Here is a 132,715-nt window from a genome sequence, read left to right on the forward strand (position 1 = left end):
AAGTAACAGAACTGTAAAGTAACAGAATTGACAGAATTATCTGTTGGTATTTTTTTTGTGTTTTTAAAGTGTTGGGATTGTTGTTCTAAATTATTTTTATGGTTTTTTATTTTATTTTGTTTTTTGTAAAAAACTCCAGTTGCTAGCATAAATGCTAAGAGCATGGCACTAATGAAATCATAATTAAAATAACTTTAAATAACCCAATTTGTGATCAGTAATAAATGTTGTTTTCCTTTTGATATTGTGGTAACAGCGCTGACGTTCTTCAAAATAACTCTTGGCCTAAGAACTTTTTATTTTCTCAGAGAGAGCACACAGACTTATCAGTGCTTCAGATCTTATCAGTGAGGGAGAGTGTCATCATTTCCTGTATCTTACACACTGTAGTTGTGGGAGATAATCTCACCAATTTAAAGGCAAAATATGGTACGGTAACAGAGTTGATTTTTACAAGAAAAAAGGTTATTGTTAAACAATTTAATGTTGTAGAATTAAGTAAATTAGTATTTAGGGCTTTTATATATAAAATGAATGAAATATTACAAAAAGTACGATAAAATATTTTGATTACACAATGATACGTGATGAAAAAAATGCACTGATGCAAAAAGAAATCATAATTTTGAGCTATTTAAGACTTTTTACACAAATTATTATATTGACTGTAATATCTTGTAATTTGTACCATTTGAAAAAAGCAAAAAAAAAAAAAAATGACTTCGGACACCAAATGTACCTGCAATCATAGAATCACCCATGTGTGTATAGTTTTGCACTTGTCTTGACATTCATTGTGGACAGCAAAGTGAGAATTTCATTGTCCAGGGAAACTTTCCTCACTGGACACACGTCCAAGTTCTTCATAATCTCTAGGCCTATAGCTCACAGCGCTCTCTGCTGGTGAAAATAATCACAATCATACGAAGGTCAGGCTTTTACAGTGTATTTGCGGATTGCTCTCAAAGTGCTGTAAACCCAACCGGGACAGACGCCAAAAACCGGGACTGTCTGGTCACCATCATCGCGCTAGAGTCTGCAGCGCGAGCTCGATTGTGCGTGAATTGAATCTGAGTTGCTATAGCAACCCGTAGATTCCATCTGCAGCTATAAAAGCCTGAAGTCCTCGGGTTCTGATTGTTGGGTGTTTGAAGGCGAGACTCTCGAGACAGACTTTGATGAGCGCAGAAAGTGATTTCTGAAGGAGTTCGGAGCATTTCTGTGGAGGATATTTTCTTTGAATTGACTTTTTGAGATTATTTCTGAGGAGTATTTTATTTCTTTTATTTGTTTTTGTTTGGTTTGTTTGGTCATCTTTTCCTTTTCTTATGTTGTGAAGGAGAGATTTTTAGGATATTTTTGATGGCTCAGTTCGGCGAAAGACGAGGTGAGTGTTTTAATTTTTCATATTTGTTGTTGGTATGTTATGGTATGATGTTGTATTGTTAGACTATCCTCACATTAATACGTTTGTGCAGTTTAGCAAATTTATCTCGAATACTCCCAGTTAAATAAGCACTTATTGCACTAAATGAATATGAAAAACTGCCTTTTCATTAAAAAGTGTATTATGTGTCACTTTGCATCATTGTTCGCATCTCGGATGTGCATTATTTTTCAATAATAATCTGACCAGAGTCAGTTATTCTGCTCATACCACGGTTACTAAACCTCAAGACATTGTTCAGATGATTTATTTCAAGAAACTCGTTAAAAACCAGAAGAAAGTCAACTAGTGTGAAACAGAGAGTGAAGTGCTGCTGCTCTTTCAGCTGCGGGCCGCTCCAGATCCACTGCTGCTTTAACCCAGATGGCTGCTGGTCAGGAGGCTGGGAGACAGTGTGGAGACCACATTCAGAAAGCACTGTCCACCCCGACCTGGCCGTGGAGTCCAGAGCTGCCTGGCTATATCTCTCCTCTGCCTTCTGAGTCGACTCAAAGGAAGAGGAAGAGGCGGAGCTCGGAGGATGAAGATCCCTGCACCTCAGACGAGAGACCCGCCAAACGCTCTGCTGAAGGTCAGACTTATTCTGAAGACATCGCTGAATTAAGGGATTTGCCATTGAAATGTTCACCACTGATGATGATTACAGTAAATGTTTCTAATTTCTGGTGATCTTGTGGTTGTTGCAGATGCGTATATAAGGGCCCAATGCTGGGTCAAGGTGGATTCGGCTCTGTGTTTGCTGGGACCCGCAGCTCTGATGGATTGCCAGTAAAACATTTTCTGTCCTCCTTAATTCATTCAAACAGCCCTCATTCAGGACAGGACAGTTGTGGCATAAACCGTATTTCATCTGTACAGAGCACGAGGTTATTGTCATCATTAGCAGGTGTAATGTACTGTGGTTCATCTGGCTGCAGGTGGCCATCAAGTACGTGACTAAAGACGAGGGGCACGAGGACATGGAAGTTGTAAGTTCAGTCACATGTAAGGTTTGATACACACATGAACCCACACTCAGCCGTCTAGCGATGACTCAAGGGTCTGGTGTCTCTGCCGCTGCAGGAAGGTCAGGGTCTGCTGCCGCTGGAGGTCGCGTTGATGACCCGGGTCAATTCAGCTCCTGTCTGTCCCAGTGTCCTGAAGCTGCTGGAGTGGTTTGACCATCCCGGCCGCTACGTCCTGATCCTGGAACGGCCGGATCCTTGCCAGGATCTCCACAGATTCTGTGAGGAGAACGGCTGTCTGGATGAGAGCCAGGCCAAGAAGGTGCTGCTGCAGCTCATCGACGCTCTCAAACACTGCGAGAGCCGCGGCGTCTTCCACCGGGACGTCAAGCCACAGAACCTGCTCTTCTGCACCGATACCAGCGAGATCAAGCTGCTGGACTTTGGCTGCGGACACCTCCTGAAGGACTCGGAGTATGAAGAGTTTGCAGGTTGGTTAGGAGAAGATCTCTGTGGAAGTTTGTGTTTTGGACCGGAAGCGTTTGAGCTGATCTCTTGCTCTTCTCGGGTCTCTCAGGCACTCTTTCATACGCCCCTCCGGAGTGGTTTCGTTCCCACAGCTATCGTGCCGGAGCAGCTACTGCTTGGTCGCTGGGTGTGACGCTCTACAAGCTCCTGTGCGGTTCTCTACCTTTCAAAAGCGCACGGAGGCTTCGCAGACTGCGCTTCCCGAGTCACCTGTCTGCAGGCAAGAGATGGCAAACATGCAGCTGTTCACCGTCAGAAATCACGGCCGGAGCGAGCAGAAGTTGATGTTGTGTTGCTCAAGTACTGTGTTGTGTGTAACAGACTGCTGTCAGTTGATTAGATGGTGTCTTAGAGCAGCAGCGGACGAGCGTCCCAGCTTACAGGACATTATACAGCATCCCTGGTTACGCTCCACAGGTGGCCAATCACAGCATACTCATCTCAGTGACTCAGTGTTGACCGGACAGCTGGATTGTCCTGTCAGGATAAATGTAGGTAACTGGCAGTGATTGTGAGCAGGAGTGCAGGACACAGGAGCAGCAGAGACAGCTGGACACCTGCAGTGAGGACGAGTGGACAGCAGGCGGTGTTCATGTGTTGTGTAATGCTGTGCTTCACTCTGGAGTGTGACTGAGGGCTCTGTGTGGATGCTGGAGGAGCTGGACACGCAGCGCCGGCTCAAACCAGAGTCCTGATGCTACAGAGATCCGCTCCAGACTGAGCCTAAACCAGCATGCAGCTGTTCTAATAAGAAGAGGAGGAGAGAGACAAAAACATCACAACCTTAGGAATTATTTAATTAGTTATCATCATTAGTTAACTGAAACCTATAGAAAATATTTCTGTTACTTAAAATAAACTTTAACTGAATCTAAAAATCTAAATCTTAATAAAAAACTATAATAGCATCTCGTCACAGCTTGTTAAATATAAAGATGAAAGAAGAGGATCTAAAGGCTGCAGCTAGACTTTACTTAAAAACCACTAGACATGAACAGAATCAACTACAGTAAATGTGATGACAACAGACATGTAACTGCAATAAACATAGAGCTTAACTACTTTTAAACAAAGGTTGTAAATTAACATCTGGTGCAACCAGGGTGCGATCTGAGAAAAAAGCAGAGGGGGGGATGCTTTTGAAAACTTTTTTCTCCCTCTATAGGTGGAAGGTAAAGGTAAGGCTATAGCCTAAGTAACCTAATGTTAGTGTGAAATCTAACATTAGTCGTTAGTCAGTATGGTTACTACTGCATTTGTAGTTTCCCTTTTGTTAGGTAAATTTATGGGAGGAGAGTATTTCAATGAATCACGCAACACGATTTACTAAGATTTGCTTTCGTCAATTCACTTGTATTTGCGGCATTATTTAAAGTCCCAAAAAAGCATGTTTTAACGCAGACGGTAATTTGCTCTGCTCTTGGTTACATTGTGCTGGTCATTATGGAAATGAGATGTTGCATCTGTGTTCTTTAATGTGCACCTTGTCAATAAATCACCTGCAGAATTTTCCCCTCTCATGATCGGCACTTTTATGGTAAATCTGTAAGCAAAAGCACAGATAGTAAGATCAGATTTCCAGATAATGGATGAAACTTCAGGCTCGCTGTTGTACTTTTATCATAGATTAAACTTGCCTGATTATTAATAGAATAATATTGATTGTTATTACAATATGAAGTTAGTGAAATAAGAAGTATATATGAATGATCAAAAGTTAGGCATGAGCAAAATGCCTGCAGAATGCCAAATGCCAAAACCTTTTATGTGGAATGTCTCAACTTTCAAACTTACACAATTCTACTTAAATTTTGATTCTGTTATTTCACACTATTTGGGTTTATATTTGGTGTTAATTATGAGATGATTATATGTTAGGAAGCTTTGAATGAAGAAGATTTAACAGTAGTCCTATAGTAGGCCTAACTATTGTGGTGCTGGTATGCATAGCTTTTAAGATGAGGCTGTTTTATTTTTAATAATGATGTTTTTTTTTTTCTGATAAAAATATTTATTGTTGTCAGCCATTTAACACTGCACTGTGATTACATACAGGTGAATAAAAACTTAAATAATGATTAAATTAAAAAGTGTTGTACCTAAAAGTTAAATAAAAACTGTACTGTATTTAAATGTAAAAAAAAAAACTTTACTCAAATAAAGATTAATTAAAAAAAAATGTATTGTGTGTTTAACCATAGACTGTATGGTTTTAACACGAATTTAAATTTAATTTAGTGATTCCTCTGGGTATCACTAGAGGGAGCCTAAGTACCACTAGTCATACTCGTACCACACTTTGAGCACCACTGATTTAAACGATTATCTCTTTGATTAAGGCCCTGGTCCAAATGGCAACCTGAACCTTCGCAGTCTTCCTATGAGTCCGCACTTTCGTGATGTAATGTCGCTTTGACTGTCGGGTAGAAGTCAGCTAAGGGCTTGAATGTGCACCAACCACTGATCTATAACAAAGTCCTTTTAAGACAAGTCATGTCACTCGGCGGCCATCTTTGAAACGCCTCTCTGGCATGCAAGTGCAACTCCTATCTCTTTGAATGGTGAAACAGCAAATTCTCCAAAACTGTTCACTAAGCTTACGATTAAACTTCATATTTAAAATCACCAAAGAAATATGATAACAACTGTGTCATAAATGTTGTTACTTTTGCTCAAATAGCATTATAAAAAGCTTATTTTTCAGGCTAGATCAGCCAGGGTGCATGCACAGTCCTAAGAGCAAGTCTCAGAACCCTGGCTGTTTCTAAAGCAATTGGCTCTTTCATTCAAAAGGTGGGGCTTCCTGCGATTGAGCGGCCATATTGAGTGTAGCATTTTTCCCCATTCAAAACTATACAAACGTCACATCTTGGGGATATTGTCTTTGTCTATAGTTGAGAGCTGGATTGCTCAGTCCTCGTACCTTTCGAACATTCACTTCACATTTTGTGTATGGGTAAAATCCTGTTTATTCTGTTACTAAAGCCAGATTTCATGTTTGTGTAGCTGCACAAACCAATGCCACTTTAGCCCGCTAGAAAGGGTGGAGCGATGTATATACAAGTCGGCTCGCAGCGCCATTTCATCATAATGTTCTCCTTCAGCAATGAGGATCATCTCTTTACTGACTCTGCAAGAAGCAGAAGAAAGAAGAGGGAAAGAAACTCAACCTACTTGCTGCTGTCAGAAGAGCCCCGGCAGAGGACGAATCTCCCCTGCGGCCATCTGGCACTTTCTAAAAGAGCAAATTTCCAGCATGCATTGTTGCACGAGTGCGGCAGATGGGCACAGCGAGTGTGTTGCCTGCCTGGGCAGCGCTTGCTGACAGCTCATGTTCTCACTGCGAGAATATGAGTTTGTCCAGTCTCCACTCGCGTATCGCCTTCACTGAAGGCAGTACCTCCAGCTTTGCTCTGCCATTTTCTTTCTCTCCTAAGAGTTTGCACAGTGCTTCTCAGAGGCTCAGAAGACATTGCAAGTGCTGCATCACTTCCTCCCTAAGCGCTCTGGTGCTGCGGCCGCTATTTGCTTCAGTTTACTGGCAGGCCACCTCATTTCAGAGGTATTATTCACACTTCGGTTCAGGACAATGAACACGTTCTCCAACACAAAGTGCAAACACTGCTTGCAAAAGGTGCTATAGAGTCAGGCTTTTACAGCTGCTACTTCCTCGTTCCCAAAAAAGATGGTGGCCTGAGACCAATTCTGGATCTCAGACATCTGAATGTCGCTCGCTTATGCACTGGCCATTCAAGATGTTAACTCTCAAACAGATCATCGCGCACATTTGTCTCGAGGACTGGTTTTTAACAGTGGACCTGAAAGATGCTTACTTTCACATCCACATAGCCCCCCCATCACAGGCCGTTCTTGAGATTTGCGTTCGATGGAGTTGCCTACCAATATACAGTCTGTCAGTCTGTCAGACTGTCTCTGGTACCTCGCACTTTTACGAAGTGCATAGATGTGGCTCTTTCCCCTCTGAGGCAGATGGGAATCTGCATACTCAACTGCCTTAATGACTGGCTGATCCTGGCCAGATCAGAACGGGAATTAGTCACTCACAGAGCGCTGTTACTCAGCCATTTGGAGCGCTTCAGGTTAATCATCAACCTTCTCAAGGGTCATTTGTCACCCAGATAGTGAGTGGTCTTTCTGGGGACGATTTTGGACTCTGCCCAGATGTGGGCTTGGGTCACGCTGGATTGGTCCCTGACTATTCAGTGACTGGCAACGTTCCTTAAATCCGGAAACGTCTCGTCCCCTCAAGGTTTTTCAGAGGCTGCTTGGCCTCATGGCGGCCGCCTCCTCTGCAATTTCATTAGGCCTGCTTCAATTCAATTCAATTCAAGTTTATTTGTATATCACATTTTATTATACAAATCGTTGCAAAGCAACTTTACAGAAAATTAAGTTTCTACAATATTTAGTAGTAGCTTATCAGTGGTGACTGTCAGTTTATGTACGTATGGCAGAAATGTACAGAAAAATCAATAAAAGACGTAATCAAACAGACGATGAATACTATTAACAGCAATTATTATATGATGCAATCAAACTTATAGCAAAATTTACATTTACATTTACCCAAAGCGACTTACAAATGAGAACAATAGAAGCAATCAGACCAACGAGAGAACAACAGTATACAAGTGCCATGACAAGTCTCAGCTAGTCTAGCACAGAACTCATAGCAAGGTTTTTTTTTTGTTTTTTTTCCAAGAATAGGATAGACATGAAAACAAAAGAAAAGGTAAGTGCTAGTATTAGTTGGTCAAGTGCTGGTGAAAAAGATGAGTCTTTAGATGTTTTTTGAAAATAAGTAAAGACTCGGATGTTTGAATTGAGATGGGGAGGTCATTCCACCAGCGGGGGACAGTCCAGGAAAAGGTCTGTGAGAGTGATTTTGAACATCTTTGGGATGGCACCACAAGGCGCCGTTCACTTGCAGAACGCAAGCCTCTGGAGCCCATAAGTTTGAACTAGTGAATTTAGGTATATTGGTGCCGTGCCAGTGGTCGTCTTGTAGGCCAGCATCAGTACCTTGAATTTGATGCGAGCAGCTACTGGTAGCCAGTGTTACCTGATGAGGAGAGGAGTAATGTGAGCTTTTTTTGGCTCATTGAAGACAACCCTCGCTGCTGCATTCTGGATCAGTTGTAGATGCTTGATAGTACATGCAGGAAGGCCCACTAGGAGAGCATTACAATAGTCCAGTCTGAAGAGAACAAGTGCTTGGACAAGAAGTTGGGGGGCTTGCTCTGACAGGAAGGGTCTAATCTTCCTAATGTTGTATAGGGCAAATCTGCAGGACCGGGTTGTTGTAGCAATATGGTCTATGAAGCTTAACTGATGATCCATCACAACTCCTAGGTTTCTGGCTGTCTTGGAAGGAGTTATGGTTGACGAACCCAGCTGTATAGAGAAGTTGTGATGAAACGATGGGTTAGCTAGAACCACCAGTAGTTCTGTCTTAGTAAGGTTGAGCTGAAGGTGATGGTCATTCATCCAGGTTGAAATGTCACTCAGACAGGCTGCAATGCGAGCAGCTACCGTCGGATCATCTGGTTGGAATGAGAAGTAGAGTTGAGTGTCATCAGCATAGCAGTGATAGGAAAAGCCATGCTTCTGAATGACAGATCCTAATGATGTCATGTAGATAGAGAAGAGAAGTGTTCCAAGCACTGAGCCTTGAGGAACCCCAGTAGCAAGAAGTTGTGACTTAGAAACATCACCCCTCCAAGATACCCTGAAGGATCTATCTGAGAGGTAGGACTTGAACCACAGGAGTGCGGTTCCAGAGATGCCCATCTTTCAGAGGGTGGACAGTAGAATCTGGTGATTAACTGTGTCAAAGGCAGCAGACAGATCCAGCAAGATGAGTACTGAGGATCTGAAAGCTGCTCTTGCCAGTCGCAGGGCTTCAGTAGCCGAGAGCAGGACAGTCTCAGTTGAGTGGCCACTTTTGAAGCCAGACTGGTTGCTGTCCAGGAAGTTGTTCTGTACAAGAAACATAGAAAGTTGATTGAACATGACTCGCTCAAGTGTCTTTGCAATGAATGGAAGAAGGGATACCGGTCTGTAACACCCCTCGAAATAGCAGAGAATCCATACTTTAAAACTTTAAAGACTAAAAATAGCGCTGTGAATAGAGGAACCAAGATGCACTAGGTTTTTTAAATCATTATATTGAGTGCGATTGCAGAATTTGTAAAAAGTCCATCTACTCAGCTCCTGCAATCAGACTTGCAATCACTATGTAGAATGCAACTATTATACATTTTAGCCATTCATGCAAATTCCCATGAAGAATTGCAATAAATGATTAAATGAGCAATGAATATTGAACATGCTGCTTAAGCGTACACTCAATGTTGTTTGGACCCCACTGACTTTCATTGTATCAACATAAACGCTTAAAATGTCTCCTTTTGTCTTCCACAGAAGAAAAGAAGCCACAGATTTTGAAATACTGTTTTTCGATGTGAGGTTGAGTAAATGATGACAGAAGACTTTCCATTTAACTTTTATATCCATTAGTGGAGGGGAAACACAGTTACATCGGTATGTGGAGACTATGCTGTAATTTACATGTGATGTGGTTTATGTGTAACCCTCACTCAAACTGCATTTTGATCGGTGTTGATGAAACTTTTTTGATCGAGACACATTTATGGATCTTTTAGAAACTTTTGGACCTGTGGACTCCAAAACACACTTTTTACACTCTCTTCAAATATTTCCACCACAAAATACATTTATTACATGTCATAAATCAGACAAACTTAAAAACTAGTATAACAATTACAGCTGGCTTCATAATGAGATTTAGAGGGGTGAATTAGTTTGTGACATTTTTCCCAATCATCTCAATTACAAAATGTGTCCCAGTTTACCTGAATTCACCCTTAAACTATATGTCAACAATCTTGTAAACATTAGGTTCAGAAACATCATTTACAGTCACTGACCTACAGTTCAAAATACACATCATAAATTGTTCAGTGGGTATCTACTTCTGTCTTTTTGCTTTTCATTGTATTTTTTCTTAAATGTTTCCCTTTGGACACTCTCTTTAAACTAATTTATTTAGTATTTTATTTTGGGCATAATGTGACTGTGTGAGATTCATGAAAGATTGTGTGAGATTCATCCATGGGTATGTGATGTATTTTAATCTCACCCTCATGTATTCTTTGTAAATTAACGTCACCCTTGGGCATGAATCATATAGTTTTGTGATCAAGTTTTTTTCAGTACAATGTGACTAACCAGAATAATCCAGGTTTTTAGTATATTTTTTATTGCTACATGGTGAACAAGTTACCAGTAGGTGCAGTAGATTCTCAGAAAACAAACAAGACCCAGCATTCATGATATGCAAGCTCTTAAGGCTGTGCAATTGGGCAATTAGTGGGAAAGGGTTGTGTTCAAAAAATAGGTTGTGGCATTCAATCACTGAGGTCATCAATGTTGTGAAAATCAGGTGTGAATCAGGTGGCCCCCTATTTAAGGATGAAGCCAGCACTTGTTGAACATGCATTTGAAAGCTGAGGAAAATGGGTCGTTCAAGACATTGTTCAGAAGAACAGCGTACTTTGATTAAAAAGTTGATTGGAGAGGGGAAAAACCTAAAAAGAGGTGCAAAAAATTATAGGCTGTTCAGCTAAAATGATCTCCCAATGCCTTAAAATGGAGAGCAAAACCAGAGAGATGTGGAAGAAAACGGAAGACACCCATCAAAATGGATAGAAGAATAACCAGAATGGCAAAGGCTCAGCCAATGATCAGCTCCAGGTGATCAAAGACAGTCTGGAGTTACCTGTAAGTACTGTGACAGTTAGAAGACGTCTGTGTGAAGCTAATCTATTTTCAAGAATCCTCCACAAAGTCCCTCTGTTATAAAAAAGGCATGTGCAGAAGAGGTTACAATTTGCCAAAGAACACATCAACTGGCCTAAAGAGAAATGGAGGAACATTTTGTGGACTGATGAGAGTAAAATTATTCTTTTTGGGTCCAAGGGCCACAGACAGTTTGTCAGATGACACCCAAAACTCTGAATTCAAGCCACAGTACACAGTGAAGACAGTGAAGCATGGTGGTGCAAGCATCATGATATGGGCATGTTTTCTCCTACTATGGTGTTGGGCCTATTTATCGCATACCAGGGATCATGCTTCAGTTTGCATATGTCAAAATACTTGATGAGGTCATGTTGCCTTATGCTGAAGAGGACATGACCCTTGAAATGGTTGTTTCAACAAGACACAATGTTGAAACAACCATGTTTCAACCAAACACACTAGTAAACGAGCAAAGTCTTGGTTCCAAACCAACAAAATTAATGTTATGGAGTGGCCAGCCCAATCCCCGGACTTTAATCCAATTGAGAACTTGTGGGGTGATATCAAAAATGCTGTTTCTGAAGCAAAACCAAGAAATGTAAATTGAATTGTGGAATGTTGTTAAAGAATCATGGGGTGGAATAACAGCTGAGGTGCCACAAGTTCGTTGACTCCATGCCACACAGATGTGAAGCAGTTTTAAAAAACTGTGGTCATACAACTAAATATTAGTTTAGTGATTCACAGGATTGCTAAATTCTAGAAACAAAAACGTTTGTACAAAATAGTTTTGAGTTTGTACAGTCAATGGCAGACACTGCTATTTTTTTGAACACACCCCTTTTAACTAATTGCCCAATTGCACAGCCTTAATAGCATGCATATCATGAATGCTGGGTCTTGTTTGTTTTCTGAGAATTTTCTGCACCTACTGGTAACTTGTTTACCATGTAGCAATAAAAATATACTAAAAACCTGGATTATTCTGGTTAGTCACATTGTACTGCTATTATTTTGAACAAGACTGTATATATATATATTTAGTCACATTGTACTGCTATTATTTTGAAGTGTGTTTTTTTTTTTTTTTTTTTTTTTGTGTGTATTTTTTTTTGTATGTGTATGTGTATGTGTATGTGTATGTGTATGTGTGTGTGTGTGTGTGTGTGTATGTGTGTATGTGATTCATATAAAAAACACATCTAGAGTAGCATGTTACAAGGTTTTAAAGCCTGAATAAAATAGATAAATTTGGCTTTTCTAATAATCATGTCTCATTAGCGCAGGACAGAAGTAAGAAGCAGAAGTGGGCAGCATGCTCTGCAGTGTGAAATGAAAAAATACAAATCATTTCCTGTCAGTGAAGCAAAGCAGAAAGAATCCGGATGTAAAAATCCCATGTATTCTGCTCTCAGAGAAATATAATCTTTCAGTAAACCTTCAGTACTGGATGACCTCTGAGGTTAAGAGATGGTATATGCCCGTGTAAAAGTCAATGATTTTAACTTATTTTATTCTGTATTTTTACATTTCTGGTGAAAAAAACACACTTCCCACAATCCTTAAGAGAGATGCACCAATCAGAGAAGTCATGGATATCACGTAACCCTCAACGAACGAGTAAAACAAGATTTTTTTATTTATTTTTTTTGTCCTAAAGGAATCAATTTCTTTGTGTATTTTAATACACAATAATACAGAATTTAACACAGAAATAAAATACTTTTTTTCTTCTATCATATTTTATTTGGCAAAACATGTCTAAATGAAAGTGTCTCATTTCATAGACAAACCAAAGCCTCATAAAAGCCACCAAATGCAGGTTTGGGGTTTGACATCAGTATCCAGAAATAAAGTATGCTGATGAAGAACAGGAAGTGAGACAGCAAAGGTTTTGTTTAATGACACTGAACTGAACTCAGTTTAACTCTCATAGGTAACTACCTAAATTCATCGCTGGCATTGCAAACTACTCTTTCTGGTGTGTGTATTGTACTTGGCCCATAATTGCTGCTTGCAGCTGTATATGTAAAAATAACAGTGTCTGTTCCTGTCAGGAAGGTGCTTTAGTAAAGTCAAGACATGCTGTAGCAATTAAAGGCCAGAATAGACAACTTCTGCAAGCATTATGGTCTTGAACCATAAATCACATGGCTGCTGACATCTTGATTGGTAGTCAAAGTAGATGATGAGAAAATTAACAGCTCAGTCACGGATATAAAATAGGATGAGCAGCCGCCCTCTATTAGAAGGTAAAGACTTCTGGCATCAGTTTAAATATATAAAAATACACTGGCTTTTATTGTGAATGATATGTACAAACATCAAATGTACCAAACAGAACATGAGTATAAACATTTTTTTCTGTCTCTCTTTAACAGTGAATACTGTAGACATCGAGTCCTGATGAACCATCAAGCTTTGATTCGCTGATTTTGTATGTTTGTGTGGTAAGGGTGTGCGAGTTTGTAAATTGTGGAGTGTGGTGGTGTGTTTAGTTTTTTAAGATTTTGTTGAGGTTTTTGTGACCTAATACAGGGTTTGTGGACAATCTGTATTTTTCATTTGGGTTGATGTTGTTGTTGTGTGAGTGTGATGGCCAAACAGCTAGTTTGAAACAACTTCTTGCCGTCTAGTGGTACATTTTCAGAACATTTTACATAAATAGTAATATGAAAAAAAAAAAAAAGTACACTATAAAAGTTATCCCCCCTGACATCTTAGGCTAAACATGACACATTTAGCTGTTTGGATCAGGTTATGTACTTGTGTTTGCTTTTCATTAGGTTCTCACTTTCATGTTGGCTTTTTAAAGAAATAGATCAATCAAAATGCATTTAATTACATCATCTACTCAGCCTCATGTCATTGCAACGCTCCTATGAAACACAAAAGATCTAATGCACGTCCAAGCAGCCCTTTTAACAAAACAAAAATGAATGAACAGATTATTCTGTGAGGAACAGAGCGAAATAAGTCAAAATTCACTTTTTTATTTTTTCACGGAACTGTGCAAAAGAAGACATTCTGCTTTTTGCATTTCAATGAATTTAGAAAGTACTATGCATCTGGAATGACACGAGAGTGAGCCAATGCTCATTTAAGGAGGAAAGATCTTTTAAAAATTACAATCAATCAGATTCTTGTAGCGCAGTCAAAATCAAAGTCTGTTTGCCAGATTCTTCAAGATAGAGTTCACGAGTATTAGTAACACGCAGCTAAATGAGCAGAGACGGTGTGGGCTTCTTGCCAGGCCATGCCTCTTTGGCGTACTTCTTCTTGCGGGGTTCGCTGAGAGGGTCGGAGACGTAGGGGCCGGGTAACGGTGTGGGATTGAGCACGAGCGGAGGCGGCGGGGCCTCCTGGGCCAGATCTACGTCCGGGGCCGGGTTGGGCAGGGGTAACGGCAGTCCTCCCAGGATTGTGGCTCCGCCGGGCGCTCCTGTGGATTGAGCTTCATGACTGGCCGGGGGAAGGTCTCTGTAGAGTCCACCTTGTAGAGGGAACATGTGCATGTGTCGGGTCACGGTTTCCTCGATTCCCAGCGCATTGCCTCCGCCCAGTTTCTTTTTCTGTTGGGTAAACAAACAGAAGCATGTAAACATGTAAATCAATCTCTCTTTTTTGCATAAATGACTGAATGACTTGAGATTTAACAAGTTACCTTAATAGGAACCACAGCTGTTGAGACCATGTTTCTGAAACGTCCAACAGAGGGGTCGATGTCCTCTGAAAAAAGTCAACAACACAAACACTGTTAAAAGCCTCAAGTCACAAAAGTAGTGAGGAAGGCTAAAGGCCCAGTCTTTAGTCATATGATTGCTTTGAATGATTTTGTCATTAACACACAGAAATAAAGCTAAAATAAAATATAAAAGTTTATTTTTAAGTTTATCTGGGAATAAATGGAAACATTAAATGTTAAAAATATTAAATGTGAAAAAATTACATCTAAACCGCACCAAGCACGATAACGATGATATAGTTCTAAAAATCGCTCTCAATTTTAAAGAATAGCCCACAACACAGCTATAACGATAAAAGCACAGAGAAACGATATCATTGGAATCATTTTCAGAACGATTTTTTACAGCTGATGAATGATACAAACATTGACAGCCAATCAGAATCCATCCTGCTGTAACGAGCTGATATCACCTGCTGGTGTAGACGCCAATATCGTTATCTTTATAGTTATCGTTTTTGATGCAAATGGGACTTAAATCTTAATATTTAAATGAAATAAATTACAAAAGCACTGAAAATTAAATCAACTGAAAATATTACATCTAATTCAAAATGTTAATATAAACTATAATAGCATTTAAATAAAATGTTAAATAAATGTTAATATAAATAGTTAAAATATAACAATCTCTTCTAAGGTATTAAGAACAGTCTTAATTATTATTATAAGTAGTAATTAAATGATGGGACAGAAAAGCAGCAACTGCAGAACATCTAGTGTAATTGTTACATTTCAAAAGTGACTGATTGAATTAAATGTGATCACTGCATGTTCAAAGTCAAAGCATGGCGTTGTTGCATGTTCCACAAGCTTGTGGTTACAGATTAGTTCACATTATTTAATAACTTGCATTTATGCCAAACGACTGCTTATGATCTGTTGTGGATGAACCAGTGGTTGATTGAGGTGCAGTTAAAGGTCAGGTAAAAAGATTTTTTTATTTTTATTATTATTTTTTTTTAAGGTTAATCACTCTACCTGGGTTAATGATCTCATCCTCTTCACTGAAGGTCACTCTGGAGTTCCTCCTTTTCCTCTTGGGTCTCTGAATATCCAGGTTGCCCTCCTCTATGGTGAGGGTGGAGATGCGCTTGTTATGAGCAGTGTTGAACTCGGTCAGATTCTGCCAAATGAGCCAAAAATAAAAACAAACCAACATTTTAGAGATCTGTTCATTCATTGCAACGGACCTGAAATTAATATTGCAGACCAATTATGCCTGTGTAAATCTCTCTTAAAAACCCTAAAACAAGCGGCATGGATACATGGGACAATATGGGAAGTCTAATGATCAACATTAAGGCAATCAATCAAATTCAAATTTGATTTTGAACAATTATGAAAACAAGATAATCAAGATGATCCTGTAATTGTTGATTGTGCCGCATTCAGTTTCACAGTGATGCTACACACAAAAACAGCAAATAGCTGGGCCTGGTGATTATTAACAAGCACAGTCAGTTGCATCTTACATGAACAAAAACAGCTGGATGTGTACCCTTGGTCTATGCATTAGGGCTTTAAATGACACCTGTGTCTTAAAGGAAAAAGAGAAAATCAGTCACTTCTCTTGACTGAGATTGTGAGGCTAATTCATACAGACCATTTTATTTTACATTAATTTACTCAATTTCTGTAGTAGGTTATTACTTTGATACTAATACTTTCCAAGATACTAAAAAAAGGAAGTATCCTCACAATTATATTCCTTCTTAGAGAAAAATGGCATCTGTGAGGATTTCCAGTCAGGATTTAGACCGTATCATAGTACTGAGACTGCTCTCCTTAGAGTTACAAATGACCTACCAAATGACATACCAATTTGAAAAACTAACGGAATGCATAGTCGATATAAAAAACTGGATGACGAGTAATTTCTCACTGCTAAATTCTGAAAAAACAGAGGTGTTAATTATAGGACCTAAAAGCTCTGCATGTAATAACCTAGAACACTGTCTAAGACTAGATGGTTGCTCTGTCAATTCTTCGTCATCAGTTAGGAAGCTACAGTAGGTGTGCTATTTGATAGCAACCTTTCCTTAGAAAGCCACGTTTCTAGCATTTGTAAAGCTGCATTTTTCCATCTCAAAAATATATCTAAATTACGGCCTATGCTCTCAATGTCAAATGCAGAAATGTTAATCCATGCATTTATGACCTCAATGTTAGATTATTGTAATGCTCTATTGGGTGGTTGTTCTGCACGCTTAGTAAACAAACTCCAGTTAGTCCAAAACGCAGCAGCTAGAGTTCTTACTAGAACCAGGAAGTATGATCATATTAGGCCGGTCCTGTCAACACTGCACTGGCTCCCTATCAAACATTGTATAGATTTTAAAATCTTGCTTATTACTTATAAAGCCCTGAATGGTTTAGCACCTCAGTATTTGAACAAGCTCTTGTTACATTATAGTCCTCCACGTCCGCTCCGTTCTCAAAACTCTGGCAATTTGATAATACCTAGAATATCAAAGTCAACTGCGGGCGGCAGATCCCTTTTCCTATTTAGCGCCCAAACTCTGGAATAACCTACCTAACATTGTTCGGGAGGCAGACACACTCTTGCAGTTTAAATCTAGATTAAAGACCCATCTCTTTAACCTGGCTTACACATAGCACACTAATACACTTCTAGTATCCAAATCCGTTAAAGGATTTTTAGGCTGAATTAATTAGGTAATCCGGAACTGGGAACACTTCCCATAACACCTGATGTACTTGCTACATCATTAGAAGAATGGCATCTACGCTCATATTAGTCTGTTTCTCTCTTATTCCGAGGTCACTGTAGCCACCAGATCCAGTCTGTATCCAGGTCAGAGGGTCACTGCAGTCACCCGGATCCAGTATGTATCCACCATCTGGGCTGGATCAGCACCTAGAAAGGACCTCTACAGCCCTGAAAGACAGCGGAGACCAGGACTAGAGCCCCAGAGACAGATCCCCTGTAAAGACCTTGTCTCAGACGACCACCGGGACAAGACCACAGGAAACAGATGATTCTTCTGCACAATCGGACTTTGCTGCAGCCTGGAATTGAACTGCTGTCTGGTCAGAGGAGAACTGGCCCCCCAACTGATCCTGGTTTCTCCCAAGGTTTTTTCTCCATTCTGTCACCAATAGAGTTTTGGTTCCTTGCCGCTGTCGCCTCTGGCTTGCTTAGTTGGGGACGCTTCATTTACAGCGATATCGTTGACTTGATTGCAAATTATTGCACAGATACTATTTAAACTGAACTGAGCTGCATGATGACATCACTGAATTCAATGATGAACTGCCTTTAACTGTCATTTTGCATTATTGACACTTTTTTCCTAAATGTTGTTCAGTTGCTTTGACGCAATCTTTTTTGTTTAAAGCGCTATATAAATAAAGATGACTTGACTTGACTTTGATAAATACTACTGTTAAATAGACTTGCATGATAAACATGATTTGCTTTTTCCCCAAGTTAAATTTCATTTCAGCTTCAATAATTATTTTTCTTGCTTTTTGCACTATAGTACCATGCATGTGCTTTCTTCTGTAACAAAGACAAATGTCATCTACATAAAAAGACATTAGGACTTGCGTTTACTGACCTTATGAACTATTTTGGAGTCAAGCAAAACATCACCGGTCCCACTCATTGTTTTAATCATACGCTAGATTTAATTATATCGCATGGAATCAATCTTACTGATATAGATATCGTACCTCAAAGTGATGTTACTGACCATTTCCTTGTATCATGCATGCTGCATATTACTTATATTAACAATATGGCTCTGCGTTATCGTCCGGGCAGAACTATTGTTCCAACCACTAAAGACAGATTCAGAAATAACCTGCCTGATTTATCTCAACTGCTCTGTGTACTCAAATACACATGAACTAGACGAAATGACTGGCAACATGAGCACTAACTTCTCTAATACATTAGAAGCTTTTGCCCCTGTCAAATTGAAAAAGGTTATGTAAGAAAAACGTACTGTGCCATGGTACAACAGTAATACCCACTCTCTCAAGAAAGAAACTCGTAGTCTTGAGCACAAATGGAGAAAAACTAACTTGGAAGTTTTTAGAATTGCGTTGAAAACAGTATGTCCAGCTATAGACAGGCTCTAAAAACTGCCAGGGCCGAGCATATCCACAAACTCATAGAAAATAACCAAAACAATCCAAGGTTTTTATTTAGCACAGTGGCTAGATTAACAAACAACCAGATGCCACCCGATCTAAATATTCCCTCACAGTTAAATAGTAATGACTTTATGAATTTCTTCACTGATAAAATAGATAACATCAGAAATACAATAACAAATGTAGATTCTACAGCGTCTAATACTTTAGTTTTATCTATCACACCCAAAGATAAACTGCAGTGCTTTACAACTATAGGACATGAATTTCTTAATTGACTTATCACTGCATCTAAACCAACAACGTTTATTAGATCCTGTACCCACTAAATTACTGAAAGAGTTGTTACCTGTAGCAGAAAAACAGCTTCTCAATATTATTAACTCGTCGTTATCTTTAGGTCACGTCCCAAAACCATTCAAGCTGGTGGTTATTAACCCTCTTATTAAGAAACCACAACTAGATCCTAGTGAACTGAAAAATTACAGACCCATTTCAAATCTTCTAAAATTTTAGAAAAAGTTGTGTCTGCTTAACTGTGCTCCTTCCTGCAAAAAAATGATCTCTATGAAGAATTTCAGGCGGGTTTCAGGCCCCATCGTAGCACAGAAACTGCACTTGTTAAAATTACAAATGACTTGCTTCTTGAGTAAGACCAAGGCTAATAGCGCATCAAGAACCGGGTTGACCGGGTACTCGGTACCACCGGTACTTAAAAAAAACCTGGTACCGTAACGTTTTCATTTTTTTAGTACCGATTTGGTATCGAAGTACCGGGTCTTTTGACAACACTAGTTCGGTACATACCTTGGTTCGGTAAGGTTTCAGTACAGCAGAAGGAAAAAACACATTTTTTTTTCTTTTTTTTTTTTTTTAATTATTTTTGGGTATTTATTTATATTTGTTTTATGGTGGTGATATGATGGTGCTTTTTTTTTTTTTTTTTTTTTTGTAATGCAATGTGTTTATGTGGTTAAAGGTTCAAAAAACACATTATTTTCCATATAATGTACATTATTGTTTCTCCTCTATGCCTTTCTGAAACGCTTCGATTTTTACAAAGCTCATCTCTCTGAAAAAGCGAGGAGTGCTCTGATTGGCCAGCTATCCAGTGCATTGTGATAGGCCAAATGCCTCAAGCGTGTGACAGAAATGTTATGCCCCTTAACATACTGTGATACATACTTGCGTCTCCCAGCAGCACGAGACTCAGTCCAGCTGTTCCGCTCGTGCACATCCCATCATCGCTTCTCTTTTAGCAGTTTAATCAATGTACTGTTAGGAGCAACTGAATAACTCGGGATATTGGTTTATTTCACGTCAGAGGGAGTGTCAGGCACGTTTATAAACCGAATAACTTAAGTAATTTGTGGATTAGTGCGTACTAGGCATGGAACGATAACCGGTTTCAAGGTATACCACGGTTTGGAAAAGTCATGGTTTCAAAACCACTAAAATTTTTCGTTATACCGTTCCTGCAGTATGCACAGTTTTATGTGTTGTCAAAGACAAGGAACCTTTTCCCCCATCGAAAAAGATGAAGTCTTTCATATTACTGATTATAAAGACTTATACTGTCTTTTTACGCATTGAGTTGCGTATCGCGCTGCATAAACATAAAACCATGTCTGCATTTGTGATCTGAGAAATAACAAACGGTACTCTACACTGTTTAAAACTCTCGTTTGACTAATCATTGGCAAATTATTTAAATAAAAAAAAAAACGTACTTACAGGCTGTGAGTCAGAAGCGCCAGACTGTCCTTGCAAAGTTTGAACTGCCCAACTTTATAAAAACAGCCGTTGTGCCACAGACACATTGTAGGCTACTGGTTCAGAAAACAGTCCTCCATAAAATGTGCTGCACACATCTGAATATTTGGTGAAACTGCGGTAAACAAATTCAAACATAAAGAGCTAACAAGTCATGGAAACATATTGTTCTGGTGTCAAAGTGTAACGCTATGAAAAACATTGCAGTTTATATCTCACAACTCTAGCAATTTTAAGTGTACTTAGCAGGTCTATTGTGTTGTTAGGGTATATTGTACTTATTGTCATTATGAATATTTGTACGCTTATTTTCATTTCAGCATTTTAATGAACACTTACATAAATTGTCTTAGTGTCTTTCGATGGAATATTTTATTAAAAGATGATGCGGTGGACTGTTTGAGTAACGCTCTCGTCTGTCACATTTACGTTTTCACCGCTTACACGCACCCAAATACCCTATCGTAAATAGTTAAAAATACATATAAAATTAACACCTGACACTTTTGTAACTGACTAAAAACTGATATTTAAGCTAAACAAACAACAAAGGATCGATGCATGAAGCTGTGACCACAAACATCATTAACTTAAATGAACAAAATACAATAATCAGCAATACACGTTCACACAGTTAACTTTAATTAAATGTTTCAGTGATATAAAATGACCCTGAGTTGTTAGAAGAAGAAAAAATGTATACTGACATAACTGCGAGATGACTTATGTGCTAAAACAGGCTTGAAGTGTTGGCTATGTTGTAATGGAGCAACCGTTGTTATGTTATCTAGTGAAGCATTAGGCGTTAGGATTCGTGTGTTCCTGAAACCAACTAATTTTCTTTATCTTTAGAAAGAGTCAATCAGATCCTGCTGCTGTTGTCTGAATATCCAGTCTGTCTTCATCATGAAATGATGCAAAAACTTGATTTCAAAAACAGTATCAGAGCTATTAAACTTGAGCTTAATCTTAAATCTTGTTGTGTTTTTAAATATGTATTTAATCTCAGAACAATCTCCAAGCAAATCTGATTTTGTGATGTTGTGCTTTAAAATGAAATTATTACCAACCTAATTTAAGTGATAAAGGATTTTGAAAGTCTGACAGTCATTAGCTGTTGAGTGCTACTGTAATGTTAACCCTGGCCGGTTTACATGTTTCAAAAGATTAACGGTAGAAAACATTACATATTTAGAAAAGTCTTAAAACATGTAATCAAATGTAATCGGTTACATTACTTTTTTAAAGAAATTGAAATCGTTACACTACCTTTTAGATTTTAAATAGGGTAACCTGTAATCTATAACCTAAAATAATTTCATCAGGGTCTCAGCTACAGCTAAATGTTAAAACAAACTTAAGGACCTTGTTGGCAGTTTGAGGGGTGTCTGTGAAAGCTGCGTTCGGTTTTCGCTTAAAAATGCGATTTTACTTCAAACTATAAGCATTCTAATTAAGAAACATAACACCTATGTTTTTATTTATTTATTTTATTTCCAATAAAACCGGTTGTTCACATTTAAAAAGTCATAAGAATGTTTATTGTGTTTTGAAAAGAAAGTAAGATATGGTATTTAAATTAAGTCTTTTTATTGATTAACATGGTAGAACCACAATGCATTTATGTTTGTGTGTTTGTGTAAGTGTTTGTTTTTGCGTGCATTTTTGTTTGAGTTTGTATATTTGTGTTTGTTTGTAAGTTAAATTTTTATGTTTGTTTGTACAGTATGTTTGTGTTTGTTGTTTATGTTTGTTTGTACAGTATGTTTGCATTTGTATGTTTGTTGTTTACTTTTTTTTTTTGTAAGTTTAATTTTTTTTATGTTTTTTTTTTACGTTTTTTTTTAATTTATGTTTGTGTTTGTTGTTTATGTTTGTTTGTACAGTATGTTTGTGTTTGTATGTTTGTTGTTCACGTTTCCATGTTTGTTTGTACAGTATGTTTGAATTTCTGTGTATGTTAGTGTGTTTGTGTAAGTGTTTGTGACCTAGTTTTTTTTTTGTGTCTGTGTGTACTTGTTTGAGTTTGTATATTTGTGTTTGTAAGTTTTAGTTTGTATGTTTGTTTGTACATTATGTTTGCTGTTTACGTTTGTATGTTTGTACAGTATGTTTGTGTTTGTTGTTTTATGTTTGTTTGTACAGTATGTTTGTGTTTGTGTGTGTATGTGTCCTAGTTTGTTTGTTTGTATGTTTGTGTACTTGTTTGAGTTTGGGGTGTATATTTGTGTTTGTTTGTAAGTTTCAGTTTGTATGTTTGTTTGTACAGTATGTTTGTGTGTTGTTTACGTTTGTACAGTATGTGTGTGTTTCTGTGTATGTTTTGCATGTATGTTTGTGTTTGTGACCTGTTTGTATGTTTGTGTACTTGTTTGAGCTCGGGTGTATATTTGTGTTTGTTTAAGTTTTAGGCTGTATGTTTGTGTTTGTTTGCTTGCATGTTCATGTCTTCTGTATGTTTACGTTTGTGTGTGTGTTTGTGATTGTATGTTTGTGTACTTGTTTGCATTTGCAGTGTGTGTTTGTGTTGAGGCTTGAAAAATCGAGGTGTGAATAAAAATAAAATCGGACATTGCTTGCCTGAGTTACAGCAACTTCCTGTTTCATGGCGAAACATCAAACTTTGCCAGGCCGCCAGGGACACACCCCTTGACGAAAACTCAAAATCTTCGCAATTTAATGTCACAAAGGTCTTATGATGACCCTCACCAAATTTGAAAATAGTCAGATTAAAACTGTAGGAGGAGTTCGTCAAAGTACGAGGCATGGAAATGGCAAAAACTGCACAAAAATCGTACAGGAAATTCAAAATAATGTACTTCCTGTTGAGTTTTGGATTTTGTACCAACGGACTTTTTTGTAGGTAATGGTGTGTTACACGTGTGTACCAATTTTCATGCATGTACGTGAAACGTAGCTCGAGGCGCACTCCGTTGAAATTTAACAGGTGGCGCTATTGAGCCATTTTGCCGCACCCACTTCTGAAACCTATATCAGATGTAAATTTTCGCCAGTTCTGATGCATGTGCAAAGTTTCGTGAGTTTTGGAACATGTTTAGGACCTCAAAAATGCAATTCATTTCGGAGAAGAAAAAGAAGAAGCGGTAGAATAATAATAAACGGAGCAATGCCAAGAGGGTCCTTGCACCACCGGTGCTCGGGCCCTAATTAACTTAAATTAAACAACATTTTCCTACAGCATAGACTGTCTTGTGAAAAACAATCACCCCCTGACACTCCCCTATTTATTTCACCTTGTTGTTATTGCCTTTTCTCTAAGATCATCCTGAACTGGTGTAAAAACACAACCACCAGATCTACATGATTAACATACATGTTTTTCTTAAAAATATATTTTATTTTTTACCTAACAATACTCCAGATGTTTATCATTAAAAAGGTTCAATAGGTGTCACCCCCTTTTGACCAGTAAATTAACTTTCAGCTAACCTCACACTCACAGGTGTATGTCATAAATAGATGCAATGGAGATCCTTTGATCACTGAACACGATCCGTTTTTGATCTCTGAACTATAGCTGACACACAACACCAAAGTTTACAATGCCAGAAAACCTTTAGATGTTTTACAACCTTTTCAAAAATACAGTACACTGATATGGTCACATCAGTAATCACACAACCCCAGACACCCTGCGCCGTTCTCGTTTCCATGCATTACGAGAGACGAAATATTTAGCCTTTCATGTAATGTTGTAAAAGTTTAGACGTGCTATGTCTGTTTCAACTGATAAGTCTTATGGCAAGAAAATCCTATCTTGATTTTACCACATTCATTCCTGTTTAATATTTGTATGCGTATACAGGTGTTTTAACTGATATAACATGCTAGAAGATTGACAAAATAAAAGACTGATTAAAGAAATTAGACTACTAAATTAAACGTGAATAACTAAATAAAAATTTTTGTGTAATGTTGTAAAAGTTTAGACGTTGTACGTCTGTTTCAACTGATAAGAAGTCTTATGGCAAGAAAATCAAAGAGAAATACTGATTTTATTACGCAGTATACATTTGCTTTCATTCCAGTTAGATATTGTATGCCTATATGTTTTAACTGATACAGCATGCCAGAAGTTAATATTGACAAAACAAAAGACAGATTAAAGGATTTAGGCTACTAACTTAAATGTGAGTAACTAATAAAAATAAAAAAAAAAACAATTTTATGTGGCTTAGAGGCAATTGTTCAGAAGCAAACTTGTATAGGCTATCCTAATTTTAAAGTAAAAATGCTGGTCTAATGTTAAAAACAGGTAGAATATGTTTTCATCAATTAAGAAATTATGTCGATTTATTAAAAACATTTTTTAATTCTTTTAACATACATTTAAATCTATGTTTGCGGCCTCCGTTGTTAGGGGCGGTTAGTGGGTGTGGTTTGAGTGGGACCGGATGTAAGCATTCTGAGCTTTCACAGCAGCGTGTGAGGATGTATCAGTGTATTCAGATGTATTCAGGTCTTTTCTTTTGTTTAACTTTCTGTCAGTAACAAAGTCTAGATTTTTAAAATTGTAGTTAATGGTAGAGTACAACATAGATTTTGACAAGTATCTTGTGCTTGTGTTTTAATGACTGCATCGGATGCATTTTCTTTTAGATCACTGTAAATACATCATTCTTTTTCTGTTGTTCATCTTTTACTGGCGTGACAAAATGCTAACTTTCTGATTTGTAACATTGAAAAACTACCGTTTGCTTAACGCCCGCTTCTGACACTTTTTTTGTTTAAATCGAGGTAAGATAAGTCAACAAATTCTAACTTTTAAAAATTGTATCTGGGAGGATACTTTTTTGTTTTAAAATATGGTAAGTCAAGATTTTTTCTTTTATTTTCTAACTGGTAACAAACTTTAAATAGTTTTAGATTAAATTGTAATGTTACAAGATTTTGACTGCCACATGCGGTTTAACAAACGTATCTGGAAGGACACTTTTTTGTTTTAGATCAGGGTAAGATACAAATACTGCAAACCTCTGTATTTTTCTTTTCTTTTCTAACTGTTAACAAACTCTAAATAGTTTTTAAATTGTAATGTGACAAGATTTTGACTCTCACGTACTGTTTAACGAACGTATCTGATACTTTTTTGTTTGTTTGTTTTAGATAGATAATCAGTAACCTAGTTTTCTTTTTATTTAATTTGTAACAAACTCTGACTAGTTTTTAAATTGTTTTAACAATGCTTAAATGCATACCTTGACCCGTTTTTACTCTTTTCTGGGGGGAAAAAGGTCATTACATTGTTTCTATTTCGTGTATGTTTTAACCCTTTTCTTGAAATGCATTGTGTATGTAAAAACCTTAATAAAAACTTCCCTTATCCCGTTTAATAATCATACCACTTTTTCACATTTTAAAGTTTAAAGCACATAGTTTTGAACAGTTTTCAACGGCCCACACACAAAAAACACTTTCCAAAACAGTCGTAGATTCCTCCAGATTATTCGGATGGATAAACAGATGGTCACAGATGGGGGGGGGCTGTACAGGAACAGGTGTCCAAACAGATGTCCAGTAGGGTGGGAGGGAGGGTGGGGGGTGGAATTTTTGTGACTCTCATCAATCAAAGTAAATAATCATATTTACAGATTTCTTGACTCCACAGCAAACAGAACAATTTTGTCTTTACTGACCAATACTTATGGACGGCACTGTATATTAGTTTGTTCCTTTGAAATTTGAAGCAAAAACAAAATGATTTGTCTTCAGTTTTGTGCAACTATATATAAAAAAATATCTGCATGAAACCGAAACAGCAGACGAGCTGAACAAGACGCAGATTCACTCTCTGCCAGCAGGTGGAGCTTAAAGCATTTCCTTGGTTACCGCTGTAAACAAAGCAGCGCTGCACTTATGAACTTTAATATGCTTCATACAGAGGCAAGATGAAAAGAAAAAAATACCATCTAAACCAGGGGTCGGCAACCTTTTCGGCATGACGTGCCATTTTTTATTTTTCTGGTTAATCAGTGTTCCAACAGCCCCCAGACAATTAACATCTCTCTCTCTCTTTCAAAATGGCCATATTTGAGAAAAAAAAAATATTAGAGTAGTTTGCATCACTGGATAAAGCTGTTGGTCATTTAACATTTCTATAGTAAATGTATCGTTAAAAGTTGAATAATATTAAAGTGCCCCATTACGCCTCTTCGACTATTACCTTTCATGCAGTGCGTCATGTAGCTGTATGCAGGGGCGTCAGTTTCTGTTGAAAAGTGGTGGAGACAAAAAAAAAAAAAAAAAAAAAAACGCCCAATATGGCAACACTGCACAGGATAATCAATTGTAGAAAAATGCAGTAACTTAGCTAGCTAAACATTAACCCTTTCACACGTAAGTTTAAAATATTCTGGCTGACCCCCCAGCGTGAGTTTTTCAAGGCAACCGTTATTTAGAATGTGTCGCTTTATGGTTTCCATGGTGACGCGTCATTGCTTGTCAGGTACACACGCAGCAACAACAGCTGAATGAATGATGATCTGCTTTTATGTCAATTTTCCTTTTTTATTCAAAATATTCACATATTTGTTAGATATGGCATGAAATAACTGATATTCCAATTGTCAAATATATGCAAGTTGAAGTGTTTTGTTGTTTAAACACCTTTATAACGATCGCGTTAGTTGAGCTGTATGCGCGATGGGCGCAGCCATCTTAGTTTGTGCCGCAGACGCAGTTCAAAGAATCGGGTCTGTTGGATTAATAACACGTGAATTCATCCTCGTCTCCCGAAATAAGTCAGTGGCTGGTGAACTGGGAGAAGAATAGACACTTTAAAGTTACTTACACAATGTGTATCTGATATGAATAAAACATACCTAATTATAATTGAAAGTATTATTATTGCCTCTTCCTTTGACATCAGTGTGTATTTTACAAACTCTAAATGTATTTTTTTTTAGTACTTATATGTCTGAAACCTAAAATAAACATTATGTGGTTGAAAACACTGAAAAGTTGTGATATATGACAGCTCTGCTCTCGCCTGTCTCTGGCTCAGCGCCAGCCAACGCGCGAAAGCACATTTGAATTTAGCAGTTGATCACGTCATGCACTGACCGTTAATCACACCGGCGTGATCGACTGCAGTAGCCTAATTTACAGCAACCCAAACTGCACAGTGTCCAAGAGGAAGAAGGGAGGAGACGTTAGAAACTACTTCAGCAAACAGCGCTGTACTGTAAGTGACGATCTTATTATGGAGGCCTACTGTAAAATCCAGCAATAAGAAAGAGGCACTTATCTTAACATGTTTGCAAAACTAGCTATTCTAGCTGGCTAGCTATTAATCAGTCCATCTAATCAACGTTACTTTATGATTTAACAGTAGGCCTGCTGATGACCTATTATCTAATGAACAATAACAGTTTTCCTGCACATGTTGTAGACTGTTGCTTAGCTGTAGTTGATAGTGTAGCCTACTGTAAGGATAAGGTCTCGGGTTAACATTTTTTCATAATTTTGCATTAGAATCAGCAGCAGCCAGTTGCAACTCCAGGAGCTGATGAGATCAAGAATTTGTTCAAGTTACTGATACATGTTTTTGGGTCATTTTAGAATCCGTAATAGTTTATTTTAAGTTACTTTTTTTGGACAATGTACATTGTTTCTTTCTGTATCTAAACTGCACTGCATGTTTTATTTTGTGCAAATAAACCTTTAACATTTCTTGGTTCGCTTGATTTTTTTAGAACATTTTAACCAAATGCTTTCAAAAAGTGGTGGGGACATGTCCCCAGCGTCCCCAGTGTAAATGACACCTATGGCTGCATGTGAACAAACTTTCTGCAAAGTTGTGAAGCCAACAGTGCACGATAGATAAAGTTATTATCTGTCAAAAAAAAAAAAAAAAGTCTACTCCCAATTGCCAAAACAAGTCGTCGGAAATTTGAATCTTATTCTGTTACGGCTCTACGTCACGAAGTATCACATTTGCATAATGTCCACCCACGTTTTAGGTCGCCAACTTGCCTGCCCACAAACACAGTAAAGTTTCTCTGTGGTTAACATAATTTCGAGAAGAGCTGCATCCTACGCTGTGAGTAAATTTGTTTGATCACATCTCATAATTACCACAAACTTGTCAACAGTAGACACTTACCACTGAGAAATGTCCTGCTCCAGTCGTGCTTGTGAATCAATCAACCACTTCAACCGTTTCATCATCAGAATCCGGCTCGAGTTGGTAAAAGCTACAATCCATACAATCTCTTACAAGTCTACAGGGCTGTCATTCGGTCAAGGCAATTAGCATTTCGTCTCCGACACGCGCTGTACACAGTAAACCAATCCAGATCGCTCTACGGCTCTGGAGCAATCACAAAGGACTACGCGATCTGACCAATCACAGCAGTGAGGGCTCACGGAAAGGAGGGGTTTAGAGAGACTGATTCTTTGAACTGCTTCGCACGAGTCGTTTATGAATCATTTAGATACGAGTTAAAATTAAATCTATTTTCTGAGAAAACGAACATGTTTTTTGACATTGCATGCATGTAAACCTGTTTTAGGTGACTCATAAAACAACATAATCAACCTTGAAAATGGCATAAAAGGGGCACTTTAAATGATTTGCAGCTTCATCTTTACCGTTAAACTGACGCTTCACGTTCTGCTTTTGTGAACAGTAAACCCCGCCTTCTTTGATTTGATTGGCCAGCTCAGTCATTTTGACAATGCTGTTAGACCGCAGAGGCTTTGATCTGAAGCGCCTAGTATGTACAGCGTTAGCTCGCGCATCCGTAGACTAGCGCAAGTTAATTCTCACACTTTAATAGTGTTTATAGCTCCTAACAGGCTGTGTGACTATGAGAAGTTATTACCTCATAATGTACGTCAGTATGCAGTTTTCCCTATTGCTCGTGTGCCAGCGATTATCCCTCCGTGTGCCACTGTTGGCACGCGTGCCCTAGGTGGCTGACCCCTGTTCTAAACTTTTCTAAAGACAGTAAGTTCCCCTCAGACATACATTAAAGGGGTCATGTGATGTTGCTAAAAAGAACATTATTTTGTGTATTTGGTGTAATGAAATGTGTTTTTATGTGGTTTAAGGTTAAAAAAAACATTATTTTCCACATACTGTACATTATTGTTTCTCCTCTATGCCCCGCCTTCTGAAACGCATCGATTTTCACAAGGCTCATCTCTCTGAAAAGTGAGGTGCGTTGTGATTGGCCGAATGCCTCAAGCGTGTGACAGAAATGTTATGTTATTAATGTAATGTTATTGTGATGCCTTGTCCGGCCGGAGTGATGAGACAAGCATAAAACCCATTATAAACGTGATATAAACATGATTTCTAGTCGTTTTTTCTTTTGGAAGGCCAAACAAAGTAGTTTCGCTTTCTCAATGAAACAGTGTCACACACCGCGGCCTTGAGTCAGCAGAGACCGGAGGTCTAGAGTGAGCCGCTCTTCTTTATTCACCAAGAGTTTGTAACACACCAAAGAGAAAGGAAAATTTGAAATCGCTTCATATGACCTCTTTAATATAAACTCCTAGCCCTAATTGAATCGCGATTTGTTTAGCATCTCAACCGATGTGAATCGTCACATATTTTAATCGATTTTCAACCAGCTCGCGATTAATCGTTACATCCCTAGCCCCTAGTGCAAACATGTACCTCCAGTTCAGTCTCTTCCTCTGGAAGTCCCAGAAGACCCTTCAGCTCCTCCTCGTCCCCGGTTTTACTGTCCCCGCCGCCGGAGCCCGGCTGACCCTGAGGTTTCTCCCGAATGGTGTAAACACGAGTGGATGCGCCAAACGACATGGTGGAGTCGATGGGAACCTGCTGGGGCTTGTGGGGCTCCAGGCGAATGTGTCCCAGGAACGTACCATGTGCTACAGGAAGTCAACATACACACTGGTTTACCCCTCTGCTCTTATCTGCATGATATGGCACGTTTGTCATTGGTCTGATGTACTCACTGCTGTTGAGGTCGATGAGAAACACTCTTTTCAAATGCCGGTGGTAGACGAGGGCCGCATGCACGCGAGAACACGACTGATGGTCGATGGTGAAGTCACAGATGTCTGGGTTCCTCCCGAACAAATAATACTTCTTTTCATCAATGATCAGTTTCTGCAGAGAGAGCACTTCAGTAGGAAAAAACTACTTTAACAACACACACACAATCACATACAAGGTGGGCGTTGTGAGCCTACAGAAAATGGGATTGCAGAAATAATTTGATTATTTAATAATCTTATCTTTTAGGGTTGCATCCAAGGAAAGGAAAAATAACTTGATCCACTTCTATTTGGCATAAGCCTGAGCCTACTGATGAAAATGCTTGTATTTTGCATTTTCTTCCCCATTTATTTACATCCAGTTTGTCACACATAAATAGTGGAGAAATTATTTGAATAGTCTAAAATTTAAAGCAAAATTACAGCAAGATACTACAGGATTTAATTTTTTTTAAATAAATAAATAAAAAATATATATATATTTTTTTTTACTGTACAATAGTGAAATTATAATTTTTGGGTTTTATAACAATATCTTTCAGACTAGTGTAAAGAAAGCATCCAAAATACACATGTATAGTTATACAAAGTGAAATTTCTCTTTTAAAATGGCAACAGAATGAAACATGCAATAAAATGAAAGAATTTTGAACCTAGCTTGATCCAATGTTCAGATTTCTGTGCTGGAAATGTATGCAATATATATTTTAATTCAGTAATGCCTCATTTGTGCATTTAAATGTCTAAGACCTGACCTCCCCTCTCAGAGCTTAAATCTCCGGGTCTTGTGTCTGTAGCACCGTCTGGACCTGACCATCATGCATGCATCAGTATGAGGAAACACCACTGAGCCGCAGGCGGACAGGTCAGTATCTGTGCATCCCCGGCACAGTTTGGACAAGCGGTCAATCACAGGAATGACTGACCCGTAAAATAAATAAACCCATATTTGTTTTCTTATTTGTGCTTTTTAATCTTGTAGTTGTGGTTACTGACTTTGCATAGAAAAGAGCTGCTTTAAGATTCCTTAAGAACTCTTTGTGGAAAACAATAACAGAAGAGGTGTGGAACAACACGAGAGAGTGCATGGAAGAGTTCACAAAATCTGCAAACCGGTCACATTTTTAGCAGACATTCTTAACACTCAGTGTAATACCTCGACAAGTTTGTCTCCTTTCACCACGTCCAAGTGCAGTCCTGCTGGAGGCTTTCCTGCCCTGGAAAAATAAAACACCCCGAATCATCTACCAACCTGCGTTTACTAAAAACAGGCTCAAAAATAAAGCACATAGCAATATAAACGCATTATACACAAATAATGCAGTTTGTAAAACAAGTTTGAGCTCCAAACTGTGCTAAAGAGCACGAGAGCTAACAGTTCGCTGCAAGACTGATTGATGTTTTTATGCTGGATACAATAAAACCTTATTCATGCGCTAAATCCAGCAGGTATTGGAGAGTTTGTTGTTGTTGTTGTTTACCATGAGGGACAGTCGAAAGGTGGGTTATTTTCTGTAGTATTTGTTGCCATTGTCACACATTCCCCCCTGTTACAAGCACGCCGAGCATCTTGGGTAATCTACTCAAACTGAACCTCTTCCGGCTCATAAATATTAAAAATGTAACGCAACGTTCCTTTAAAACTCGCGATTGATTGGCTTAAAAGCAGACGTGGGTAAGTGGGCGTCACTCAACTGGCGAATTAGCGAATCATTCTGCAGTGAATGACGGACGCGATTGAACGCCCCTTTAGGAAGACTAACCAATAGCAGTATTGCTCAATTCATATTAATGAGCTTAGCCATCGCCATATAAGGAGGACTTGGAACTTCGCCTTCCGGGACTGGAGACGGTTGTATATTATTCAGGATGACAGCATAAGCGAAACCGCAAAAACATTAATTATTAATGCAGCTATTCTATGTTGAAACAAAAATTACACGTATAATAATTGACACTGAATTGAAATGTATCTATTTAAATAAATAAATAAATCCCTAAACATGCAAATCAAAGGCTTGTGTGCAGCGAGTTCCTCTGAGACTTCCTCTCTGAGTCTGAACTCGTAGCTCTAGTGCGCGCACTCAGAAGAGCAGCTCAGTGCGTGAGTGTCTGTTCGCTGTGAGAGATGGGAGACCTCCAGTCTCTGCGAGTCTTCATCAGCTGTCTGGATCAACAGTCTCTACCCCGCATCCTGCAGATCTGCTCTGGGGTTTACTTCCAGGGTAGGGTTATATGATTTATATACTCTCTCTTTCTGCATATTCTGTAGGAGACTTTCTCAATGCATAAAAACACAAAACAAGAAGCAAGATAATACTGTTCTTCACCCAAAGTTTGTATTATTATTGTTATTATTATTGTGTTCCACTATGTCCATACATTTATTTTTCATTGTGTTTTTTTTGTTAATGATTCTCCGTTTTTTGTGTATTTTAAAAATATTATTTTTTTGTAATATGGGGAAAGAGTGTTTTTTTTTTGTGCATGTTGTGTTGAGACTTTGATTTTAGTCCCAGAGATGTACAATGATGTAAAAATAATGAAATTTTGATGTTGAACTCTTATTAGTTCTTTAATGCATCTGCGACCCCGTGTATTAAACAGGCATGCACTTTTTAGAAACATGCATGAATTGCCCAGTATATGATGCTGTTTCTGTTTAGTTTAGATTTGACCAATTTTTACATTTGAAAACAGTGAACAATAAAAATGAACAATGTGCATATAAAACCTTCAGTACAAGTAGATGTGAGAGCGAATGAGCGGTCGAGTTTACACTTTCCCCACGCTGAACACAACAAACCTGCGACCCAACCCAAGTTTAGAACCACTGCTTTAAATAAAGAGAATGTTGTACATTTGATTAAAGTACAATAAAACAAAGGCTGCTAACTATAACAGGAGCTATGCCTCATCACAGAGGAAGATCATACCATATCCAGACTCATTTTCAAATAGTTTTTCTTAAAAGAATATCTTTTAGTGCGGTTTCGGAGCATATATATCCACTGTAGAGGACATGCTTATCAGGCATTTTAGGTAGACATAATAAGTGATTAGGGAAATAAATGATATATCAATATTTCTATGAAACATGAGATTTTATATGAAAATGTTGCTAGGGTATTACTCTCATTATTATACTTATTTTTTCATCACACGTTGCCTAAAGAACACATAAATATGCAAATTAGAGACTAACCAGATACACTGTTTATAATAGCAAAACCCATGCTTACCCTCATATTGTGTAAAGTAAAATAGTATATCAAATCATTCTCTAATATCTTTCATACCATGGTTGAGAATCTGTGTGCAGAGTTTGGTTCAGGTGCAAGTGTCCTGGAGCTGACAAAGTCCTGAAAACCTGATTTCTATTAAACACAGGCACTAGTGTGCATCTTTTTCCAACATTTTTTCCCCCGTTTGTTTCACAGAGGACAAATGATAGAAAAATAAATTGCATGGAAACTAAAAATGTACATGTAGTGAATATACTTTGTTTTTTCTTATACTCAAAACAATGTAACGATGTGATACAAAAACAAAAGGAGGAGGAAATTTACAACTTTTTTTTTTAATTATTGATCTCAGGAGGCTATGGCATGTATGACTTTGCGATCAAAGTCCATCTTATCATTTTACAGGAAATTCTTATAAAAGGAACCCAGGAAGTTATGCAAATAGAGCATGATGATGTGTTATTGTTTTTAGGTTCCATTTATGAGCTTTCAGGGAGTGAAGTGTGTTTATCGACTGGGGATTTGGTGAAGGTCATTGGTTTAGAGCTTCTGTCTGTATCTTGTGAGGAGATTGAAACTGGAGCTTCTTTTGAATTGCCTACTGAATACCCAGGTGAGCCACTACACAACAGCAAGGTGTTTCCAAGTAAAGTAATATAAACTAGAGTTGAGTATCTGGACCTAGTGAAACCTCTTCTTACATTATTGAGTAAATAACAGCCCATATGATTACAAGTAAGCTGGGACAGGATTCACATAGATTTAGCTGTATTTTCCATTTAAAGCATTGATGAAAATAATCTACTGGCAAAATGTGTTATTGACGTGTTCTAATGTCACCAAATGGAATTCCAAATAAATAAAGATTGTTTTCAAACAGGTTTCCCAGCCACTGGACAGATCCTATCCGTCCATCATTATATTGTGCCTGGATGTTCAAACCAAGCAATGCTTTAAATTGGGATCATGCATTTAAAACCAAATTGAAGGGAAAGAAGAAATTATTATTAAAAACAATTACATGTAAATATTTAAATATAAAAACCCCAGGTGAAAAAAGTGCACTTCCATAATGTACTTAAAATGCTTTATTTTCATTTTGTACTTAATATACTGAACAAAATATGATTTAGTTCTTCTTAAGATAAACCTAAGATCATTTAAGTGTTCTCAACTGCTATTTTGGGACACCATAAATATGAACTAAAATGTGCTTTTAACATACAATCTCTGTTTAAAAAATGGATTTAGTTACCACTTGTAGTACACTCAATGTTTTAGTTCATATTCATGGTGTCCCAAAATAACAGTTGGTGATTTTAAGTTTATCTTAAGTATGAAAGAAAATGCATGCATGCAAATAGAGCACTTTAAATCCATAATGGAAGTGCATTTTTTTTCACCCGGGACAGCTTAATCCAAAGCAGTTATCTATCCATAAATAAGACATGATGCTATAGACCTTAACCCTTCAAAGAGGATGTTGTTCAAGGAAATTAATTTGTAAACTGAAAGCTAACTGGGCAAGTTTATTGATTTTAACACACTGTGCATCTCTCTAGGTCACTTCAGTCTCGTCCCTGAGGACCTACCTTACAATACAATAGAGGAAATTGTGGGTTTGTGTCCTGTTGGAGTGGACGCCTGCGGCTCCTTCACCTTCATATGCCAAAACGAGCTGACTATAGACAACTTCACGCTACCCGCAGGAAAACAGCTGACCCTGCTGTCAGTGGAGGTCGCCAGAAATGGAGAAAGACTGGCACGGTGTCAGGTGGTGGGGCAGAACATGGCCTCTGCAGAGATACTCCTTCCTATGGCCCTCAGAGGAGAGTTCTACGAGTGCCAAAGTGACCGTGGCTACTCTCTACAGGAAATCATGGCATCATCCAGACTGAGCAGCCGTCACTTCCGCAATACAGCGGAGAAGAACAGTGGAAGCGTGTTGATTTTTAGCCCAATGTATGAAATTAGTGCCATCATGCATAGTAAGTACAACAGTGTTACCTGGTAAATATTTGTCAAGTCTGTCCCACTGAAAGGTTGTTGGTGCCAAAGCCAAATCCATAATTGTCCAGCACAGATTGTTCTTTTTTTTAGCACAGGAAGTTAGCATCACCCTGGTTCCCTCGACAAAAACCCAACAGGATTTTTCCATTGGCTTTTGGATTATTGCAGAAATTAAGCTGTGCCCAAACTCTGGTGTCCCATTTAGCCATTTATCAGCAACTGCCATTTTAAAGCCAAGTAAAATGTTAAGAATGAAACGTGAAACTGTCTTGCACGACTTGTGTGAACCACAGTCCTCATTTCAGCCGTTTACCAAAAAACCCATTCAGAAACCCACTGACTTCCAAACAATGGAACCAGACGAGCTGCACTTCTAGGCTGCTTAACAAATTGGTGAATTTTAGTTTATTTATTAGGATTCTCATTTATTAGCTATTTGTATTATGTTTTTACTCTGAATTACTGAAGTGTGGACCATAGACTGTATAAAAACATGGACGTAGTGTCCGTGACGTCACCCATAGACTCCTGTAGAGTGGTTTTGAAGCTCAAAGTGTGCAGAGCGGGCCGTCGCCATCTTGGCAGCGCATCACCGTGAGACTCTCCCGGATAATTGAAAATGGGGAAAAGGCGGGAGCTGGTTGCTAAAGCTGAAGCCACGCCCACTTAACGTGACGGCATTGTCAACAGCGGCAATCCACCTGTCACTCAAGCGGCCACGCCCTTAATTATGCAGAACTTTAAGGCTTAATATAATTTAAATGGCTGAGTTATAAAAAAATTCACCCCCCTCACAGTTGTCATGAAGGGCAAAATTAGCAATATAGACCAAAATCATTTTTTGAACCAGGCTGTAAACATGTTTTTTTTCTGCTGTAAAGTTGGGCATTTTAACATGGGGAGTCTATGGGATTGACTCCCTTTTGCAGCCAGCCGATGAATTACAGTTTAAGTCACTTCCATATGGGCTTCACAAGAGAGAGCGGGAGGTTGCCGCTGTTGTGGACGCAGTTTTGTTTTTATGTGAAGCATAAAAATGACAACTAAAAGGAGTCTGAATCTGCTAAAATGTGAAATCGTTTCCAGGTTTTGGCCTACAAAAATACATTATAAAAAAGAGCCAATTGCCAACTGGCTCCACTTCTCTTAGAAACCATCATTGTCCTGAAATGTATCGGGTGTCCATTGGCTGGACCAACTTGCTCTTTGATAAGAAAATATTGCATGCGTTTTGTTTTTTCCCCTGCTGATTTGAAATGATGCAGTCAAACACCGATCAAGATTCTGGTATTTCCCCATGTGAGTAGATAGGAGTTGGTTTTGCATGTCTAAAGAAACTAACCTAAGGTCATGCAAATGACCTTATCATGTCACAGAGTTAACTGACTTTCCTTGAAAGCAACGTAATAATATAATCAGCAAAGAAGTCTGAAGTGGAAATTATTTGATATGAATTGTACTATTACTTCTGATGATTGCATCAAAAGCAGCTTGTGATTTAATCAAATTACTTTTTTGGCAAGTCAGTGAAAGCAAGCTCAAAGAGTGGTTTGCAGATCCCCCAGTCAAGCACCATGTACCAGCAGGGTTTAGCAGTAACTCTAACACACTTGGACCAGCTAATCAAGGTCCTTGGGTTTGCCTGAAAACTACAGGCCAATATGTCGGAGCAGAATTTGAGGTCTCCACGAGTGGCACAGAGCAGAGGTGTCCAATCCTATTCCTAGAGGTCCACTGTCCTTTAAAGTTTAGTTCCAATTGATCTAACAGTTTTAAACCAGCTAACCAGGGTCTTTTGGTTCACCTAAAATCTACAGGCCAGTGTGTTGGAGCAGAATTGCTGTCTTCCATGATTGGGACTGAGTATAGCTGTCATAGAACAGGGGTGTCCAGTCATTCTCCTGGAGGGCCATTATCATGCAAAGTTTAACTCCAATCCTAATTAAACACATCCTAATTCAGGATTACTAGAAACATCCGGGCAGGTGTGTATGGAGCTAAAACTCAACAGGACACTGGCTCTCCAGCAGCAGGACTGAATGCCTAATCATAGAGGCTTGATGCATGGAAATGGTCTTGGAATAAATGTTTGTTTTTTCTTTTCTTTTTTTTTTTTTTACATATAGTGAGGAAGAACGTAGTCAAGTTCCCATCCAGCCTGGAAGTGGATGTCGAGGACGTGACAGATCAGTTCCAGGATTTAGTTTTCATAACACCGCTATCAATGACTGAAGTTGCGACTCAGCCAGTGGAGTCCTTCCCGACTATGGCAGAGATCATTGATGGCCCAGAAGGCAATCAGTTTTTTAACTGCAGCTGGTTCCAAGAACTGCAAAGAGGCAGGCATCTCGTGTTACATAGTCGTGGCACAACAACAATGATATTAGCCTCAACTCCAAAGGGGAGGAAGGGAAAACAGTACTTCATCATCTCCAAGAGCTATGGTGGACGAATGAGAAGAAGGGCCCGGGAATTTGGATCAGTGTACGAGCTATACTTGGCATCTTCTCAGTTTCCAGGATTGAAAGTAAGCGTGACTCATCACTGCGAGGCGGTGGAGGAAGAGGGAATGCCTGCGCTCAGTGTCGGCGACCAGCTGGAGGTTTTGGGAAAGGTGCTGATGAACGGACCCGGGGATAAATCTGGAGCTGCTCAGAAAGTAGAATGTTTGATTTGCAAACGGACTACGGAGGTGGTGGACGACGAGGATGATGAAGACGAGGAAGAGGATAGCGAGGAAATCTCTCTGCCACTGTTTATGGCAGGTAACTTTGTGGAAAACCTTTCAGACAACAAGAAGTATAAATTAACAGATTTAATAAGCAGCACTTTGCCTCTGGATGTTAAAGTGGTGACTCGGGATAAAGCGCTAGAGAAAGATCCCCTGATGGGGTTACCAGCACTTAAGCTTGAGGAGACTTTCACGGAGACCACAGTGTTGACAAGCCTACCGAATCAACCAGACCGGTGCTTTGAGTTGCCAGTACGCTGGTTACAAATGTCTCTCTGCTTCACCTCCGATCATCTGCCGTGGTCCGAGGCCCCAGAACGTCATGTAGAGACAGTCACTGAGGTGACAGAGAAATTCTACTATGAATATCATAAACTTGTGTGCAAAATTGAGGAACCACCTCCTCGTCCACCAAAGAGGAAGCCATCTACTTCAGCAGTGCCTAAGAAGTCCTCCAAGTCTGAATCGAAATCATCAAAATTAAGGAGCGCTGTGACCAAACAGCTCGACAACCTTTCTCTGGGTCAGACAAAGGGAAAACGAGCTCCTGCTCCACCTCCGCCAGAAGATGTAAGCATGAACTTTTTATTTCACCCACTACAACAGAAATGCAGGGTTCAAACATGAATACCAAGGTTTCGTAATGAGTCATTCTTAGATCGGCCATTACGGGATTATCTATTACCACATTTTCCAAAATTCCCCTGTGTGGTTCATGTTAATGAGCGATGGAAAGATCAATTGCTCACATATTTACATGGAACGTTTAAAAGCAAGTTTCATCCAAAAATATTATCATCTTGTTCCAAATCCATACAGCTTGCTTTGTGAAACAAAAGATGTTTAGCAACGTTTCTAACATGCTCTTTGCTATACAGTGAAAACAACTCGGGATGGAAGCGGTCAACCTTCAATAATGACAAAGCACCGTTAAAGTATCATGTAGTCTGTTTAAATCGTCAACTTTTGGGTCAATATGAAACTCTAGTACTTCTTTATAGCTTATTTAAATATAGCCACTATTATGTTGTCCATACACGGATGTCTATGCACAGTCTAGACAGCATAATTGATCTATAAAGATATTTCTCAACAAATAGTCAATGTAATAACAAATGCAATAAAAGGCAATTATTTTTTACTGTTAGTGACAGAAATAACCTTTCCCTCTATGAAATGAATTAATTAGAATAATAAGACACTATAGGACTGTTGCCAATTAAATTAAATCAGTATATCAACAAAAACCTATATGCACACCGGAGCGCTGGCAGAAAGGCTGTGTCTGAAGTGTATTGCAGGTCAGCAGGCATTAACACAGCAATTACAACTGCATAAGTAATGCTACTGTATGTGATCGATATTTTCAAAATAACATTTTGAATACAGAAATACAAAATGATGGAAAATAAGTATAGATAATTCAGGAATGAAACATGACTGTCTTGAAGTCGATGAATCATTCACTCAACTAATTTGTTCAAAATGCAGAGCATTGAAGAATAAAAACCCCACTGGCGTAATTCACAGTGAATTGTTAAAATTTTCACTATGCAGATTTACAGCACTGTGGTCAGTCGAGGTACATGATGACAAATTTTCAATACGTATTAGTGCAAACTTAACGTACAGATTTGGACAGCATCACACAAGTTGCATCGACCACTTTGTCATTGAAGCTTGTTGGTTTCCTTCATTTTCACTGTATGAACAAGAGCATGTCATTCATCATGGCAAATATTATTAGTTCCTTCTGTTTGGTGGAACAAAATACATGTCAAGGGTGAGTAAATGATGATCGAGTTTTTATTTTTGGGTTAACTATTGGTACATGCATAACTCATCACTTATAAAGTCTCCTGCAAGCACCATGTGAGATGGTAACTATGCGTGCCTAAACAGAAACACAAACTATCATCACATGTTCCTCTTTTCTTATTTGTTTAGCTGGCTCAGCAGCTTATGAATTTCATTTATTTTTTTTTTCTCTCGTGCAACTCCATTAGACTCCAGACCAGCCCCCTCCACTCCTGCCTAGGAAAAGCTCATCGATAGCTGAGACTAACCTGACCAGTGTGCACAATACGTATGTGAAAAGCCCCACAGTAGCACACAAATCAGGTTCGTTTCTCTTTGCATTTTAAGATGTTTGTTGCTAGCTAGATATTTGGAATCGCCCATCAAGGAGCTGAAATATTGTATACTAATCTATTCTTTCCTTTTCTTCCTCCAAAACACAGAACAGAGACTCTCTGACTCTGACCATGACTATGAGTCTATCGAAGATGCAATTACAAACCCCCATGAAAGCTTGTTTTATTAGTTCAAGGACACTTGTATTCTGCTGTCTTCATAGCAAGACGTTCCAAAGAAACCTAAGAAATCAAAAAAAGAAGAAAAAAAAAAAAAGCACCAGCTAATATGGAGTCTCCACTGCACCCACACCTCTAATGCTAATCGGAAATACTTTTCACTGTGTCTCAATACTCAAAGACAATGCAAGGTTTAACAAATAGAACATTTATTGTAAATCATGTCCTGCTTTTTCTTTACGGCATGCTGAACTTGAAAGAAAATAGCTTTATATGACTGTGCTTTTATTAAAAATTAGCAAATTTAACTGAAATTTTTTGTTTTTTCATGAACACTATGTAGATAAGGCTTATTAAGGCAGTGTAGATCTGCCAAAAATGTAATTAGTTTTCATTGTCTGTTGATCTGAAGTGGTCCTCGTCAATGGTGGAGAAAATGTGTCCCTCGTTGCTGAGAAAATCCACAATTTGCCTGTAAAAACAAAGAGAGGTGAGAATCAAGCCGGTGTAAAAAAAGAACTGGTGTTTAATGATGAGGTGTAAGTGCAGCAGTTTGTGTTTTTAGAAGGCTTTTCACTGTTATCTTAGTTCAGCATTACACAGAAAGAGTGTTGACAAGCATTTGCATATTGGATTCTGTGAAACATCTGGTGGTTGAAAATGAGACTAACACAATTTCAAATAAATGCAGTTCCTTTTAACTTTCTATTCAAAGAATTTAAAAAAATTTAATTTTAGGCAGCCAAGAATCTTTTTAACATTTATAATAAGAACCATTATTAGTAATTGCTGCTCGAGTATCATCAATTATAATTGGTGAAGACTGGAGTAATGATGCTGAAATTACATTTTAACATTAAAATAGAAAAGTTACTTTAAATGGTAAGAATATTTCACAAGATCACTGTCTGTGTTTGCTGTATTTCTGAATAAATAAATAAAGCTTTGGTGAGCAGAAGAGACTTCTTTCAAAAACAAAAACGTGATTATTCTAAACCTAAACGGTAACGTGGGTTATCAGCTCAGGACGAGTTTAGATGCTGCTTCACTGATTTAATACTGTTTTTGCCAAAAACCTTTACACAGAATGCCTCTTGCGTTTGTCTGGGATGGATGTACTGCAAGACATGCAAGAGAACATGTCTGTGAGCAATGAGAAACCTTACTATAATACATATGACTGGACACCAAGAGCGGATTCACTTTTGTGATAGTTAACATCTCAGTAATTGCTTAGACTGTAGCTTTCTCACGCAGGTGAGACTTTATCATCAGTTTAGCGCTCGTATCTGCTGACAAGATCATCTCACGCTTGTTACTTGTTAATAATTCTAATGGTTAGAATGCAAACTGCACATTGCACTTTTTTTTTTTTTTTGGCACATTGCTAAAATTTATTTACACTGCTGAATTCTTTGTACTGTTGCTTCATCATGACTAAAATAACAGCCGGAAAGATGGCTTAGTAATTTATATAAAATAATTATAATTGCTGCAGTTTTCCTCAGCATTGTTATCTATTGAGATGATTATTTGTGGTCAGGTTTCTTTTTAATAAAAGCGCCTTCCTGATATGCACACGTACATCTTGTTGTGGTTTAAAGGGAACTATATATTTAAAAGGTTTCTCTTACTTTAGACAACTAACTACGTGCTGTCCGTCAAGTGATTATTAAACCCATGTGCTGTTGAAAATCTTTTAACCCATTTACTGTTTCCAGTTACAAATGACCAGCCTTTTAGAAACTGCGTGTAAATCTCTCAGGTTGTATTATCGCTAAATCCTGAATTCAATGTTTTTGGCAACTTGTTCTTTCGATTAGCACTGGTATTGTGTTTCTTTGTAGAACTGGTTAATAGTAGGCCTCGCTGATCTGAGCTCATGCACCTCAGTTTTTGAGTGAAAAAAAAAAATTATGCATTATTTATAGATTTTAGATGCATACATTTAGATCAATGAAGCCTAAGATCAAGCAGTTCTAAAGGGAAATACAAAACATGTGCTAACTGAAAGAAAACAAGAAAACAACTGAATCATAATTTGGTAACAAAATAGCATGAGAAATTAAGAAGCAATTTTTGTATGCCGGTCATTTTTAACTGCAACAAAGTACAAAAAGTTTTTTATTTTTTTGGAAAGTTGTTACACCCTTTGAGCAAATTCTGTAAGTTTTAGTCCACTGCAATAACTAGCATTTTTGGGAAAATGAAAATCCTCTCGGGGTCAAAACGAGTGGAACTCAACATGAGGATTAACAATAAAATAAAAACGTGCATTAAAAGAATGAAACTGTAACTTTCGAATCCATTGCAAATCTATCAAAGGCTAAACTGAAATTACAAGTCAGTTTGAAAACAGTGTAAAAGATAATAATGAAATTAAATACAAAACTATCATAACTTTGTTAAAGAAAGAACTAAAAGCAGAACCATCTTGAAATACCATTTCTACATAAGAACAGGATCAGCTTCATAAATAAGGGGAAAAACACAGAGATACAAATATAATGAGATTTCAGCTCAAAATCTCACATGAAAACCTTACTATGAGAGAAAATAGAGGAAGCCTCTTCAGGGAAATAAAGGACATGTTTTTCTCAAAGCTTACTAGGCTTGAAAGAAGAGAAACTGAAACTGAAAAAAGAGGAAGAGCAACGTCAAATCCTTCTCTGGGTTAAAGGGATAGTTCACCCAAAAATGAAAATTATGTCATTAATGACTCACCCTCATGTCGTTCCAAACCCGTGAGACCTCCGTTCATCTTCGGAACACAGTATAAGATATTTTAGATTTAGTCCGAGAGCTTTCTGTCCCTCCATTGAGAATGTATGTACGGTATACTGTCCACGTCCAGAAAGGTAATAAAAACATCTTCAAAGTAGTCCATGTGACATCAGAGGGTCCGTTAGAATTTTTTGAAGCATCGAAAAATCCATTTTGGTCCAAAAATATCAAAAACTACGACTTTATTCAGCATTGACTTCTCTCCCGGGTCTGTTATGAGCGCGCCGTTCACAGCACATCCGGTTCGCGAACGAATCACTCGATGTAACCGGATGTTCTTGAACCAGTTCACCAAATCGAACTGAATCGTTTGAAACGGTTCGCGTCAACAATAAGCGTTAATCCACAAATGACTTAAGCTGTTAACTTTTTTAACATGGCTGACACTCCCTCTGAGTTCAAATAAACCAATATCCCGGAGTAATTCATTTACTCAAACAGTACACTGACTGAACCGAGCCAGATAACGAACGAAACATTGACTCGTTCTCGAGTCAAGAACCGTTTCTGTCGGACGCGTGCGATTCGAGAAACCGAGGAGCTGATGATACTGCGCATGGGTGATTCAGACTGACACACAGCGCGTCTGAACCGAACTGGTTCTTTTGGTGATTGATTCTGAACCGATTCTGTGCTAATGTTATGAGCGCGGGTAAACCGAAGGCTTGAATCAAGGGCAATCATCGCCATTGAAGTCATTACGTCGAGTGCAAAATAACTGGTGAGAACCGTTTTCGGCAACTGGTTTATTGAATCAAACTGTCCGAAAGAACCGGTTCGCGGAGAAGAACAGAACTTCCCATCACTACCGGTGATCCGAAAACCGATGCAACCGGTTCTTGACTCGAGAACGAGTCAATGTTTCGTTCGTTATCTGGCTCGGTTCAGTCAGTGTACTGTTTGAGTAAATGAATTACTCCGGGATATTGGTTTATTTGAACTCAGAGGGAGTGTCAGCCATGTTAAAAAAGTTAACAGCTTAAGTCATTTGTGGATTAATGCTTATTGTTGACGCGAACCGTTTCAAACGATTCAGTTCGATTTGGTGAACTGGTTCAAGAAGATCCGGTTACATCGAGTGATTCGTTCGCGAACCCGGCTGGATGTGCTGTGAACGGCGCGCTCATAACAGACCCGGGAGAGAAGTCAATGCTGAATAAAGTCGTAGTTTTTGATATTTTTGGACCAAAATGTATTTTCGAGGCTTCAAAAAATTCTAACGGACCCTCTGATGTCACATGGACTACTTTGAATCTGTTTTTTATTACCTTTCTGGACGTGGACAGTATACCGTACATACATTCTCAATGGAGGGACAGAAAGCTCTCGGACTAAATCTAAAATATCTTATACTGTGTTCCGAAGATGAACGGAGGTCTCACGGGTTTGGAACGGCATGAGGGTGAGTCATTAATGACATAATTTTCATTTTTGGGTGAACTATCCCTTTAAGGCCCACCACAAAAGGCCTTTCTGTTAAGAGACGCGTCCCAGGGGAGGTGTGTACCTGATGACTGTGACGCTCATGCTGCTCAGCTTCTGCTTCAGGTCCTGCATGCTGATGCCTTGAGGCTCATGGCAGCTCTTGATCAGACTCAAAACCTGCACAAAGACCAGAACCCACATCAGGAAAACACACGTGTATCTGGAACCTGTCATGCTTTTTTCTTTATTACGTTTTTTTACGCCATGTTAGCATCATGGCTATTTACATGGCAAAACAAGTTCAGTATCATCCATAAGATTTACATTATATAAAACATTTCAACTTAACATAAGATAGAAATCTAAAATACATTTAGGTGGTACATTTTCAAATATTCCATGCAAGCATGTTTCTGAATAAAAGCGTTTTCTAGCAGCATCATAATTATAATTCAACAAAATATGCTTAATAGTTAAAGGCACTTTCCATGAAAGACATAAAGGAGGAACTTCGCCTATTAATAAAAACCCATGGGTGAGTCTTGAGTGCCCCGGTCTACACCTAGACTTGAACATGTCTTGATTTAAAATTATAGAAGCTCTGTGATGCTTTTTACAGGGTGAATAAAATACTTTTTCTTTGATGAATACAATGTTAAAAAGAACAGCATTTAGAAACCAATCAATTTAGGTCTTTAGGATCACTTTTTATTGATTTAACATCCTTGCTGGGGAAAAAAAATAAAATAAATAAATAAAAAATAACCCCAAACTAACAGTGTAAGAAAATTCAGCGCTGCATCACAGGAATAAATTATTTTACAGCATGTTAAAACAGAAAACCGTTAACATCTTTAAAAAAATATAAATATTAGTGATCCTGCACTTCTGAATGGCAGCACACACACACACACACACACACACACACACACACACACACACACACACACACACACACACACATTCAGCTCTTGTACAATGAAGCATTTTTGACTCGCCTGATTCTGGTTGGCACTCAGACCATTGACTAACATCATACTAGCGCCAGAATAGCTTCCTGTGGAGCTCATGCTAGTCTGCGCCGTGGGCATCATGTTCGTTCCTGCACCTCCTCCCATCTATAACAGAAAGAGCTTCGGTTAGCAAACACACTAGTCACAACAGAGAAAAAACATTAATGCACACACACTGAAACAGTGAGAGAGATAATAATATAGTAATTCTGCTGCTTTCCTCTATTGGAGTTTCAATATTATATTACAAAATGACATTTTATTATTTAGGGCCCTATGATTTTGGATGAATAAAATCAAACAGAGCTGTCCAATTAAGTCATGATATGGACTAGTGTCTGCAAACATTACTTTGTAAAAAGTCTACTCTTTAAAAGAAAGTCTGCATGGTCTGTGTGTCACAGTTTAGTCTGCTGCACAAACTCAGACACGCATGATGCTCGTCTGCATCTCACTATACAAGGACATGACCTTCACCTCCAGAGCTGCTCTGAGAGTCACTTCACCAGCGTTCAGGGCTGCTCCGATTGATCAGCTACCGATCACTATCGGCCGATAAAGGCTTTGGGATGATTGATCGGCGGTCTCTATAAAGGGCGATCTCAAGCTGATGACGCATCTGCAGTGAGAGCGAGCTGCACAGTCCACACAGGAATTGTCACTTGTACAATCGAGGCAGTGTCACATCGTCATTAACGTTTATAAATTGCATTTCTTTTTAATTCTTGCCTGTTCAAACCATTCAGCTCTCGTGCACACTCGCAGCACACACATAATGCCAGGTTCACGTTATTATACTCCGTTTGCAGTGTGTATGCGGTGTGTATTTCACCTGCGCTCATGTTAATGGATTAAAGCATTCACACTGCACCCGGCGGTGCGTTCAGGAGCAGTGCGTCTGCAGCAGAGCAGAGATCGTTTCTGCAACGAGTCTACTTTTGCTGCGCTGCAAGCACTGAAATAAAGTAACAGCGCATTGTTTGCAGAAAATATGAACATGGACTGACACGAAAATGTAGTAATTACACTATAAATGCATATAATTAAAGTCTGCTGTGTTTCACAGTCAACATAGGTTATGGCTTTTTGGCTAGGATTAAAGCAAAAGAGCACTTTTAGATAAATCAGTCAAATCAGGAACTGATTTTTGCGGCCTAAAATGACTGAGTTTGCTGCGGCTTTTCTCAAAATTTGCGGTGATATTTGTAGCATTTCTTATTGTTTTGCATTGAAAATATCCCACAGACAACATTCTTATAACACTGTTATGATGTTTCTGACTTTGTAGGGATCCAGACTAACATTTGAGGACACCAGCACTAGTGCCAGTAAGTTCTACAGAAGGTGGTACCAGCATCTGACAGTGAAGCACTCACCCTAATCACACACACGCACATCTCAATCACACACACGCACATCTCGGAGATGTCTATTGGATGTCTGCATTTACATATGCAAAATTTATTTTTAAGAGTGCTTGCTCATCTGCAGTACGTCTCTAAGATGCTTCCTGTCAGATGTCAAATAGACATTTATTAGAATGCATGTAAAACTGCATGCGAGATGTTTATCAGAGTACACAGCAGATGTTTCCCAGATCTTCAGCAGACATCTTACAGATGTACTTGTGCTGTCTGGGTAGTTGAGATGCAGATAAAATTAACTTTTATTACTGTCATTCATAATGTCTAAATATAATTGAATAAATACATATATATACATACACATATATATATACACATACATATACACATATATACATATATATACACACATACACACACATATATATATATATATATATTAGGGAGTGGAAATGGCCTATAAGTACATCTCTGCAGCCATCAACTAGTGGAAATTTAATATTTTTTTTATTTTTAAATAAGTGTTTGTTTTCCTACGTAATGAAACTTTTAGCTTTATACATGGGGGCAACCTATGAAGGATGAATGGTGGTGATTTGTGTATATTGAACAATGTTTTTCCTGGTCTCCACATCAGTGGCGTTTGTTCTGATATCAGCTTTAACAGAATTCTGCACCGAATTTGAATGCTTGTCACAAGATTTCACAGAGATGTTATTGATTCTGTGGCGAATTCGACTGATAAACTCGAGCAGATAAACGCTTTGTGCTGCGTAGCCCAAACGAGTAGCACGGATTCGTTGCGCTTTCAGTTATTTTATCCAGTGTTGCTCTTGTAAATCTGTTTTAGAATGTTTGTGATAATGTCAGAAAAGTAGTTTAAATGTTTTGCCACTTGCTTGAGCAACTTAATATCTCAATCTAGAAGTAAATGCAAAAGTAAGCATTGAATAATGTGTTTCTTATTTATTGCATTTAAACACATCTATGAAAGATTGTATTAGCTAATGCACTGTGTAAAAAATGAATCACAATGCTGAAAAGTAATTTAAGTAACAACCGCACGATTGTCAAACAAAAATGCATGATCAAACATTTAGGAGAGATAAATATATATTTTTTTAAATGTCTAAAAAATGCTTTGCTTGCCCAAAGATGAAAGGACTGTTCCAACGTCACAATTACATTTTTAAAAATAAAGTTGTATGTATTTATTTGACTACCACAGTTTTTGATAATATAACTGCATAAAAAAATAAAAATAAACACAGAATTTCTGGAAAAAATAATAAATAAAAAATATAAATAATAGGGTATTATTATTATTGTTAAATACGCTTTATGAATTTAACCAATTAGACATCCTAGGATTATGTAAACTCAGGGCACAATTTTTTATTGCAATTTTATTAAACATTAAATTGAAGTTTTATGAATTCAATTCAACTTACACATGGCCTTTTATTATCAAGTGAACCAGAAATATTTAAATGGAAAACACAGAATGTGTGTGTGTGTGTGTGTGGGGGGGGGGGGGGGGGGGGGTGTCTATCATGTGTCTTTCGTGCATGGTGGTGCATTTAAAAACAATGCAACGTGAGCTAGCATTAATAGTGCGAAGAATCAAATTTTTGTTTCAGTTTCGAGTTGTGCAGCATTCCGTTCCATTCCTTTAAAGCGGTGCGTTTCGCTTCCCCAAAACTTAACGTTCAAATCAGCCCAATCATGTAATGTGACTAGTGTATACTGCAGTCTACTGTGGGGCATGCTTTACTTTAATAAAGAGTTATTAAAAGTGAATGAGACAGACACGTTCTGTGCGCACCCCGACACGCAGCTAAACACAGAAGAGAGAAGTATACTTGGGCTTTCAGGCGTGTGCATAAACGGACAAACATACACAAAAATATGTCTTGGTGAGGATTTATATAAAGACAGTCAGCTATGTCTTAAGCGAACAAACAACTGGGCAAGAAAATGGATGAGTGTCAGTATATTAGATCCTTTTCATCTTCCTCTTGAAATTGGGAAGATCGCGATTCAGATCGTGATTTGGTGTGAAAAGTTTGTGATATGATATTTTGGGAAGATCACCCACTCCTTATTCTGCTTAAAGGGATAGTTCACCCAAAGATGAAAATTCTGTCATTAATTACTCACCCTCGTGTCGTTCCAAACCCATAAGATCTTCATTCATCTTCAGAACACAAATTAAGATATTTTTGATGAAATCCGAGAGCTTTCTGGGCCTCCACAGACAGCAACACAACTGACACATTCAAGGCCCACAAACGTAGCAAGGAGATCGTTAAAATAATCCATGTGACATCAGGGGTTAAACCGTAATTTTACAAAGCTATGAGAGTCCAGAGAAAACAAAAATAACGACTTTACTCAACAATTTGTCTCCTCCGCGTCACCCTATAGCGCCATTTTGGAGAGTATGACATACGTAACAACGTATGCAATGTTTGTATGCAGATACATTGTTTACATTTAGATCAAAGTGTAAACAACATAAACAGCATATCCGCATACATTGATCACGTATGTGATGCTCTCCAAAATGGCGCTATAGGGTGACGCAGAGGAGACAAATTGTTGAGTAAAGTCGTTATTTTTGTTTTCTCTGCGCACAAAAAGTATTCTCATAGCTTTGTAAAATTACGGTTGAACCCCTGATGTCACATGGTTATTTTAATGATATCCTTGCTACGTCTGTGGGCCTCGATCGTGTATCATTGTGGTCTTCGGAGGCCCAGAAAGCTCTCAGGGTAATTACAACTTGAGTAATTACAACATTTTTGGGTGAACTATTCCTTTAATGTCTCAGGACACAAATCTAAGCAAATGATCATTAAGACTATTTCAGATATTTGAGGCTTTTTATGGGTTCAAATTCTAAGCAGTACATTCTAAGACATAAAGGACCTGCAGGAACCCTGCATTAGCTTAATTCATAACCAGCTCTATCATGCACAAATAAGCATATCATAAATGTCATCTATGAGCTGCAATGTAAGAGAGAGAAAAGCAGAAGTGTAGGGTGAGAAGGATATGTTAATCTCACCATGCTCTGTGGTTTGCTCTGCTGCATGTGAGCGTTCACAACCTCCAGCATGTGTGAGGTGACTTCATTCATGTCCTCCAGCACTCGGACACTGAACGCAACCAAAGACCGGTTATTCTGCAACGAGACCAAACACTCCTGGTTGGTGTTTTATACACGATTCACAAATATATTACTGAACATGTTTAGGGAGCTATGACGGATGGAGACCAATGGGCAAGTAGGGTTACTCTGTTTCAACATAAACACATAAATAGTGCACAAGGGAGTTCCTCCCCAACAGTCTTCCGGCAGAGGAATATAAAAGGTGATACTAATTGCATGAAGTAAAAAAAGATTCTATCATTTCTCAAACTGCAGAATGCACAGGAAATTATATTTTAATTAAATAGTGCAACAACTCCATCCACCCTTCAACTTCAACACATATAAAATATATTATTTTATATATAATTTAATTCAGATTTTCATTAATTGCACAAAAGTTCTCACCTGAAAAGAGCGGAGGTTGCCGGAGACTTTGACGTAGGAGCCTGGAGGAATGACTGAGTTATCCACACCCATGTCCTGGAAAAACAAAAAGACTTATGAATAAATATATGAAGGTTATTAACCTCAGAGTTCCCAAACTTTCTGATCAGTCAATTTACATGACATTGGTTTCTAAATAAAGACATTTAAACTATTTTATCAGGGTTTCTGCAGGTTTGATGATGGTAAATTTAAGAGTTTTTAAGACCAAGTAAGGCTAAGACATGCGCACGCACACACACACGCATGCGCACACACACACACGTGCACGCACGCATCCACAGCTTAAGGTTTGAATAGCTCTGCTTCCAAACACAGGAAAATGTGAATAACTTTTGCTGTACCTTCTGATCACACTGAAAAAACCACACTTTAATTTTCTTCCTCAGAATTTTTCTCTCTTTTTCCAGTGCAAATATCTAAAGATTCTGAAGATACAGTTACTTTAAGCATAAAGACAGAAAATCAGAAGTCTTGTTTTATGAGAAACTTATCAAAACGAAGCGAATTAATGATTTAAACAAGTGTCTGACAATGGGCTTAGAAAAATCCACTTAATTCAAACAGAAAATAAGGTTCAATGCCCCAATGACAAATATCTGTTCTTGTTTGAAGCATAAACTCAATTGTGTTAAAATTTTCAAGAAATTTGCATCTCAAGTAAATGAAAGTACCTTGATTTAAGGATGTTGATATTTGTATTACACAAAACAAAAATACTGAGAAAAATATTAATTTTTGTAATACATGAAATATTTATTGCTACGACTACTTTCTGCTCCAATTAAGATTTTTTAAAGGCTTTTAGTGCAAGGACAAAGTGCGAATTAAAACTTAAGTCCATTTTAGGACCTGCAGAAACCATAAAAGTTGCACTGAAAAGAACAATTTCTAGCTTATCTAGCAAACAAAGCTGAGGATAACAAAACAAATCTATTCACTATAGAAATGCCCATGAAAATGCTCAAACCCATCTAAAGCAGTACCTCTGTGTCGATCCACTGCTTCACGTCCATGGGAGCCGCCGTCATGTCATCCACCTTATACTGGATGTTGATTGTGGATTTATCAGTGTTTCTGATCACACCAACAATAGTAACCTAGACAAATCCAGACGGAAAAGCCATCAAGTCACTTGACAAAGACAAAGATAAAGGGCCTATGTGTAAACACAGAGAAAATGCTTGCATAAGTATATCAGCCATGACCACTTGCACAACTGCTTTCCTGTTTCACCATCATGACCCTTGTGTGTAGGACCCTATGAAATCCGTTTTATTTTTACCAAATTCCGTTTTTTTCCCCGTTTTAATTTTTCTGGATTCTGTTTTTTTCAGTTTTAATTTTTCTCAACTCCTTTCTAATAGTTAAACTAAAATGTATTTAATCAAAAAGCATGTCTAATTAATCAAAATCATGAAACCTATACATTTTCACATCAATTTATTACAAGTTTAAAAATTACATGTTTAGGGTCCTATGAAATGTTTTATTTTTTCTCACTATATTTTGTATTGTTACCAAATTCTGTGTTTAAGCATGTCTAATTATTTGAATGCATTAAAAAAAAAAAAAAAAAAAAAAAAAAAAAAAAAACTTAATTTATTCTTTTTTTTTTTCCGTAAAGTAGCATTATTTTTTTTTTTCCTCAGAAATTCTGTGAAATTTTTCTGGTTATCAAATGAAGGCAAAAAAATATTAATTTCCTTTATCTTTTAATTACTGAAAATTAAGCAAACTTTTATTCCTTAAAAAAATAATGTTTGTTTCATTTTAGTAGTAGTAGGCTGTGTACATTCTACTGAAAAATATTCATAGACACAATGTCTTCAAATTAAACCGGACTTTTATTCTAACGCAATTCATCAACAGAAACGCAGAACATGCAGAATTCATATTTAAATCGACTTTTGCGGCTTAATACTTACATATACTAGTTGATATCGTGATTTGACTTGTGTAATGATCTACTTTTGATTAATTAATTCAAAATTTTACAAATTCCGTGACATTCCGCATTAAACTGTGAATTACGTTTTTATGACTGGATTCTGCATCGCGGAAATCATAGGGCCCTGCTGGCGTTTATGTTTAGAGCACTTAAACAGAGGTATTCATGCAAAGACATTATTATTTCTACTTTTTACAGCTCTCAAGTGATGCAGACAAACTTGTTTAACACAACTTTTCATATTTTGAATTTTAAGTTTTTATATTTTATTACTTTTAATATTTGTAATTATTAGGAATAGATTTAGTCGCCAAAAAAAAGTGTGAAAAACATGCTGCCTTTCATTTCACTTTTATACATGTTTGCAGTGGTCTTCAGATCATCAGTGGTTTTTCTGTAATGTAAGAAAAGAACACATGCACATGGTTGACAGGTTGGGAAGACTCTGTAAACCACTGGGCAGAAAATGCATTGATTTATAGGTGCAGTAGGTAAATTTTACCGTCATCTAGTGGTGATCTTGTGAACTGCACATAGAGAAGCTACAGTGGCTGACTCAGGACAAAAATGTCATTGTCAGTCAGCAGAGAGTGAGGTTTCTTTACAACGGAAAATTAAGGAATTATATTTACTCAATTATTCAATGAAATTAATATTATTGCACAAGATAGCGACTTCCGTGAAAAGGGACCCCTGGTGCATGTAGATAGAAATGGCTCATTCTAAGGTAATAAAAATATAATTCATTATGTAAGGTCTTTATACACCTCTAAAAACATAGTTGTGCATATTATTTTGTATTTCTATCAATAGATCCTCCTAAATATTACACGCTGCACCTTTAAGAGAAAAGCTATTAGGGGATTTCAACTTGATATTTGTAAACCGTGTTATGGAATTTTTTTAATTTTGTTAATTTTGCATTGATTGCATTAATATAATGTAATACAGTACAGGTCAAAAGTTTGGAAACATTACTATTTTTAATGTTTTTAAAAGAAGGTTCTTCTGCTCATCAAGCCTGCATTTATTTGATGAAAAATACAGAAAAAAAAAACAGTATTTATTTGATGAAATATTACAATTTAAAATAATTGTTTTTAAATTTATTATACTTTAAATTATCATTTTATTTCTGTGATGCAAAGCTGAATTTTTTAGGATCATTATCACATGATCCTTTAGAAATCATTCTAATATGATGATTCATTATCAAAGTTGGGAAACAGTTCTGCTGCTTTATATTTTTTCAGAACATGTGATACTTTTTTAGGATACTTTGATGAATAAAAAGTAAAAAAAAAAATAATAAAAAAAAGAAGCTATGTTTTTAAAATATAAATATTTTGTAATAACAATATACACTACTGGTCAGTAATTTGGGGTCAGTAATTTTTTTTTTTCTTTTCTTTTTTAATAAAATCAATACTTTTATTCAGCAAGGATGTGTTAAATTGATAAAAAGTGATAGTAAAGAAAATATATTAGAATATATATTAGATTTATTTTTTTTTTTATTTTGAAATAAATGCAGTTCTTTTTTAACCTTTTATTCATCAAATATATTAGACAGCAGAAAACTGTTTCCAACACTCATAATAAATCAGAATATTAGAATGATTTCTAAATGATCATGTGATAAGACTGGATGTTACATGTGACACTGAAGGCTGGAGTAATGATGCTGCAAAATTCAGCTTTGCATCACAGGAATATTTTAAATATTTTTTTTAAAGTATATTCAAAAGAGAACTATTATTTTAAGTTGTAATAATATTTCACAATATTACTGTTTTTTCTGTATTTTTGATCAAATAAATGCAGGCTTGATGAGCAGAAGAGACTTCTTTCAAAAACATTAAAAACAGTAATGTTTCCAAACTTTTGACCTGTACTGTACATATTACATGGCATACAACTGTTGAATGTATATTTTTAAACATGCAATGATCAAGGTAGTATATATAGTCCATAGGAACATTGAGCTCTTTTATGTAACTTGTGCACGTAACTGCTTTAGGCAGAAAAACGACATTTAAGGGGAAACTGTGTTCCAGGGACGGGCAGTTTTGAGAGTAACCAGATATCTCTGTTCAGTACCATGTATTATGGGGTGACGTGCACTGAGCAACATGATTGGCTCAAAGTTCCTAATCTGTCCTACAATGTATCTTTTTACATAGTATCAAAAGTTGGTCTGTGTTATCTCTTTGCACAAAGACTCAAGCTGTGTATAAACAAGATCATTCTTTGCAGAGAATTAAAGCAAGACAAAGACAAAACTCTGTTTGGTTTTTCATTCTCAGTCTCTACAAATTGCTACTGAATTAGAATTTCCACAACAAATGGATCTAAACCTCATGAAAGAGTGACACTGCAACCGGACAGCCTGGACGAGGATGAACTGGAGGGAGGAGGAGAGCACGTAAGAGCTTTCCCCAGGATTCAAGTGGCTGGGCCGGAAGGGACTGTGATGGTTTATTGGCCATGGAACGAGAAGGACTTGAAAGAGGCTATGACACACTTGCCTCACCTCAAAGACCCTGGAGAAAAGTTTGCAAACGATTTGGACATGTTTTGTCAAGAATTCAGCCCCACTATGCAAGAACTGAAACATTTGCTTATGCTCAAACTGGGGGTAACAGCCTGGCACAAAATAAGACCACATTTCCCCACGGAACATGCTTCAAAGAAGAACGTGGACTGGAATCACGCCGACAGTGAAGCATATCATCAAGCAGTGAAAACACTGTGTCTACGGATCAAGACTGACTTTCCAGTCAGAGTGAACAACACCAAAATCATGCAGAAGGGGCAGAGGACAAAGACCATCTCAGATTGATCCAGATGTGTGCTTTTACTGTGGGGAGAGGGGACATTGGAAAATTAACTGTCCACATTTGATCAATCAAACGGCGGCTGGACCAGAGAAAGCTAAAGCAGACTGACAACAGAGACTTTCACAGCAGAAGCTGAGAAGGAGGGGGGAGTCGGGAGCAAAGTCCACCAAGGCCACTCATCAGAAACAGATAAGAACAACACACACACACACACACACACACAGTCTAACCCAGCTAACAGCAATGAAGAAAATATGCTTGCACATATTTCCGCCAAGCGGCAACCTCCCTCTCTCTCTCGTGAATCCAACAAGGAAGTGACTTAAACTGTAATTCGTCAACTGGCCGCTAGAGGCTGGCTGCAAAAGAGAGTCAATCCCAAAGACTCCCCATGTTAAAATGCCCAACTTTACAGCAGAAAAAAAAATGTGTTTACAGCCTGGTTCAAAAAATGATTTTGGTCTATATAGCTAATTTTACCCTTCATGACAACTGTGAGGGGGGTGAATTGTTTTTATAACTCGTCCATTTAAATTATATTAAGCCTTAAAGTTCTGCATAATTAAGGGCGAGACTGTTCAAGTTTATTTTATTTTACTGTTTGCTTCGCGATGAGAGGAATAAGACATAATTCACCCCAAGAAGATGTGCTGAGGATTTGAGTTTTGGATTTCCTCAGAAAAAAGAATGAAGCACTTTATTCAGCAGATATCATAGAAAACAGAGTAAGTCTTTTATATATAATATATATATATATATAATATATTATATATATATAATATTATATATATATATATATATATATATATATATATATATATATATATATATATACTTTTATTAGGTTTCACATAACGTGTACACATTTTACTAGTTAGACTTTTTCCAAACTATAATTCCTGACTAAATGTATAATCAAGTGAAACTTTATGAAGATTCATTCACATCATCAAAATGTTCTACTGTACTACTAGTATCAGTGACCATCACAATAATGTTAATAATGCAGTTTATCATTTAGTTTATTTGAGAGCACAAACAATATACACTTTGGAAATGCTAGTTACGTGATGTTCATTTATATATTTCAACATTACACAATACCAGTCAATACCAGTTCCCTTTCGATACTTGACTCATACTGCATATGGGGAAAAGCTCCTTTTTTCCTCGATACTGAAGCCTTTTTTCAATAACGCAGTGCAACTGCACTGCCATTGGTTTAATCTGTAAACTTTTTTAAACCAATGACAGTGCTGTGTAGCTGCGTGAGCCTGTGGCGATGCAGCGCGCCAGTGCCTTTCCAAAATGGGGGGGGTGAATGGCTATATAAGCAGGCAAATCGACAGAGGAAATCAGATCTCACTCCTTCAGCGACGACTTCACTTCGCAGGATCCCGACCGAACGCCTTCGCAGGAACGAGCTCTCGTCATCGAAGAGGCACCGCAGCGGATCAGCTGAGACCGCTGACCGCCTGCAGCACCTGTGCTCTCGAAGACAGCCGCTCTTCAGCACCGATTTAGGGGCGCCCGCTTCTGCTTCCGGGTGCTTCTCAGCGATCTCCTGCCGCTATCTGGCGATCACAAGAGCATTTCCAGCGGTTTTCACCGCTCTAAAAGAGCGATTTCTAACACCGTTTTAACGGCGGCGGCCATGCCGCGCCACGTGGCACATGCAGAGCCCCTCTGCATGAGGATGACGGCCATCCTGAGTGAGTCTTCTGCCTGAGTAAAGCCCACGCTGAGGCGTGTGAGAGCATGAGTCTTGCCTCTCTGCGCTCGCAGATCGCTTTCTTTTATGAAAGTGATCCCGCCCCTCGCGCCCCCCTGTCTTCTTCCTCCCGCGAGCCGGCCAGGAAAAGCTGGCGGGGAAGAGGGGCTCAGCGCCCGGATTTGGGTGCGCTCACGCCGGCTCATCACCTGCGTGCCTCACCCTCTCCAATGAGAGAGCCGTCTCCTGTCCTTTTCTCACGCCCAGAGCAGCGTCCCTCGGCTGAAGCGAGTGGCCTAGTCTCTTTCGGGGGATTGCAGGATGAGCCGCTTGATGACTCCATGTCACTCGTGGCTTCTGAAACGGAGGATTGGGCCGGTGATTCTGACCCCACCAACCTGCCGTCACTGGAGCCCATCGACGCCAGAGCTGGGAGTGATGCCGAGCTTCTCCGCATCCTCTCCAAGGCTGTTGAGGAGCTTAATCTGGAGTGGGCTCCCCCTGAAGAGCCGACGCGCAGCAGGCTGGACGAGTGGTACCTGACAGGACACCGCCAGGCCCCCCGCCAGCGCTCTGCCCCGTTCTTCCCTGAGGTTCATGATGAGCTGACCAAGTCGTGGCGCGCCCCCAACTCGGCCCACCTACGCACTTCCTCCTCTGCAGCTCTCAGCTCAGTAGACGGCTCTCAGGAGAAGGGCTATGAGCAATTGCCGCCCCTGGACGAGGCTGTGGCTGCTCACCTCTGCACACCACGAAAGCCACAGCCCAGGCCATCGGACGATCCATGGCCAACCTGGTTGTGCTGGAGCACCACCTCTGGCTCAACCTAAGGAAAATTAAGGAGAGCGACAAAGTGGCCTTTCTCGACGCCCCAGTCTCTCCATTCGGTCTATTCGGGTCAGCTGTAGAAGGTTTTACAGAGCGCTTCACTGCGGCACAGAAGTCGTCCCAGGCCATGCGACACTTCCTGCCCAAGCGCTCCACCTCTGCCTCGAGTCGCCTCAGGACTGCGCCGACTCAGCACCAGAGCAAGCCTGTCCCTTCTACCCCCCAGGCGGCGCCCCCTAAGGAGCAGCACCCAGCTCGCCCTGCTAAGCGCGCTAAACCGCCTAGACGTCAGGGTCCCCGGCAAAGGATTGTGCTGGACCCGACGCCCTCTAAATCCTCCCGATCGTTGGGGAAGAAAGAGGAAGGGGCAAAGTCCCGCCGCGGCTGGACCACCCCAGAAGCTTTCTCACCTGCCTGCTATGCGACCTGGGCCCACCGTTGTTGCGTCCACGCAAAGCGCCGTTATTATGGTGAACAATAAATATTTCACATTTTCAAAAAGAGAGCAGTTTTCCTCTTCCACACTCGTCAGTGTTCAGGCCCCTAGTCAGTGGCCTGCCACCCGACACTATCCAGCCTCTTGTCACGTGGGCCGAGGCCTGGCGGGCCATCCCCAGAGTGTCCAAGTGGGTGTTGGGGATAATAAAACACGGCTACTTCACTGCAGTTCGCCCGAAGACCCCCACGTTTCCACAGGATGATTCCCACTTTGGTAGAGCCGGACGACGCTCAGGTCCTCCACACCGAAGTGATGACGCTGTTAAGGAAGGGAGGCATAGAGATAGTTCCTCCCTCAGAAAGCGGATCGGGGTTCTACAGCCATTATTTCCTTGTCCCCAAGAAAGATGGTGGTCTCAGACCCATCTTAGACCTCAGACTCCTGCACCTCTCCCTCATGAAACGGAAGTTCAGGATGTTGACATTGAAGCAGATCCTCACGCAGATTTGCCCCGAGGACTGGTTCTTCTCGCTGGACCTGAAAGATGCTTACTTCACATCCAGATAGGCCCCCCATCACAGACGATTCTTGAGATTCGCGTTCGAGGGTGTGGCTTACCAATATACAGTCCTTTCCTTTTGGGCTGTCTCTAGCTCCCCGCACTTTCACGAAGTGCATGAACGAGGCACTTTCCCCTCTGAGACAGTTCAGAATGCGGATTCCCATCTATCTTGACGACTGGCTCATTCTAGCCCAGTCGCGAACCGAGCTAGACCACCACAGATCCATGCTCCTGAGCCACTTAGAGTGCCTAGGCCTCAGGGTCAATTTTGCCAAGAGCTCACTGCTCCCCAGCCAACGTATTACGTTCCTGGGAGCGGTTTTCGACTCAGTCCATATGAGAGCCGTCATATCAACAGAGCGCGCTCTGGTACTTCAGCAGCTCGCGGCCTCTGTCAGGAACAAAGCCTGTTTCCCTATGAAGTTCTTTCAGAGGATGCTAGGGCTGATGGCTACCGCCTCCCAGTTTTACAGCTCGGCCTCCTACGAATGCGGCCCCTGCAATACTGGCTGAAACTCCGGGTCCCACCTCATGCTTGGCGGCACGGCCGCTTTCGCATCAGGGTCAACCACGGGCCTGTCTAGCAGCCCTGGAGCCTTGGATGAACCCTGTTTGGTTCAGTCGTGGAGTACCCCTGCAGGCGGTTTCCAGAAGGACGGTGCTCTCAACAGATGCGTCCAACCTGGGTTGGGGTGCTTTGTGCGAGGGCAGACCAGCCTTCAGCTCGTGGTCGCACGAGGAGAGCCATCTCCATATCAACTGCTTCGAGATGCTGGCAGTAGAACGAACCCTTCAATCCTTTCAGGCGATCCTGAAAGGGCACCACGTCCTAGTCCAATCAGACAGCATGACAGTGGGTGTCCTACATAAATCACCAAGGCGGCCTTTCGTCCAGCCGCCTCTGCGCACTGGCAAAGCGCCTCTTGGAATGGGCATTACCCAGGTTGCGATCGCTCAAGGCGATGCATATACCTGGCAAGACGAATCTGGGAGCAGACATGCTTTCGTGGAGCAATGTCCCCTCGGACAAGTGGATGCTCCATCCCCAGACGGTTCTCAAAATCTGGGAGATTTTCGGGAAGGCAGAGGTCGACTTCTTGCGCCTAAAAAAAAAAAAAAAAAAAAAAAAAAAAAAAAAAAAAGAAAAAAAAAAAAGCAAAAAGCAACTCTCATTGCCCAACTTATTTTTCGAAGGACACAGATGTGCTGGCCCACGACTGGCCCAGCCTCCTTCTTTATGCTTTTCCCCCGATCGCTCTGATCCCTCAGGTCATCAGAGGAGTCAGGGAAGACAGGCACAGAGTCCTCCTGGTGTCCCCACTCTGGAGGAGCCAAGTTTGGTCCTCAGAGCTATTCAGGCTTTCCATGAAAGCCCCATGGCCGATCCCCCTGAGGCGGGACCTCCTCTCTCAGGTTGATTCTGAAATGGACATCCAGGTGTTTGTGATCTGGATGTATGGTGCCTGATGTGTGGGTTTTGAATTTATCGGGGAAGCAGGGTCTTCGTTTGCTCAGGCGAGAGCCCCGTCTACAAGACACCTCTATGCCCAGAAATGGTCAGTCTTCGTTGACTGGTGCTCAGCACGAAACGAAGACCCTGTTAAGTGTGACGTATCTCCGATACTGTCATTTCTCCAAGAGCGTCTAGACAAGGGTCTCACCCCTTCCACGCTCAAGGTGTACGTAGCAGCCATCGCAGCATTTCATGCTCCTATCGCTGGCCAATCAGTGGGTCGAAACAGCCTCATTGTGTGTTTCTTGAGAGGTTCTAGGTGGTTGAAGCCCCCACGTCCTCTCACCGTTCCCACTTGGGACCTTCACACGGTCCTTGGAGCACTCAAAGGACCTCCCTTTGAAACGTTGCGGTCAGCTGACCTTCGGCCCCTAACGCTCAAAACCGCTCTGCTACTTGCTCTAGCATCAGTCAAGCGTGTTGGCGATTTGCAGGCCCTCTCGGTGAGCCCTGCATGCCTCGAGTTTGGGCCCAATGACTCGAAGATCATTTTAAAACCCAGGCATGGCTACGCCCCTAAAGTGCTCTCGACGCCGTTCAGAGCACAGGTAATTTCCCCTCTCAGCTCTGCCTCCGTTGTCAGGTGAGCGAGAGCTGGATTTACTCTGCCCAGTGAGGGCTTTGAGGATATACATTGAGCGGTCACAGCCGTTCAGGCAATCTGACCAGCTTTTTGTCTGCTTTGGTGGCCGCACCAAGGGGTCTTCGGTCTCAAAGCAACGCCTCTTGCGTTGGATAGTCGAAGCTATCGCTCTATGTTACTCCTCTATGGGCCTTCAGTGCCCCATAGGAGTAAGAGCCCACTCCACTAGAGGGATGGCCTCTTCATGGACTTGGTCTAGTGGTGTCTCCATCAAGGACATCTGTGAGGCGGCCGGCTGGTCCTCGTTGTCCACTTTTGTCAGATTCTATAACCTGGACATCCCGACCTTGCACGCTCGGGTTCTTTCGGTTTGATATGACGGCCTCTATCAGACTCCGTCATCATACCACCTCCAGGGAGCTAGCTCCCTCTTAGCAGTGTTGCGTCAAGGGTTCGAAGGCTCCGGCCCTCTCACTTATCCCCTGGACCCCAGGGTGTTCAAGATAAGTCTTGTCGTTCCCTACCGTGGCACGGCGTGGTTGAATTCGTTCCCCATACGCAGTATGAGTGAAGTATCTCAGGGAATGTACTCGGTGACGAACGTAACCTCGGTTCCCTGAGATACGGAACGAGTACTGTTATATGCCGTGCCACAAGGCTGCGGCTTCAGTGTCGTCGCTTCAGTCGAATGACCTGATTTCCTCTGGCGATTTGCCTGCTTATATAGCCATTCGCCCCGCCCATTTTGGTGGGCTTTGGCACGCTGCATCGCCGCAGCACTGTCATTGGTTTAAAAAAAGTTTACATATTAAACCAATGGCAGTGCAGTTGCACTGCGTTATTGAAAAAAAGGCTTCAGTATCAAGGAAAAAAGGCGCTTTTCCCCATACGCAGTACTCATTCCGTATCTCAGGGAACCGAGGTTACGTTCGTAACAGAGTACGTTTGCTAAAGCAGTAATATTGTTCAATATTTTTACTATTTAAAATAACTGCTTTCTATTTTAATATATTTTACAATTTTATTTATTCCTGTGATCAAAGCTAAATTTTCAGCATCCAGTCTTGCTGTTCTTTTAATTTATCAAAAAAACCTGAAAAAAATATTCTCAGCTCTTTTCAACATTAATAATAATAATAACAATAAATGTTTGTTTTTTTTAGTAGAAAATCAGAAAATTTGAAGGATTTCTGAAGGATTGTGTGACTGGAGTAATGATGCTAAAAATTTAGCTTTGAAAGTCAGCTTTGATTGTTCCTAATAAACTATTTAACTGCACTCACAAGTGAATCTCAAATTATTTTGTGGGATAATTAAATATATTCTAAATAAACAACGAACATAAAAATATTTACATTTATTTTGTCCTCACATTCTTTCTTGTAACTCTTCCCTCTCGGTCACTCACCTGCCTGAAAGGCTCATTATGCAGCTCATTATGCGGGTCTCTGTCTTCTCAGGTGTGAATCACACAAATATTCATGATAGTTGACGCCTACTCGCATATGCCCTTTTGAAACAAAAAGTGTCTTAGAAATTTTAAATTAATCTATTGTTTTCTGTGAGCGAGTAAACAATATGATTTTCACATAATTTGAAGCAAAAATTCTAGGCTACAAGCTCCAGGTTTGACAGTCTTGTGAAAAAATGTTCTGTATGTGTTTTATGACCTCATTTCAGTGACTTCAAAATTTTTGTTTTTCACTAACCAGGCATAAACATTGTTTTCTTAAAAACACAATCATGTACATACATGCTATTTACATATTATTGTAGCCCAGTTTGTACTGAATACAGTGTTTTCAGACTTTAGCCATGCATATGTTTAGAAGCAACTGAAAAAAGCACAAAAGTCAGGGCATGTCAAAACTTCTCCAGGCCCCCAAAACCCCCTTAAACCTCAGAGGGTTAAAGCTGTACGCACAGGTCTGATTTATGACAACACACTCCTTTCTCTCAGCAGAGGAAGTAGAGACTCATGCAGCGCTCGAGAAAAAATAAAAAGAAAAGTCCCTAAAACACTTTGCCCTTTGTCCAAATTTGACGTGGGGCTGGTTAAACATTGTGAACCAGTTCAAACCACTCCAAAATCGGATTATAGACCATGCAAGCCTCAGTATCCACTGAAAAAAAAAAAAAAAAGATTATGGAGGGAATAACACCAGTTTTTGAATCATCAAAAAAAGCAGCTTGGGTAATTGTGCCCTGTGAGGATTCTCCTGTGCGTACAGCTATTTTCCCTGATAAAAAGATAAAGAAAAATGCGAACAAGACACTGTAAAGTCCTCTTATAACTGTTGCCATCTGGTCGACGCTACAGAGCTCTGAGCACCAGAACAGCCAGACACAGGAACAGTTTCTTCCCTCAGGCAGTCCATCTCTTGTAGAGCTTAGATTCTCTGCCCGAGCCCGAGCCCGGACTCGACCCGACCCCACCCGCGGGCCGGGTCGGGCCGATATTTCCCGCAACCGTCCTCGGGCCGGGTCGGGTCGGGCCCTTGATAAAGCACATCACGTGTCATGCGCAGCGTCTCGTCCACTCGCATTCGCAGTCTCGCACGCGTGACGCATCACACCTGCTGTGCGTGCTGTACTATTCAGTAGCTTAAGTGCCACATGGAGCTTGAAGAATCAAAGAAAAAAAATTAAAACAGGGAGAATTAACTTTGAGCAAGTTTGAGGAAAATCGGAGGTATGGAAACATTTTAAACTAGTCGTGGGGAGTGACAACATATGTGTTGGCTTGTGTCTCGTGCATAAAATGCGGCACGCTGCTTGCCTATGACAGCAAAAAAAAAAAAAAAAAAAAAAACCGGTCTTAGGCCATCTTTTTTCTGTGTTCATCATTGTTCACTGTTTATCTTTTTATTTTTATTTTTTAAGTTTCTTCATTCGGAATTTCAGATCCATTTACGATCCATTCAGTTATATCTGAATTAAACAAACAACGCAGTTTACATGCTTCTTCCTTGTCGTATTATTCATTAAGATCATAAATAAAAAATGCACCGCACAATTATGAACTTGATAAATGCTACAGATATGTTACTATGCACAAACAAATGCCTTTCAACTTACATGTGCAAAATTCAGAATTAAATGAATGTGCTGCAATTTGTACAAAAAGAGTCTGTAGTAGCATACGTGTTTTAGCCATTAAATAAGCACATTTAGTTTCAAGTTTAAGTTTTGTTTTGAAGAAAGATTTTCTTTAAGGTGAATTTCGTTTAGTATAAATTGTATCTTAATTTTAATACATTTTTCATCAACCCAATTGCCTGGATTTAATACATAAAAAGCAATATAGCAGACAATATAATAATGACATGGAGGCGCTGGCGCGCCACGGTCACACATACACATTTAAAACTCACCGAATTTACAAATGCACATCTTGCTTGTTGCTCACACACATATTATGTTGAAATAACAATATGTTGAAGTAACATTATTAATAATAATTAATCTTTAAGAATATTTAATTGAATGCTGAATGTTGTGCTTGTTCAATTTAATAAAATTAAAACTTTAATTATGATAATTAAAATAATTTAATATTTAATATTGAGTGGCCAATTTTTGCTCATTTATTAATAGTATTTATATTATATATATATATATATATATATATATATATATATATATATATATATATATATATATATATATATATATATATATATATATATATATATATATATATAACTGCGCAGCTCCCCCCCTGTAGCCTAAATGATCTAGCACAGCAGCACCTGCGTTAAAAAAAACATGGCGCCGCCCCTGGTTATAACGGTCCACATATTAAAAATGGTCGGGTTTATATCGGGCTCGGGCTCATAATTACAGTGAACGTGTCGGGCCGGGCCGGGCTCGGACACAACGTGCTCGGGCTCGGGTAGGGTCGGGCTTGATTTGTTGGGCCCGATCTAAGCTCTAATCTCTTGAACACTTGATAATAACTGTGAAACACACAACACTATTTATACACACATACACTTATTTATCTATCACACATACTTATTCTACACTTCAAATTTGCACATAATATACCTGTATATACAAAACTGCCTATTGTAATATACCTGCACCTACAATTTTCAATTTGTATATTGTTATTACTTACCTATTTATTTGTATTTTGTATATTCTTTTATTATGTTTTTTGTTCTGTCACTGTCATTCTGTTGCACTGCGGAAGCTTCTGTCACGAAAACAAATTCCTCGTATGTGTAAACATACCTGGCCCTAAAGCTCATTCTGATTCTGATAAAACTTCTAAAACATTTGGCTGCTGAGGGTCAAAAAGGCAGTTTGTCAAAACTGCAGTTTGTAAAAAGGTAGGTGATATTTTTAGGTCATGTCATCTCTAAAAATATCTAAAAAAAAATCTCTATTTGAAAAACGAAAAGAGGCAATTTAAAAGATTCCAAAGACTGTCATTAAAAAGCAACTAATGTCATTTTTGGGCATGTGTTCGTACTGTCGAACGTTCATTCCAAATTATGCAATTGAAGAATCACCCCCGAGCGCTTTGGCTCACAGGAAGGGCTTGCAACCACATGACAAACTGACCTGGACCACAGAAGCAGAGAAAAAAAAATTGAGAATTTGAAAAATATTGTTACAAACATCACCAACCCTGGGACTTCCAGACCCAGAGATAAATTTTGTACATACTGTTGATGAGAAAAAGGGCTTCACGACTTCTGTTCTGTTACAGGATCAAGGGGAGACCTGTGGCCTATTTTTTCGAGTAAGCTCGATCCGGTACTGATATTGTTTTACAGGATTGAGTGGAGATATTTTTAGTTTTTTTTGGAGTAATGGGATGGTTTGATGTGACTTTACTTGTGCCACACGCTGTTTCTATGATCCTGTTGGAACAGAAAACATCCCATTTGTCAGCCACCAGATGACTCAGGTACAATGCAATTTTGTTGGAAATGCCAAACATCACGATAAAAAGATGCAGTGTTAAATCCTGCTACACTGCACCCTACGAAGCAGGATGGGGAAGAACACAACTGTGTTGCCACATCTGAACAGGTCTGCACACTAAGACCAGATTTAAAAGAAACCCCCTTAGAAAATGCTGACTTAATTATATTCGTTGATGGTTCAGCATCTAGAGACCCAAAAATTGGCAAAAACAGAGCAAGTTAAGCTGTAACCACTGCATATGAAACAATAACATCTGGAGCGCTCCCCACGCATTGCTCTGCGCAAGCGGATGAATTAGTAGCACTGACGGAGGCCTGCAAAATTGCTGAAGGACAAACAGTAACCATTTACATAAATTCTCGTTACTCTTTTGGGGTCTGTCATGATTTTGTGGCATTGTGGAAACAGGAAATTTCTGAAGTCTGATGGCATGCCTGCTTAAACCATGATGAAATAGCAGCATTGTTAGGAGCAATTTTGCTACAAAAGTCAACTGCAATTTGCAAACGCATCGCACATTCCAAATGTTTTTAGGTAACAAACGAGCTGATACCACGGTGATGGTCGCAGCTATAAGAACAGAGCCTTTTTTTTTTTTTTTTTTTACCTGTGTAACAGTTAACAATGACTCATTCACACTCCCTTCTGATTCTTTCAGCTATGCAAGCTTTTGCCACAGCAGAGGAGAAGAAAATGTGTGAAGGCCAAGTGCAAAATTAAAAACAACCTTTGACTGAGTACTGAAGAAAAACCATATCTGCCAAAACACCTTTTCCCACACTATGCAAAGCTCGTACATGGCCTCTAGTTCATGTGAGTAAAGGGGGAATGTTTGATTTGCTGAGTCAATATTGGTTCACAATGGGATTCACTTCCTTTGCGGACAAGTACTGCCAATCGTGTATGATCTGTGCCACAAGCAATGTGGACAGAGGGCAAACAATGCTGCAAGTAGCACATCCACCTCCAAACTAGCCATTCAGTCATATAATCTTCGAGTGACAATGGCACACCTTTTGCAAATTAAGCCATCACTCAGGAGGGACATTAAAGAACAAATTAATGAAGTGTTGTGAGCAGACAAGATTGTCCTGGGTAAAAGCACTCCCCATTGTGTTAATGTATATGAGAACGAGAAAAACAACAAAGTCTAACCCGAGTCCATTTGAAATTATGTTTGGCAGGTCAGCATCCATTGGAGTAGGACTCGAATCCTCGACCACTGCCCTCTACAGCCTTGTGTTAAGATGACATGCTAAACTATTGTGTAAAGTTGTCTCTTGTTCTCTCTCAGATATCTCAGCCGATCAAGGATGCTCTGCCCAAGCCAGCTGTAGGAGTCTTGCATGATATCAGGCCTAGCAATTTCATGGTAATCAATGATTTGAGGAGGAATCATTGGAAATCTAAGAGGTGGAATGGTCAGTTCCAGGTCCTGCTGATAACACTGCAGTAAAAGTGGCAGAGAGAGCTACGTGGGTACAGTCAAGTCACTGCAGGAAGGTTCCAGTGCCACCAGAGGGCGACAGATCAGTAAAGTGATTGACCAGCTGCCCTGTGCCAGGGGGTAAGTCTGGCTGAATGAGGTGAACAAACATACAGTGGTGTATGGGAGCTGAACAACGCAGCAACATCACTGTGTGCAAGTGATCTGAGGTCAGTAGGGGCCAACGGATGACAGCGAGGGACTTGAGCTATTAGGAAACATACCATCTGACCACTGCAGCGAAATCTACATGACCAACTCGACAAGTGACGCAACAAGAAACATATGCATGAACTGTCTGCTTAGCATCACTTTTACACACAGTGGCCTACCACAATATCTGCCCATGTGCCTGACAACGAAGGAACCAGTGTGCTGGAAGACTGGTATCGGCTGTGTGGACGTGTCTTCACTACCCAGGCATTGGAGGGGTACGTGTGCCATGGTGGAGCTGTATGGAGAAGCACTAGTAGTCAAGGTACCTGAACAACTTCAAAACAACATTGAAAATCGTCTGACAAGAGCCAAGAGAGAGATCAAAAAGAAAGTGTCCTCACTGAAAGATCGAACAGAACAATCAATCTGGGCAAGAGACAATTATGTTCTGAGAGAACACTTGTTGTGGACTGGAACGGAGAAGTTCTGTAATCATGTGACTTGGTGTAAGCTGGCTGCAGAAAGAGGTTGAGATTTCGAGATATGAATTGTTAAGTTTCATGAACACTACCAAGGTGATGATGGAAGGCATCAAGGAGGAACTATGAGGGTTGAAGCAGACTGCGTTGCAAAACCGACTTGTCCTGGACCAGCTTACCGCATCTCTAATGCAATTAACAGGTTGACAGTTAGGGAAGTGAATGCCGATGATGACTGGGGATGGAATTGGTTTAAGGGTTTATACTAGAAAGCAGAATACATGGGGTTAATTGCGGTCTCAGCACCGGCCATGATTTTATTTTTGCTCTGTATGTGGCCTTGTGTAGTGGGAATGATTAGAAGAGCTGTAAATTCAACCATGAAATCTTCAGTAGTTCATCAGATGGTAATGTACAATTTCTTGTGTGAAAGTAAGAATAATGTGAGTTTTTCTGATGAAAATGGTGAAGCCAAAGAGATGCTAAAATCTGACACCTGCAGCAGCTCTACAGAAGAAGAGTAGTAAGTATGGCGTTATTTTTTAGTCAAAAGTTATGAGCGTGTAAGACATGCTCACGAGCACATTGTTATTTCACATGCGCAAAAATGAACCTTCAGCTGGCATGATAAAAGTACTCGCGCTCAAATTCAACAACCGAGAGGTGTACATGTAGCTGCGAGCGAGCGCCTGCCATACTCTCATAGGTTAACTCTGCTTGTACAGTGGAATCCTGCTCGCGCGGAGCGGGCTTCTGCTCGCGGAGTGCTGTTTTGCTCGCTCAGCTGATTTCTGCTCCCTCGAGTCTACATGACTTTGACAATTTGGGGGCGGAAACCAAGGAGGGCACTGACCCTCTTATGATTGGTCACTTTTACACAGGGACATCCTTGTACCTTGATTGACAGCTCTCATTACAGGAAGCACGGAGTCAAAGTATCTGACGGAGTTCAGTCATTCAGTTAACACTGCACAGTTATGGAAGCAGATTAGTCTCAAATATAATTCACGCAAAACACACAGTGGACGGAATGGCAGCGACACCTACTTAACAAAACGTAGGCTTCATCGTTCGCAAATATATACATCGATGGTAATTGATTTAACTATGATCTGCGCAGCATTTTATACGTGCAGAGACATTTTATGTATGTTAGAAAACTCATTCTAATTCATTCCCACTCTTCTTCGGTGGTAACTTAACCCAACTCCGTGCTTCCTGTAATGAGAGCTGTCAATCAAGGTACAAGGATGTCCCTGTGTAAAAGTGACCAATGACATGCAATGATCAAGGTAGTATATACAGGGACATTAAGTTATTTTATTTAACTTGTGCACGTAGCTGCTTTAGGCAGAAAAACAACATTTAAGGGGAAACTGTGTACCAGGGACGGGCAGTTTTGAGAGTAACCAGACATCTTTGTTCAGTACCATGTAATATGGGGTGATGTGCACTGAGCAACATGATTGGCTCAAAGGTCCTAATTTGTCCTACAATGTATCTTTTTACATAGTATAAAAAGTAGGCTGCGAGTCTATGTGTTATCTCTTTGCACAAAGACTCAAGCTGTGTGTAAACAAGATCATTCTCTGAAAGACAAAACTCTGTTTGGTTTTTCATTCTGTCTCTACAAATTGCTACTGAATTAGAATTTCCATGACAACCACAACCATGAATGCTTGATACAAGATAACACAAATGTGAAATGAAACATTTTCAGGATATAATCAGTGTAAAAATAATTGCAGACAATTATGCGTCAATGAGAAAAGCAGAAATCATGATCACAATTTAAAAAAAGGTTAATTGTGCAAAGAGATATTCTTTATGAAAGTTAAGACTTGTCCACGCCCTCCTAAAACGCCTAATTTAAACACATCCCCACGTCAATGTCACTGTGTGGGAAGACTTGCATAACACCGCCCAAATGTTCACGCAAAGAAAGGCAGAGTATCTTTTATTCTCTCTTTTGCCGCCGGCAACATGTTGTGGAGTCACTGTTTCTCGTTGTGAAAGCCTAAGCCTAACCCATATTTAAAAGATTTGCCACTAATGATTCAAACGCGAGTTTTAAGCAGTGTAGAGTAGCGCTTGTTGTTTGTTGTTTCTCTGATCACAAATGCAGACATGGTTTTGTGTTTACTCAGCAAGATACGCAACGCAATGTGTAAAAAAACAGTATAAGTCATTATAATTAGTAATTATTACCCCACTGGATGCAGCAAATGCCTCGTTTATAATGGGTTTTATTGGTTTTTCTCATCGTGTTGGGAGACGCTATCACAGTATGTTAAGAGGCGTAACATTTCCGTCACACGCTTGAGGCATTCAGCCAATCACAATGCACTAGACAGCTGTCCAATCAGAGCACACCTTGCTTTTCAGAACGATGAGCTTTGTAAAAATAGTCACGTTTCAGAAAGGCGGGGCATAGAGGAGAAACAATGTACATTATGTAGAAAAATTCTTTTTTGAACCTTAAACCGCATAAACACATTGCATTACACCAAATACACAAAATAATGTTCTTTTTAGCAACGTCATATGACCCTTTTAAAACATTGAATTCATATGACAAAAGGGGTGAGTTTGTTCATGTGTGATCTGTTCGGAGCATCACACACTTCACATCTCACACAATTCTCACTCACACATACTGTGGCACTGTGGTATTTTAAGGGTAGTTATTTAGAGAAGTGGTTCTATGATACACAAACCACCAAGAGCATCCTTAGGCGGTACACAGAAAAGAAAAAAAAAGTAGTTTTAAAAAAAAAAAAAAAAACATTTTATCCAAATAGTTACTGTTCTACAAAATGACAGTCTTTCTGCTCTTAAAGCCTGTGAGATTGATTTACTAAAAGAGATCTTAAAGAGTGGTCTGACTCAAGCACTCAGTTTGGGCTAAAATAATTTAAGCTTAATTGAATATAGAGCTGCAACAACTAGTCGATAAAATCGATTATCATCTATAATGAAAATCATCGACAACGATTCTCATTATTGATTAGTCGGGTCTGCCCAAAGTGCACGTCCAACTTCAGCAGGTTGCATCAAATTACAGCACTGAACAATGCATTTCTATGGACAAAAATGCATCTTAAAATAGTGGAGGAAACAGAATGAGCTGCTGCAAGAAAAGTACGTGATCCAGGCTGCCCAAAACATGAGAAATCTTTATTTTAAGCTTCAAGCTGATGCATTAGGGTAATGGCTTGCCGTCAGTCGCTTTGACAGATACGTGTGTGCATCCTCAGTGCAAAACACTTTCAGTTAACGGTCATATCCTAATCTGTAAATGTCACAGATTCACTAGAATCCACTGTTCACACAGAGCCTTTCCATTTTTGCATAAAGGCCCCTCCTGACAGTCTGCGTTAAGTTGAAATCTTTACTGAAAGAGCGTCTGCGCGGCAGGCACGCATGTTTAAACAGATGGAACACAGTAGAGGAGGAGACGCTATTCAGTGCAAAAACATGCACTGTGCTGAAATATCTGTTGTTGAACATTAAATTTATGTTTAAAAGTCAACATGCAAACACGTAAGACCTCCGTTCATCTTCAGAACACAGTTTAAGATATTTTAGATTTAGTCCGAGAACTTTCTGACCCTCCATTGAGAATGTATGTACGGTATACTGTCCACGTCCAGAAAGGTAATAAAAACATCTTCAAAGTAGTCCATGTGACATCAGAGGGTCAGTTAGAATTTGTTGAAGCCTCGAAAATACATTTTGGCCCAAAAATAACACAACTCACAATAGACCCGGAAGAGAAGAAAATGCTGAATAAAGTCGTAATTTTTGTTATTTTTGGACCAAAATGTATAATGGTTTCAGTTTTTTTTTATTTATTTATTTTTTATTATTCAGCAGGGAAATGCAATAACATTTCATGTGTCCTTTAACCAACCTCCACTGACTATACACTGACTTCATTTAACCAACTATGATAATACAAACTCATGGTTTTGAATAGTGTTTTGTCATCTGTATTCACATTACATTTTCTAAGTGACAATTTGTTCACAAATGGGAAAAAGCCACTCCGATCGCACAGTAAATTTGCTCAAAGATCGTTAACACACTGAAAACTAACATTGCCATGCCATTTTCAACACGAAAACTGGTAAAAACTTCACGCAGGTGGCACATTTGTTTGAAGGACATTGGGCAGAATGTGGAAGTGTGTTTGTCAATAAAATTTAAATAAGGAAAATTGTTTAAAAAAAAAAAAATTCTGATTAATCTGAAAAAGATAATTGGCTAACTAACCGATTATCAAAATAATCGCTAGTTGCAGCCTTAATTCAATATATACTTCTCACAGACTTTTTTGGTAAGTAAATACAAATAATGTAAAGTGAGTCATTTGTTAATGCAAAATAAAGCCCGACAGGTTTATCAGAACCCCAATACAGGATAGATTAGTTTGTATGAGTGGGAATGACAAACATTAGCACTTTCCCATCAGCTTTTTATTTTTTAAAAGCAGGCCCCCAGAGTATCTGGTTGTATGAATATCTGACCATGTAATGTCAAAAAGAAAGCCCAGAGCCTCTGAATGGAAGCATGCTTGAACTGAACTGATAGACAGAGTTTCAACGTGAGCTAAAGATTTACATTTAAAGGCCTGGACAGCAATGGATAGATGGACAATAATCTTTAGCCACTTGGCCACTAAAGTATAATATCTGGTATATGTTTTTTTTTATTTTTTTTGTCCTGCTTGCCCTTTAATCATCACTGTAATATATGTTCATTATTGTTATTTCTGAGGTTCAGTTTGAGTCAACTGTGGGGCAGCTTTATAATTTAATAACCGCAAGAGCTCTATAATATGTTTTCCAAGTGAGGGCTCACGTGGTAAGGTATTTAAAAGTCAGAATAGCTGGAAGAGCTTGCGGGATCAAACAAAGATTTAATACTAGGTTTTTTTATTTGCACTGTTTGTTCTTCCGTGTGTGCGTTCATATATGTTAAGTGGGGAAGTCGTGGCCTAATGGTTAGAGAGTTTGACTTCTAACCATAAGGTTGTGGGTTCGAGTCTTGGGCCGGCAATACCAAGACTGAGGTGCCCTTGAGCAAGGCACCAAACCCCCAACTGCTCCCTGGGCGCCGCAGCATAAATGATACCCACTGCTTCGGGTGTGTGTGTTCACGGTGTGTGTGTGTGTGTGTGTGTGTGTGTGTGTGTGTGTGTGTTCACTGCTGTGTGTGTGTGCACTTTGGATGGGTTAAATGCAGAGCACCAATTCTGAGTATGGGTCACCATACTTGGCTGTATGTCACTTCACTTTTTCACGTATGTTACACCCCCTCCCCCCTTTTTTCTTCTTCATCTCTTCAAAAGGGCCCTTTAATGGTGCTGCTGAGATGTTCTTGCCATGGCCTTCAGTAACACAGGTGGGGCAGAGACAAACTTTGTCAACTGGAATGTGCGGGGACTAAATCACCCAGTAAACAAAATCAGGTTTATATGCATCTTAAGTTGAAATCGGATATAGTATATTTACAAGAGACTCATTTGTTCAACAAAGACCATTCTTAACTTCACAGAGGAGGCTTTACACAAATATTCCATTCTAATGCTCATACATAAGAATGTACAGTTTGTTAAGGAGGCAACTGTGATGGATAAAAATGGCAGATATGTAATAATTCAGGGTAAACTTTTTAACATGCCTGTGGTCCTGGCCAATGTGTACTAATTGGGACAACGTACAACTCTTCAGTGACTTTTTTTCCACTTTTGCTTAATCTCAATACACAATCTAATTTTAGGAGGTGATTTGAATTGTGTTCTACACCCAGTTTTGGACCGCTCTAGCTCTAAAATTAATACAGCAAGTAAGTCAGCACAGTGTATCAACACCTTTCTCATGATATATGGTGTAAGTGACCTAAGCATCCTTCGTCTAAGCAGTTTTCCTTCTATTCACCAGTACATCAAACGTATTCCAGGATTGATTATTTTCTTCTGGACAGGAAGCTACTCCCCTTAATGTCACAAGTGGAATATGGCAGCATTGTGATGTCAGGCCACAGCCCAGTATCACTAAACCTTCATTTCCCAGGTAATATAATCCCTCAACGTATGTGCCGTTTTAACTCAAGACTTTTGGCTGATGACGATTTAAAAAAATTCATAGATGCTCAAATTGATTTCTTTCTTGAGACAAATGAATCCCCAGAAATAAGTTATAGCATTCTATGGGAAACTCTGAAAATTTATGTGAGGGGATAAATTATTTCATATCAAGCTAGTGCAAATAAAAAGAAATCAAAGCTAATTACAGAAATTATAAATAAAATAAATACGATTGATCAGCTGCACTCAACGTCATTTTCCAAAGAACTGCATAAGGATAGACTCCTGCTTCAAGTGGAATTTGATTCTCTGACCAGCGAGCACGCAGAAGATCTTCACTTGAGATCGCGCCAGATTCACTATGAACATAGAGGCTGCAGGTTTTTGTCTTATCAACTTAAACAATCTGCTGCAGCTGTTTTTATACCTGCAATCAGAAAATGTGATGGTCAACAGGGAATTTAATGATGAGTTTACATTTTTTTATGAAAATCTTTACAGCTCTGAGGTGAATGACACTGAACGAATAGAGGGTCTTGTTAGTAAACTAGAATTGCCATCCCTCAGGGATTCAGATTAATCCGCTCTAGAAGGTAATAGGGCTGAACGATATATCGTTATCGTATCTATATCTAGATATGAACTTTCAAGATATTACTATCGAAAAAAGCAATGATATAGACGATATAGATTTCCCCTGTCCGCGCTCGCCCTGCATACAACTCTGGCAGTCACAACAAACATCAGTTTTACGAGTGCCCTTGAATGCACCGCTAAAGCCAGCGCGCACACACTACCAGGGACGTGGGAAACTATATATGTGGGGGGGGGGGGGGGGGGGGCCGCGTTTCCATGGTGACGCGTCATTGCTTGTCACGTGACCACACCGCAGCAGCAGCAACAGCGCTGAATGAATGATGATTTGCTTTTATGTCATTTTTCCTTTATTATTTAGAATATTCACAAATGTGTTAGCTATGGCATGGAATATCTGATATTCCGATTGTCAAATACATGCAAGTGGAAGTATATTGTTGTTTAAACACCTTTATAACGATCGCGTTAGTTGAGCTGTATGCGCGATGGGCGCCGCCCGTGTTAGTTTGTGCGCAGACGCAGTTCAGAGAATCGGATCTGTTGGATTTACAACCTCTATGTTTACAACACGTGAATTCATCCACTTCTCCCGAAAATACTTAAAAGTAAGTGGCTGGTGAACTGGGAATAGAATAGAGTAAACATTGAAGTTAAGTTACTAACACAATGTGTATCTGATATGAATAAAACGTGTCGAATTATAATGGAAAGGATTATTATTACCTCTTCCATAGACATCAGTGTGTATTTTACAAACTCTAAATGTATTGTTTTTTTTTAGTACTTATGTGAATTTATATGTTTGAAACCTAAAATAAACAGTATGTGGTTGAAAACACTGAAAAGTTGTGATATATGACAGTTCTGAATTTAGCAGTTGATCATGTGATGCACTTGATCGTACGCTCCAGGGACCAGCCTCGACTGATTACACCTGTGTGATCGTACGTGCGAAAGGCTTAAAAACAATACATTTTCTGACACAAAATTTTGAAATGTAGGCTTAAATCAAACACATTTTTAATTCAGATTCGTGAGGTATATATTTATATATATATATATATATATATATATATATATATATATATATATATATATATATATATATATAAACAAAAACAACGAACAACCCCCCCCCCCCCCCCCCCCCCCAAACTGCCTGACCCCGAGAGGGGTGGGGGAAAGGGGGTTGTGGGGAGGGGGGGGCGGCCGTATTGTATCGATATCGAGATATCTGGCATGAAAATCGAGATATGAAATTTTGTCCATATCGTTCAGCCCTAGAAGGTAATATAACAGTTTGTGAGGTTGATAATGCAATTAAGAAATTAAATCTGGAAAAGCGCCAGGCCCCGATGGCTATACGGCCGAGTTTTAAAACGTTTTTTTTACAAGCTAGCACCTCTGTTGTGTCAGGGATTTCAAATGCTCTCCCCCTATCCATGACAAAGGCTGTCATATCCTTATCCCTTTTAAGAAGGACAGATCCGCTTAAGTGTGAATCTTATCGTCTGATCAGTTTACTTTGCTGTGACCATAAGATCCTGGCTAAAGTGCTGGCAATTAGAATTGAGCCAGTCATGAGAAAGGTCACCCGGATCAAACTGGTTTTATTGCTGGGAGGCAGTTATCTTACGATCTCTGTTGCTTATTTACTGCTATCTACTCACCCGAAAATAATATTAATCCAGAGTTCTTAATATCTTTAGATGCTCACAAAGCATTTGACAGAATTTAATGTGTATCTACTCGCAACACTTAGAAGGTTTGGCTTTGGCCCTGTATTCTGTTCTTGGATCAAGATTTTATATACTAGGCCTCAAGCATCCATTTGAACGAATAATATAATTTCTAAGTGCTTTCCACTTTCGAGGGGGACAAGGCAGGGTGGGGGTTGCCCTCTTTCCACCCTGCTTTTCGATATTGCCATCGCACCTCTCGCAATCTTGTTAAGCAATGCAGATGGATTGCCTGGAATACTAAGGGAGGAACATGAGCATACGCTTCTGCTTTATGCAGACGATCTCCTCCTCTTCCTGTCTAATCCAGATTCATCTAAACCGAAAGCCCTTACAAATTATGTCAGATTTTGGATATATTTTGCGATTCAAAATTAACTTAGCAAAGAGTCTTTTCCCTATCAATCAAAGAGCACAACAAATGTCTTTCCAATCCTTCCCATTCTCAGTATGCTTTGATAAGTTTCTCTATCTAGGCGTGAGTGTAACACGCAGATGTAAGGATCTGTTCAATAATAGTTTTAAAACAGCACTGGACAAAGCCAAGCGAGACATGGTGCGGTGGTCAATCCTTCCTTTATCAACTCTATTAAAATGACAATATTACCAAGATTCTTGTTTTTATTTCAGTCTGTGCCTGTTTTTATTCCCAGATCATTTATCAAAGATCTGAATAATTGTATTACCATATTTCTTTGGGATAAAAAAAAAAAAAATAGAACATCTGGAAAGGAAGGAGGAAGAGGGTGGATTGGCAATGGCAAATTTTCTATATTCCTACTGCTATGTGCTCCATTCCAAGTGAGCAAACTCTATTCTACGAATAACCCAGCTGTCTGTGGATCACTCAAAATATGGTCACAGTTCAGACTACACTTTAATAGTAAACAAGCGTTGCCTTCTGCCCCTATTCTGTTGAACCCTTTATTTCCTCCTCCTCTTATAGATTCAGCATTTCAATTGTGGTCTAGAAACGGAATTAGTTGTGTTAAGGACCTTTTTAAAGATGGCATATTTCATTCCAACAGCTAAGAACAGACTGAGTACTTACAGGGCCCTAGCTTCTTTAAAAACACTTCTCTCCTTCCTTGAAACAACCTGAAGGGGGCTGGATAGATGAGTTGTTAAATATGGACCCTTTTCGAAGGGGTATGATGTCTATTCTATATGAAGTTATTCAAAGTACCGCCTCCCCATCTCTAGACCATATAAGGAGGAAATGGGAGGAGGAACTGGGAATAAAAATGTCAGGTACAGCCTGGCAGTATGCAATAGAATTGGTACACTCATCTTCTGTATGTATTAGACATGGACTTTTACAATTCAGGTGTATCCGGGGTCAGACCCATCTTGCCCCAGATGTGGTTTGGAACCAGCAGACCTGAGTCATATGTTTTGGGGATGCCCCAGATTGAAAATGTTTTGGATAGACATCTTCAGATCATTTTCATCTATATGTGACAAAGACATGGACCCTAATCCCTTGACTTCCATTTTCAGTGTAGTGCCGGAAGAAGTGCACCTATCAGCTAATCAGGTAGAATTCATTGCCTTGTCCTCATTGTTGGCTAGGCGCCTGATTCTTCTCAGTCAGAAAAAGGCAAGGCCACCATCTCACAAACACTGGGTAGTAGAGATGATGTCTTATCTTAAACTTGAACACCTTAAGCACACTATCCGAGGCTCCTCTGGAAAGTTTTATAGGGTCTGGCAGCCCTTTTTATCTTGCGTTGAATCCTTATGATTTTTTTTTCTTTCTGAAAGGGGTGTAGGTGTTTGTAGTTATGTGTTTTGGTGTGAAATATGTGTTTTAAGAAGAATGTTGTTGTTTATGTTTGTGTGGCTGAAATTGTTATAAAGAAAATCAATAAAAACATTTGAATAATAATGAACTTCAAAACGACTTCATTAAAAAAAAAGAAAAAAGAGAGCGCTGCACGCTGCAGTGTCACAAGGCGGCGCTGTTGCATGTTAAACAGGCTCAACAGTGCTAAGTTCAGACCAGAGTATGTGAGCCCAGCGTGATTTTGCCTGGAGCTAGGAGCGGATTTTTTGAAAGTCGGAGCGTTAAAGTTTTCACTCGCTCCGAGAACGCTCCGTCACAAGCACAAACTATGCCAACTCACACATTAAACATAATTAGTTAGCTTGACAGATATGTGGATATTCTTCTAGTATTATGCATTTATTTTTCGTTTACATTTATGCATTTAGAAGATGCTTTTATCCAAAGCGACTTACAGTGAATTCAGGCTACACATTTCTTTTTTTACCATTATGTTGACCAGCTTTGTTTTTTCTTTTTTGCACTATAATCTTTTTATCTGCACTGTTTGTTCACCTCACTGGTTTGCACTCTATCTGCCATGTGCCTTGCACTGCTTTAACTATTTTTATTTCTATTAATTTTTTACATGCCCTTATTTGTATAGTTGTATTTTATATTTGATCTGTATCTATCTGTATTTTTTAGGCTCTACTGTTAGTGTTATCTGTATGCACCATGGGTCTGAGAGTAACGCAATTTCAATTCTCTGTATGTATGTACTGTACATGTGGAAGAATTGACAAAGCAGACTTGACTTAATATAATTTCTGAACAGAACTTTGATTTTTCAGGCATAGTAAAATAATTCAGCCATGGAGCGAAGGCAGAGCGGTGTTTTTGATCAGTGGAGCGAGGAGTGGAGTGATTATTGAATGCTTGGAGCGTGGAGGGGAATTGTTGCTGCTCCACTCTCACATACTCTGGTTCAGACTGCTTCAAAGTGATTCTCAATCGATGAATAGTGTACATTTATGCCAAGCGATTCCTTACACAATTAATTATCCTTAATTTAATTTCATTCATAGTAAACTATTGTAGTTTCTGGCTGGGATGCTTCCCCAAAGGAAGAAAAGACTAAGAACATTATATTGACATATTCAATATCTATTTTTTACTAGTATCAGTAAAATCTGTGTCCCATTCACTGAGAGAGACACTATATGACAAAGAAAGGAGAACTCTACCATTTAAATGCTGTAATTTTGCATAATTTACAATGCATATAATAATACATAATATTAGTATGTAATTGAATGTAATAGTAGCCTATGTAATTAAAATGAATTTCAATAAATTTAGGGTGACCAAAAGTGCCATTTTCCCAGGACATGTCCTGGTCAGGATTTCTATACTGCCTAAAATATCCACGTTTCGGCTTTGTTTGCGCTGCGTGACCAATTGTTGTATGACAAAGTACCGTGAGAGCTCCAAAGAGCAGACGGCTTCTTGTGCTTCTGAATCGCTCTCACGGTACTCTGATGTCATACACCGATCGGTCTGCTCAGCTCAACATTATTTGTCACATGTAGCAGTCTATATTTGTGCCGTGGGTAATAGCAGGATTTTCCACCCAGCTACCTACACAAGTATATTTCAAACCTGTGGGAAGCACTGCATATTATATTTAAAGTTGCTTAAGCGAAATCATGGAGTTTATAAGGTTTATTCATTCTTTATACTGTAGACATGTAGAACATATCCGTTTATGTTTGTGCATCAATGTCTGTAATGTGTGCTGTAGGTGTGAAACTTTTAGGAATCTTATCCAAGTTGTAGACTAGTCAGTATTGGTCAGTGAGTCGTATCTGAGGATCTGCGAATGAAGCTGTGACCACAAACACCATTAACTTCAGTGAATTATATGGTAATAATCAGCAATATGCTTTTACACAAATTACTTTATTTTTGTAAATATGTGTTGTTTCAATATGTGTTGACAAATTACTTATTTGAATTTTTCACTGATACAACATTGAGTTGTTAGAAAAGAAATGCGTAGAGATGTTATTGCTTGGTGACGTCAGGAACGGATGAATTGGCTTTTTGAATTGGTTCAATGAGTGATCTGTCCGAAAAGATCCGATGCACACAATGCAGATGTAAATGTATGCTATCAGCCTCACCTGTGCGATCTCTACCTCTCCCACTTTGAAGACGTCCTCCGCCTGCACCGCAGACATCAGCTGGGACACGGTGCAGGGAACGATCTGCTGCGCTCGAGTTCTCTGCACAACACACAACAGACTTTACCGTCACCCTGCTTCTATGACTGTAGCTTTAAGGTTGAAAATGAGACGTGGCTTGAAAACTAAAGTAGTAGAAATGTTATGTATGTGTCGGCAAAAGCCAGTCAAGAAAATGCCTGGGACATATTTAATTTTAAATGAGTAAATACACATAAACTGCAAAAAGAAAAAAAAAATATTTCATTTTTTTTATATGTAGAATTTAATATGATATGTTTTTTTTCCCGAATTTTATTTGAGCTTTGCTACAACTTACTGCAAATGGTCTTAATAGTTTTAGTCTTAGTTAAAGAAAACAACACTGTTCCGGAGCAAGAGAACGTTTGAACGAAGATGACTCTGAAAGTCATAAACTTTAACTTTGAAGGAAGCAAAGCATACACCATAAAATGCATTTTAAAATATTAAAAATAAATAAAAGATGCATTATAGTAACAAGAATTGGGGATTTAAATGTGCATAAATGTACTGTACTGTCTGTATTGTATTAATAATTAGTTCTACTTACTTTTTTTTTTAGGCATTCTTATTCTGCTTATATATATATATATATATATATATATATATATATATATATATATATATAATATATATATATATATATATATATATATACATACATATATACATACACACACACACACATATACACAGAGACATATATACACACAAATATACACACATACATTTATATATACACACAAATATACACACGCATACACACACACACACACACACACACACATCTCCCTGACAGGATTCATGTAGAGTTACTGACCCCTTTCTTGTCTCCTCCCTGAGAGGCGGCCGGAGACCCGAACCCTCCTGGAGACTGTGTGTATCCAGCCATACTGGCCTCACCGTATTTACCTGCCAAAACAGACACAGTTTATATTTGCATCGAGAGCACTCGGTGTGTGAAGCATCGCGGACACACTCTCTGTGAAGCCCATAGACAGTAAAAGAAAAGTAAAAAGTAAAAGGTGAAGCCTGACTGTAGCGCGAGCAACAGACAACACAACTACAACACACTCAGCTCTCAAGAGTCGCGTTAGCAAAACACGGTGAGCTAGGAGCCACAGCGAGTTACACACAAATACAAATCATTACTAAACCACATACCTTGGTTCCACATATTACTCGCTTATGGTTTTTTCTCCTGAACACGAACTAGATCGACAACACGCTGGAAAATCTCCCGCCACCGCCGATCGCACACTGCCTGACGTCACGACTCAAGTCCGCGCGCTGAAAGTACGCATGCGCATACCAGAACTACCGCGAAAGTCTTTTAGAAGCTTACAGGTTGACTTTTTTTTTCTTTTAAAACTATTTTTTTTTCTTCAACAAAAGACACACTCTGACCCCTTTCAATATTTGTAAACTAATAAAGGAGCCTAAAATTTAAGTTGATTTGTTTAAGCATTTTAATCTCGTGAACTCTTTAACTATATAATTTTGTTATAATATATTATATTATATTATAATACATAAAACGTATTCACGCTCCTTCTCGTGTGTTTAGACAATTTGTTATTTATTTAGTTAATAGCTGTCTTTCTAATAAATACTGATTGAACCACTGATCTATATTATACTATACTATACTATACTATACTATACTATACTATATACATATATAAGTGTCAATTAAATGCGCACTTTCATAATAATATACTCTTCCGTATTATTTACACATATAAAATAACACCGTACAGTGTTTTTAGCAGTAAACCGTTTATTGGAGACTTTTAATTTGAAATAACGTGTTTCCTGACGTCACGACTGCGCCGCGGACGTTGGCTGTCACGTTGTGTTTATATGTCGCGTGGGGTTCTTCGGTAGAATCGATGAATGAAGCAGCTCTGTAATATAAATATATATTTTCAGGTAAGGGATTTAAAATGGAAGAGACTGCGCAACAAGACGTCGTCTTTCTGGAGCTCAGACAGAAGCTGCAAAGTGGTCTTTTGTTCATTCGGTAAGGTGCGGGTTTATTTCTCTGTTATAGCTCGTGCGGTTATTTGTGTTCAGTTCAGCGGTTCATCAGAGAATGTGAGTGACTTAAAGCAGCAAGAAACAACTGACAGGACATTTATTGGCAGCAAACCCTAATTACAACCTTTGCTCTGTTAATTAAGTAGTAATTTACATTTTCAGAACGCACGCTCTGACGGATCACGCAACAACATTATATATTATTATATGTTTAATAGAGGATACTAAACATATAATAATTTCTGCTAGTAGTCGGTTACTGTACTTGTTTACATATATTCTGTGGGGTATTCAGTACAGTCTGTCCTCTCTGACAGAGTCCTGACACTCAAACAGAATATAACAGCAGATGTCAGCATCGGACAGTCTTTCTGCTAGTTTTTAAAGCACAAAATGTATATCAGCGTTAAAATAAAAAGTTGTTTTGGCCACAGCTCACTTTTTAGTTTCTCCCATTTGTAAATGTGTCAGAAATAGATTTATAAAAACATAAATGTTTTGTGTAATTTGCCAATTAATATGAACCTTTTAACCTTGCATGCATAATAATTATATAATAATATGGACTTATCTTTTTAAATATAGCATTATTTATTTTTTTACAGCTGTCCATGGTGAATCTTTTCTGGTAGTGTTTGATGGTTACAGAAACACACATAGCCAGGTGTTAAAAGAGAAACATGACTTTTAGTAGACTAAAAATGTTCAGTTTCAGCTCAACTGTATAATTTTATTAAGGATTTATCTTGAGGTCCTTTTTGTTCTGTAGTCAACAGTTGAAGTGGATTTGATGAAAGGTTTTGATTCACTTCAAATGTTGACGACTAGTATATTTATTATTTGTTTATGCATGTGGCATTCTAAACGTGCGTTTGTGTGAACTGTTTAGTTTAATCTCAAGTGTGAAATGTTGTGTGGAGCTGAAACTACAACAAAGTAAACACTCAACAGCTCAAACACCTTTAGGGCAGAAAAAGAATAATTTGCAAAAGTGAATACAAATACAACAGCATTAAATACTTGTTAAGTGACGTGAAGGATTCAAATGCAAAGACTTATTTATTAAAAGAAGAATAGGTCATGCTTTATTTATATGTGCCGTCGTTAAGTGCATGTACTTATACATATATATGGTTAGGGTTACTTGCATGTAATTATGCATAATTCATTGTTATAATAAGTACATGTAACGTGTTACAAGGACACCTTTAAATAAATTGTCACTGAAGAATATTAAAGAGACTTGAGTGGACACTCTTCAGCACCCTGGCATTGAGGCAGCATGTTTCACACGGACACACATCTCTGAGATCTAGTTTATTATCATCAGTGTTTCACCAGGGACTTCTTCTTTGACCCCTCAGCAGTGACGCTGTCAGGGATGATGCAGACGTGAAGATCGAGTCTAAACAAGACTCCACTTTGAGCGTGCAGACCCCTGAGCGGACCTATGAGGTGAAGCTGGCGTCTGCTGTGAGTCTGGTGCAGACGTGGTGCCAGAGGAGTCCAGCAGACACTCAGCACGGGTCACACTTCAGACTGCGGCTCAAGCTGGAGCAGCCCACAGGTACAAAACCCCTTTCTCACCAAACCCAGGTCCGCATCTGGAGGTCTTTCAAGAGTCGCTCTTATTTTTTTGTGATCAACTTTTCATTCAGCTTTAACACAAGATGTACACTTTGCTTTGTTATATGCTAAGTAGTGTGTATATACACTACTGGTCAAAAGTTTGGGATCAGTACAATTTTTAATGTTTTTTACAGGAGGTTCTTCTGCTCGTCAAGGCTGCATTTATTTGATCAAAAATACAGAAAAAAAACAGTAATCTTGCAAAATGTTTTTACAATATACAGTAATGATTTCTTTTTTAATATCCTTTAAAATATAATTTATTTCTGTGACGGATGCTGTATTTTCAGCATCATTACTCCAGTCTTCAGTGTCACATGATCTTCAGAAATCATTCTAATATGATGATTTATTATTATAATTATCAATGTTGTACTGCCAAATATTTTTTTGGAAACTGCGATACTTTTTTTCAGGATTCTTTGATGAATAAAAAGTTAAAATGAACAGCATTTATTCAAAATATAAATCTTTTCTAACAATATACATCTTTGCTATCACTTCTTAAAAATTTAACACATCCTTGCTGAATAAACGTTTTCATTTCTTTAAAAAAAAAAAGGAATAAAATTGCTGACCCCAAACCTTTGAACTGTGGTGTATATTGTTAGAAAAGATTTCTATTAAATGCTCTTCTTTTTAACTTTTTATTCATTAAGGAATCCTGAAAACAGTATCACAGGTTCCAAAAAAAATATGAAGCAGCGGAACAGTTTCAACACTGATAATAAATCATCACATTAGAATGATTTCTGAAGATCATGTGACTCTGAAAACTGGAGTAATGATGCTGAAAATACAGCTGCGCATCACAGAAATTAATTACAGTTTAATGTGTATTAAAATAGAAAAGCATTATTTTACATCATAATAAAATTTCACAATATTACATTTTTTTCCTGTATTTTTGATCAAATAAATGCAGCTTTGATGAGCAGAAGAATCTCCTGTAAAAAACATTAAAAATCGTACTGATCCCAAACTTTTTACTGGTAGTGCAAATATATATATGTGTGTGTATGTAGTCTTATTACATTCTCATTGGATATCCTTGAGGAATGTGAGTAATGAGTGCACACACACACACACACACACACACACACACACACACACACACACACACACCCCCAGATTAACAGAGATCAATGAAGAACAAAGCAAACTCCAGTGATGTGAGCTGATGCTCTGAGCCTGAGCTTTACTTCATGTCAGAACAACTCAGAGTCAGCTGACTCAAAACTCTTTCTCCCAGAAAACCAATTTAAGTAGCTAGTTTTTTTTAGTATGTAGTTAACTAACTGCATGATTGCATTATCTGCTTGATAACTGTACAGTCTGCCATGTAGACATCACCCTGAAAGTCACCTTTGATAACAGTTTTCTACTCGTGATTGTAATTTAGAAACATGGATTTTCTGTAAAGCTGTTTAAAACTATACTTACTGTGAAAAATGCTAACCATATTGACCTGAAATGAAAGAAGTTCAGCTGAATAGTTGAAAATCATTGCAATGATTTACTTTAGTGTTATTTTTAACAAAAAGAACATTTATTTTAATTGAAATGAAGCTAAAATAAAATATAAATATCAGATAAAAAAAACTTAAAGCACTTGAACTGAAATGAGAAATGTTGCCTTGTCAACTAACTGAAATAATATAAGTGTGTGTGACTAAAATGACTAAAACTGAAAATAAATAAATAAATTAAAGCTAAATAGAAATATTTTAAATGTAAATTAAAATGTGAAAAATGTAAATATGAATAAATAAAATGGAAATATCAATAAATATTATGTCAGAACACATCAAAGTTAGCTGACTCAAACCTATTTGTCCCAGTATTTTTTTTTTTACGGTTTATGTGGTCTGACAATCTTTGCGATGCTCTATAAAAGTGTTATTATTGTTAACCAAAACTGAATGTTAATTGAGATAAAGCTCAAATAAGACTAAATATACATTTCAGAGAAAACACTTAAAGAAGTTAAACAGAAATGAAAAATGTTGCCTTGGCTACTAACTGAAATACAACATTTAAGTGGAAGTGACAAAATTACTGAAGCTGAAGCTGAAATAAAAACAAATTAAAGCTAAATATAAATATTTACAAAAATGATAGAAATGATGAAAACACTAAAATTTAAAAACGAAATGACAAATAAAATAATAACATTTTAATTTTAATAAACACTCTAATTAATAAATGTGACTTAAAATGAAATTTTTTTTTCGAAATTGAGATTGATACATCATCTGAAAGCTGAATAAATAATCTCTCCATTGATGTGTGGTTTGTTAGGAGGACAATATTTGTCTGAGATACAACTATTTGAAAATCTGGAATCTGAGGGGACAGTATTTGACCAATATTGAGATATTTGAATTTAAAGTTGTCCAAATGAATTCTTAGCAATGCATATTACTAATCAAAAAATAAGTTTTGATATATTTACGGTAGGAAATTTACAAAATATCTTCATGGAACATGATCTTTACTTAATATACTAATGATTTTTGGCATAAAAGAAAAATCTATAATTTTGACCCATACAGTGTATTTTTAGCTATTGCTACAAATATACCCCAGCGACTTAAGACTGCTTTTGTGCTCCAGGGTCACAAATAATACTCCGCTCTCTACAGATGACCCCGTCGAATCAGTATCATCAGATGAATCATTGGTTCTCCAAACAAGTATCATCTCTCGTTATGCTTTAGTTTTGTGTTTCTTCCTCCAGAAGCTCCTTGCAGTGTGATTGGACAGCTGCGGGTCAATGTGACGTACTCCTTCCTGTGCCAGTCTTGTGGCTCCATGGTGCTTCGAGACAGGTTACTATTCATTAGTTTTTATTTCCATTGATTTGGTGAAATAGAGCATCAAAGGATAATGACACATTCACGGTCAGACACATCAGTGTTCAGCTATTATCTTCTTACTCCTAAAGGACTTTTGGGCGAGTTCTTCCTCTGCCCAATGGAAACTGGAATGCATTAGTGGACGACTGGTGCTGCCACCCGGATCCCTTCGCAAACAGGAAGCTGCTCCCGCGAGATGGAGACTGTCTGCTCGGGGACACCTTTCTTCTGTTGGCTCGGGACAGCAGCTGTGAGCAGACCCTCGTGCGGGAAGAGAACTCGCTTCAGAAAGCCTCTGCAGAGGTAAGCTGTGGGGTTTACAGATGCATGATTAGATTAAGCAAAAATAGCATCTGAGTGCTAAACATCAGATCCCTCCCTGCTTCAGAGCTCTTCACACGAAGACTCACGCAGGTGTAGTAGTGCACAGATCTTAATACACAGCCTGAGGGTTGGCAGAGGAGGAGGATGGCTTGCTTTCATCACAATAAAGGCTGAAGAGGCGGGAGGAAATCCACTCTTAAAAACATTACGCTCGGGCGAGCTGTGGAGGAGAAGCGGTCATGTCTTTAAGAGGGATTGATTCTCTTTCTCAAGGCCATGCCGAGGAGATAAAAACACACTTTCCAGCACTTTTTCAATCCTAGATGACTTCAGCTCATAGTCGTCGGTTTTCCTATTGATTTATTAATTTTTTAAGGAAATATTTTCCGCACACAGTCGAAGCAGAAGTTTGAAAACAAGTTGAAAAATGACTTGCAGTTTTTGTGCAGGAGTGTGAAACACTTGTTTAAAACAAATGCTTAGTGAAAAGAAGTGTTCAGCCTCAGGAGGTCAAAAAAAGCATTACATGAGAATGTTTTGTTTTCTGCTCATGTTGCATGAGGCTTGCAGTTTTCCAGGCCTGTTACCAAAATAGCAAGTCACAGGATTGCAGATCTAGTTTAAAAAATAAGCTAGGCTAGTTATTTTGTCATCCAAAAATGGATTTGCAGTTCTTCATAAACTAACCGATGACATTTTGAGTTAAGCTTTCATTTATTTAAAAGTTTAGAATCAGTAAGATTGATTATTTAATTTTTTTTAAGTCTCTTCTGTTCATTAAGGCTGCATTTATTTGATCAAAAATACAATAAAATATTATTTCAATTAAAAATAACTATTTTCTATATGACTATATTGTAAAATGTAATTTATTTCTGTGATGTGCAGCTGTATTTTCAGCATCATTACTCCAGTCTTCAGTGTCACATGATCTTCAGAAATCGTTCTTTTATACTGATTTGCTGCTCAAGAAACATTTCTGATTATTATCAATGTTGAAAACAGTTGTGCTGCTTTTGTAACATCTTTTTCATCTAAGATTATAAATGTCCTTAAATGCATTCGATCAGTTTAATGCATCATTGGTGATTAAAATAATGAATTTTGTTTAAAATATCTGACTGACCCCAAACTTTTAAACAATAGTTTATATTTTCTTTAAATTAAGGACTAACTAAGTTTTATTTATTTTTTTCAGAATAATTTTCATAATAGGGTTGAATGGTAGAAATCAAGTAAACACTTACAAAATGTGTAAAAATGGAACAAGATAAAGCAAAAAAAAATAAAAAAAAATAAATGATGTAACTTTAGCAATCCATTCAACTTTTGATCTGAAGCTGCCAATAGAAAAGGTTTAAATCACACTTCATATAGCTGCTGCTGCCGAGTGAACTGACTCAGCCTGTAGTATGCACAACCATGTAACCACTGGTGTATAAAGCAGCCTGTGACCGTAGTATTTGTGTGTGTCCGCAGCAGAAGCGCAGCAGCAAGCGTGTGACGGTGTCCTGCAGGAGCTGCTCTGCGGCGCTGGGAGAGGAAGTCACTGCAGGTGAGGAATAATGTGGTAACACACCATTGAGTCATTGTACATCAGTGCAAATGAAGAAAACCAGAGCTTATTTATAGATAAATCATGATGTCGTCCATTACCCATGATGCATATTGGCCATTCATTGTTGCCATTAGCAACGGCCTTTAATATGCTTTGAAATGTTATGTTATTGACCCTTGGGTATTTATAAAAGTGCTGTGCTTTGAAGCAAAAAATAGTTTATCTGTTTGCAAAGGTCTATTTTAAGTGATTGTAAGTTTTAAAAGTTTTTAAAGGGATGGTTTACCCACAATTATGAACATGCATTTACTCATCCTCATGTTTTTTTAATAAACTTGAAAAACTCATGTCTTCTGCATTGAAATCGGTCCTCTTTGATGAACTTCTCGAATCTCATCCTTACACATCTTGAGATCTGATGCCGATTCACAAACTAGAGAAATCATGAGTTCCGCCCACATCAGGAACGTTAAATTATATTAATTTGTAGATTAATTGCACATTGATACTTGTGTGCAGACAAACCAGGAGTGAATGTGAAGTGAATTATTAATGTGTAGGCTATTAATAATTGTCTCGAGATCAGAAAATATCAGTTTTTACTGTATTTTCTTTATTGTATGTATTCAGACTACAGTGTGTTAAAAGAACTGGGGAAGTGAAAGGACAATATGTGTTTTAGGGTAAAAACTAGCTTATAGACAGTATTTATGGATTGCTTTGTTAGCGTATCGCATTGTGACAGTGTTATTCATATATATATATATATATATATATATATATATATATATATATATATATATATATATATATATATATATCTCGCATTTTAAACTGTTTTTCATGCAAAGTGCTGAAAATTAAAATCAAATACAGAGTAAAAGAAGAATTAAAAGTATCAACATTAAAAAAAAGGAATTGAATCTAGATCAAATAATTAAACATGCACATAATATACACAAATCTAGTTAAAATAATCTAAAATTAAAAAATTTTTGCTACACTTTAACACACTTGTATTGTGCTAAATGTGACACAGATATTAAGAAGTGCTACAAATGATCTTGATCGAGACCACAATAGCACCGCATGTGTAGCTAATTTTACTGAATTAAATCCACACTGAAGTAAATTACACTATTGTCTTCTGTAGAGCTGTGCTGCCTTGTAGCTGAAATCGAATTTATTTTATAGTTGATTAATTTTACAGCACTAACTGTTATTCTCCTGTGTATTACTTTGCTTTGAAACCATGTGTATTGTCTTAAACCATTTGTATTGTATAACAAGATGATTTAGGTTTTTGCTCTAAACAACAGCTGCTAATGCATATAGTGTGCATACTGTTTACTACGCAGTATTCAGTTAAGACTCAATTCCATTCTTAAAATAGTTTTTAATATTTGGCCTGGAAAACAATTCTTGAGCTCAGAATTACATTATACGTTTGTTCTTTATTACAAGAAAGCTCTACGTGTTTCTGTCTGAGAGGTAATTTCTTATAATCTTGCACCTCCAGCTGTTGATAATGTGCAATTTTCTGTGTCTAATATATTTCACTGTCTTTTGTGTTTCAGAGGTGCTGAAGTTTTACGTAACTGAAGTATTAGTAAAGCCACGTGAAGATGGAGAGTGTGATATAACACAGCTCAGATTAGAGTCAGAGCCAAATTCAGAAAGGTTAGCGAGTTCATTTGATTTATTCGTTTTGTTGTCATCTGTAGATTATATTCAGAGAGTTTTTTTATTGTGTCTCACACAGGCAGAGATTCCTGGAGCGAACTCTAGCGGCGCGGCTGGTCGAGCTGTCATCGGCACAGAGCATATTTCGCTTTTCCATCCAAACCCCAGATGACAAAGCTGTGATTTTGGTACAGACATTAAAACCTCATACACTGTGAAAAAAATATATATAAATAAATAAATGGAAGATGATGTAAATACAACAAAGATTAATTGAAGTATGTTTCAGTCTTGCACCAAAATTTTTGAATAAAAAAATAGTTTTCTAACTTTTTTCAGTAAATCCTTTCAAAATGTTTCAATGTATATGTACAAAAACATTAATTTTGCTACATGTGCCAAAGAATGTGATTATTTCCAATAATCAGAGCGAGGACGTAACAGATTTTTAGCATCCTGTTTACATGCAACCTTCATTATTTTACCGCTAGTATTCACAAATCCCAATGCAAGTGATGTTTTTGACCAATAATATACTGCATTAAATTAAAAAATGGCTCATTTGTACTGTGTACCTTACAAGCACATGCACACTTTGGTCACAGTGGAATAGAAGCGATTGAAGTGGGAGCATGCCTGTTAAAATCAGCATACACTACTTGTGTTACTGCAGTTATGATTGCTACATGAGCTTAATCGCATCAATTTGATCGAAGTATTGCATTACCATGAGGTAAATGTTATAATATTGTCTATATCTCATTATGATCGCATTATGAAGGTGTATGTAAACGTAGTCAGAGTTATTCAGGGTCTCTTGCAAAACATTTTGCGCCATCTTTTTGAGCTTTAGCTAAAAAATATACTATAAAAATATACTTCCCTCTGTGCCAACAGTTCAACTAACTTTAATTATTTTGGTTTGACAAAGCCAAGTTAAATCATGCTAGCAATGTGCTAAAACATGTTAGCAATAAATGTTAAAACATAATGTGCAAAATCATGCTAGCAGTGTGCTAACAGCATGTTAAAACATGCTAGCAATGTGCTAAAACATACTTGCATTGTGTTGAAACATGCTATTTCATGTTAGCATTGCGCTACAACTTGTTAACAAAACATGCTAAAACATGCTACTAATGTGAAAACATAATCCTAGCAGTGTGCTAAAACATTTACAATGTGCTAACAGCATGTTAAAAACTTGCGAACAATGTGCTAAAACATACTTGCAGTGTTGAAACATGCTACCAAACTGTTAAAACTTGGTAGCAACATGCTATTTCATGTTCGCAATGTGCTCAAACTTGTTAGCAACATGCTAAAACATTCTACTAATGTGCAAAATCAGGCTAGCAGTGTGCTAAAGCATGTACAGTGTGCTAACAGCATGTTAAAACATGCTACCAATGTGCTAAAACAAACTTGCAATGTGTTGAAACATGCTACCAAACTGTTATAACTTGGTAGCAACATGCTATTTCATGTTATCAACAAGTTAAGTTATGCTAGCAATTGTGCTAAAACATGTTAGCAGTATCTTAAATCATGCTAGCAACTTGTTTAAACAGTTTTGCATTGTATAAGAACATATTATTGAATTAAAGTAAAATCTTCAAACGAAAGTTATTACAAACGGCTTTGTCAAGCCAACGACAAAGTTTGTTTACAACCTTTAAATGAACTGTTTCTCTGCCATGACAGCAGTCGATCCAAAAGAGAAAACTCTGAAACCAGGAGACTTTTTTTACTCATTATGTCCCCTTCAGATTTGCTCTTCAGGTAATTTATTTTCTCTTTTAATTATCAGCTGTGGCTTCTGAACACGGACACTCTGGTCGCCTCATTTCCTGACGCAGCAGCGAGGGGCGACAGCTTCATATCCGCAGATGAGGTTCATCCCGGAGAGCATCAGTCATGCCGGGCCGCTCAAGCAGTCAAAGTGCTCTACATCCTCTGCTCTGACAGCAAACTCCAAGAGTAAGTCATAGTTCACCCTGACATCTGCGCTTATCACTCATATTAATGTCCATATCTAATCAGACTCCACCTCAGGATGTAAATGAAATCACACAGGTTTTGTAGTCTAATTTAGAAATAGATGTGCCCTGTGTTAATATCTTTGTAGACCACTTTTAAATCTTGGTAAAACAATATTAGGAAAACATAAAGCATAAACATCTCTAAAGTTTGTTGCCCTTAAAACAAGAAAAATACATATATTTTCAATGCCCTGTTTTTAGAGAATAAAAGAAGTAACTCATATCCACTCTAAAATAAAAACTATTATTAGGTTTATCAAAGTGTATATGGGTAATATGGAAAACCGTTTGCACAACAGAATAAAAAAAATGAAGGTAATTGCATACTTACACAATTTTCACAATTCAGTTTTTTTCCTCGTAATTCTGAGATTATATCTTGCTATTTTTTTTTTTTTGTTGTTGTTGTTTTCTTGCAGTTGTGAGAAAACAGTCTGAATTGTGATTTATTTTTTCATTTATTTTTTATCTTGTGGTGGAAACAAGCTTCCGTAGTGTAAAGATACAGTTTGAAAGATGGATTTGTTTTGATACCTTTTTAATGTTACAAAGCGTAGCTTTAACTAAAACTAAAAATAGTTAGTATATATACAATATGTGCAGTTACTGCGCTTTGCCTTTGCAGAAATGTTTAAAATATCAGAAAGAAGTATTAATAATAATTTGAAGGAACTACAGCTGTAAAAATTGTTCAACTGTAAATGCACAAGCTGAGAGAAATGCTGGAATAGTTACTCTCATCCCTCCTCGAGATGTGTAATGTTCCCATGGTAAGAGCTTGAGGATGCTGGAATCGGCGGCTGAATCACAGAGGGACTGTGGGTGTGCGCTCCGCACTTCATTGTGTCTCTGACACCAGAAGGTCGTCACGACTCTCTACTCCTCTAACCTCGTCTCGCTCACCTTTATTTCAAGTGTACATTAATTCTGCCCGTTTTCCTACCCTGCGCTGAAACGTCTCCTCCTCGCTGTAAATAGAGGTGCGGATCAAACATGATTCATGGCGCTCTGATACAGGCTCCGAGCCTTTATGCTAAATAGAGGATAGTCTTACAGGAACCAGACTTTTGACTACTTACATAATGTCTGCTTGGCATCACAGTTTAGTCTGGACAGAAACTGCTCATTTAGACAGCAAGTGACTGACTGATGTAAAAAACTGAACTAACAGAGCATTTTTATGCCATATTAATGGTATATAATCCAGCAATAAATACCACCGACCTGCATCATATTTGCTGAATGAATTTTAAAATCCAAAAATAGTATCGGTTTTGCTCAAGCAAGTTGCACTTTCACACAAAGTAAGATGCATTTCATAGCATTTTTGACAATCATTTGTAAGGTGAAGTCTTGTATTCTCCCTTAATCAGCAGAAAAAACTGCCACAGAGACATGGTTCCTGTCTTCCTCTGAGCCAGAATACAACTTGTTTGTTCAATTCTCAGCCCATTTTCACATGTCAGGATTAGGCATAAAATAAAATCATATTCTATGCCTAATCCTGATTTCAAAATTAAAATTATGGCCAGTGACAGAAGAAAATGCACAAAAGAGCCAGATGTGTTGTGCTCCATCTGTTGGTTTTTACTACATCCAACATTACATATTTTGTGGACCAAAAGCTTATTTTAAAAAGTTGAATAATATATTTTGATTACTTCTTTTTGTCATTTGTTGGTTTTTGTTATTTTGAGAACTACGTTAAAGCTGATGAATGTAATTTGACAATCAGCTCTTTCTTATTTTGTGAAAAACTGTATATGATGGAAAGTTGTTGTTGATATTTTTTGTATTCAGCATAATCAAATAAGATAATATTAGACCTTTTTTGCAAATCGGCAGAATTTCTGTTTTTCAAGATGCAAGACATCCAGTAAATTAAATAGGTTACACTTTATTAGCATGCATATTTCTAGCATATTGGCTGTTTATTAGTACTTATAAAGCACATATTAATGCATTATTCTGCATGACCATATTTTAGATCTCTTAATCCTGCCCCATACTTAAGATTTTACAACTATCTTACAAATTAAAAATCAGCAAATTAAGAGTTTATTAAAGCAAAAGTCATAGTTAAGTTAATAGTGAGCATTGGTCCCCAAACTAAAGTGGGACCTAAAATCCATATATAAGCACACTGAGTTGAATTGTGTATTTATAAAGCAAGTTGCAACACTGGACAGCAACCACAAACAACCTACAGTCACATAACCTCTGTTCAGGATGTCAACAGTACATCACAACACAACAAACACTAAATTACCCCCATTATAATCAGCAGAGCTCTTTACGCTCATCCGTGACACAGCTTGGAGGTTAAGTTAAAGTTTGCTGATTGCTGTCAGTTTTTTAAAGCTAATTGGTGTCGGATTATGAACTATATAACATCAGATGCAAGTATAAGAAGTAAAGCAGAATCACTACTGGCTGACAAACATTGCACAGTTTCCACTATAATTTCCAATATTATGTATTTAAATATCTAATTTACTTTAATTGTGAAAGATTTGATGCTATGGACCTTGCAAACGTTTAGTGACTAGTTGCTCATTTGCTCATCGTATTAGCCTGGGAAATTTTGAAGTTGGTATGAAATGAGAATTCACTATATTGCCACTATATTACTATGTAAATGCATCCTATGAATTTTATTGTAAAGAGTTAATCTGTGCATGTTCATTTTTATTCATGTGAAACGGCAGGCTTTTCTCAGACTTAATTTAGTGCACTTTAACTCCGCCCCTTTCTTACAGTTGACTTCAAGCTTACCATCCAATCACCTTGTTGTCTTCTTCACTGCCGTTTCATTTGTTCCTTTCCACCCGGGAAGATTTTAAGAGATTTTGGAAGAACTTTGCCACAGCGTGGGCTGATTAGTTTGCTAGTTGTTTTCCTTACAGTCGATTTAATTTATTCTTTTTTTATTTTTCCTGTCCTTCCAGGGTGATTTTTCGTTACTTCCGGTTGTAGCGGAGCCTGGACCTCTATAAATTATGATTCAAGCTATCTATTTGTCCTTTGATGTGAACACTACTTTTTGGGGGAAACCTTAGCATTGTTTGGCTTCAAATATTTTAAATGAATTGTTTACCCCAAAATTTTCTGTAAATGTGCTCACCCACAAACCATCCAAGAAGCCACCCAGATTCACCATCAGATTTGTAGAAATGTAGCATTGCATCAGTGTCTCATCAACGGATGCTCTGCAGTGAATGGGTGCCGTCAGAATGAGAGTCCAAACAGCTGATAAAAACATCACAATAATCCACAAGTAATCCACAGCACTCCAGTCCATCAGTTAATGTCTTCTGAAGCCAAAAGTTGCGTGTTTGTAAGAAACAAACCCATCATCAAGATGTTTTAACTTTAAACCGTCACTTCTGGTCAAAATATGAGTCCATAATCCACAATAATGTTTCCTCTAGTGAAAAAGTCCATGTTGTAATCAAACATCAAAATCCACCCACATATTTGTTTAGAGCTGTTTTGGACTGTTTTTGCTTCTAACAGTGCTTGATCTGTGCAGATTTCTCTCCTGATTCAGGTAAGACAACTTTTTCACTGAAGGAAACGTTATTATGGACAGAGATCTCATACTTAGCCAGAAGCAAGGGTTTGAAGTTAAAAACATTTGAATTTAAGCTAATTTCCATTTTTGGGTGAACTATTCCTTTAAGAGATGACTTAAATCATTAAGATCTTGTAAAGGAGAAACATTTTCATTGGAAGCACAGTCCTAGCTCAGACTTCCCATTGCTCTTTGAAGTAGAACATTGTGTCTGATATCAAAAGTAATCATCAGAATTAATTACGGTTATGTAACTGAACAACTACCACAAAAGAGTGTTTTCCTCTGACTGAGGAAAAGCCCTGGTTGTAGTAGTGTACGATGCTTCTCTCTCTGGGCTTCTCCAGCGTTTCTGCTGTAAGAGCTGCATGTGCACTTTCTGTGGAATTACAGCACAGATGGGTAAATGTCAGTGAAATGTCCTGAATAGATCATCTCCATAATGTGTGTCAGGACATAAGTCTCTCGGTTTCTCCGCTCACTCGGCTGTCTTCAGCGTAGCGTATTGACAGATTACTGTGACATGATTAAAACGGTAATGTTTCAAACTGTCAGTTAAGGTCCAGCTGCTTCTGCGGGTGCAGAGTTATGGCACAGAGGAAGTAACCCTTTCTGTTTACACCTCCAGTCAGTGTTCCTGAGAGTTTTTGTTCTAGCTCACCAAAACCTCATTTAATTGGTCAGAAGCTTTAGCTGGCCGAGCAGAAACACTGCAGAACCAGAGCTGTTCACTGTGCCATTTTGACAAAGAAAAATCAAACTAATATAAAACAGAACAGTTTATTCCTTTATTAAGTCACATTTATTTCTGTAGTGCTTTATATAATACCGATAGTTGGAAAGCAGCACAGTAATAAACAGGAAAATAATGTTAAAGTTGAAAAGTCAATTATGAAAACTCATCTGTATAGCAGTTCTACAGCAGACAAGTGTTGTTATTCAGCTCAAGTCAGCTCAGTGTTCTTTCAATTCAGTTCAACAGTAAAGAAAGGAAAATACTGAATTTATTAACAATAATAAATAAAAGTGTTTCTAGCAGTTATAAAAGTAATAGTGTTAAAAAGTTAATCAATTTCAGCTATAAAGCAGCTCCACAGAAGATAACAGATAAAAGTTTAGTTATAATCAGCTCGATATTAGGTTATAACATTCTAATGAATTTTATACAGTAACCTCAATCATATATATTTAATTGTGTATTAATGCTTAATTAATGTTTTTTATAAATTACAAAATTGTAAAAAGATAGCACTTATATATGTGTAAATTATTTTATAAATATATAATTAACCCAATTAATGAACTGTTTGTAAATTTTATATAATAATCAATTTTTAGGGATCCGATTTTTTTTTAAGTTGAACTACTTATAACAACATGGATTTTTTACACACACACACACACACACACACACACACACACTCACACACACACACACACACACACACACACACACACACACACACACACACACATATATATATATATATATATATATATATATATATATATATATATATATATATATATATATATATATATATAATGTGTGTGTATGTAGTCCCCCCTTTAAGATTCTGCTAAATGTTAATTATTTTACCAAAATTAGAGTGATCATACAAGATGCATGTTATTTTTTATTTAGTACTGACCTGAATAAGATATTTCACATAAAAGATGTTTACATAAAGTCCACAAGAGAAAATAATAGTTTAATTTATAAAAAATACTCCGTTCAAAAGTTTACACACCCTTGATTCTTTATATTGTGTTGTTACCTGAATGATCCACAGCTGTGTGTGTGTTTTTTTTTTTCATTATAATATATATATATATATATATATATATATATATATATATATATATATATATATATATATATATATATATTCTGTATATATGTGTGTGTGTGTTATTGTTTATACATTATGCATTTGTTTTTTATTTATTCTTTTTTTTATATAAAATATAAATAAATTATCCAGTGGGGCCTAAAAATTTTAAACCAATTTGAAAATGTGGATTTTTCTTTTCTTTTGAACTTGAAAATTGACAACAGGTAAAGAAAAGATGAATTATTTAAGGTGGTGCACTATTTCAGATCACTAATCAAATGTAAGTGAATTAGTGATATTGCTATTTTTACTGTTCTGATGATAATGTAATTGAAACCCACTCTTTGTTTATTTACTAAAAATCAGTGTACATGTAAATGGACTGCAGCTTCATTTAGCTCAGATTTGAGAAATTATTCTGGCAGGAACAGTATGAGAAATATGTGCCTTCATTTCCCTCTCTCTCACTCGTCTTCTTTTTTTGTCCTCCTCTCTTTCTAGTGTTGTGGATGTCTGGGAGAAGGACATTAGTGTTCATCCTCTGCCGCTCCCTCAGAGCTCATGTGAGGAGCTCCAGAAGCTTCTGATGTCCAGCACCTCCAGACTGCCTACATTCCTGCGCTGCATGAACTCATATCAGGTCACATACCGCTCTGACCACACACATGCCACAACATGTGACTGCTTAGTCATTATGCTTCTTTATTTCTTGCTCTTTATTTAAATTATATTTATTCGTTTAGCAGATGCTTTTATTCAAATCTACTACAACAATAATATGAGAAACAATACAAAATTCCAAAATTGTCTAGAAAAGTACAGACTAGGGTACAAATGTACTATTAATGTGACACAGTAAAGAAACAGTATAATAGAGTGCTGTAGTGATAGTTGCCTTGACAAAAACCCAATAGTATTTTCCATTGGCTTTTAGGTAATTGCTGAAAATAAGCTCTGGAGCCAACAAAAGTTAATGAATGTTAAACGTTTTGTTTATCATGATAATCTTTACAAATGAACACAATGTTTAACACAACAAGGCTATAACAGCAACTGTTCAGTGTGTTGATGTTTAATGTCCAGCAACCTCTGTAGTACCATTTAGACATTTGATAGCACCCACCTTTATTAAGAAAGGCTTTAAAGATCCCAAGGGGGTTTTAGTGATGTATTTTATGCCATCGAATCAACATGAAAATATTGTGAGCTTGTGTTAATCCCAGACATAATTTCAGGCGTTTAAACACAAACCATTAAAAAACCTATTGACTTCTGAAAGAAGCAGTTTAATTAAACAGAAGTTCAAAAATGCAAACTTGTTTCTGGGTTTGGCCTACAAAAATACATCATCCCTGAAGCGCTCTATCCAACCTTATTTTAAAGAGATAGTTCATCCCAAAATAAAAAGTTGCTGTTCGTGGATGTGGATGTGGATATAGTGAGTTTAGTCATGTTGTCCTTAAATGATGTAATGAATTCTGGTTAAGTTGTTAAATTGTGATCCTTACAGTCACTGGTTGCCTCAGCAAAGATGTATAGCTGTGTGTCATTGGTGTAAGAGCAGTAGACAATTTCATGTCCTGAATGTCCCATTAATGAAGTGTATATTGAGGGGAAAAAGGGGGCCAAATACCGAGCCCTGAGGTACCTCAGTGGCTAGTTGATGTGACTTAAACACCTCTTCCTACTAAAATACCCTGAATTATCTCACTATGAGGCAAGACTTAAACCAGCAAGTGCTGTGACCATAATGGTGAGGATATGGACAGGAGGATAGACAGAAACACCTGGTGATTTGCAATGTCAAAGGATCCAGCAGAATAAGGATGGATGGTAACAAGGCTCTTCTTACTGCCTTCTATATATTTCATATGTTTTATCTGAAAGTTTTGTTACCCGTCACCCCATTCGACAGCATCTTTAATTGCCCACCTTCAGCTAAGCTTACATCAGTAGCTCTTCTCCGCATTGCTTAAACTGAAATGCCTTTGCGTGCAAAAGAATCTCTTTGAAGCAGATGTGCATTGGTATCAGGCAGATAGCCTGGTTGAAACACTTGCCTCAGTTTCTGTTGTTTCTCCAGCATATTTGCTCCCAATTAAGGAAGCAAAACCGCTGTCTCCTGGCAGTCTTTTCAGGACTTGACCCAATGCTGATGTGCAGCTTTATCTTCTTCAGAAGAATCTAGATTTCCATTTACATTCTTACTGAGAGAAAAAATAAGCTGATAAAGAGGAAAAATTTACAAGAGGTGTGCAAAAATTCCTTGGGAAAAGGGGATTTTTGTAGGGTCTGCAATACTTGAGGTGTGAGGGAACAAATCTGACACCAATTATCAATAATAATCAATAATTATGTGGCACATGTGGAGTTTTTTATTTATTTATGTATGTATTAGTGCTTATTAGGTTCTATTTCATTTAGAATGTTTCCTTGGAATGTTGCTGGGTATGTTTATGTGATGTATGTATGAATGATTAAATACATAAATAAACAAACCAAACAATCATATTGTAGCAGGGAACATTCTAACTGAAACAGAACCTAATAAGTGGACAATTTGGAGCACTCTATAAAGGCAGCAACTCAATCAACAATGTAAGCCTGTTCATCTCAGGTCATTAATAGGGAGATTTACATGCCAAAAGCTTTGCGTCACATTAAACAAACTTCTCTTTTGGTCATTCTTTTGTTGCCGTGGTTTATTTTGACCTTGTTTCTCATGCAAGCAACATGTGTTTGCTCTGCTACAGCTGTTGCAGGCAACTTTCTCCATCAAGTGGAAAACTATCACTCATCCTGCCAATTTTTGTAGTGCTCTGATGATAAAAGGGTGGGCAGGCATCGTCAAGCACACGCGCCTCTGGGAATGCTGTGTACAGTTCATTCAATGCCTTTATTGTGCTGAGAGCAAGCAGACACACGCAAACAGCTGACCTATATAGATATGAAAGGTTATCGTTGATCAGGTTTACATGAATAGATGTTTTCCAGTGTTTCGTGGGAAGTCGATCCAGCTAATATCTAAAAGAATCAGAGAATAGAGACGCATTTTAGAAGTAATGGCAGAGTTGACATTCATATGTTACAATGTTTGGTTTGCATCAGATTAAACAAATTTCTCATTTAATTTCTAGCTAAACTAGCTTTGTTGTTATATGTACACTACTGTCCAAATGTTTAGACTTGGTATGAATTTTTTTAAGTCTTTTCTGCTCACCACGCTCCATTTATTTCATTACAAATACTATAAAAACAGTATTACTATGAAATAGAAATTACATTTTCAGCATCATTACTCCAGTCTTCAGTGTCACATGATCTTCAGAAATCATTCTAATATACTGATTTGCTGCTCAAGAAACATTTCTGATTATTATCAATGCTGGAAACCATTGTGCTGCAGAATATTTTTGTGGAAAGCATACATTTTATTTTTTAGGATTCTTTGATGAATAGAAAGTTCAGAAGAACAGCATTTAGCCTATTGGAAGTAGAAGTCTTTTGTCACATTATGAATGTCTTACTGCCACTCTTGAGCAGTGTAGTGCATCCTTGCTGAATAAAAGTATTAATTTCTTGCCAACAAAAAAAGAAAAAATACTGATCATGCACTTTTGAACGCTAGGGTATATCAGTTACAGTGATGTAGGATTTTGTGATGGAGGACCCTCTCAGGTGTATGTAATTGAAATACTGCTGGCTTGACAGTCTATTTGATGTTGTGCATGAGTCAGTGGAAGTGAGCTCAGTAGAAAGACCGTGAGGAACCCACAGCAGGGACGAGTCCTTGAGCCAGAGTTTATCATCATCCGTCACAGGACTCAAGGCCTGCGTGAAGCTGATTTAGTTAAATCTCGCTCCTGTCTGTTTGCCACATTTTTTACATTATGATTTCAAAGTTAAGTGGCCATTTGTGGCTAGCTTTTTAATTTTCAGGTTGTTATTGTAAATGAAAAGATCCCAGAGTTAGTCATTTTTCAGCAGTTGGACATGATAATGCTGCTGTTTTTTAAATTAAACACATGTGAGAGGTGAAGTTTGGGGTCAGTAAGATTTTGAATTTGTTTTTGTTTTTTTGAAAGAAATGTATGCTATGATTTAGCTAGGATGCATTAAACTGATCAAAAGTGACAGTAAAGACTTTTATAATGTTACAAATATTTCTTTTTTAGATTAATGCTGTTATTTTGAACTTTAATAATAATAATAATGTTTAATTTATATAGCGCCTTTCCCAAGCTTAAGGACGCTGTACAAGGTACACCAAAGCAACAAATATTGATTACAAAGAAACAGTTTCATTAGACATTTACCTAATTCAGTTACAAATAATGCAGTTGCATTAAAAAGTAGATTTCTGAAGGATCATGTGACACTGAAGACTGGAGTAATGATGCTGAAAATACAGCTTTGATCACAGGAATAAATAATATTTTAACAGATATTCGAATAGAAATGGGAATTGGTTATTTTAATCTTACTGATCTTAAACTTTTAAATGGTAGTGTATGTGAACACTCCAAAATCAGACTTCTCGAAAGCATTAAAAATACTTTGATATTGTCAACTTTTGTGTGAAACAATGCAGTGCATTGCAATGACAGACAGTAGTACACTAATTGTTGTTGTATCATGCTTCGTTCCAACCCTGCTCCAACACACAAACCATGTTTTCAATTGAGCCTGAAGGACTTGATTAGCTGGATCAGGTGTGTTTAATTAGGGTTGGAGCTAAACTCTGCTGGGCTGTGGTCCTCCAGGAACTGAGTTTGACACCCCTGGTTTAGACCTACTGTCATCTTGGAAATAACTGCATTTAAATGCATTTTCAAACCAATTTTGGAAAAACAAAAAACATTTGGTAGTCCGTTGAGATGAAGAATTAAGAGAAAGAATTAGTTATATTAATTCCAGTTCATTCTAAACGCTAGTTGAGCACATTGCACTGCAGTATTTCATGCATTAAGTTGTATATTAATATTACATACTTAATATTTTGACGTGTAGTAGGTCTTACAGATCCTCTATGTTTTTTTTGCACAGTGTACATATTGTAATTTACTGCAGAATTTGTGAGAGTAATGGGTTAGGATGGTGATCTAAACACAGTCTGTTCATCTTCTCTCTGCAGGTGGCCTACATGCAGATGTGATGCATTGAGCTCAGAAACCACTGGAGCAGTTTATCATCACAGAAGTCAGATATGAAAACCTATTAAATGCAAAACATTAAACTCTTTTTTTTTTCTCAGTATACCAAGGTCTGCATGATATTAGAATGAAGTGGCTCATATATCTTTCTTATTGGGGTTTTGATGACAGGTGTTGTCTAGCAATCTGTAAAAGTGTAAATACCGATCATGCTTCATTACAAGCACATTAAATATCATTCCATGCACATTCCATGATTGGTTCACTTTCTGTCTTAGTAAAAGTCTGCATTCTCCAGAGTTTATGAGTTTGCAGCAACGTGCGTTCCAATGAGTGATGGGAAACACCGTGTTAATTTAAGTTTATAATATAAGAGTAAATATATTCATAGATCTTTCTAAATATGCTTCATCACACATCATGATGACAGCTGGGAACACACTTTACCTTTACAAATGTCTGCATGTCACCAGGGTCCTACGCTTTGTGTGAAACGCACAGAAATGTGATTTACATCGCTTTATTTTCACTTCTGGTGTTATTCATTTTGAAGGATTTCCCCCCTGAAACCTTTAATGAATTATGTCAAATCTTAACGCAGTTTGATGAATTTTGAGGTCTGATATGAATGCTCAATTTTTCACGTTGAGAGCTACAAATACACAATATAGGCATGAGTTAATAATAAGAAAAATAAAAAAGTTTTGCCACATGCAGGCCAAAAAAACATCATAAGATGAGGACAAAGTTGATCTGATCACATGTGAGCATAAGAGTAAGTGTATTTACTATTTAGTCTTTAAAGGGTTACTCCACCCCAAAATGAAAATTTTATCATTAATCACCATGTCGTTCCAAACCTGTAAAAGCTCCATTTGTCTTCGGAACACAATTTAAGATATTTTGGATGAAAAACGAGAGGCTTGTGACTGTCTCATAGACTGCCAAATAAATAACAGTGTCAAGGTCCATAAAAGTTATGAAAGTCGTCATCAGAATACTCCATCTGCCATCAGACGTGCAATCTGGGTTATATGAAGCACCGGGAACACTTTTTGTAAGCGAAGAAACCAAAAATAACAACTTTATTCAATAATTCCTTTGTCAACAGTCTCCTCTGTGTCTCTCCATATCACCGTATGCTGCGTATGCTCTTCTGTATCATCCACTCCACAAGGATGCGCTGTTTCTACATGTATTTAGCTTTGATATGGCTTCTTGAATGCTGTCATAGTTCTCAATCCTGTGTTGATAGATATTCTTTCTTCAGGTAGATCCTTCAGTTTTATGATGGAGATGGATTGAATCTGATTTGCACTGTTTAACACACTCCCATGAGGAAACTCTAGCAACTTTTATCCTCAAAAAGCAAAATGGCATCAATCACGTCACTTGAGTTTGAAATGCTCTTTCAGATGATTCCATTATCATGACTGAACTTTAAGTGTTGAAATGAAAAGTCTGGCATTATTTACTTACACTCTGCTGCTACTAAACGTGATTTGTGTATTTAACATTTGCTAACCAACACCATTAATAACACAGGCGGTAAAGAGAAAATAACTGATAACAAAAAACACAATTATAGAAATGAAATACCATCAAAGAGAATTCTGGAAATGTCACTTTACAGCTTATACTTTTAAATTGTAAGATGGCTTGTTCATTATTTTATCATATAAATATATTTGTGTTCATATATACATGAATACCTATCATAAATATACACAGTGCACACATATATTCTGTAAAAACAACCTTTTATTTTGAATGTGATCGATCACGTTTAATCGATTGACAGCTCAAATTTTACTTTGCAATAGAGTTTAGGAAAGGCCCTTTTCTATTCCAGCAGGACTGTGCCCCAGTGCACAAAGCAAGGAACATGAAGTCATGAGATTGGCTTTCATCTGGAACAGAGATTGCAAGCCATTTTCATCGCTTTACATAAAAGAAACAATAACTGGAATACTAAAAACATACATCTATTTTATTTCACATAAATTGCCAAGTTCAGCTTAAATACTAAAATATCTATAACACTTCACAAAAATAGGTATTAAAAGAAACACACAAACTAAAATGAAACCGAAAACAATAAAAGATGAAGTCTGCTTTAGTAATACTCTACAATACGGTTCTATTTGTAAACTTTTTAGTTATTTATCAGCATCCAAATATTTCTAAAGCATTTACTAATCTTAGTTGATTTTAATCTCAACATGTATGAATGCATTATTAAAATAAACAAAAAAATTGCTTTTTAACATTAGCTTAATGCTCTGTAAACAAACTATAAAAATATTTTATTAACTAACATTAAGAAAGGTTAATAACTGCTAAAAAAAAAATATGCAGCTCATCATTAGTTCACAGTTGATGCATTAACAATAAACCTTATTGTAAACCGTTACCTTAAAAAAATTTAGTAACATGTTAATCATGCTAAAATAATGCTAGCAACATGCTAGTAAACTTGTCAATCATGCTAACAAAATGCTACCACCATGTTAGTAACATGCTAATCATGCTAGAAACATGCTAGTAACTTGCTAATCATGCTAACAAAATATTAACACCATGCTGGTAACATGGTAATCATGCTGGAATCATGCTAGCAACTTGTTAATCATGATAACAATATCCTAGTAGCATGCTAATCATGTTTACCAAATGCTAACACCATGCTGGTAACATGTTAATCATGCTAGAGTCATGCTAATCATGCTATAATCATGCTAGCAACATGCTAGTAACTTGCTAATCTTGTTAACAACATTCAAGTAACTTAATCATGCTAACAACATCCTAGTAACATGTTAATCATGCTAGAATCATGCTACCAACATGTTAGTAACTTGCTAATTATGGTAACAACATGTTAGTAACTTGCTAATCATGTTAACAAGCTAGTAACATGCTTATTGTGTTAGCAAACATGATAATCATGTTAAAAACATGTTAATCATGCTAAAACATGTTAACAACATTCTAGTCATGCTAGAAACAGCCTAGCAACCACCCCAGGTACCCTAGCAATATGTTTTATACCTGTCTGTTTTTCTGATAGACTGTATTGCCTTGAAAACATTCAAACTTTAATCTTTAAAACTATTTTAAGTTTCAAACTACTTCAAACTGAAAACTTTCAGACTGCAAGCTTTTAAAACTTTTAAGCAAGGCTTTTTCAAGCCAGCGTAATGTTTGTCTACAAACTTTTCAATTAAAGTTAATCTAGTTTATGTATTTCGTACTAAAATCACACTGAGGAACACAATAGGAATTATTTTTCCAGAATGTCTGAGCTGCTTTTTTCTTTTAATTGACGGTGGGTGCTGATTTGTATCATCAGGCTCCAAAAAAGATGCAGAAGCAGCATGAAACTATTACAAAAGTAGGTCTTTCTGCAAGTGCACTATATTCCAGGTGTTGCACATCATTCAAACATGTCAGAAGAATGCATGGACATCTCATTATAATCGTGGAGAGCAGTGCAAAATGGCATAAAAACATATTTTTGGTTGACCACTGCCACCCTGGCCTTTTCCAGCGCGTTTGTACGAGTGCACTGCAGCGCTTCACTCGGCGCCTAATTTAGGGGAAACTGCATTTGCCAGCAGACTGCAGTCCATCAAAGCGCCGCTGCTGTCTGTGGGGCCGCCGGGAGCTGGACGGTGTTCAGTTCCACAGAGTAACACAGTTAGTCCAGAGTTTCTCTGACAGCACTTGTGTTTTTGACAAATAACAGCCTGGAGCCAAACTTACTGCTTCCAGCAGCCGCCTGCAAAATGCACAGGGAACTAGTTTGCAGTAATTGTTTTTTTATTATTAGATTTTTTTTACACTATACCAGAAACTTTAGACTATTTTCTACATATCGGAATATAGTAAAGTCATCAAAACTATATATATATAAAGCATTTTGTGGTGATCAGAAATATTAAATCCAAAACTCTTATATCATCCCGGTTCCCTTGATGAAAACCCAGTCGGGTTTTTCTATTGCCTTTTGGACCAACAAAAGTTTATGATTCTTATATGTTTTGTTCATCATGATAATCTTCACTAATGAACTTTGTAGCCTGAATACAATCAGCAGAGGTAAAAAGCTAAAAGTTTATTTAAAATCATTTTCTTGAAGTTTGAGTTAGAATGGCTTCAAGAGCATGATTATAAACACAACAAGAAGTGTTAAAATGCAACTCATTTCTGGGTTTTGGATCACAAAAACATCATCCCTGCAGCACTCTACTGTAAATGTATATTGTGATATAATCTTCACGGATATCACTGCCGCTTCCACAGCAGGTTTGTTTGCTCCTGTTTTCAGTTTTCACATGCATCTACCAGATTGTGTTACACTTCTGACAAAGTGTGTAGAAACATATTTAAAAGAAAAACCTGACCGCTCGTGTGAACATCTCTACGCAGAACAACTTGATTCAGAAACAACGGTGCACATGTTTTTCTCTCTTATTGGCAGGAGGATATATATATATATATATATATATATATATATATATATATATATATATATATATATATATATATATATATATATATATATATATATAATGGAACCATTTATTGAAGCTTTAGATATATTAAAAAAATATATATATTTTTTTTCAGTATAATATTTGAAACAAAAGGCTTTTATGGTTCATATAGTATGATATAGTGAGCATCTGGAGCTCATACTCAAGGAGGGAAAAAAAATATTTTATTTTATTCAGAGACTTAAACTGAGCAAAAATTTGATGCAAATGCTGATATTCATGATAATGTCTTTCATGATATTTAAATAATCAAAACATATAATGCAATGCAATACAATGAACACATTGTGAACAGATTGTTGTTCTTGTCTGATCATGAAAACAAACAGTGCCTCATTTTGATTTTTTTTCTTGCATATGTAAGCATGTTGATAAAAAATCAGACAAACATCCAAGGTAGTCAGCGAGGAACAGGTGTAACAGTGCTATTATATGTGATCCTATGTCGACTGCATGCAAACAATACCAAAATGAAAAATATACAATGTATATGAAAGAAATAATGACACTTTTAATACTTTCATTCAACAAAGCATGCATTAAATTGATCAAAAGTGACATTAAAGACATTTATAATGTTGCAAAAGATTTCTATTTCAAATAAATGCTGTTCTTTGAACTTTATTTAATTATCAAAGAATCCTGAAAAATAAATTGTATCACAGTTTTCACAAAATTATGAAGCAGCACTGTTTTTCAACATTAATAATAATAATAATCAGAAATGTTCTTGAGCAGCAAATCATCATATTAGAATGATTTCTGAAGATCATGTGACACTGAAGACTGGAGTAATGATGCTGAAAATACAGTTTTGATCACAGAAATAAATTATATTTTACATTATATTTTCACAGAAAACAGTTCTTTAGATTTGTAATAATATTTTGCAATTTTACTGTTTTTACTGTATTTTTTATTAAATAAATACAGCCTTGGTGAGCAAAAACATTCAAATCTTGCTGACGTTTGATTTGTATTGTATGTTGTTGGTTGTTTTAGTTTGTGTCGGGTCTAGGATGCTTTAACATGCTGTCTAGGTAGGCAGCTCACTCTGCGGTGAATCCAGCTTTGTTATGCAGCGGTTTGAGGGGGTTTTCTTTAACAGTCATCGTAATGAAACAAACCTGCAGTGTAAGCGGGGTGAAGTTAAACCCATCCTGGTCGAGTCGCAGAAGCAACGTAGTGAGAACTTTCCACTTTCTTACTTCAGCAAATAAATATGAATGAGTTTGCCGAACTTTATGGCTCGGGGCGCTTCAACTCTTTGATGATCTGTCTGTAAAAGCCCTTTCGGGTGTCTGCGGTGCATCCAGAGAAAACGGCTAAGAAAGAAAATGAAAGAGCTGTCAGCGAAGAAAGATCAAATGATGATTTACAAAGTTTATAAAACCTAGAGTGATTTTTATAATACAAGAGTCTTTTAAACCGAGCTCTGGACAGTGAAATTCTGTTGTACTCTATGCTTTTACCAGTCTGAAGGGCAGAGACGAAAGCAGAAGACTCGTGCTTTATTTTGCATTGAAATGCAACAAGATCTAAAAGAGTTACTTAAGGTTTAAAAATGATGCACACTGACATAACCCAGGAACACATGATCAATACTAGTAAAATTAAGGACTGTCAGTTGATTAAACACTAATTAATTAAAATCATCTCAAATTAATCACAAATATTTCAGGGTCAGTGAGATTTGCTTTTAATTTATACTTTAAAAGGATGCATCAAATTGATCAAAAGTGACAGTAAAGACATTTATAATGTTACAATGTTTCTGTGAATCCTGAAAAATGTAATGTACAGTATCATGGTTTCCAGGAAAAAAACAACTGTTTCAATCCTGATAATAATCAGAAATGTTTCTTGAGCAGCAAATCAGCATATTATTATGATTTCTGAAGATCATGTGACACTGAAGACTGGAGTAATGATGCTGAAAATACAGCTGCGCATCACAGAAATAAATTACAGTTTAACAGAGATTCACATAGAAAACATTTCTTATAAATTTTACTGTTTTTACTGTATTTTTGATTAAATAAATGCAGCCTTGACTAACGGACTTTTAAAAACATTACTGCATCCTATATAGAGACATCAGACTTTTAAACGGTAGTGCTTTGTTATCAGTTATATTGTTTTTAAATAATTCAATGTGTTGAATTGACATCATAATTTTCTTAAAATCACCATTTCATGTACCATTTCTAGTAGGCATGTTAAAGAGCATAAACAGGTTTGCTTTTCTAAAAAAAAAAAGAAATCCCATCTGTAATTCATCCAGACTTCCATGCATTGTCACTTTTCCATAAAACAGGACGCCTGCAGTATTATAATAGTGTGTCTATTTCCAAAAAGATCATGCTTTCTTCAATACTGAAGGGGTCAGTAGAATTAGACAAGATGCTGTTCTGACCTCTACAGCGGAGCTGGTAATGATAGATGGACAGTAAGGCAGGCCAAGATAAATAGCCCAATTTAACCGGGAAAGCACTCCTGCCACCAGCCTCATGGCTTTCTGCCCGCTCCAAGACCAAGACATGAGAGCAAAAGCTCCATCATCAGACACCAGCATCTCAATCATCCAATCAAACAACCTTGAGCAAAATCACCCCTGAACAGCTTGCAAGACGCAAGCCGTAACTCCTGCAGTGATGATACAAAACATTAAATCAACTCAGGGCTTTTTAGCTTCGAAATGTGAACATCTCCGAGAGATTCACATGCGGATCTGTAATTCATTAAATGAGGTAAACAGTTAAGGGCCTGAATGCTTTCTGCGAGCGGCTGTGTGTGATTTAATATCTTCAGAAAAATGAGTTTGTCCCCACAGTTCAGCACTGAATTATTAGTTGTTTTGTGTTGAACACAGAGCCTGAGGACTCCGCAGCAATATCTCACTCATTTGATTATTTCACAAGAGCTCTGCATGAAATCAAATAAGATCCTGCTGTGGCCGTGAGCTAGTCTTCTCCCTCTCTTTCTGTATTTCTGCATGCACGTGGGTTTCATTGCCAGCGAATATGAAGTTATTAATGAATCTCAAGACTAGACACTGAAAGTGTTGTCTTTGTTTTTCTTGGGCTTCATTATTGTCATCGTCATGATTTTCCAAGCCTTCACAACTGTTTTTATTTTATAGTTGCTAAAAAGTTTTTTTTTTTTGTTTGTTTTTTGTTGTTGTTTTTTTTTTTTTTTGTGAAAAACACCCCAGATTTCAAATCTGTAAAATGATTCAGGGGTTCTGTTACCCAAACTTAAATAAATGCATGGTTGCAAATAAAAGAATTCTAATTTAATTGAATATTTGGTTACACTTTATTTTAAGGTGTCCTTGTTACAGTGTAATCATACATTTAAGTACCGAGTAATATTGATTAACTACTTAGGGTTAGGGTTAGGATTAGGTTTACTTGCATGTAATTATGCATAATTTATTGTAAATATAATTGTAAGCATGAGTAATGTGCAACAAGGACACATTAAAATAAAGTGTTACCAAAAATTTTAAGTTGGTTAAATTATTTTGTTATGTTCTGTTGACATAATAATGGTGATCATTACATTATGGATGTAATTTAAAAGCAAATGTCTGTGTTAACTGAATTTCTTTAAAAATGAATTTGTAGTAACTCAATACAATTGTCTTGTTAACTTTAGAAAATGGGTAGTGGATTTCAAGTTCCCAGTATGAAGTTGAGATTACTCCGTTACTATTTTTTAACATATATTATTATTACATTATTTGTATCCCATGGCAGAAGCAAGCTTCCATAGATGAAACACGTGAAATATTTCTTCATAAATTATTATTAATAATTATTAGTGTTAGATGTACACTTACATCACTGCATTAATAATCATTATTCATTTGGGTTTTAAACATTTTAATTTAAATGCAGTTTTCAGTTTTATTTTAGTGTTGAGATACAGCCTATAGTTTCTATTAATATTTTGAATTTGTTTTTATTTTTACATTTTTCTGTTTTGAGTATAAATTTAGTTAAAGTTTTAGTAATTTTGTTATTTGTTTTTGTCAGTTTGTTTTAGATTTATTTATTTAAGTAAATGAGAAATGTTGCCTTTAAATAAAATCAGTTCATTTTTATTTTTTATATTTGTTTGTACTTTATTTCAATTAATGTTTATGGTATAGAGATAATTGAATAACATTTAGTTTATAGGTTTTGGTTTCTTTAACTATAATAACCCCGGTCACAGCCTGACATCACTGGGTTGTTGAATGCTGTTTATATAGACATTTCTATGCACACTGAAGAATATAACACACACAGCAGATGTGTCTTCCTCTCCATTCTTCTGTAGTTTATTGCTGATTCTGTAGCTCTCTTTTCTCTCTCTCCCTTTCTGCTGCATTCCCTAATTAGACCGTTCACCTTCCACATTTGCCAAAGAAAGGTTTTGTTTCTTTCCTCTTTGTATGTAAAATGGTCCATATCCACTCGTCACAGAGAACTGCTGAAGGTGAGGAGGGAAAAAACAGCACAATGGAGAATAGTGGAAATAAGAGAAAACGGGGCACAATTAAAACCATCCCATTTCATTCTCCATTCATGTGCATCATGTTTTTCACAGCTTAGATGTCAGTGAAGTCAAACCTGGTGTCTACATACCATTTTTAAAATCTATTTCAGACCTTTCAAAATAGAGGGGGACTCTCAGTGAATAATGACTTAAAAAATGGGTCTGTTTCACACTCAAAGTCATCATATGATGTCAGAAATGGTGCAAGAGTCATATTGACAACTTTTATGGAGCTTCTTGCTCCTTTGGGCCAAAAAAGGAGACCATGAATTTGTCAGGTCACTCATAACATTTATCAATAAGCTCTTATCAAAATTACCCCCCACTCAGAAAGGCAGTGTAACCAGAGAAGTAGTAAATGGCTCTATCAGCGGCATGATGAAGGGCAGTGTTACGGTTGAGCGCCACACATCTGCTATCTGTACTGCACACTCAGGTTTCATGCCACTTTAGCAATATTACATTGCGTGTTACAGGACAGCATGTACTGTTTAATTAGAGCAAGCTTCAGATGGGCTGCTCTCTGTAAGCACACATTACACTGGCTGTGCATGAACATTAATGGAGTCATATCAGATGATTTCCCCTTCGGAGGACACCATGAAAAGTTAGTAAAGTTTTGTATGCAAGTCCATAATTTAGATTTTCACAATTTACATACTTTCTCAAGAGTTAAACAGCTTTTTTTGCATTGAGTGGTTCTTTGTTCTTTGTGCATTAACATCATTAAATGCACAACAAATTGTGTGAAGATGTGCCCCCTTTTTCAGCCAAATGTATTTTGAATTAAAAATAATTTATTTTTATAATTTTTTTTTTTACAGTACATTTGATAAGTTCCACAATTATTATCAAATAATAAGGCCCAAAAGTCATTGCCTTTTGGAGCAGTTTTTCCATTTTGAAGTCAAAATGTGTCATTTAGCTTATGTGATTCATGCAACAAGGGAGTTTTTGTGTGTCGGTGGCTGTCCAAATTTGACAAAATATTAGTTTGTCAGCACGACACAACCAAGGTGGTTCACCATTTAATGAGAAATGTATTATATAGGCGTTTAAATGCCAGCCTGTTTTTGAAAATGGCACATCTAGGGGATCTGGTGCGTTAAGGATTACAAACAACAGCATCTGATTCGCAAAATGTGCTTCACAGCACAGAGATGAAGTGCAGTTTATCCTTGCGTTGTCCAGTGCTGATTCAAAATCATCTGTTATGCAATACATGGATGACTGAATCGATGCAGGACTTAATATTCATAATACTCTGGAATAGTGATAGCAAAGGCACTAACCCTTGTGCTGTGCAGGAAATCTTTTACTTAATTTGGTGTTCCCAGTCAAAAATGAGTTTGTAAATCTCATAAAAATCTCTCATTATGCTATATTATCACCAACATCAGGTCTTGAGTGAATATTTCCAAAACCATTGACCAAAAATGCTTTTTTAAACTCAAAAACAGGTGCACAAGCTCAGATCAGTGAGCAGTGTTGGGGTAAGTTTCTTTTAAAATTAATGCATTACAATATTGTGTTACTCCAAAAAAGTAAGTAATCACGTTACTTAGTTACCTTTTATGGAAAGTAATGCATTACGTTACTTTTGCGTTACCCTTTTACAACAAAAGTGTAATTAATAAGCCTCAGGCTATAGGAAGTGCCTATGCTTCTGAACTTAGTCCCAATTTTTCTCAACACAGGACAGATGAGGTGTCAGTGAATATATGGGAAAACAAAGTAACTTGCATTACTTATTTGAAAAAGTAACTGTGATATTTTACTACCTACTTGGAAAAATCAATCTGATTATGTAACTTGTAATATGTTACTCCTGTTGGATATTTGACAGTCCCAGTGCTTTGAAAAACTACAGATCAAACTTGTTTTGTTTTCCCACATTGGGAAATGACAGAGGGGCGATATCAAAATCATAAATGCATGATGTGTGTTGAAGGTTTTGGCAAAAATCCTTTTACTCATGTTCACCAATTATTCCCGTTTTATTAAAAGTCCATCTTGAGTGTGAGTCACCCCTTTAATAAAAGTATCTATAGTTTCAGCACAAAGATTAGCTGTTGTTGACATGTAAAAGTCATGTTAACGAATATGGGATTCTAACAGAGAGTACAGAATGAACCACTTCAGTAAAGACTATTTTGTGCCCCACAGGATGGAGGTTAATTACAAGAGAAGCAATTTACAGCAGGGCAGTGTGATTGTAACCAGATGATGGCTGTTAATATATCAAAACAACCTCAAAATGCATGCAGCTGTAGTCTGGGGATTGGCTCACCTGCTCAAACACATGCCTGTCAGACGATTGCGAGACTTATAGACCCAGAACACTTTAAAACATCAACGTGTCAAGCTGTGCAAACAGGGCGGGGAATTAGATACAGTTTTTATCATCTGAAGAGATGCCATGTCAAAGTTTTTATGTTTAAGAGACAGAAGCTGTTTTTCAAACCCTAGTGAGCAGCTTTGCTGTCTGCATAGAAAACATCCACTGACTTAAAATGGAGATTCGCTCACAATTTATTTCAATAATTAATCTAAAAAAAGTTTTCATTTGTGTTTTTTGTTGAGTGTCATACAGTGTACAGTTATACTAAAAGACCTTTTACTCGATAAAACTGTCTAAACTATCAATCAGACGACAGAAGACATGCAGTAGATTGTGTGCAACAGGTTAAACGGCAACGTTTTGATAATGCGAATCATTTTGAGGCCTATGCGTATCAAATATGACACAGTCGGCTTTATATGGTTAAAAGCAAAGAGCTTGAATGAAGTGATGCTGATTGCATGGGGTCTCTCCATCAAATCCAATGACAAATGAATGAGGATTTGAGAGTGGTATCCATTTTCTCAATACAGCATGATCTTGAACAAGTGCAAAGTAATGAATGAGTCTAGCTCATGATGTATTATGAGAGAAGTCATTAGTTGTAATGCCACAGCTTGGGCATGCACTACACACTCCATTACAGTCAGCGCGAGTCCCGCTTAAAAGCATCCTAACAAGATTATATTGCAAACCATTTTGGAGCCCCTCATTTTATCAGTCCCTAGATCAGCATGACATGGGAATTTACTTGACGATGATATTGGAATTGACGATGGTAGCTTTAGCAACATTAGCCTTACAGAGTGCCAAGAAGCTTTTTAGAAAGGCATTTTGAAAACAAAACATGAAGCGCTGTCTGGAGCTGATGTTCACGCATTAAGCCTTGCTATTGATCTTTCTTTCAGAATCAGACTTTGCAAAAACCCAGCATTGAAATGACCCCTGTTTGTGAGGCAATCCGGTGTAAAATGATTGGCATGACTTTATTGATTTTTTCCTTCGAAAATGAAACTTAACCACAGTGTCTTTAGCAGTTCAGATGGAGGGAGACTATGGAGCTCTTATGTTCATTGGTGCATCCTAAAACACAACACTCTTAATGCCTCTTTGGCACTGACATTGTATATCTGCAGTAATGGTGGACTGCTGCTTCTCACTAGGGCTGTGTCTATGCTAATAGGGCAGAGAGTTTCACAAATGGGCGGGACTTTTTCCCTATGGTGACATATATCTAGTGAGAAATATGGAATCGCTTGTTCTGAGAGACTGGTTATTAAAAAATGTGTGGGTGGATTTCTACAATTATAGGCTGATTGTTTTCACACACTGCAGCCACACGACTGTGTTCTCACACACTTTATAAAAGTGATTTTTGCATAATAGGTCCCCTTTAATTAGTAAAATGTACACTTGTCATAATCCCTGTTCTGTCTCTTGTGTTTTGTGAGGACTTTTATGTTGAAATGTAGTCTTCACGGAAGACAATTACACAGGGATCTGCTCTTTTTCAGGATTTAATGACAGCGCCGCTCCTTCCCCCAGAGGAGGGTCGGGAGGAAAATCTTGTGTTTCATTTTCTTTCTGGAACCACATTTTCAATAAAAGAGCAGTTTCCCTTTCCTCTGGATTATCAGCCTTGTGAGTGTCGCACTGCCTCCTCACTTTCGCACACGATGTCATCTATCACCAGTGGCCAAGAGATCACGGTTCAGAAAGCATTGCCTCACCACACGTCACTGGCCAGTCCCTCCGGGGACACAGGGAGTTCTGCCATGACAAGCCAGAACACAATGCCTTCTGGGCCATCCAGCATGACTCCCCACCACTGCTGCTTGTGCTACCCAACCCGTACTGCTTTCACATTCAGACAGTTCAGTGGCGTCCTCGAGACTTCGGTGACAATCCGAGATGGCTCTGTCCTGCGCAAGGAGATAGCTGTCCTATTGGCAAAGAATGCAGTCAAGACTGTCCCTCCAGCCAAGATGAAGCAGGGGTTTTACAGCCCTTGCTTCATCATGCCCAAGAAAGGTGGTGGCCTTCAGGCAATCCTGGATCTGCGATTGTTGAATTGGGCCCTTCACAAGCTTCCGTTCAAGATGGTGATGCAGAAGCACATCATCAGATGCATCCAGCCCTTTAGGTTTGGTTTGCATTGGTTGACCTGAGGGATGCATACTTTCATGTCTTCCTTGACAAAAGCCGTTTCTACATTTTGCATTCAAGGGTCGGGCATGGCAGTACAGGGTCCTCCCATTCAGGCTGTCCCTGTCCCCCCGTGTCTTTACAAGAGTTGCAGAGGGCACACTTGCCCTGTTACGGGAAGCTGGCATCAGGATCCTCAACTACGGGCTCATTATGGCCCAGTCACCTCTCCAAGCATCTCATGGGGACCTGGTCCTCTGGCAACTCAGCTAGTTGGGGCTTCGGGTCAACTGGGAAGAGAGCAAGCTCTGCAGAGAATCTCTTTTCTCTGTATGGAGTTAGACTTGGTGAGAATGACGCCGTGGTCACCAACGAATGCGCCCAGTCAGTGCTGAACTGCCTGAGTTTCTTCAGAGGCAGGACGGTGGTACCACTGAAACATATGAAGCATATGGCATCCGCAGCCACAGGCACGCCACTCAGATTACTCCATATGAGATAAGTTCAGCACTGGTTACACAGCCGAGTCATGAGATGGGCATAGTGCTGTGGTGTACTTCACATGACCATCACGTCAATGTGTCACCGCGCGTTCATCCCCTGGGGCGGTTCAGCCCCTTGTCTTTATACAGGCCCTTAGAGTGCCCTTAGAACAAGTGTCCCAGCATGTCGTTGTCATAATGGATTCCTCCAGTGTGGGCTGGGGTACTACGTGCAACAGGCAGACAGCCTCAGGGTCCTGGACAGGGCCTCCACTGCTTTGGCACATCAACTGCCTGGAGTTTCTAGCAGTGCTTCTAGCCTTGCGGTGGTTCTGGCAAGCACATGTTGGTCCGCACAGACAACACTGTGCCTGCTTCGTACATCAACCGTCGTGGATCAATAGGATGGTGTTTCTTTTATCAACTTGGTAGATATATCGTCATGTGGGTTTATGATTGTGTTGAGTGTCTGAATGTCCTCTACACGAAGGCCAATATGTATTCATGACAGCTCACTTTCTCCTGAGAATGGGGACTCCATCTCCAGATGATTTAGCTGATCTGGATTCGATTTTGGGAAGCTCAGGTAGACCTGTTTGCTTCCCAAAAGTCCTCCCACTGCCACCTGTATTATTCCACGGCCCAGGCCCCCCTGGGCATGAATGCACTGGCACACAGCTGGCCTCTGGCTCTAAGCAAGTATACTTTTCCCCCAGTGAGCCTGCTCGCACAATCACTGTGCATGGTCAGGGAGGACAAGGAAAAGGTCTTGCTGGTTGTGCCTTTTCGGAACATATGCTCCTCACGATAGCCCTTCCCTGGCGCATCCCCCTGAAGAAGAATCTTCTTTCTCATGGGATGGGCACCATATGGTACCCACGTCCAGATCATTGGAACCTCCATGTGTGACTTCCGGACAGGACGTGACAGACCTAAGTGATCTGCCACCGGCGGTGGTAGACACTATCACCTCTACGAGGTGAGCTTATGCTTTGAAGTGGAGTATGTTCATGAACTGGTGTTCCTTTCTCTGAGAAGACCCCTGAAGATGAAGATGTCCACTTAGATTCATGCTTTCTTTCCAACAAGAGACATTGGAGCGTAGGCTGTCACCCTCCACCTTGGAAATGTATGTTGCTGCTATCACAGCAAATCACAATTCAGTGGACTGCTGGTCCATGGGAAAGCATGACCTGATTATTAGGTTCCAGAGGGATGCCAGAAGGTTAAATCCTCCTAGGTCACACCTGGTGCCCTCCTGGGATCTCTTGGTCATCCTGGCTGGACCTCAGAAGGGTCCATTTGAGCTGCTGGTATCGGTTGAGCTGAAATACAGTACCTGTATATATACCGAACAGCAGAATGGCTATTTCCAGCAGCGATGTACTCATCTGTGGTCCCCTTGGGCACTACGGTTAGCGAATTTGTGCAACCCTGAACCAATTGCTGATGCCGGGACATGTTCTTGACTACTTAGCCTAAAACTTGAATGAGTGGCTCAGCATGTAAAATCCATGGTGTTTTCTCTTAAACTCAGACATAATTGGGGCTCCCAAGTAGACTCTTAATATCGTCACAACATAACGTCTCTGATTCCTCCATCAGGGAACAAGGGTTACATACGTAACCAAGATGTTACCCAAATTAGTCACACCTGTAATTATTTATCCCTATGCCCTCTGTGTATATAAGACTTAGTGTTTCAGTCATATTTGGTGAGTCGTTGTTTGCTGTATTCAGAGTTCTTGTTCCGCTCGAGTATCTTGTATGTTCTTATTTTTGTGCCCTTTTGGATTTTTGCCTGTTCCTTGGTTCTTGACTATTTGTATTTATAACTGTTAATAAAATGCCCATGCAAGTGCATTCTTGATCTTTGCCTCATCTCTTCGCATAATAACACTAAAATGAACAATGAAAATATAAAAAATAAAGCTAATTAAAATATTAATAAACGCTATAATAGTATATAAATCATAGTTAAATAACACTGGTGACCACAACTGTCATAAATAAATAATGTATGGCCTACTTTTTTTGCCTTTTGAAACAGTCATGATCACTTTTAAGTGTTGTTGTATGAAAAAAGCTGAATAAATTTTGAATCTTCAAAATTACTCCTTTTGTTTCACACAGAAATTCTTTAAATTATTATAATTTTTTTTAATCTAGTACTTTCAGTAAGATGGCTTTCTCCAGCCTGCTTTGCGACTTAATATGAACATTGAAAAAATCAGTTCATGTGTTGTATATTGAAGGCTAAGCAGGTATTCAGGTGTGTGTATTCTTCTCTTTAAAGTGGCACAGTGGAACTTGTTTGTTCATTCCTCCTGAGAACAGAAGGTAAACGGTACATTGAAGTAATTAAAAGCAGTTCGTTATAAATCTCCCACATACTGTGTGTCCCAAAGAACATTGTTTTATGTCCCTGTCGACAGGATCAGGCTGAGTAAACCTGTGTGTGTCTCGAGGGCAGAGAGACGCATGAGAGCAGGACACAGTGTTCACATCACGGAGAGCTACCTATCTTGAAAAATAAATCTAATATGCAGTGGTAATGTAAGAGTGTGTGTCTCTGTGCAGGCCGTGTGTGATCATTATTCTCTCTCTCTCATGCACCAGTGATGCAGATCTCATTACCAGATGCTTAATAATGTGTGTCGTGACGCTCCAGAGACGCTCTTTTCTTTATGAGTTCAACCAATGCTCATTTTTTCTTGTGCAAAACATTGGTTCTTTACACTTAGTAGTTATTAATTATAGGCAGGGCAAAAATTAACACTTGCACTTGCCTAGAAAATACAGTAATAACTGTTCTGTTTGCAAGTAACATCTTTTGCAATGTAATAACTGCTTAATTTTAAGGGCTCTTTTTCTTAGGTTTAACTTGAAGCAGGGTTATACATTTAACTAAAACTAAAACATATTACTTGAAATAAAAAAAATATTGACTGAAATAAAATATATCTAAAAAAGCTTTTTATTTCAGCTAGTTGCAAAAGCAACATTTCCCATTTTAATTTATTTTAACTTGATGTACCAAAAAAAAAAACTAAAACTGAAATAAAATAAAAACTACATAGACATATATAAACTAATACTAATAAAAATGACAAAAACAGCAAAATTAGCTGCTAAAAATTTAAAATTAAAACAGAGAATACATAAAATAAAAACTAGTTCAAAATATTACTAAAAAACTAAAAAATGTAGTACTATCTCAGTGATACTAAAATAACACTGAATTGAAGTACTAAATAACTTAAAATAAAGTATAAAACTAATAAATACTAAAATTAAAAATAAAACTAACTAAAATTAAATGTAAAACTTAAATGATAAAAAAAATAAAAATAATAAAAGAAAACAAATCTATAAATCTAAATAAAAATCTAAATGTATAAAATAAATTCAAAATATTAAGAAAAATTATAGTAGTATATCAATTATACTAAAATAACACTGAAATAAATGTACATACTTTAAAATGACAACTTTCAGAGCTCAGAATAGTCCAAAAAATGCTGGAAACTTTATGGCTCATTCTTGGTTTTCTGAAATCAGAAATCTAAAACTTTAACTCATAGAGTGCCCAGATTTACACATGTTAAGCAATGTGGCCCATGTGTCATAGTGAGGAGGATGTGGATACAGCAGATACTGCTAGTGTTATTCCAAAACACATGCACACATATAAAGACTCACAGTCTCCTGTAAATCGTTGTGTCGATGCAAATGCTACACTACTAATCACAGACTGTGAGCATTCAATTATTGTCAATTATATTCATTCTTCTCCCTGACTGATCCTGAATACATTCTCACACAAACAGCAACACAAGAGCTGATTCTTGACAACATGCCAACAGACAGACATGGAAGAAAGGCTTGCGATTTTTATTTATTTATTTATTTTTTTTGCACTGAAAAGGAAACATAACGAAAAAAAAGAGGTGAAAACATGGATGAGACAGTGTTCAGGGAGACATGCAGATGTTATAACTCCCATTTCTGAAGCCGTTCCTCTTGCACTCACTGGCTGCTATTCATTGGTGCTCTTGTGCAACATGCATTCATCAAACAGGTGAAATCTGTCATGACATCTGCCATTAGTTGTCTATATGATAAGTGTGCACACTACAACTGACAAGTCAGCAATTGAAAACATCAAAGCCTTGAGTCTTGTCTATGTGGTGGTCAGGGGTGGCACCGGGCCCCCCCTGAAATTTGGCTGGCCACCCAAGGTGCCGCCCCCCCACCAGATGTCTTGCAATTGGCTTGTTTTTAGTAAATTTCTAACTGCATCTGGCAGTGGTGGATCCTGGCATGTGCAGCTGCCTAGGGCCGCTTTCTTCACCTCTTTATAGTGTGATATATGACAAATATCGAGCGGGCATAATGTTATGTGATCCATGTAATGAGTGAGGATGAATTTCTCCTCTCACAAATGGATTTCCTTCACTCACACAAAACTGGATTTGTGCTTTTAAATATAGATTGTTCTTTTAAGAACGGTCTCTGCTCTCACTCAGATATTGCGTGTACACACTCAAACATTGTCTTCACATCACTGAAGACTAGAAGAGCTTTTTTTCTAATTCAGATGAGGAGTAGGCTTATCTCACTAAATGGAAGCAAGCTGATTATAGTCAGCCTTCTCTAATTATTTATTTTATTAATAGCCTGCTTATTTTAGTTAAGTGCTTAAATTGTAAATATGCATATTAATTTATTTTCTTTAGTGCATTTGTATTTTGTTGTTTTTGTATATATTTTTGCAATAAAAGTGTATCAACCAGGTTCCAGAAATAATCACTGAAGGTGCTCTAGTCTTAATACACATTTTCACATATTTTGTCCCATCTATTGTTATGGTTATCACTGTGTAAATCACTGCTACTTCAAAGAGTGAATCCTGGATAAAAATGCAGATGTCATTCCCGAAACTTTGCAATGTGTGTGTGGCTGAAAAACAAAGTTCTATATTTTAAATGGATTATAGAAAGCTTGCAAAGAGTGCTCATAACCACTAAAAAGCTGTCACTCTTTGTTTAGTGAGTGTATACATGATGTATTAGCCTATAACATGCATCGTGCCACAAACCAACCCCCCCCCCCATGTTTAGATATGTAAATATGTGCTGCATGCTTTTGTCTCAAAAACAAGATAAACACACAACAAAAATGACAGCAGTGAGAAAGCAGCCATTAAGAAAGCATCTGATCATAGCTATATGTTTGCACCACCTCTGCAATCCACCAGTGTACACACATTGTTGTGTTAGTTTGATTGTTATGTGTATTTGAGACTTTACACTATAATTTGAATTAATCACTTTTCTTTGCATAATATGTTGTCATTAAAGTACAGAATAGCACACTTAAATGTCACATCCTTTTGAATTTGAAAACGTCCTTCACATCCAGTGTACAGTCTGTCATAGGAAACATAGGAAGTCAGGGAAGGTCTTGTCTTTAAAGTTTCATTAACAGCTGTTCACACATGGACGTGATTTATGCATGGCAATTCCTACATATATCTAAAAATAAAAGGCCCATCAAAGGCACAATAACAAACAGACTGTTTAAAGTCAGCATGATACATTGCGACTGACTTTAGTACTACGATATTGTGATTTGAGTAAAATGGTTAGCGAACAAACATTAAACAGACCGCTAGAGAAGTTGAATTTTTCTTTTAAAAATGTATTGGAATCAGCAGTTGAAAATTCTGATATTAGAATAGAACTAAATGCAGTTTAGATGGCAACATACTTGCTATCTACAACACCATCGTCTCTGGTAGTATACTGTATAGTGACAGTAAAAACAACTAAATCTTGTCGCAGTTTGTTCTGTTTTATGAATTGGTGGCTAATTTGTTTGATCTTATCTGTAAGTTTCCGTACAATCTGCTGCATCCCAATGATGGTATGTTTATAGGTAAGGTTAGGGACGGGTCTTCATCCTTCCTTTTTTCTAAAAATCTTATGTTTTCGTACAATGCACATCATACAAATTCATACAAAATTTCCACCTCGTAAAATAGTTACATTTTGCCATGAGACTGGGTAAGTAAAACTCTGATTTGAGCAACTTCACAGTTCAAATAAAAAGGTTTTATGAAGCGGTAAATCTCACAATTTAGCCTAGTAAATGATTATATGTTATATTATAGGTCTGAACACAAACAGCAGAGGCTGAAAGAAAATACTAATTCAGTCTTTTGGAATTAGAAATACAGCAGTTACACAAAGCACTGTGCTTATAAACATTACTATATTAGGCATCATACAATTTTGAAAAGAAAATGCAATCTAAACTTTTCTGAATGGGGTCAGTTCTCTTCACATACATTCAGATAACCCCTTTTTTAATCTCAGAATGGCAAATTATTTTAAAAAGCAAAGAGTTTGCAGTGGATCTAAGAGGGAAACTATTACACAACAAAAGCTGGAATTTTGCTCTTTTTGTTGCTTTATACAATCAAGCATTGTTAGCATGTCAGGACGTCATTTACCTGTAGGTCCCAAGCCATCACATGACATCTACATCTCTAGTAATGAGCTCAAAATGAGAGCTGAGTGCCCATGTGCAAAGTTTACTGCATGATCTTGTATGTAGAATACTTTCGTGTCCATTAGATTCACTCAGAATTCAGGGGCTAAAACTTAATTTTGGAAACTGTATAGAAAAACTAAATCATCATTTGTTTTCTGGTGAATACTTACATTTTTTTTTTTGTTTGTTTGTTTTTTGTTTTTTACTGTGACCAGATTTAATGACCCTTACTGATTCTTTTGGCTTTCCGTGACTTCCAGATTGTAAAATGAGCTGCTCTTGTTTGGACATGAAAGGAAAGTATTTGCAGGGTGGACTTATCTGTCTCTCTGAGCCTGTCAGCACTATGTGTGTGTGTGTGTGTGTGTGTGTTTGAGCTGGATGATGGTGAATGTGAGCTGCACACAGAGCTGCTCCTAAATGTGATTATTTGTATAGTTTTTCACTTTTATGGAAAAAGCCATATTCAGTGTTTTATCAGCCATTTATGCTTTAGCACAATGAGGCATGAAATAGACTTTCTTTTTCCCCTGACCTGTCCCCTGCTAACATTTTTTTTGCCCAAAGTTTGAAATGCTTGAACCAAAAAAAAAAAAAAAAAAAAAGTCTACAGTGTAAAATATTTCAAACCACTCTAAAACTGAAAAGTTTCTAGGTAAGTTTTTTTTTTTTTTAATTCCAGCACTTTTTTCAGGTTTTTCACTGAATTTCTTACTGATGAAGAAGTTAAATCTCTAGCAGAACAAATTCCTGTAGTTTGTTTGTTTTAAAGGGGTGTGTATGGAAACCTGTTTCTGCCACAGAATGAATGAGGTAATTGCAAATTTTATCCGAGGAGAACTGTCCAAATTGCAAGATATGAACTCAGAATTGTGTGACATGAACTCAGAATTGTGAGATAAATAGTAAGAATTACACTTTTTATTGTTTTATTCCACTGCGGAAACCAAAACATTAGAATTGTGAGATTTAAACTTTAAACTGCAAGAAGAAAAAAAATTCTGAGTTTATATTTTGCAATTTTGAGAGAGAGAGAAAAAAAACAGAATTCTGAGATAAAAAGTCTAAACTTTATTATTATTATTTTAAATCTATGGTGGAAACAAGTTTCCACAGGTGTTTGAATGGATATTAGGCAGCAGCATATATATGGTTTACAAAGGCGACTGCAGAATGCAACCAAAAAAAACCTGATTTTTTCCCAATATTTGTGTGTGCTGTGTATTTTTATGCTTATTAGAGTATTGCATCATTAGCTTAGCAACATGCTCTTGAAATCAATCGAGTCGAGTACACTTCACATGAGGAGCACGATTAGCAAGACACCGCTGCAGTGAACAAATCAGTCGCTTGTGAGGTTTCATTTCAGATGCTGACTGCATATGAGTCTGCAGCTCACTATATATTAGATCAGAGCCTTAGTTTGAAAATACATCCCCTAAAACTCCCACTGAATCCGCTTTCCATCACAGACCCTCCATCAGCCAGTAAGTGGACAGATTGATGGCAATGTTCTCTTTCCTCAAGCTCACAGTCGCTATTGGTTGTTACACTTCACAGCACAGCTGTCTTCCTCCAACGCAACAGAACACAGCTGCCACAGTCTGACTCAGCACAACTCAGCTCCTGACTTAAAATCATTTCCTTATTGTTAACATAGGAAACCTGTCATTGCATGTCCTGATGGGGATGGGATTAGGATCTCTGCAGTTTTACTAAAATGGCAGATGTTTGGATGCAAGTGTTACGGAAAGTCATGGATACATATGCAACAGAGCATTTTCTACATTTTCTAAATGTTATAGTTCTTATTGTGAACAATTCATTCATGCATACAGTATGTTTAACTTTTTTTGACATTGTTTTGACCTTGTAATTTTTAATTAAAATGTCGTCCCTGGATCTTCCAGCAAAAACTGTCAGACTTCTTACTGGTGATACAGATTTCCCCAGTCAACTCCACTTTATCAATCTCACAGTCATCTGCCTTTTCATTTGAGAGCCACGCCCACATCTCAACATCCAATCAAGAACTGATGCATAAAACCAAGTCCCGGTCTACCCCCCACCCCCCCAATAATCAGTCATAGATCTGTCACTACTTTAGTCTAAATGAAATAAAAATCAACCTTTTTGTTGTTGTTGTTTGAATCAATATCTTAGCCTTAAGGTTATATACTGTATAAGCTGTGATCCAAATCAAATAAAAAATTTGCATTTAGAAGATATATGCATTTGAAAGTCTCTCTCCACCACCATATGGATCGATGATTTTGATTAAATCATTCTGCACTTCAGTTTCCCTGCTTTTTTGTCACTTTTTATAGCAACACTATCATATTAAATCTAAAGGTGGAATCTTTTAGACAGATAGAATACAACTGAAGGCTGTCATTTAAACAAAATGCTATTGGCCATTATTAAAAAAAGTCAAGTCACCTTTATTTCTAAAGCACTTTATACAATACATATTATGTCAAAGCAGCTTTACAGGGATAAACAGGAAAACAATGATTCAATGACACAAATAGAATAGAAAAAAGACAAATAAGATGAGCCACTCAATTACATCAATACACTGAATAATACAAACCACTTCAGCGGGACTTAGAGGGTAGGTTAACATTCAAACTTTCCAATTCTTTATTATTAGTTATGAATTACATTATCATGTAAGTATCATGGAATAACAATGAACAGCATTTTTTTACTGGTTATTGTAAATATGCAGCAAGCTATTTCTGAGAAACGCTGTTGAAAGTGGATCAGATCGAGCGCCAAAACACATTTGTAGCCAATAAGCAGTAAGGGGCGTGTCCACTCACGAAGGGGGAGGTGTCTGTGTTGTATAGCATGTTTTGATGTATTCAAAATCGCCCCCATACCCTCTAATACTGTATGGCACTTTTCGAGGGGACAGACAATTTTAGTGGTGTCCAAAACTAAAGTAGATGTTTTTGCGTGCACTCATTTAATCCCACAAACCGCATGCACCGCAAAAACAAGTGTACAACCGATGTACACTCAGTGTCTAGAGATAACCCATAATGCACTGTGAGAGTCACGCGCCAAATAAATTTCCACATCTCGGCAGATGTCGTCACCAGCAGCTGACTCATCCATTAATTTTAAAAGCACTTATCCATGGCGTAATACAGCGTAATACAACACAGCTACACATTCATTGTAAATTGATTATTAAATTGTTTAACTATGGTTCATACATAATTTCTGTGACCAAGTTCAAGATAAATCCTTTAATCTTAATACTGGAGCTGCCAATTTCAAATGATTTTTAACTAATGGACTAATGTAGGGAATTCTGAATGAGGGTATGGGGGTGATCTCGGATAAAGCGGTGTGGGCAAGGGGTGGCGGAGGGATGCTAGAAAACTGTCAAGGAACAGAGGTAAGTCTGCTTGTTTTGCCTTTTATTAATTGGGTTGATTACTGATTGTGCTCCTCTCATGTTAATTAGGTTAATTATCTGAACGTTCTCCTCCCAAACTTTGTAAAAGCTACTGTGGGAGCAGTCACCGCTGTGGCAGTGGGTGGGGAAACACAGATAAGGCTCCTGTGGGAGCAAACACCACTGTGGCAGTGGGTGAGGAAATACAGATAATTCAATTCAATTCAATTCAATTCAAGTTTATTTGTATAGCGCTTTTTACGATACAAATCATTGCAAAGCAACTTTACAGAAAATTACGTTTTTACAATTTTTAGTAGTAGCTTATCAGTGGTGACTGTCAGTTCATGTGCATACGGCAGAAATGTTCAGAAAAATCAATAAAAGACGTAAACAAACAGACGATTAACACTATTAACAGCAATTATGCAATCAAACTTATAGCAAAATGTGGTAGTTCTGTATGTTGTCTCTGGGTTAGCATCATCTGAGGTGCTCTGAGGGGTTGGCATCATCTCTTCTCAGGTGTTCTGGATCCAGACTGGAGCTTGTGTAAATCCTAGTTACAAAACAGAGAAACAAATAGAGACATAATTAGCGTAGCTGCTGTTCCAGCCAAGTAAAATTAATTAGTTTAACCCAAGTTAAAGAATAATAATGCGCATTTGATCAGATATAACTGCAGTCCAAAATAATGAGATGCATTATTTAAATGCTTGGCCAAAGAGGTGTGTTTTTAATCTAGATTTAAACAGAGAGAGTGTGTCTGAACTCCGAACATTATCAGGAAGGCTATTCCAGAGTTTGGGAGCCAAATGTGAAAAAGCTCTACCTCCTTTAGTGGACTTTGCTATCCTAGGTGTTATCAAAAGTCCAGCATTTTGTGATCTTAGGGAGCGTGATGGATTGTAGCGTGGTAGAAGACTAGTTAGGTACGCAGGAGCTAAGCCATTAAGGGCCTTATAAGTAAGTAATAATATTTTGTAACTGATACGGAAATTAATAGGTAGCCAATGCAGAGACTGTAAAATTGGGGTAAAGATAAGGCTCCTGTGGGAGCAAACACCACTGTGGCAGTGGGGAATTACAGATAAGGCTCCTGTGGGAGCAGTCACCGCTGTGGCAGTGGGGAATTACAGATAAGGCTCCTGTGGGAGCAAACACCACTGTGGCAGTGGGGAAATACAGATAAGGCTCCTGTGGGAGCAAACACCACTGTGGCAGTGGGGAAATAAAGATAAGGCTCCTGTGGGAGCAGTCACCGCTGTGGCAGTGGGGAAATACAGATAAGGCTCCTGTGGGAGCAAACACCACTGTGGCAGTGGGGAAATACAGATAAGGCTCCTGTGGGAGCAAACACCACTGTGGCAGTGGGGTGGGGAAATACAGATAAGGCTCCTGTGGGAGCAGTCACCGCTGTGGCAGTGGGGAAATACAGATAAGGCTCCTGTGGGAGCAGTCACCGCTGTGGCAGTGGGGAAATACAGATAAGGCTCCTGTGGGAGCAGTCACCGCTGTGCCAGTGGGGAAATACAGATAAGGCTCCTGCCGGAGCAGTCACTTGGACTTGAGGTGCTTGTGAAACCAGAAACAAGCGACGGGCGGTTGGAGCTGTCTGTGAAAAGAGGGTCAGATGGGAGTTTGGTCTGTGATTTCCTGACCTGAAGGTAGGCTAGGAGGGCTTGATAAGGGAGTATGGGTGACTGGTGGTTGAAAATGTAAATGAAGTAGCCTTTGTCTGGTCAGTCTTACTTTGCTTTATGAAGTAAGAGATGGTTTCATCATCCAACACCACTAGATCGTAAATAGTGGGGTGGATGTTTGGATTAAAGCTAGATGTGATGGCGAGCTCAGAGCATCTGAGAAGCAAGGTTTGCACGAAATTTAGGGAAATTTAGCTTGAGTTACTGTATTTGTCAAAGGTCAAAATAAACTAGAAGGACTGTGAAAAAATATCACAGTCACAGTTATTCTTATCTGAACTGGATTAGATTTGTCAGAGAACACAGGAAAAAATAAAAAAATAAAAAATAAAAGTTTACCTCCTTATGGAAAGCTATCTCTGTCCAAATAGGGGGATTCACAAGTGACTCAAACTTTGATCCACCTAAAACCGGAAAACACCCCCTGGGTGTAAAGATATGCAGTACACTCACATCCTATTTGATTTTCAAACCTAATATACTTAATAAAAGAACAGTTTTCCCAAAATAAACCTTTATTCTTTCTTATGTTGTTCTAATAGCATATTATGTTATTTTCAGGACAGAATGCGGGAGCTGCTTTTTTTCATAGAAAGAAAGTGGATGCTAATTTATTGTCAAACTTCAAATCAGACTTTAAATCAGAATTCTGCACTATATTTCATGTTTTCTGAGTCATACAATAGCTTTGTGTGAAGAAGACCAAAATTTAAGTGGTAAACCTTTACCATTTTATACTGAAATGATATCAGTCAATGTTGTGCTGTCAAACGATTATTCGCGATTAATCGCATCCAAAATAAAGGTTTTATTTAAATAATACGTGTGTACTGTGTATATTTATTATGTCTATATAAATACACTCACATACATGTATATATTGAAGAAAAATGTTATGTTTATATATTGAATATATTTATCTATAATATAAATATATACATGAAAATACATGTAAATATTTTCAAAATATATACTGTATGTGTGTGTATTTATATATATACATGATTAATATACACAGCACACACACGTATATTATGTAAACAAAAACTTATTTTAGATGCGATTAATCGCGAATAATCGTTTGACAGCACTACACAGGAATAATGTGATTGTAGGCTCATATACATGGTAATCAGACTACAACTGGCCTTGGTGTTGTGCATTTACGATAAAGGACAGAGGTGATGCACAATCCTTCAAAACCTGATGACGCATTATATCATGTATATTTAAAGACTAAAGACTGTAGCTCGACTGTGTAAATTAAATACATCAGGCATCTTTTGAGTATGAATACACCTCCACAGGAACTGTTTCTCTCTGAAACGTCATGCACTGTACTACCACACTTTAAAGGTTAACGTGTAGGTATCTTGCAGTCGAGTTCAATTAAAAATAGAAATCTTAAATACCATGACATGACGCACAGGACCCCAGCAATGTGGCCGCAGCATGTTGCTATCAGTGCAGTACTTGACAGTAGGTTGAGGGCTATTGTGCGATTTGTGCCAACCGTACAGCTCTGCTTACGTTAAATGGCTCAGGAGAACTAGTTTGTTCAACACCAAAATATTCACTAATCAAACCAGTTTGCTTAAAAATACCTCATATATAGAGTGCTGCAGGCGTGATGTTAAAACCCAGAAGGCTGATTCGCTATGGGTGCCGTGAGATTTTCCTTTGGGTTTTATAATGGGGTTTTTCAATTTATGAGTTAACAACAAAAACAACAACATAAAATAAAATAACACTTAATTTCAACAGTTATTATCCTTATCCAGTACTATGCAAAGCATGCTGGGAACTAAGAATACACTGCCCAGTTTTCAGTTATCAAGACAATTTCAGTAAGTTACTTATTTAAAAGTGAATACAAATAATAATTAAACTTTCAGTTAAAAACAGTTTAAACTGCTTTAAGTTGAAACTAAAATTATCATTTATTTCTGTGATGCAAAGCTGCATTTTTAGGATCATTATCACATGATCCTTTAGAAATCATTCTAATATGATGATTCATTATCAAAGTTGGAAACAGTTCTGCTGCTTAATATTTTTTCAGAACATGTGATACTTTTTTAGGATACTTTGATGAATAAAAAGTAAAAAAAAAAAAAAAAAACTGTTTTTAAAATATAAATATTTTGTAATAACAATATACACTACTGGTCAGTAATTTGGGGTCAGTAATTTTTTTTTCTTTCTTTTTTTTTTAAAGTCAATACTTTTATTCAGCAAGGATGTGTTAAATTGATAAAAAGTGATAGTAAAGAAAATATATTATTAGAATATATATTATTAGAATTTTTATTTTTATTTTGAATAAATGCAGTTCCTTTTATTCATCAAATATATTAGACAGCAGAACTGTTTCCAACACTCATAATAAATCTGAATATTAGAATGATTTCTAAATGATCATGTGATAGACTGGATGTTACATGTGACACTGAAGGCTGGAGTAATGATGCTGAAAATTCAGCTTTGCATCACAGGAATAAATTATTTTTTAAAGTATATTCAAATAGAAAACTATTATTTTAAGTTGTAATAATATTTCACAATATTACTGTTTTTTCTGTATTTTTGATCAAATAAATGCAGGCTTGATGAGCAGAAGAGATTTCTATCAAAAACATTAAAAATAGTAATGTTTCCAAACTTTTGACCTGTACTGTACATATGACAAAATATTTGATATATGGAAATTTTATGTACAAACTGTATATTGCATTTGTATATGTAAAAATGAGGTTTGCAACTTAAGAGGTTTAATTAAATAAATCAATTTGGATTTTTAACTCACAACCATGCATTAAGTTGTGGTATGTCTCCTGATTTTGTTTTCATAGTGCAGGTAACAAAGGCTGGAAGTAGGGAGTATTAATGTACCAATCACTTTGAAAAATGAAAACGCCTTCCAATCATCATTAACCAAACTCATTCAAATTGGAATCAGAATTCCCCTTTGTTGACTTTAGCGACTGACCTTTCTTGGCAACTACAGGGTATTATTTCAAGGGTTGAGTACAGTGTTTTATCAGAATAAATGAAGGCCATTCTTTCCTTTCTGCAGGCATGTGTCTCATTTTGTTCTCAGAGAACTGCTGCATTGGACTGGCAAGACTGTCGACTCATATTCGTCTTCATTTATTGTTACAGTCATTTAATAACACTCAGCAGGAAGGGATGAACTGGCACTGTATAATGCACCATAACTCCATATTAAGCAGAAGGAGTCTTTCCCTTAATGTCATAATCAGAGATATGGGGTATGGATGCTCTATGAGGATGATAGTATATATTGTCACTATATGTGTTTGAGATGTCAGTTTAATTTGTAAATTTCCTCACAATATATTCTCGAAGTAACTCATCCCTTTTTCCACATATCTAGAAACGCAGAAAAGAAACCCTCAAAAATGATGTTTAGATGATGACAAT

General features: G+C 37.7%; 4 protein-coding genes and 1 pseudogene across 6 annotated transcripts; 3 read left to right on the top strand and 2 right to left on the bottom strand.

The window, feature by feature from the left end:
* Positions 1-2,369: 2,369 nt before the first annotated feature.
* Positions 2,370-4,815, top strand: LOC109099245 (annotated as a pseudogene).
* An 8,922-nt stretch (positions 4,816-13,737) lies between these two features.
* ppp1r8b (protein phosphatase 1, regulatory subunit 8b) lies at positions 13,738-32,035 on the bottom strand. The gene is made up of 7 exons (XM_042740413.1): positions 31,882-32,035; positions 31,557-31,617; positions 30,359-30,512; positions 30,054-30,271; positions 15,491-15,635; positions 14,429-14,493; positions 13,738-14,336 (listed from the first exon to the last, which is right to left on the bottom strand). The coding sequence occupies exons 1-7, from the start codon at positions 31,929-31,931 to the stop codon at positions 13,983-13,985; spliced, it is 1,047 nt and encodes a 348-aa protein (XP_042596347.1). The 5' UTR covers positions 31,932-32,035; the 3' UTR covers positions 13,738-13,982.
* A 208-nt stretch (positions 32,036-32,243) lies between these two features.
* Positions 32,244-42,272, top strand: themis2 (thymocyte selection associated family member 2). Its single transcript, XM_019119350.2, has 6 exons — positions 32,244-32,625; positions 34,118-34,258; positions 35,208-35,633; positions 37,782-38,956; positions 40,393-40,507; positions 40,627-42,272. Exons 1-6 carry the CDS (start codon positions 32,529-32,531, stop codon positions 40,707-40,709), a joined length of 2,037 nt encoding a protein of 678 aa, XP_018974895.2. The 5' UTR covers positions 32,244-32,528; the 3' UTR covers positions 40,710-42,272.
* rpa2 (replication protein A2) lies at positions 40,891-82,156 on the bottom strand. Its single transcript, XM_042740414.1, has 9 exons — positions 81,998-82,156; positions 81,654-81,745; positions 80,753-80,854; positions 51,872-51,985; positions 50,847-50,921; positions 50,355-50,471; positions 45,906-46,025; positions 44,990-45,084; positions 40,891-41,170 (listed from the first exon to the last, which is right to left on the bottom strand). Exons 1-9 carry the CDS (start codon positions 82,008-82,010, stop codon positions 41,083-41,085), a joined length of 816 nt encoding a protein of 271 aa, XP_042596348.1. The 5' UTR covers positions 82,011-82,156; the 3' UTR covers positions 40,891-41,082.
* Positions 82,157-82,649: 493 nt separating this feature from the next.
* ube3d (ubiquitin protein ligase E3D) lies at positions 82,650-103,776 on the top strand. Of its 3 annotated transcripts, none has more exons than XM_042740417.1 (10): positions 82,650-82,856; positions 84,238-84,440; positions 87,243-87,333; positions 87,450-87,663; positions 89,167-89,239; positions 90,820-90,922; positions 91,005-91,113; positions 92,736-92,905; positions 98,878-99,016; positions 103,511-103,776. In XM_042740417.1, the coding sequence occupies exons 1-10, from the start codon at positions 82,780-82,782 to the stop codon at positions 103,529-103,531; spliced, it is 1,200 nt and encodes a 399-aa protein (XP_042596351.1). In that variant the 5' UTR covers positions 82,650-82,779; the 3' UTR covers positions 103,532-103,776. The 3 variants fall into 3 exon arrangements, with proteins under 3 accessions (XP_042596351.1, XP_042596350.1, XP_042596349.1); XM_042740416.1 differs by having other exon boundaries at positions 87,246-87,333; positions 89,164-89,239; XM_042740415.1 differs by having other exon boundaries at positions 82,651-82,856; positions 89,164-89,239.
* Positions 103,777-132,715: the final 28,939 nt, after the last annotated feature.

Source organism: Cyprinus carpio, chromosome B16 (genome assembly GCF_018340385.1).
Source record: "Cyprinus carpio isolate SPL01 chromosome B16, ASM1834038v1, whole genome shotgun sequence".
NCBI lineage: Eukaryota > Metazoa > Chordata > Actinopteri > Cypriniformes > Cyprinidae > Cyprinus > Cyprinus carpio.

Bases quoted from the DNA above. Each gene is read 5' to 3' on its own strand.
- ppp1r8b (XM_042740413.1), bottom strand. From the start codon at position 31,931: ATGGCAACAAATACTACAGAAAATAACCCACCTTTCGACTGTCCCTCA. The intron at 31,618-31,881 runs GTAAACAACAAC...TTATTTTTCCAG, and splicing joins CCTTTCGACTGTCCCTCATG to GGCAGGAAAGCCTCCAGCAG. The intron at 14,337-14,428 runs GTAACTTGTTAA...TTTACCCAACAG, and splicing joins CAGCTGTGGTTCCTATTAAG to AAAAAGAAACTGGGCGGAGG.
- themis2 (XM_019119350.2), top strand. From the start codon at position 32,529: ATGGGAGACCTCCAGTCTCTGCGAGTCTTCATCAGCTGTCTGGATCAA. The intron at 38,957-40,392 runs GTAAGCATGAAC...CAACTCCATTAG, and splicing joins CTCCACCTCCGCCAGAAGAT to ACTCCAGACCAGCCCCCTCC. The intron at 40,508-40,626 runs GTTCGTTTCTCT...TCCAAAACACAG, and splicing joins CACAGTAGCACACAAATCAG to AACAGAGACTCTCTGACTCT.
- rpa2 (XM_042740414.1), bottom strand. The intron at 50,922-51,871 runs GTACTGCTTTAG...TTGTTTTTCCAG, and splicing joins AGCAGTGGATCGACACAGAG to GACATGGGTGTGGATAACTC. The intron at 45,085-45,905 runs GCGAGTCAAAAA...GTCTTTGTGCAG, and splicing joins TGAGTGCCAACCAGAATCAG to GTTTTGAGTCTGATCAAGAG.
- ube3d (XM_042740415.1), top strand. From the start codon at position 82,780: ATGGAAGAGACTGCGCAACAAGACGTCGTCTTTCTGGAGCTCAGACAG. The intron at 90,923-91,004 runs GTTAGCGAGTTC...TGTCTCACACAG, and splicing joins TCAGAGCCAAATTCAGAAAG to GCAGAGATTCCTGGAGCGAA. The intron at 91,114-92,735 runs GTACAGACATTA...TTTAATTATCAG, and splicing joins ATGACAAAGCTGTGATTTTG to CTGTGGCTTCTGAACACGGA.